At 42.1% G+C, this 144,179-nt stretch overlaps 3 protein-coding genes across 4 annotated transcripts; 1 reads left to right on the top strand and 2 right to left on the bottom strand.

Annotated features, from left to right (window-relative positions):
- The first annotated feature begins 10,093 nt into the window (after positions 1–10,093).
- STMP1 (short transmembrane mitochondrial protein 1) lies at positions 10,094–16,804 on the top strand. The gene is made up of 3 exons (XM_041129608.1): positions 10,094–10,309; positions 13,895–13,948; positions 16,341–16,804. The coding sequence occupies exons 1-3, from the start codon at positions 10,295–10,297 to the stop codon at positions 16,419–16,421; spliced, it is 150 nt and encodes a 49-aa protein (XP_040985542.1). The 5' UTR covers positions 10,094–10,294; the 3' UTR covers positions 16,422–16,804.
- Positions 16,805–27,127: 10,323 nt separating this feature from the next.
- On the bottom strand, positions 27,128–53,555 carry SLC13A4 (solute carrier family 13 member 4). 2 transcript variants are annotated; one of them, XM_030040936.2, is made up of 16 exons: positions 53,426–53,555; positions 47,730–47,858; positions 45,035–45,171; positions 44,298–44,479; positions 43,489–43,543; positions 41,798–41,837; positions 41,024–41,101; positions 39,347–39,537; positions 37,932–38,051; positions 34,962–35,063; positions 33,718–33,819; positions 32,534–32,631; positions 31,245–31,375; positions 30,259–30,420; positions 28,444–28,581; positions 27,128–27,794 (listed from the first exon to the last, which is right to left on the bottom strand). In XM_030040936.2, exons 1-16 carry the CDS (start codon positions 53,522–53,524, stop codon positions 27,657–27,659), a joined length of 1,902 nt encoding a protein of 633 aa, XP_029896796.1. In that variant the 5' UTR covers positions 53,525–53,555; the 3' UTR covers positions 27,128–27,656. The 2 variants fall into 2 exon arrangements, with proteins under 2 accessions (XP_029896796.1, XP_029896797.1); XM_030040937.2 differs by lacking the exon at positions 33,718–33,819 and having other exon boundaries at positions 53,426–53,530.
- Positions 53,556–55,912: 2,357 nt separating this feature from the next.
- On the bottom strand, positions 55,913–86,330 carry FAM180A (family with sequence similarity 180 member A). The gene is made up of 3 exons (XM_030040938.1): positions 85,989–86,330; positions 59,857–59,957; positions 55,913–58,827 (listed from the first exon to the last, which is right to left on the bottom strand). The coding sequence occupies exons 1-3, from the start codon at positions 86,062–86,064 to the stop codon at positions 58,486–58,488; spliced, it is 519 nt and encodes a 172-aa protein (XP_029896798.1). The 5' UTR covers positions 86,065–86,330; the 3' UTR covers positions 55,913–58,485.
- Between the last annotated feature and the right edge of the window lie 57,849 nt (positions 86,331–144,179).

Raw genomic sequence — 144,179 nt, 5'->3', positions numbered from 1 at the left:
AGTGATGGAAACTTGGGAAGTGCCAGCACAAAATTTCTTGGAAACTTGGTAACGGGAAGCATTTGAACTCTGCTTGCTTGCCGGTGAGTATGACAGTCATCAAAGAAAGAAAGTGAATATCAAGTAACTGTAATCAAGTAAGTGGGGTTTCTCAATTCTGTGTGTTGTGTGCAGGTTTTTCATTTCCATTTAAGATTAAAAAGAAATACAAATGGGGCTCAGCAGGAAGCATCACTGTTGATATTCTTGCATCAGAGATAAATTGAATATAGAGAGCCACAGTCCTGTAAAGGCATGACTGCTGTGACTCATCCCAAGGAGTCACCTGAACTTCTCCCAGTGCAAACCTGGAAGTCTTTCCAAGACAAGAGATTTTGATTAACTTTGAGAGCACTTTTAAAAAATCTTGTTGACATTCCTACTGAAAGGAGAACAGGTGGTAAAATATACTGACCCTACAGTTGATCTCTACATTCAGATTATTTTAAGAAACTGAAGAAATGATGTCTAAGAAAATAAGACCAGACAGTACGAAGTTTTTTTGTTTGGGGGTTGGTTTTGTTGTTTGGGTTTTTTTGTTTTGGTTTGGGTTTTTTGTTTGTTGGGTTTGGTTTGTTTTTTTTTTCCCCCACAAAAAGCAGAACAAAGAACCTTATGATAGAAAGAGGAGAGCTAATTAAAATCTGGACAAATAATATTCTTTTTGAAGAGCTGCTTGGTAAAGTGCAACACCATAATTAGATTATTCTATCAAGTTTAATGAAGTGGGTCAGTTAAACCAGTGTCTCTCTGTTATGAAATATAGTGAAAATCTGGAGTGACTTTTGGAAGGAAAAAAGTGTTTGAAACTTAATTTTTAATAAATATTATCTGTGGGATAAAAATATTGAAAGAAGTTGATAATATTGTTGATAATTTGAAAATATTTCTTAAATTCTTACTCGGGAAAAGAGCACCATCTACTGATCATCACTGAAATTCCAGTATGATGTTTCATTTACATGGATTTTACTTATATAAAATATCATAATATTAATTCCAGAAGCTCTGGATGACTCTTCAACACATGTGAAAGAAGGCTTACGCATCTTCAGCTACCAGCTAATATCACTGTGATGTTTTATTATTTTAGTAGCCAGCAACACCTTAGCAGTAGAAAGCATGCTTAAGAACTTCAGAACCTATGGTGATATTAAATAAACCCACATTATCAGTAAAAGGATGGGACACGCTTTCCTAGTATAGTTGCTTGTTGCAGATGCCTGCTTCTTGCTGGCACGTTTTAGTCATGTGAAGAACTAATCTACGCAGGGGAAAGGTGGTTTGTTTAAGTAGGACCTGTTTTTCAACTGTCCCAAGTGGGAGAGGACAAGGACTGCCCTTTCCAGTCCCAGCACAGATTTATGCCAAATTACAGTATCGTTTAACAACACCTTAAAAACCATGCAGCTTTTCTGCACTAAAGAGAATACTGTGTTCTTTTGCTCACCTCCAAAGCTTTTTTTGAACTTGTTTTTCTGCCAGAGAACCAGCTGTGACAAAGAATGTCACACTGAGGAGTATTCACTGGAAAGAGCAACACTCATCCAATGCCATAAACACTCCCCACTCACATCCAGAAGAAGTAACTATTCTTAAATCTCAGGTGTTCTGCCAGACACATTCTAATTATATTCTTTTAATTATATCACATATGTCTTCTTTTTATAGCTGTTCTGAAGACACTGACTTTTCTTCCACAAAGTTTTCTCACCCGAGTTCCTTTATTTTCCTTCTTTCTTAGGAATAAGTGATTGCACTCTGGCTAGTGAGAACAAAGTAGTGCTCCAGGAGCGGGGTGGGCTGCCCAGAGGGCATGGGGAGGAGACCAGGCACTGAGGGTGGTGGTCCAGCAGGCTCTAGTGGGGCAGAGATCTGGCTGACCAGGCAGCCGGGCTGTGACGGTGGCCAGGACGGCTGCAGCCTTGCTTTGGACAGAACCGAGGACAGGAGCACCCGTGCAGCCTCAGACCCAAGGCACGGAGACCCCCAGTGAGGTTTCTCCCAGCTCTGTCTCACAACCCAGGCATGGCAGTAGAGATGTAGAGCCTGCTGGTGCACTCGGGGCCCTAACAGCAGCAAGCAAGCTTAGCTATAAATAACAGTTTTTTCTTTGCTCATTTTCCTGCACATTTGATAGGACTTGAATTCTTAAAAAGCCATAGTGCTGTTCTGAAAAGTGATTTCAGAAAATTGGCATGCTGGTGATTGCTGTCATCCTATGAGTGATGGGGCTATTTTGCCAGTGTCTCACATCTGATGTGATTGTGACGACTGTCTCTAAATCAGAATGTGAGGAGCCGAACCAGGAGCTCCCACAGCTGCATGCACAGCTACAGCTTGAAACTGCCAGCTAAATCTCCATGACTGGCAATCATGCCCTCTGCAGGTCTGGCACAGAGAGGAATTCATTACACGTCTATTATCTGCTTGTGCAATTATGACTCTCTGTGAACCACGGGAGAATTAAGGTCCTTCTCGTACTACTGCCCTTGTCAGGCCATAGCCCAGCAGCTAGAACTGAAAGGTATCATTGCTCAATAATTTCTTGCTTGACTCAGCCTTCAGTGTTCTTGAATTCCTTGTCCCAGGGGCATGCAATCATGGGAACATCTCAGTTGGCTGTGGGAGGAGTTGTTCAGAGAACAGTTCTAGATCTTGTAGCTTCAGGGTAAAAACTTAAAACCAGGACTCATTTGCATTCAAGATACTCCATTACCCTGCCTAAATATAAAATTATCAGTCTTTTGGGTTTGACTTTATACACTAGAACTTTTACTGGACAGGTTTCTACTTTGCCTGGCAGGGTAGACGGTTATTTCACGATTTTTGGATGCAAGGCTTGGTAAGACTGAAAAATCTGTTTCCTCCATTACAAGGAAGAAGAAATGAATGACTGGATCTAAACAGAAAACAGTAAAATCATAGGTTAGGATACTTCAAGTGTGAAGTGAACTCAGAAGGTCTCTAGTCCAACCTCCACTTCCAAGCAGCAGCACTGAGCTTAGATCAGGTTGCTCAGGTCTTTATAAAGTTGAGTCTTGAAAATATCTAAGGATGGAGATGGCATAGCCTCTCTGGCCAACCTGCTCCACTGCATGCCTGACCTCATGGAGAAACAGTTGAAAGTTAAGCGAGTCCAAGTTAAAATATAAGTTGCCTATACATATATATGTATTGAAGGAATGGAGAGAAAAGGATAAAGTAGAGCCATTTACAGGGGGGAAACCAGAGCCACTGAGGTGTGTAGTCAGATAGTAAGCAGGTAAGTTAGAACCATCTGTAGGCTACGTATGTCACTGGGTAATGTAATTCCAAGGTATATGATAAATTCATAGATAGCACTTGCAGATGTCCCTTTGTGGAAATGCAGAATTAAGTTGCAATGTTAGGGTGGAATGAATGGCTGAACTGTTCAGAAAATGCATTTTCATGCATCTGCAAGGAAAAAAATGTGCAGTTGAATTATCTTTTTTTTTTTTTCATTCAAAGTATTTCTTCTAAATTCACGTGGTTGGTTTGCTTTAGGAGTATCTCCTTATTATTACCGTGCACATAAAGAAAATTCAGATGGTATTTTGGGTTTTCTAGCCTTTTCTCAAGTCCCTCTGAGTCCTTCCTTTTGTGCCAAGCAACTTGTGGGGTTACTCTAAAGAGGACCAAGTCTTGGATTTTTAGGTTCATAGATTGAATTAGGACATCCACCATCAGACCATGCCACGAGAATAAGGACTGATTTGTCATTTTACTGGAAAATGCAGAAACAACCTTCAATGAAACTAGGCCAGGCTCCTGCATTGTGTCACCCCAGGACTGTGACAGACACCTCAACTCCAACTTGTGAGTCATGCTGCCCTTCAGCCTTGCTGCTCAGAGACCTTCTGTAGGTTCTCCTGTTTCTCCTGGGGCTTACACTCCTCATGCTCTAAAGGTTCCCCTTTTCTGGAAAAGAGAACTTTTAGGACAAGGGAGAGCTCTGGAGTTCGCTCTGGAGAGCCCTGGGCCAGGTGGTGCCTGACAGTCTCCCTGTTCCAGCCGTGGCTCTGGTGATGGCCCATTGCCACCAGGGCAGCAGAGAGGAGCAAACTCTTGCAGGTTGTCTGAGGGCTGATAGGAAGAGCTAAGCTGCTCCCTCTGCGCCTGACAAATCATTCACACAGAGCTGGGCAGACTCAAGTGTACAGCTAACATAAGGAAGACTTTAATACTTTCACATACATTATGAGGAAAATGTAATTTCTTTTTTTCTAAAAAAAAACCATTTTTATAAACTAAATGGTTTGACACTGTTTCCTCCCCCCCCCCTTTTTTTTTTTTTCTGTATTGAACTAGGCCAGCTGTCTGTGTTTTGTGGTGTCAGGAATGATCTTTGAATCTCATAGTGCTCTGTCTAAAAATTAGACTTTACAAGGGTCAATATGAACCATCACAAAACAACTATCTCTTCTCATCAGTAACTACATTTGAAAACTTGGCCTTAAACAACTTCAGATGCACATGGTGAGTCAGTGATGCCTTCTGTTTTCCTTTGAAAAATATAGTAGGCTATTGATCTGAGAATTCCAGAGCATCTTTGGGATACTGCATCTAAGAGGAGAGAGGAGGGAGTGGAAGTTATTTTGAAAAAGACGTTTTCAACAGGTTTAAATTAACAATAAACTGCACCTCCACCAGAAAAGATTTGAGGAGATGCAAACTGAAAAGTGGTAAGTTCTAATAAGTTTTTGATAAGCTGATTGCCCTGCAATTCTCGTTTCTTACTTCATATTGTTTTATACATATTATGTGTATAATACATTCTGTATCTATTGTGTACTAAAACGGTGCATGTCTCCACAGCAAGACAAAAAAAGTCCTGAATATTTACAGCTCCTCAGAAACTGTTCAACCACATTACAGATATATAAAAGATATTTTACTAAGGAAAAGAAAAGAAAATGGGCAGAACTGAAAACAAGATCTAAAGATTACACATAATAAAATGTAAACAGAAATTTTAATATATGGTTTTCTGGCTCCATCTGGTGTTTATTTTGCAGAATTTCTAGCTCAAGGAAATCTGATTTCCACTCCCCTTTTCAGCTATACATTGGAAATGAGGAGTGGTGTTAAAAGGACACTTAAATTTATGCATCCTGAGGGCTTACATTCAAAGTTGTATATTAGCTACGATGAGGGTACAAGAATACTACTTTTTTTTTTTTTTTTAAATCAGTGTTTGTATCCTGTGACTTAAATCATATTCAGATCTGAGAAAGGGCTTCTATGGCCAACAACTTATTGTTTTGCCTCATGGTATCAGTTAAGACTGCTAAAATACTAGTCCTCCCTACTAACCTTGCCTTGGTTACATCTGCATCATGGCTAAATCATCAATACTACTGCTTAATTCAAATTAACTCTCAAGCACTTGCAACACAATTATCACATCAAATCTTTTATTGTTGCTGCTTTCAGGTCAGATAATAACACATTTACTGACTGTACAGAAAAAGTAAGTTGGAAGGAAGAGTGAGAAGATCACTGGTTGACCACTCACTGGGTCAAATATTTGTGGAGAAAGTACCTATACGGTCTGGGACATAAATCACCTCTAGTATCATAGAATCATACAACAGCCAGGTTGGAAGGGACCTCAAAAGATCATCTTGTCCAATGTTTTGTGGGAAAGATGAGGTTGTCTAGTACCCTCTCCAATTGCATCTTGAAAACCTCTGGTGATGGGGACTCTACCATGTCCCTGGGAAGGTTGTTCCAGTGACTGATTGTTCTCACTGTAAAAAATTTCTTTCTTATATCAAGATGAAACCTCTCCCACTGCAACTTGCACCCATTGTCCCTTGTCTTTTCCATATGGGTCCATGTGAAGAGAGAACCTCCATCCTCTTTGTAGCTGCCCATTAAGTGCTGGAATACTGTCAAAAGATACCCCCTGAGCCTTCTCTTCTCCAGGGAGAAATGACCTAACTCCTTCAGTCTTTCCTGCAAAAACCATTGATCACCACCCTCTGAGTGAGGCCTGTGAGCCAATTTCCTACCCATCTCACAGACCACCCATCCAGTCTGTATCTTGCCAGTTTGTCCAGGAGATGACTGTGGGAAATAGTGTCAAATGCTTTGCTGAAGTCCAGTGCTCTCCCCGTGTTGACAGAAAATGTTATTTTGTTGTAGAATGTGGTCACGTTTGTCAGGCATGATTTGCCTTTGCTAAATCCATGCTGGCTTTTCCCAATCACCTCCTTCATTTGATTTGTAATATAGTTTCTAGGAGAACTCATTCCATTACTTTCCCAGGGCTTGAAGTAAGACTAATGGGTCTGTAGTTTCCAGGGCCCTCTTTTGGCCCTTCTTATAGATGGGTATGACACTGCCCTGATCTCCATGACATTTCAAATATTATAGACAGTGGCCCTGCAACAATGTCAGCCACTTCTCTTAACACCCTGGGGTGTATTCGATCTGGGCCCATAGATTTATGTCGGTGTAAGAGTATAAGCTCTTCTTTGTCATCATTTCTCATAATATAGTGGCATAACACCCTTCTTTTTCTACAGGGCCTAACACACAAAACTGTCTTGTCCTGGTACATTCATACACCAGAAAACTTACTGTAAAAAACAGGGTAAATGAAATATTGTTCTTTAAGAAAGGGATTCTCACTTTCCATAAAGTGGAGTATATATATATACCTGCACATGCATGTTAAAATCAATATTAAATCAACATGAATGCATTTTCAAATATGATTTAGCAATTGAGAATAATGTAGAATAGCCAGTATTTCCTGACAAACAAGCTTTCTGCATACCTCTCGGGCTTGACTATACTTGTAGAACACCTGAGTAAAGTAGATAACACTGAGAAAGTCTTCACCAGCAGCAAATGTATTAAAAATTATACCTTTTTTGTCCCTATCTCAGTTAGAAAGATGAGTTTTCCAACCTTACTCATTTTTCGTAGCTTACTCTTCCAGATTCTTGGTTACAAGGGACAATCTGTTTTCAAAGACATTGTTCATTATATGTATCGGTGTTACTGTGGCCTTTACAACTTGCCTGCACATACTTATTGTTCAAAATTATCAGACTATCTGTATATCTCATCTGCAGGTGACTGAAGAACTCACTGTACTTGATATTCAGCACTTCAGCTTTGGTTTTAACTGAATGCATGCAGTAGCTCCTGGGATCTCACAGGTGCTCCATGACTTTTAAATTCTTCTTTACACTGCAGATATTCACACTTCTGGATTTGGACCTGTTGTTTTCCCACACAAAAGACTCAATATCCTAAACTGTGTGTGTGATGGCAAGGTGGAAGAAGCTAAAGCAAAGATGCTGTAAATCAGTTGTCAGCCTCACTGAGCCCAGGTTTACCTGGGTTATTCTGCCAAGTGAAGCCAGCTCGGTATCACACAAGCACAATGAACTCCCATTTGGGCTGCAGCTCCTCATCTCATGCTTATTCTCCACATGCTTTTACCAATCTCTTTGGCAACAGCTGGTAGCTACAAGAGAAGAAGAAGCTGCAAGAGCTACCTTAAAGAAGACCCAGACAGCCTTGAGCCCCTGGTCTGAGAAGGATTATGACTTCTATCATCCTCTGGCAGGACAAGCAGAGAATGAAAAAAGCAAAGCAAATGAAAAGCAGACCATGTAACCAACCCACCCCCAAGCAGGCAAAACAAAACCAGTGCCATGTAGCACAATGGACTCCTTCCACCCCCTGAACATTGCCCAGAACAGCATCACTGGTGTTGGAGATGGGGAGTCTTGTGTGCCTCTTCCTAATTCCTTCTCTTCTTAAGAAGATCAAATAAATGCACTCCAAACAAATTACAGCCAATGCCCAGGTTGGAGTAAGTGCTGCCTGCTTATAAGACTCTCTGGTCTGTGGTGAAGGTATATTTGGGGGAGCTCAAAAGAAGAAAGCTTGTTTCTTTTTCTTTTTTTTCCCCTCAGCTATAAAAGCACGATAGTTGCATTTATAGCTGTCAGACTGAGCTCTTCCTTCCAATAACATATGCCATCCACCATATCCACCCTCTACAGTCTCTAACTCAAAATGATTCAGCATTGACTGATGTAAATGGAATGGATTTACTTTAAAGGAAAAAATTATTTTTGGCTGCCCCATTAAATGTCACAGAGGAAATTCATGGCATGTAGGAAAACAACTGTGTATACTGTTGAGCCAAGACTGTCTAACAGATGTTGTACTCATTATAGTCTAAGCATAACAACATTTTTAATGAGCAGAAAACAGGAGAAACTTTATCTCCCTGTGGTGATACTGTGGAGGCATTATTATTACTGAAAGCCTTGTCTCCTGATTTCTGACATGTGCTCGGGCTGGAGTCTGTAGTATTATCTCAGCACTCTGATCCTGCACATGTGTAGAAGACCTCAGCATTAGGAAAATAGTTATTACTAGGTGATTTGTTCCTGTTTTTAGAACCAAGCTCATTTCCGAGAGTTCTGGGAGCGCCATTCCAGAAGGCAAGGAATCCCAATCCTGGCTCTTGTGCCACATCCATCCAAACCTCTGCGTGCCATTTCCAGAAGTCAGCTCTGGCCCAGGGAGGGAAGTACAATACAGTAGCTTTGGGATAGCCTGAAATTCAGGAGAAAGTTGTCTCTAGTCCAGCTCCTCCCTACAGAATCACCAGGACTAAAAAAGAAGTTACTTAGTATCTTTCTGTGCTTCCTTTTGTAGAATGGGAAGAAGATACTTCTTTACTTTGCCAGGGTACCTGCCCCAGAAAGGCAGGAAGCTATGTGTTTTCAGTTAGATGGAGCATTTGAGCTTTCTGGAAACAGAGGCTTAGTTTCAGTAAACTTGGTTTCAGGGTAGAGTTGCTTAATAGTTCCACAATAGCCACGTGTTTTGTTTTGATTTTTTTTTTTTTTTTAAATCTGAAATGGTATGTGAAAAAGAGATTTGTAATACATTGCAATAAAAGTCTCCAATCTCTTACTGACTTTCAGCAGGTGAAATTTCCCTGTTATTTACTGCTCAAATCTCAATTAATTAAGCGTAGCCATTAAAAGAAACTAACCCCAGTGTTTCACAAAGGACAACTACTCTCATTTTCTAATCGTGCTAGGAAAAAAAAAAAAAAGGAAAGAAAAAAGGGAACACAGTTTTTTTGAAAGCTCTTGTGGGATCATAGGATGATTCAGGTGGGAGGGGGCCTCAGGACGTCCCTAGTCCAGCCGCCTGCTCAGGGCAGCGTCAACTCTGAGTTTAGAGCGGGTTGCTCAAGGTTTAACCCAGCTGGGTCTTGAAAACCTCCGAAGGCAGAGACAGCACAATCTGTGGGCAATCTGGGCCAACTGCCTGCCTGTCTCCCCTAAGTGACAAAACAGTCTGTCCTTAAATCCAGCCCAGTCCACTCGTATCATCTTGTCCCTGCCGTCTGTCACCCTCCCATGGTCCCAGCTATGAAAAGCTTGGCTCCACCTGACCAACAGCCCCCCGGTAGGCCCTGGGGGGTTGCCGTTAGGTCCCCCCGCACGGCCGCACGAGTCCTGCTCCTTCAGCCTCCCCTCGCCGGGAGGTCTCCAGCCCTGATCAGCTCCGGGGCCTCTGCTGAGCTTGCTCCAACTTGTCCAAGTCTTTCCTATGCTGAGGCCCCAAACCTGGCCATGGGTACCCTGGAGGAGGTCTAGCGAGTGCTCAGTAGGGAAGGAAAAAAAAAAAAGAAAAAGAAAACCTTTCTTTCAGCCTTCTCCAGCCTGGGAGGCTGAGATTTCCCAAGCATTGAGGCAGGGGACACCCAAACCATACAGGATTTCACCCGCATCTAGATGCCTAGTTCCCTGGTCCTTCCTCGAAGGCCCCAGCTTGAAGTCACCCGTAGCGTAAAAACTCGAGCTCTCATTTAACTGCTCGGCGCCCCCCGGGCAGCCCCTCAGGAGCGGCAGGCTGGACGCCTCCCTGAGCAGGGGGAGGGAGGCCTTAAAAGACGGCCCGCCGCCCTCCTTGCGCGGTTCCTTATCCCCCAAAGCGGCTGGGACCGGCCGCCCCAAGCGTCGGCCTCCGGGAGGGGTCCCGGGGCCTGGCGGGGCAGAGGCGGCGGAGCCGCCCGAGGGGCGCGGGCGGGCCGTGCCGTGCTGGGCGCACGCCCCCCCCCACCGGCGGCGGTGAGGGCGGGCCGGCACCCGGAAGAGGAGCCGCCGCCCGCCTGACTTCCCCGGCAGGCAGGCAGGCAGGCAGGCGGGCGGGCGGGTAAGCAGGCAAGCAGGCGGGCGCCATGCTGCAGTTCTTGGTAAGGCTCCGCGGGGCGGCGGCGCCGCCATTTCGCGCGGGGCGGGGCGGAGCGAGGCGGGCGGGGGCGGTGGCGGTGGCGGGGCCGCTCCTCGGCCAAGGGGAGGAAAGTGTCTGTGTGCGGTCCCCGCCCGCGCCCCGCGGCGGGCTCCGGGGAGGCCCGGCGGGCGGGCGGCCTCTCCCCTCAGCCCCCCGCTGCGCCCCTCGGGTGCTCCCGCCCCGTGGCGTGACTCGCCCCCGTGGCCGTGAAGGCGCTTACACGGGGCGACTGCGCCCGGTTTTGGCTCTTCAGCGGCGCAGCGGCCCTGTGCGTGCGGCGTCAGGCCGGGTCCCTTCTCCGGCGCCTTCAAACCCGCCCTGGCCCTTTGCGTGGCCTCGCCCCGCTGTTCGGTACCGCCGGGTTTGTCCCCGCTCCCCGCAGAGCGGGGCCTTTCAGCTGCTCGGAGAACGAGACGTTCCTGCCCTGTTTTTTCTCCAAATCGTGCCCTTAATTTGCCTTAGGGATTCAGCAGATTTTGCTTGCTCACGGTAATGCCTTCCTGCTGCTCACATTTCTTCGTATTGGCGTGTGTATGTCCCTCCTTTTGTGAGAGCAGCGGTTTTCGGTCCTTACCATTTTGGTCGCCTTTAAATATTTATCGCTGGAGATGGGGATTTTTACATATGGAAGTTAAGGCAAGGGCTCCTGTTTCATTACTGCCTTTCGTTAAATCCCCTTAGCAACAGCAGAATTAATAGACTAAATGGTTTCGTACTTTTGTCATTTTAATATTCCTTTCCGTGTTTTGGTATGTTACCCTAAACTCTTCTGGGTGTCTGAAGTTAGATGCCTGGCTACTCTTCATTAAATACTTAATGGATGCTGGTATTTTTACTGCCAAGCGTGGAAATAAGTTACCTGACCAAAAAAAGATGCTGGTTTCTGCTGTAGCAAAGCATGGAGGCAGTCCCCCGTTTTTCATTGTAGTGTTGTGAGGGACACTCTAGGGTTTTAGCTGTGTTCAGGTATGTCCCAGTAAGTACAAACAATAAGTGATATTCTTTGATGTTTTGTTGGGGGAAGAATAATTCAGCTGGCTAGTAAGTTTCATACCAAGTGTTGATACAGAGCAAGAAGAAATGGCCTACTCTAAGTTCAGAGAGTCTTGCGTGGTTTTATGAAATGAATAAATAAGGCCTATTTTTTTATTGCAACTTCAAAATAAAATGTAATAACAACTACAAAAGCCTCAGTCATTTCTGTAGCTGTCTTTTATAGTCTCTTCACTCCACTGAAAGCATTCAGTAGCAGTAAATACGCTTAGCCATTCTCAAAGTTTCTGTGTTTATCAACTCTACTGCTTGCTGCTAATGGTTTTTTTGTTGCAGCTGCTAGATGAAAACCTCTTATTAATTATGACTTCTTAATTAGCACCTGAAAGTTAGAAAAAATGTACTAATTCTGGGTTTCTTCCTTCTTGGGGTGTAGATTGGGTATTTGACTCTTGCTCTCCCTTGTTAGGGCTGTAACAGAGAGATAAAGGGATAATCTTGCAAACCATATATTTTTGCTATCCAGAGTTAAGCACAAAATAAACATTTGTTTAAAATGCAACTTGATGCTGGGTAGAAATTGGAAGACCTTGAAGTCTACATCAGCCCTGTTGTCCTTGGTTAACGTGCAAATTTTATTTGGCTATATGTTTTGCTGTATCCATAATTGAAGTCTAAATAGTGAAATGTTTTGCTCTGCTTCAATTGCCAGCTGTAAAAGTAAATGTAACTGGGTGGACTGCTCTTGAATGGAGTGCTAGACTTTTCAACAAAGGAGTACACTTAAAGGGAGGGCTGATGTCAGTAGCATCTGTACCAAATAAGTCTTATCACACAGCAGAATATGATAGTTGTCCCATCTTTGGAAATATTCTAGGGTGAAAGTCTAGAAAACTGCTAATAAACAAGGACCAGGTTTGTGTTTTCAAGTGACTTCTCAGCGCTAAAGATGGAGGAAACTTTCCTCTGCTAGAGGGATGCTCTGCATTAAGAGGAACCACAAGTCTGGCTTATATCAGTGAAATGTTTGTTAATATCTCCCAGAGTACTTCTTTAACTGATGATTAAAACCACAAGAGCAAATGATAACCAGTGCAGTACACACAAAAAGAACTCTACTTTTTCTTAAGTTGTTAAAGCTAAGCTCCTTAAAAAGTAATAATAAACAAAGAATAAGACCAAAAATCTGTTTAAGAAAATACTGAACTAACTTTCAGTCATGACTCATTTGGCAGTTTTCAGCCAGTTTTAGTTTTCTGTAGCTAGCTTTTCACCGGTGATGCTTAAGGAGTCTGAATCACTGAAAAGATGAGCTGTACTGTATCCTGCTTTGGGCATGGAAAAGATGACTAGTCAGTATGTGATGGCAAAGTTATTGTGGACAGTGGTTTTATTTTTCTTAAAATATTTTAGTTTGACAGCAGTGACCATAAGCAATAATAGTTTTCTTAAATAAAACTGGCCTCAGCTGTCATATAGAGTGATTTTTCTACTGACAATGAATGAAGGCACAATATTAGTAGTGTCCCCTTCCAAAATAGTCAAATGAGCTTTCGTAGTATAGGACCTACTTATTATGAAACATAACAATAAAAATAAAATCTAGGATCTTGGGGAGTTGCTGAATGAAAATGTCATCACCTGTCTTTGAAGAGAGGAATTTCTTTCACTCCAGGAGCGTTGTTACACTTGAGGATTTTCCTCAGCTGGCAAACAGGGTCACGGCCAAGAACTGTGCTTCTGTTTTGCGCTTGCTCTTCTTCCAGGGTGCGTTTGCACAGACACCCTTCAGCAACCATGAGTTTGCACCATTGTTAGAAGAGGTTGTGCCCTGCTTCCAACCAACAGTGCTTTCCTGCCTTAGAGGAGCCCCTAGATCAGAGTGGATTTGGCTGAAAACTAATCTCTTAGGGTCGAAGGGGTCAGGAAGGTGCACAGTTGTTAGTTGTTGCAGAAGAGAAGTAGTGGGTTTACATCATTTTAAGTTGATGGAGGAGCTCTACTCTTAAACCTTTTAAAGTGAGACTGGGATCTTTTTGCAGTCAGAGCCTCTGCGCTGACTTTCAAGCTTGTGAACCTTTTTTTTTTTTTTTTAACCGTGTATTACTGTGTTATGTCTTTGTATACGTTTGTCCCTCTCTAGCATTGAGTATTGTTTTAGTGGGGTGTTGCTTTAGGCTTTCCAGGTGTGGACCACGAGCTCTGATATGTAGGTCCCTGCTGTTATCTCCCCCATTTTCATGGGAGTTACTGCCTTTGTGTGTGTGCAAAGAACTTTACAAAGGTGATCATAGCCTGGTCCAAATAGTCTTGGAGATGTGTATTGAAAACACAACTGTGCTGTATTTTGGAAATAATGGTAAGGTTTTCCTGCTGAGGAAGATGGGTAAAATTGCACCTATTGGAAGAAAGGTGAGAAATTAAGTATGAGTGGAATTGAAACGCGTTAGTGTTCACATGACTTGCAATATTTTTATTTATTTTTTTAATTTTAACCAATATGCTTTTGATGGAAGGATGTTAACTTTTTTTTTTCTGCCTTTCTTCTGTTTAGCTTGGTTTTACTCTTGGCAATGTGGTTGGGATGTATCTGGCTCAGAACTATGATGTGAGTATCCTTGTATTCTCAGAGTTAAACCTATTCTGAACTGAAAATATAAGGTTGTTTTCCCTCAATCAGAACTGAATCAGTCTTTATTTTGATGGTTTATTTTATTTAAGCAGAATGCAGATTGTACTGACTTTAGTTACAGGTGAACTTGAATGTAAATGGAACAAAACCATCTACCTCTGACATCTTCTCTGTGATAGACTAAGGCTTGGAGTCTTAACTGGTCTTAGGGCCCTAGAGCACAGGTATGGTAAACAGACATCTACATAGATAGAGCCAGGAGAAACAGAAGAGATTTAGCAGCTGCTCATGGATTGTACTGGCACTAAAATACTGGTTTCCTGACTCAGTCTGTCTGCTTACAGTGTTGTCCACTCAGTACACCTATTTGTTACTTAAAAATCCTCCAGAGCATCTGAAATTTCTGTCTTCTGTAATAACGAAAATAAGTTTTGCCAGATTTTTTTGAAAATTCAGCCTCAGTTCCTACTTCAAACAGTATATTGACCCGCAGTCTTTCTTTCCTTCTTTTGTCACAGTGAGAAAAGAAAGAAAGTGAACTTTCTTTCCTCAGTTCTCACAGTGAACAGAGATTTTCCACTGTGAGAGTTAGAGTAGAAGAAGATTTAGAGCTGTGTCTTCAATACAAGCTTTTAATTTTTGCAGAGTCAGCAGAATCCCGTGTAAGAGCAGTGCCACTTAGCTGTTTATAGGCTAGAGGAGTTAATGAAATTTAACATAAATTTTATTCCTTTCTTATCCAATCTATAAGAGCCTAGTTAAAAAAAAAAAAAAGCTGTTGAGGCTCAAATCTCTGACATTTATGTTTTGCTTTCCTCTCATCTTCAGTATTGAAGTCATCTTGCTTGCAGAATTCTTATTTTTTGCTCCTTGCTCATGCGCAAACTTTTGTGATGCTTCCTGTCCAGTTGCTCCAGTAAGAGTACCAATAAAAGGCTTGTCTCTCTTTCCAATATATGTTTTACAGTGTTATGAAAATGTAGTCATAAGAACATATTTGGGTGTATCAGTATGTGTTGTAAGCATAGTGTAGTGCTTTTCTCGCAGCACCAATAAAGTATTGCCACAAGAGGGGGACTTATGCTTTTGATTTGCGGTAAATGGTTCCCTGGAAATGTAACAGTGACTTGCAGGATAAACATGGTAATTTTGCTCCTGGTATTGAAGATAATTTGTTTTAGATGACATCTAAGATAAACTTGTCATAATGAGGTCCTAATTCTGCAGCTGTATGCACATGTGCTTAGTTATAAGCACATGGAGGGCTCTGCTGACAACAATGGAGTTCTCTTGGTTTAGCTTAAATGTCACACGTGTTACAGGCTGGGCTCTTAATGTCATTTGCTCTAACAGAGCTTAACTTCGAAAGGCAATGTAAGAAAGAAACTTAATGATATTACTTGTACTATCAGCCTCAAACCATCCAATGAGAGAACTGCAGTCTGTTTGGATTAACTTTCCTTCTGCTCTGTGGTCAGGTTAGATATGAAGTAAAAGTCCATGATTTTTTTCACAACTACCAATGGGAACTTTGCTTTACTTTCATTTTAGTCAGCTTGTGAAATCCTATGTTGTCAATTCCCAGTTTTGGCTAGAGTCATGAGGTAATCTATTCCCTACCCTAAAAAGTTGCTGCTCTTTTTTTTTTCTTTTTTTTTTTTTACAGTTGTCAAAATTTACTATTGGATTGCTTTATCAAAATGCCTTTATTTGCAAGAGAAAGCTGAAGTTTTGAAGCTCACAAGCGGTAAATTGAATTTTCATTCAAGTGTGAAACTGCAAAAGGTTGCCAATTTGCAATGCAGTAGAATTCCCCAGTGGGGAATTTTGATTCCTACAAACTGGACCAGGAGAAGTATTTCTTCATAAATTTCTTGAGAATGTAATTTGCTACTCTTGAACATCTCTTTTCTCTTGGTTTGTGACCAGTATAGTGCAATCTAATTTCCCCTCCAAAAGTCATTATTAAAGTCTGCGCATTGGTGCTTAAATTAGCTTATTCTTGGCAGTTTGTCCTCTTTCAGTGAAGAAGCCAGACTGGTCTTACTAAGTTTCCTGTTGAAGTGATCTTTTTTCCTCCCTCCTGTTCCCATTGCCACTGGCTGACTTTTATTCTTAACAGTCTAAAATATTTCCTGAAGCCTCGTGTGAGGTGCTTTGATCTGCTGTTTACTTGATGTTCTTTTGTTTTCAACCTCTGTGCAAGGTAACAGATCCTGGAAGCTTGTATCTCATAGAAACCAGTTTAAACGTCATAGAATTTCTTGCTGTGTTTATGGTATTGTCTTTCCTGCTAAGTCTCATGTAGCTCAGGATTTTTTGTTAATTTGTGTGGGTTTTGTTTGTTTTTTTGTTTTTGTCTTTAAAGATTCCTAACATTGCAAAGAAGCTTGAAGATTTTAAGAAGGATGTGGAAGCTAAGAAGAAACCTCCTAGTGACAAGTCCTAAGAGAGCGATGTTACCCAGGTCACCTCTGTGCGTGCATCAAGGATGCTATTTACCTTTCAGGCAACAAAGATCAAGTAGAGGGTTGGCGTGGGAGGTTCCTCCATTTTTAGTCTCCTAGAGCTGGAATGTCATTCTTTTGAAAGAGCAGCCGTGAACTTTTCCTGGGACTGATTTGCAAGGGTTTCAGAATATGGATTTGCAGCTGATATGTGACTGGATAAGATCGTTTGTATTTTTTGTTATTGCTTTTCCTAATATTTTGTAACCCAGTTTTACCTGATCCGACTGGAATCCTGTTAGTCCTGTTACTATGCGTACCTCACACTTTGTAATACCCTAGTTCTTAGAACATCGCAAAAGAAATTAAATGCATCAAGAAGTAACTTTCAGGGTTTCTTGTCATTTGTTTTGAGCAGCGGTACTTCACTGTCCTTAAGATGAACATTCCATTATTGGAGATGGGAAGGTTCATTTGTCAAACTATGAGCCTGGAGGGAAGGGGGAAGCTTCTGCTTTTTCCATTATGTTAAATGATCACTTCCAGCACTGTTGACTTTGCACAAACATGGATGATTTCAAAAAGTGTAAAAGACCATCAAATTGAACCTGTGCTTCAAATTCATTGTTTCTTCTTTTATTGTCTCTTCCTTTTCTTTCCCTTCTGCTTGGTTGCTTGAGGATGCCTCTGGAGTGATGGGGAGCATGGGAGAGAGAAGGTTTATCTTCCATAAGTGGTAATCGGGGCACGTGGAGGTCAGCAGTTATGTTGTGAATCAAAACTATTCACTTTATGTACTTAATGGTCCGGTTTGTGTAATTGTTTTAAGTATGCTTTTTTACTGCCTCTTGGTGTGGAACAAGGACTAGAGAAATACTGAGCTATTAAGTATGTCTGGTATTCCCATTAATTCCTCATTCCTGTGCATGGTCTTCAGCCCATTGCCTCTGCATTTGGTTCAGTTGTCTACCATGTATTTTCTTAGGACTAGAACCATTTATCTGCTGTCCCCCTCATTATTTGTCTGGTATGCTCTTCTTCACCTGCTGCTGCCACTAAAAACCCTGGTGTGTGAGAAAATACACATCGTATTGTAGCACTGTCCTCTTCTGTTTGAGTGGAAAGCAAAGTCTGCATTTGGAAATCATAGTTTTGCACAAATTCTGTCGTAAACTCTGAAGAAAATATTGCAGTAATTTGAATAGATGTAAGTTTTATTAATTCAACACTCTATCAAATAAAATTTAATATTTTTTTCTGTAAAATAGAAGAGTCCTATCAACTCCATAAGGTGGCTTAAATCACTGAGTCCCCTTGACAGTCTTTTGCAGGATGTGAAGGACAAAGAAAAGTACCAGAAAGATATTCTCCTTGTTTTTATTAACAATGCCTGGTGATGGACTGCTATGGACAAGTAGGAGGGAGAAGCACAGAGAATGACCTCCTCCACTCTTTCAGGCTCTTGATTAAAGCATACTGTGGTAGGTTGACCCTGGCTGGATGCTAGGGGCCCATCAAAGCCACTCTATCACTCCCTCTCTTCAGCTGGACAGGGGAGAGAAAATATAACAAAAGGCTCGTGGGTCAAGATAAGGACAGGGAAAGATCACTCAACCAATTACTGTCATGTGCAAAACAGACTTGATGTGAGGAAAAATTAATTTAATTTATTACCAATCAAATCAGAGTAAGGTAATGAGAAACAAAACCAAATCTCAAAACACCTTCCCTCCACGCCTCCCTTCTTCCTTGGCACAGCTTCACTCCTGGATTCTCTACCTACCCCCTGCAGCAGCACAGAGGGACAGGGAATGGGTGTTGTGGTCAGTTCATCACATGTTGTCTCTGCTGCTTAATTCTCTTCAGGGACAGGACTCCTCACGCTCTTCTCCTTCTCCAGCATGGGGTCCCTCCTACGGGACACAGTCCTTCACGGACTTCTCCAACGTGGGTCCTTCCCACGGGCTGCAGTCCTTCACAGACTGCTCCAGCATGGGTTCCCTGCGGGGTCACAAGTCCTGCCAGAAAACCTGCTCCAGCGTGGGCTTCTCTCTCCACAGGTCCTGCCAGGAGCCTGCTCCACCACAGGCTTCCCATGGGGTCACAGCCTCCCTTCAGTATCCACCTGCTCTGGCGTGGGATCTTTCCCGGGCTGCAGGTGGAGATCTGTTCCACTGTGGACCTCCCTGGGCTGCAGGGGGACAGCCTGCCTCACCATGGTCTTCCCCACGGAAGGGGAATCTCTGCTCTGGCGCCTGGAGCATCTCCTCCCCTTCCTTCACTGACCTGGGGGTCTGCAGGATTGTTTCTCTTACATGTTCTCACTCCTCTCTTTGGCTGCAGTTGCACAGGTTTTTTCCCCCCTTCTTAAATCTGTTACCCCAGAGGTGCTACCACCATTGCTGATGGGCTTGCAGTGGGTCTGTCTTGGAGCTGGCTTGCATTGGCTGTCAGACATAGGGGAAGCTTCTAGCAGCTTCTCACAGAAGCCACCCCTGTAGCCGCCCTGCTACCAAAACCTTGCCACCCAAATCCGATATGCATACCTGGAGTGCTTCTCCATTAGTGTTTTAGTTAGGATAAGGATTGTGCCTTCAAAGTGAATTGTTCTTTTACCATGCTTTTCATTCTCATCATGGGAAAACTGTAGAGTGTGTGAACTGGATTCCTTTCAGAAGGTACTAAACCAGAAGATGTGCTTTGATCGCTAATGGGCGTTTAGTCCATTAGACAGGCCTACAGTTATTCAGAGGGAAAATATCCTAAGCTTTGGGAACTAACTATTTTGCTCTGCAGACCCAGTGGACTGTGCTGTTTGAGATAAACATATCATGAGAGGTTTTAAGTACAGGACTCCCCATGTACCAATTGTAATTTTCACCCTCTACCCCAAAGCCTTTAATTTAGATACATCTGGGTGGATTCCAAGCTCAGGAGTTTTCACTGAATCAGCAAAGACACATTTACAGAATATGTTATGCTAAACTTCCGCTTCCTTTTCCGAAGTTTGGTGATGGCAGAGTTCTTCCACAATGCAGTCCTGCAATTGTGGAAAGTATTTCTCATCTAAGGATTCTCCTTCTTAAAGAATATAAATATATATATATATATGAGAGAAATATTTCACCTGTAGTTTCCCATCCTTTTACCATCTTCCCTGAAATGTTTAGCTGATATAAAAGCTTTCAGTCTTTGCTAATGAATATTTGGCAAGTTTAAAAGCTACCTCAAGTCAGACAATGTTAGTAGCTATGCTACCAACTTTCCTTATAGTAAACATTCACAGAACTCAAACAGGGAGAAATTATATTTACCACCTAACATTAGTTATCAGAAACCTTGTAGTAGCAGTATGTGTTGAAGATACCAAGAATGCGCTTGGTGAAGGGAGTTCACAAATAAAGTACAGCTATGTTTAGCTATTACTGAAGTAGTAGTGTATCCTCTGATCTTTGAAAGGGGTTTCCATTAGCCTTCATAGACTTCAGTCCAGACTGAAGGAACTGTCTTCTGCACACAAAAATATTTCCATAGAGTGAGACAGCACTGCACAGGTGTTTTAATGTTTTCATGAATGTGATGAACTTAGTTTTCCCCAGCTTCCTTTCCCCCCACTCTTTCCTATTCTTGAGCAGACTATTGAAAAATACTGGCTCTAACCCATTCGTATTTCTTTGCTTGTCATATAAAATTATGTTAGTGTTTAAAATTGGATTATTTCTTTCCTCAAACAGGCTTTATGTTCTTCCCTTTCTTTACATGGAGATGAGAAGGGAAATAATATTCAAAATACCTATATTTATTGCCAAATGCCTGTGTTACTCTAAAAGTGTAATTTGGAGCTGAAACTTTCAGCTGAGCATTCCAAACAGATGTTAGGATTTTTTTTTCCTATCAGATTATGAAGTGAACCATCTACTGCTGTAGTGCTGTAGAAACAAAATATGCTCATTAATGTTAAAAACAGGACTTCTTAAGTGTTTCACACTGTTTGCAACACTTTCCATTTTAGCTCAAGCTGTCTTTTTTGTCGCTCACAGTAAGCTGGAGAGCTGGATAACATTATAACAGTTCTTGTCGACTTTGCAACTACTGTGTAACATATTTTACCTAACCGATCCAGCCTGGCGTTATCCTAGGTGATAGCAGAAGTTAACCTTACATTTCAGAGGACGGAGAGTACACACAGGTAATGATTGCTTGATGCAGATTGCATCTGAGGGCTCAGAGGGCTTTCGATGCAGTGGTGTCATAGCAGGTTGCAAAGGACAAATGCACCTTCAGGATACCTAGGAGCAGATTTCCCACTGAACATGGGTACTGTGAATTTCTGCACATTCAAAATGCCTACGTGGATAGCTGGAATTGCCAGCTAAAATACGCAGTCTTCCTTTGCTAAAGGCAGTTGTATTCCTTTTCATGTATTGATTCTTTTGAGGCATGTCCTAGGAGATGAAGGTTCGAGGCAAAAGGGGAGGAAAGGAACATATAAGCTACTAACAGACTTCTAAAATATTTACTGTGGACTGAGACTGTTATCTTGTGATGGAAAATGCTGTCCTAAGGCTCTTGTAGACCATCTTCCATTGAATACAGTAAAGGGTTAATACTGAAAATATACAAAATGCCGGATAGCAAAGCTGATTATTAGCTTACTGGGCACCAGAATTCAAATAAAGATGGTGAATTTACCTCACAGAACTTCACTAACATGAATGCTCAGTGGTGCCATTTTGTGTCACAGAACCACAGTCCATTGTCTCATGTGTGCTCCATCCCTTGATCTTCATGGCCCTTGGGCAGGACTCGCTCCAGTATGCCCACGTGCCTCTTGTACTGGGGAGCCCAGAACTAGGCATAGCAGTCTAGATGTTTTTCACCATGGCTAAGAAGAGGGGAAGGATCACCTCCTCCCTCAACCTGTGGAGGATGCTCTGCCTAATGCAGCTCAGGGTGCTGTTGGCCGCCTTTGCCTCAAGGGCACATTGCTGACTCATGTTCAACTTGTCTGCCAGGACCCCCAGGTCCTTTTCTGCAAAGCTGCTTTCCAGCTAGTCAGCTCCAGCTTGTACTGGTGTGTGGGATTATTCCTCCCCAAATACGAGACTTTGCATTTCCCTATGTTGAACTTCATGAGATTCTTGTTGGTCCATTTTTCTGGCCTGTGAAGGTCCTTCTGAATGACAGAACAACCATCTTGTGTGTCAACCACTCCTCCCAATTTTGTACCATCTACAAACTTGCCAAAGGTGTACTCTGTTCTATTGTCCAGGCCATTAATAAATATGCCAGTGTTCATTAATTCAATGTTGGCCCTGGTATTTTCCCCTGGGATATACCACTAGAGACTGGCCTCCAGCTGCACTTTGTGATGCTGACCACAACCCTTTAAGCCCTGCACTTCAGCCAGTTTTTGATCCATCTTACTGTTCAGTTATCTAGTCCATACTTCCTCAATTTGTCTGTGAGGTTGTTGGTGAAGGCCATGTCAAAAGCCTCGCCAAACAACATCAGTTGCTCTCCCCTCATCCACCAAGCTAGTCAATTTGTTGTACAACTGCCAGGCTGGTCAGGCATCGTTTCCCCTTCATAAAGTCATGCTGATTATTCCCAATCACTTTCTTGTCCTTTATATGTTTGGAAACAGCTTCCAAGAGGATTTGGTCCATCACCTTCCCAAGGATTGAAGTGTGACTGACCAGCCTGTAGTTCCCCAAATCTTCTTCCTTGAAGATAGGAGTGACATTTGCTTTCTTCCAGTCCTCAGGGGCCTCCCTGGGTCACCATAACCTTTCAAACACAATAGAGAGTGGCCTCACAATGACATCGGCCAGCTCCCTCAGCATCGCTTTAGATTTCCTTTTGCAGCTGGTGTGCCTATAGAGGCCCTTCTTGTTACAAAATTGGGGGCCAAGGGTATCCCAGTGCAGTCAGCGTCCTTACCAATGGGGCGCAGCCCCACAGGTCTGCACACAGCAGACAGCACCAGTGGCTGGTAGTGGGGTCCACTGTCAGCCCCAGGCACAGCAAGGGGGTGAACCAGGCCTAAGGTCCATCCCAAGAAGTCTGTTGAGCAAAAGGAGACGGGGCCAGAGAGTTGACTGGTGAGGAGGCTACAACACAGGCTCAGCACCCACCCAAGAGACAAGGTGAAAGGCAGACAGGAGTCTGGAGCTCCAGATCTGCGCTCAAGTGGGGCTCATGGGCCCAAGGAAAGAAGGTATGGGTGGGAGTCTCAGGTGAGGCTGGCCAGGGCCATTAAGGCACTCAGGACCCTGGCATTGGCTTTCCTAACCCCACTTGACTCAGTTAAATCACCAGTACCTCCAGCTGCCTTCTGTGAAAATGGGTTGTGCTCCAGAGGAATTACTCAAGGACAGGGAAAAGTTTAATGAAGACAGCTCTTTATGTTTTTACATTAGGTAGCATCATCTACACCAGAAACTTTTATTATGAATTCAGGTAAAGATACATGACTCCTATTAATGTAGAGTATCACTCTTCACAGTGATTTCTGATGAGTAAAGTAACATAGTGCTGATCTGGCAGCACAGGACATTTTTCAGTGGTGATGCTGCAGGGAGTTGTGGTATCACTCCAAAAATTTATTGCCTTTGTGAAGTCAGAATTTTTCCACTGTGGTTCTCCTTCGTGGTTCTCCTTTATCCCGTGGTGCTAGCAGCTGTGCGCACCAACAGCTGTTACGACTCCTCTGTGCTTGCTTTCTTGGAGAGATTTGTTACACGTGTCGAGCATGTGGAAGTGTGCTTTGAAGGGCCCAGACTACTGTCGGCCCGGATTACAGGTGGCCCTTAGATTACTGGTGAAATTGAAATGTTGCAAAGGAAGAAATAGGAGTTTTCAGAATTAATAAGGAGTTCATTTCATAAGCCTAGATTATATCTGTGTTTGCAGAAACATGATTGTGAATTGGTATTCGTATGTAAAAATCAATATCCACTCTATGTGATGCAGAATTATTTTGAATATTAGGAAGTGCCGGTGGGTATTGGAGTACATATGTTACTGGTAAACTCCATACAGAAATTTCCTGTACAGCTTACTTTATTTTTGCCTCAGAGGGATAAGAAAGAGATATTTAGTTCATTTGTTACACTTCTTGGTGATATATGCTAACATTTACTTTACAAAGTCCCAAGCCAAAATAATTTTTACTGCATTTGTAGAGAGATAAAATAGCTGTGGAGGTTATTTGCTTTTTCACCTGAAACATACATTAATCACAGAAGGTCAAATTTACTTTCCTGAAAAATAAAACAAATTTCATAAATTACCTTCAGAATAGTTGTTCCCACCGAAGTCAGTTCTGGCTTTAGTCTTTAATACACCTGGAAAATACCTAAATACCCCAATCATGTAAGTCACTGACTCAAACCGTAACTACAGTAGTAACTTTCCTACCCTGTGAGCCCAGACGCTGGAGTGGAACCTACTGTTGGTTTTCTGTGTGAAAACAGAGATTCTGCAACCTTTCATCACACTGATTAGAGCCCTTCTCTGACAACTGCACCTTTGGGTTCAAAGATGCAACCCAAGTAGTAAGATACTAATCAATGTATGAAAAAAAAAAAAAAATAAGGGCCTGTTTTAAGTTCTGTTATTCACATTTTCTGCAAACCAGAGAGAACTGAACAACGCGTATACAAGTATTAAGTGTAGCTATGATGCTCTGCTTTTTTTCCTGAGAAATAAAACATTGCTCTATCAGCTACAGAATAAAGAATTGCTCAGTATAAATCACTTCAGTTTACTTCAGTTAAATTGTTCAGGCTTTATATCACTGTGAAAAAAAAATATATGTAGGCTTAATAGGATTCTAGGAAAAGGTAATATAAAACTGTAAGATAAAATAGTATACTGCTACTAGTTAATGTGATTATACTTTTTGTATAGGAATCTTAAATTCTGGGCTGAAAGCAGAACTTTTGTTTTTAGGACTTGATGTATGTGCTGAATGTTAAAAGCATCTGGAAATCATTCAATTTAAAATCAGGCTTATCTCCCCTCTGAAGAAAATACTTCAACTTTGGTTATTGGTAGAGAAGTTGAGTGACAGTATGCTATAAATTACCAGTGAAAATTTCCCACTTCTTTGTCCACTTGCCATTTATTTTAATTAAAAAAAAAAAAAAAAAAAAAAAAGCAGCAATCAGCACCCATTGCTATCAGAGTATGATCCATGCAGCTTGCCAACCCTAAGCTTGTTCACCCGCTATTTTCCTTTGTGATATTCAGATTCTGCCACTAAATACTTTCTCATGTACTTTCTTATGTCTTCAGTGAAATGAAGGGAATCATATGTGTACATCTAAGGGCAGAATCTGGCTGTGGTGTGTGCACTGACTGATGTGATAGGGAAGAAGGGCCAGTCCAGCGCACTGCCTTCCTGCAAATGCCTGGTGGGACATGGCAGCGACAGCTGCCAGCAGCTGTGGATGTGGAAGTGTGCTCAGAGCACTGAAACACGAGGGAAGGCTGCTGGGGAAACTCCTTGCCCAAGTCCACTCCAAATTTCTCTGCACCAATCTTGTGAGACAAACTATGCCAGGCACTCATGGAAATGTTTCTGAAGAAATATTGCTTGACACGTGCAACGCAGCGCCAAGCAATTTCCGTTTACCTGGTGCTATTGGTGTTATTACAAAAGAGTGTTGGTGGTCACCCAGTTTGATTTGTGAGTAACTCTAGGTCTCCCTAAAGCGAATTGGCATGCCAGCTGCTCCTCTCTTGAAAATGAGAATATCCCGTGTTCATATCCCCTGGGAAAGGTGTGGGATAGCAAGGCCTGATGGGAAGCGAGATGAGCAGAGAAATAACTATTAGGAGAGTGGAGAGTGATTTGTTGTCAAGCAACTACACAATTTGAAGATGGTGGTAGATGAAGCATGAAGTGAAAAGGATTAGAAGATGAGTGCACAATAAAAGGTGCAGAGTGGCTAAAGCCTTGAGAAGAGAAGAAGCTAGGAAGAGAGTTTCTTGGCAGGGAGAGAATGGCTGAAAGTAACTTCGGGGACTGTGAACAAAGAGATGTCCTGCTTGCTGTGCATACGGACAGGACCCTTGGTACTGCAGACACCCCCCACCGCTGAAGTGCTTGTTCCTGAAGAAAGTTGCCCATGTTGGTGGACGGGCACTGCAGCCTCTCTCTCCTGCTTCAGTGTCTTCGGTACTGGGTGCAGCTTGCTGGGAGACTCCAGCTCGTGCTGGGAGGGAGGCCAGGGCACCTCTGCTTTGAGCACCGTGTCGGGGTCTGCGCTCAGCAGCAGCCGCTTGCTGCGGAGCAGGAAGACACCCAAGGAGGGGAGCCGGGGTGGTGTGGAGGATCTGGATCCCAGAGGCAGGCGTGAGTTGTGTGTGCTGGGGTGCAGCAGAGCAGCACGCTTAGGATAGGGGGAACACAGGAACTGCGGAGGTGGGAAGAGTTGAAAAAGTGAGGCTGAGGTCTGGTTTCATGGATTGGGAAGGCATGGGGATGCCCTGAGGCATTGAGTCACAGAAACACTTTGTTTTTCAAAAGCAAATTTACAGGAACTACTATGAACAGCATTTGTTTTGCTAGAGGGTGCTGCCTTCTGCTTTTGGTACAAGGGCTAAGACATGCTTTTGTGCTTTTCCCATTTTGCTCTCCGTCTGCCAACCTATGACCTCTTACTATGTCTGTTTATTTCCAAGACAAGTCTGTGGGACCCCTCTGTTTTGACAGAAGCAGTAAACCAACACCTCCTGCTGTCTCAACACTCCTTTCCTAAGGGCTTGGTGGGTTATGAGGTGAAATATATCCCATTTGTATTCTCACAGAGCACGAGAATGTGCAGTAGTGAATAATTTACTTTATTGACATTTTATTTTTGCAGAATAGACATTCACACTAACATCTAGAGAGCCTAGATTATAAGTGGAAAGCATAAAAATTCATTAAAGTATATATATGAGTGTGATTACATGAGATCCAATCATCCTAATATACAGCTTAAATGCCTTGACATTAAAGAAATTATTAAAAACAGGACATAATACAAGAGACGGTTTACCCAGTATCACAGGGATCCAGTCAGAAAAGCAGGGCATTCACTTTGCAGGTGATAAAGAGATTGGCCTTTTGGTTTGGTAGTTATCTGCTCTGTGTCACGGTTTCCTACATTTGAAGCTCCTGTTCTCTGGGCTGCTAGAGAGCAGGTGAGTGTGATGTTCAAGTGAATGTGGACGATGAGGAGATACACCAGCACCACTCCGCTTCAGCCCTCTCCCTTCTTACTCATGGAGCAGCACTGAGTGCCATCTTGGATTAGATTGTACTTTCTCCGTCAGGGAAATCATAACTGCGTAATTATCTAAACAGCAGCCAAAGAGAGAGGAGAGCAATGGATCTGTTGGCCTGGTAAGGTTTTGCTGGTCACAGCTTCCCCTGCTGAAAAAGCTCCCACTGCAGTACAATGATAAGGAAAGAAGGTACTGAACAAAACTTTCTATCTGTTTCTGAAGCTCTTCCTTCCAAAGCAGGGATTGCAAGTACTGCAATATTGGAAACTTTATACTAGTGCTGTGGAAAAAAACCATTCTCCTGCTGAGGAGACTTCTTCCTATCTGTTTGGTGGTTTCTATTATCCCTTTGAAGTGCTGTAGCTGGTAGTTGGTAGCTGTATTTATGTCCAGGCCATATGGGTTAGGTGGGAAAGTGTTTTCTTCTAACACAGTGGTGAGTCACCTCAAAAGAAGAATACTAATTTGCCTTTAAAAGGATTAGGCTTATAAAACTGGGTTTGGGAATGACTCACCCTTCATTCACTGTAGGAGTCAATGGTAGGACTGAATATCCTACTACTGAGTACACCAGTGTATGTATACTTGTCTTCTGTCACTGGAGTCCTATATCCCCTGTTTTACAAGTCCTACGTAATTGTTCTAGGGCATGAAAAACCCATAGGCAGAGAATTTGGAGGAGAGGTTTTTTTCAGAGTTATGGTATCACAGTGAAAGCAGCAATAGAGGAGCAAAGCTAATCTCTCCTTTTAACTCACGCTGCTTTTCAGAACTGAAAAGCTTACGCAGAAGATCTCCCTGTAGATTTTCTTCATGGTTTTGCTATCATCCTGGTTCTATGTATGCACAAGTTTTTTCCTTTCTTTTGTATGTGCAATGTATGTTTAATATTTTCTCCCAACTTGCTTTGGTCTTGCACTTTTTTCTTTTTTTTTCTTTTTTCTTTTCATTGGAGATTATGTTTGGCTAGTGACGTTGCTGACCACTGCCCATTCGGGAAAACTATTCAGCTGGAAGAGTCTAATTCCCCAAGTGTTGATTGCCACCATGACAACAGCCAGGCCAATCAGATTTACACCCAGGCCAGCCTTCACCTACAAAAGCAAAATGCATCAGAGCACGATCAATGACAACTTGATCAAAAACAGTTAACATGGAAAAAAGAAGGCAGTAGGGTGTATGTATATATGTATACTGGCATATATAGTGTGATAAATTATGTATACTGATTGCTAGAGCCAAAAAAAGCACAGTGAGTATTATGTATCAGACTCTACATTGTGGGCGTATTCAGGAGTGATAGTCAGAGGCTGATGCAGCTCATTTGAAAGCTGCTCAGTTTGTCATTTGAACTTCTCAATCAGATAATTAGAATGGAGAGTTATACCACGCATAGCAGGGTGATAACTACATGACTTACTGTGAAGCTATGTGATAAATGTAATTTCTCATGCTTTCCAGTGCTTGTCTTAACAGGTCAATGCAAAGGATTGTGTACTCCTGTTCTTTGATACCTCTTTAGACCATTACATTCGTAAAAAATAAAGATGAGAAAGGTGCGTATCCTACAGCAGATGTGTGGATGTTCTTAATCTGGCAGCTCAGTCACATAACAGCAGTGCAGATCAATATGACTTTATATTAGCACCATTATCATCATTGTTATTATTGGCTGCTGGATGTGGGGACGAGGTGTTGAGGTTGCATGAAGCATGGGAGGATATACCCAATCTCAAGACTTACCATATCTTTAATCTGGCAGTGCCCATAACTGAAGACAATGGCATTTGGAGGATTACCCACTGGCAGCATCACCGCAAATGAGATACACATGGTGACAGGAATCAGGGTGTATAAAGGGTTGATAAGCAGGGTTTCTGACTGGAAGGAGAGAGGGAGAGGTGTGTCACTTAACTGATAAAAGCCACTGCTCACAATTAGGATGAAAGGACCCTCCCTGCATTATGTGAAGATAGGATTCTGCGCATCTCATCTCCCTAGTTTCTAAACGTAAGTGTGGAAGTCTTTTTGTTGTTTTGGGTTTTTTTTAGAGCAGAGTAGTGCTATAATTTGGAGCTGGTCATGCTCCAGGGATTTCTCTTGAGACATTTCACATGGAGGGAGGGTGGAGACTGCTACTGTTAGGACCCCTTTGCTCTTTCTCCCACTTGTTCTCCATGTCATTCTGTGTTGTGTCTTCTGGATCTTAACACTGACTGCCACTTCAGTCTGCATCTGAGAGAAGTCACAACAGGTTGACATGAAGAACGAACTTCTTTCAGTTGCTGAAGATACAGAGACTGTTATGTAAAGGCCTCTTGCACAGTGGTTAAGAAAACTAGTTGTTTGTGGTCCAAACATGGTCTCGCATGGTGAGAAGGCAGTGATGATAGAATATTCTTTACAGTGATCTAAAGAATTGTTCTTCCACTACAGCCTTCAGTGGTCGTGAAATTTTGCGTTTTCATTTACATTGCTTTGGCCTAGTTTTATGTCAGATGGAAAGGGAAGGGTATTCACAAGGCTAACTTCATTTTGGAGAGGGAAATATCTCCAGGTTACTTTTACAGTCAAAAAAGAGAGACTGCCTTAAGATGGCAGTTCAGACTACTAAAAGTAGATTACTGTTCTAAATTTCTTTTTAGGAGAGTCTCTTTCTGCATGGAGCAGAACTAAATCTGAACTCAGAAGCCGTACAAACATAATTACTTATTTTCATTTGACCATATCTTCATGTTACCTCAGAGCTGTTCACATAATGTACTTTGGGACAATACCATAAAATTGTTATAATAGGGAAACATGATTAATGACCTGCATTCTTGGTGAGAAAAGCTTCACATTACATAAAAGAAAAGAAATAAGACAGTTTTCTGTAACTGCTATTCAAATATAGAATGAAATTTGTATCTCTTTGCTCTGCCTTTGTTATCAGTCTCCTGATTTTTTTCTGTCCCTTACAAACATCTCTGCTTTCATAGAATCATATCATAGAATCATATAATGGTTTGGGTTGGAAGGGACCTTAAAGATCATCTAGTTCCAACCCCCCCCACCATAGGCAGGGACACCTTCCACTAGACCAGGTTGTTTTCCATGTTGGATGATAGTACGCTTACCAGATCACCCCCTTGAACACATTTAAATCTGATATAAAATTCAGTACTACAGGCTTTTCTTACAAGTAGCTAGTGGGTGACTACTGACAAATGAACAACACATTTAAAATAACTTTGATAAAAGTATCTCAAGCTTTATGTGGACTTTACCTATCTTGTTGATTGCATCGTCACCTTTTCTTGTACTTAGACTATGAATCCCTCAGCACAGCAGCTATGTTTTCCCTTTGTCTGAGACGTATTGAATAAATTTCTTGGTGCTAAAATATGCTTTTGTCTGCCTGAGTTTATTATTTTTCCTAAGCCCAAGACTGCAGAACAGTAGCTTGGGAACAGGCTGGGTTTTGTGTGAACAGAATGCCAATACCTTAATGTCCTGAAACATTCCTACAAGCCTGTCAGGAAACAACAGACTAAAAATGTCATTGTTTTTACTCACCATGCTGCATAAAATAGGCAGAAAGATGGTTATGGTTGCTGGATTACTAACAAACTCTGTTACCAGGGACACCAAAATGCAAGCCAGCAGAGTTACAGCCCAGTAGGGAAGGCTGCTCAGGGAGAGCATTTGGCGTCCAATCCATGTAGAGAGGCCAGAGGTCTGGGGAAAGGATAGAAGTGTAAGAATTACTCAATACTTAGTATGTTTGTAAAACAGATTCTTCTCTTTGGAGCAGTTTCATCAGAGAATCCCACCAGCAAATAAACGAAGTTTAGGTCAATGCTTTCTGCATTTCCTTTTGTTCAGTGAACTGGCTTTCACTGCAGTGCCTAATAAATAGTTGTCCATAGTAACAAAGAGATACATCTGGCAGTTAATAACATTAAAAAGACACCAAGACTGATCTTCCCTCTTTCTTCAGGATGTGAACTGGAGTATTGCAAATTAGTGGTGAAGAATTGCACAGTCTGCTTAGTATTCATTTTGAGACTCAAATACACAAATTTAGTTGTCTACGTGTAGGAGTCTATAGGAGAGCTAGCTGTGTATTCATGAATTATACTGCGTGTAGATATAGTCAGTAGAGCCTAGAGTATGATTTGTCCAGTCAGTGCTAGGAGCTTGAGTCAGTTGGCTAAAGAGGAGCATCCAGTGGCAGCTGAGATGTTCCCCCTCTGTCTGGTTAGCTGCTGGCTGAGAAAGTGAGAGGTCTCCCTCAGATCCTGTCTCATGTCTGCCAGCCTTGCAGGAATATCTAGATATTCTAAAGCATCTGAAATGGCAGATGCTTACACATTTGACTTCAGTCCTAACCATCTTTTTGTTAGCTAGATAGCTGTCCATTGAATGCAGGGAGTAGGGACTAGGTTAGGTACAAACTTGGAAGTATCCACATCGTAAATCCAAACTGGGGAGCATATAAAAGGATAAAAGTCCAGGTTTATAATTTTTTTCGGAAGGAGGATAAAAATCTAAGTCAGTACCTTGCACCCAGCTGCTAAGGCATAACCTCCTCCAACCAACACTACAATCTCCCAGGGCATGGTCTTCTGGAAGTCCTTCCAGGTAATGATGGGATCCAGTGTGTTAATATCTGTTGACTTTTCACCATCTCCTGTATAAAAAAAAAGCAAGTGTGTGACCAGTATTACATTGGCCTCTTTGCAAAGATCTTCACATTTTTCACACTAGTAGGAATAATGTAATATCCATGGAAGTTATCTTGAGAACTATCTGTGAGAGAGGTAAAGAAGTGTGTAACCTATTTCTCTGGTTAGCTTGGTCTCAGAAAATGCAGCATATTAATTTCAAATGTCCTGACTTCCCCTTGGCTGCTCTGTTGACTTGAATAGTTATAAACCCCTGTGTTTCATTCTATAGCTTTTTGAGGGACTGTGTGCTCTGTTGTGTATACGTATGTGCAAATTATCTGTAGACTACAAAGATGGAGTTACAATGGGATTATTTTCTCAAAGAAGGGCATTTTCTCTCTCCACTAGGCCATGAAGCTTGATAAAGTGCATTTTTGCCCCTATGTTTTACCTGAGGACGTTAATTTTTTAGATGCCTGAGTATTTTCTTGAAGTAGGAGTTAGAGAGTGTAATTTTTCTTAAATGCTGCATGATATACGTCAGTATAAAAAATAAACATATCTATATACTTCTGTAATCTCTACATAAGAGTCTATGCAGGCAATTGTATTTTCATACAGGACTGCCGAAAGCCTGGCACAGCAAACTGATCAATACCACTGAGTGCTACCCAAATGTGAATGGAAAATAACAATCATTATTATCAAGAAGACTGAGAGAGAAGCACTGCACAAAATTGGAACTTTGTCTGACATTTACTGACCTCTTTTATGTTTATTTTATGACATTATCAATGATTTCTGCTGTATAAGTGATGACCAAATTATTTACTAGAGCTTATCTTCAGCCAGTTTTGCAAACATCTGCCTTACAGTTGTCTGCATGGAACTCCATCTCAACCTTTCCTAAAACTCAGTCCTAAATTTTGATAACTCTGTTAACACAGAAGAGATGGTGGCCTCAGATACAAGATGTATTTGTCATCTGCTGGATGAGACAATATGAATAAAAGCAACAAAAAAGGGGGGTTGATGTAGGAAGAGTTGGTATCAGAGGAGAAACTGAACCCTGACCTTCCACAATAAAAATCTCTTCTTGGAACATTTTACAGAGAACATAAAAATGTCATTAAAGGCACTGGAAAATGTGCCAGATCTCCTTCTTGCTGCATCCTCCTCACCTTTTTCTCTTTTTCCGAAACATGGCTTTTTTGCTGGAATCAGGAAAAGGAGAAAACCAAGAAATACAGAGACGGTGGCATCAGTCCGGTAACCTTTCCTATGAAAGAAACAGTGGGGTTATCATAAAAACACACTAACAGAAACGTTTCCAAGCAGGGTACATGGCTCCAAGCAAATTGTTGCAGGTGAAGTTGTATTTCCACTTCTGAAGTCTTACTAACAGAAAAATATGTCTGCATATCAAGGATACAAATTGGGTTTTTTTCCAATTTATTAAACTGACTCCTGTAGCCAACTTCAATCACTGCTCAACAACTTTTAACATTCCCATAAAAAAGAAATCCCTTTTGGTTTACAAACCTATTAACTTGGAGGTACAGAAAAATAGTGTGTTTACTAGAAGCAAGAAAGAGTGAACACATTCTGGGAAAAAGCCAAACCCAAGTGATCCTTTAGAAATGAACTGTAGATTGATTTTAAATTAAATGTTTAAAACTCATTCTGAAAAAGTATTTTGAGGAGTGCCAAACTCCAGAGATCCACAGGAAATCCCAATATTAGAAATTGTTTTTCTGTCAAAATTAGGATGAAAAATTAAAATAATTTTTTGCACTAGAAACATAAAGAAAATTTAAGTTCAAATCACTTATTCTTTGATATGCATTGTGTGTTATAGTCACTTTTAATATAATTTGTTTTAACATTATTTAAAATAAAAGAAAAAATATTTGCTTCATTCACCATTCTGTGTAATATTTAATTGAAATGGACATCTTGATAAAATTTATCTTCAGAAAAATACACTTCTGACAAAAATTATTATTTCAAAATAAAATTGAAAAAAAAAATTGAATTATAGTTGCAATCTATTCCAGTGACAGCTTCTCTACGAAAGCACTAAAATGTTTTAACTTCAGAATCTCACCTTCCTATTGTTTTACATTTGAAATACATTTATTTTACTTTCCCTACTTAATTCACTCTGTTTACTGAGAAAGAATACAATTTGCCACCATGTGAAGAGATGTAGTTTAAAAAGCAAAAATCCTAGTTTTTTAATAAAGACTTAATTTTTCACACATTGTTAAAAGTGCTGATGATGTTTTAAGGCCAAAAATTATTGCAGAAAGTCAGAAGAAGCTAGGCCATATTCCTGTGCAGTTGTTTAGGGAATTTCACTTACTTCTCAAAAAAAGATGACCACCCTGGTACAAAGCCAGGCTCACGAGTAAACCAAAGCAAGGTCATCAGAATGAAGAAAAATCCAGTCACCATCTCAGGATAGCTAGAAAACAAAAGCGAAAAAAAAAAAAAAAATCTAGGCATTAAATCCAAGGTCTTTCTGAAAACCCAAGAGCAAGTTCCAGAGAAGTAACAAAGTAGAAATTGGTTCCAAAAAAAAAGGATAAAAACCATATGGAAAATAGAAAGGAAGATTAGTTTGAATTAAAGAATTCTACGTTTTGCTCCCAGCTGAGAACCATATAAACCCAGTAAAAAATAGGCTAAAAATATCCGTCTGTATTTGCAATTCAGTAATTCATGGGCAAGACCTGTAGGAAAATATTTATAAATGCTTGTGTAGTATTTGCATTATTATCTGATTAAATGTGTTAACAAGGTAAAGCTCATGTTACTATTCCACTGTGAACACTTTCTATTGCATTTTTTAAAAGTATAGAAAGTGTAAGAGCAAATTACAATGTAGATTAGCACAGATATTTTAAACACATGGAGTATATATAAGGGGACTTGAGGATACTGAGTTTTAATTTAGGATAGATTTAAATTAAGTATGGTTTCATATTTAGGCACAGTCTGAACAACAGTCAAGATTCAGAGTTGATCATATTCAGCAAGTTGATCTGTCAATATTTCAGTTGAACAACACAAAAATGTTTTGGGAAGAATGGATTTTATGGGGTATCATCCCTTTTGAAAAATGAAAAATCTGCAAAATAAGCTTTTCAAGAGACATTTCTTGCCACCATGAATAAAGACTATGGGCAACTGGGAGGGCTGGGCATCTCATGGCATGGGAGATTGGTGCAAAGCCTTTGCTAACAGTGAACTGCTATCCACCAAAGCGAGTATATGCCTGAATTGGGGAGTCCTTTAATGGTTTAGTTCAAAGGTAGAGACAAACCTTGACTCAGATGACCTTTGGACTCTGGTATAAACCTGAATCTTTCCTTTTATTTCCTTTTTCTTTAGAAATAAATAAATGAGCAAATAAATGCATGCTTGTAACAAAGTCTTCAATTTTAGTTCATTTTTGCATTTAGTTCTACTTCTAGCCTGGAAAGGAGGAGAAAGAGCTGACAGTTTAAGAATAATCTACATGAGCCAAAGGCAACATGGAGGGCAATATGAGAGGATGGTCCTGCCTAGAGAGGCAAATTCCTGAGGAAGGCAGGTCTGTTTTACCTAACATTTCCCAGTTTCTTATATTCTTCTTGAATTCTTCTCTCTGACATTTCTTCCCGTTTGGTCTTCTTCTTCTTGCTCACAGAACAGGTCTCTCTAAAACTGAGGTAGATAGCACAGTAAAATTAGACAAGGGCATCAAGTGAAAAAAAAAAAAAGACATAAAAAATAACAGCAATGAGGCAAACTGAAAATTCCAGTTGCCAGGGGCTGTTTGTTAGGAGACAATGTGACTGGGGCAAGGCCTGATGGCAATGTGAAGGGAAATTACTGCACGTGATCTTTGCGTAGCTGAGTTTCCAGATCTTCTGAGAATCAATCCTAGACATAGTAGGAAGGTCCCAGGGTGCTCTGACTAATACTGACTGGTATCACTGAGCCATCTCGAGCTGTGGCTGGGCTCCCTTTCTGTAGGCTTCTTCAAACAGCTGGCGGTGGCCAGATTTTTCTGGTGCCAGAAACCTCCAAAGGCTATGGCTAATTTCTGTCATCACATGGAAAGACTGTGACAGAGGCCAGCTATCAACAGATTTTTTAATGGGGAAACTCTATGCTTTCCAGTTGGATCAGGGGTATCCAACACATATGGGGCTCGGGCTGGCTTTTGGCCCAGGTTTGACTTGAATATTCAGGATTCACAGGAAGTAATGGGGGAAAGCTGTGCTGAGGTTCCCAACAGCTTTCACGACCTGTCTGCTTCTACTAATACTAGCTGTTTCTAAACCAGGCACAATCAGTGTAACAGCAAATTGCCTCTGCCACAGAGGGCAAGGGAATCAGCCTAGTGTTTTGTCCTGGTGAAAAATACCTGTACTTCTGCCAGGGACATAGAAGCACAAGCACATTTCATGGCTGAATATATTTAAACCTGCTATACTTTTGTATGAAAATTAGGTGAAATCCTTAGTTTATTCAAATTGCCTTCATACTATAACAAAGCCTCAACATTCCTAATTGAAATTAAGCTACTTGCAAGCTCACTTTAACCTTTTCCTTTTATTCTTTCCAGTAGCATCACTTTGCTGTGCTTTGAGGCACAGAGCTCTGCTTTTCTGCTCCAGCTGTACCCTCTGTCACACAGCGGTGCGTGGGGTGGGTTAAGAAACCTCTGCAGCTAAGCCAGTCTAAAATAGGCTGCAGCAGCAGGGACTTCAGTGACTGAAGTACCATGGGAGCACAATGGCATGCTTTTATAGTCCCTTCTATTTTAATATCTCATTTGGTACCCCACTAGAGATCCATGCCATAGCACTGGCCAAACCATGGACTACAATCTCACTCCATGTACCTGGTTAAGGCTAGATCCTCAAAGGAATTTGCATAGCTCAAAATGCAGGCAGGCCCTGTCTGGTTAACAAAAAGTCTTAAACAGGCTTTTCATTTCACTTGTAAATGGACATCTATGTGACACTTGGGTTTAGCGCGTTTAGCACTGCTCTGCATTTACAAGTATTTAAATTCCCTTGCAAACCTTGCTGTTAGACTCCAGTAAAATCCACCAGCAGTAATGCAGCTGAAGAGCTATGTGGTTTATAATGGCCAGTTCTATAGTAATGATTCTACCCTTAGCTCTGCCTTGCTGGCAAAAACCATTTGGTGGGTCCGTTATCCTTCCCCCTTGACCTAGTCCAGAGCCTAAAAATCACATGTGACATGTTATTCCAATAGGGCTAAGTAAGAACAGATTGATGACACGGGGCTTCCTAGGAAAAGAGCATGAACATTACGGGAATTCAGTAAACATTTATGCACAGGCATTAGGCAGCTGTTTCAACATGTTATAAATGTTTCTAGGCTTAGGAGGATCTGAAGGCAGAGTATTGTAGCCAAGCTCCTAACATAATATGTTCTTTAATGAACTGCAGTGAACAGGAGTCAGAGATTAAGGAGGCTTGGAATCAACCAGTACTTCGCAAAAAGTCGATAATGCTTCCGTCTCTGGTATTATTTAGAACAACATTAATCAGTATGAGGTCTTGGATGCAATGTGGAATTTCAATTATATTTATTTAAAAATAAAAGCAAGTAATTGAGGGTCATGCTAGGGCCTGTTTCCTCTCAAGATTAAAAAAAAAGAGGACTTAGTTTAGCCTTTCGATTTGGAACTACAAGGCTCAGGAGACTGACTGAGAGAAGGACGTGGAGCTATTCACCTCTAAATTACCTCTTCAAATCTAGTCAAGGTCAGCAGCAAGCATCATTTTAGTCATTGACTTAGGTGAAATAAATTAGTGATGTCAGTTCAGCTTACTATTAAGAGTAAACTAAATCAAATTAAGGCCACTTTAATTCTGAGTAAATGTGTCTGCACCACAATTTAATGCAGATTAACTAATCCACTCTAAATGCACACATTTAGTCAATTTTCATTAACTTTGCTGCGTGCCTCTGCAAAGAGAATACGTGGTACAAATGAAATAGGAGTCTGAGCCTTGTTCTTATTTTGGGGCTAAGGGACTTACTGGTATCAAAATGTACTCATGTCTTAGGCTGTGAGTCCTTTTTACTTTAAAGAGAAACATATATGGAGTCTATTTACCTTTACTTCTAGCTGGTCTTACATTAATTTCATTGAGCTGGAAGCAGATCTAAATAGTAACTTGTTCACTTGCAGTTATTTTTCTATTCATTTTTTAAGCTGTACTTTTCCAAAAGGACTTTTAACAAGATTTTTGGTCCACAATGGGATCCTCATGGTCATGAGAGTCAAAAAATCAGTTGAATGCATAGTAAGGGTTTCCATCAGCGATACCTAGGCACGTCACTCTCAAGCAGCCATACTGTACACGGCTGTCTATGCAGCACAGTTAAGCACTAAGATTTCCTCCAGTAATTGTTCTGGCAAGAAGGAGGAAGTTGTGCCTTAGCTTTTGTCATTTGCAACTGGAAACATCTTTATGACACATGTTCTAGAGGAGCCCCAGATGCCCTGCTTTCATAATCCATGCATCTTGAACAACCTGCACTCACTTGCAACCCAAGAACAGCCAATGCATCCAGAACCAAGTCAGGACCAACATGATGAGGGAGATGGGGAAACTGAACAAAAACCAGGTCCCAAAATTCACCACTTCAGCATTTGGGTAGTGGCTGTAAAGGAAAAAAAGAATGCACAAGAAGTTAGAACAGTGAAAGGACAGGCACCTCCAATATACATAGGTGCACACACTATATGTAATATAGTACATAGATATTACTATATGGAATATAGTGTATGTATACGTATTTGTCATGGCATGATAGACAAATTGCATCAGTATGTGTTTGCAACAGCTGGATTACATGTGCATAGTGAAACCAATTGCCAAAGGATGTCAATCATTGACCACGCCTGACCAACAGATGAGCCTATAGCACTTCACACCTTTAAGGCCAGATGGTCTGGATTGTCTAGCCAGATCCAAAACCCCTTAGAGTTACCAGGAGTGAAATTCTGGCCCTACCTGTGGTTTTTGTTAAAGCCCTTTTTAGTGTCGGCAGACTTAAGAATGGTTCCACCCAGAATCTCTTTGTATGACTTATTGTGGACCACACAAATAATGATGATAGTCTGCTGGACTCTGACAAAGATGTCTGATATGTGCATTTGATGGAACAGTCATAACAGCAAGATCTTTGGAAATTCTGTAAAATCCAAATCCTTGGGTTAAGGATGGCTTCCAAAATTAGTTTTCTTTGCTACCACCATTTCAGAGAGAGTAATGAAGGATACCATGGCAGCAGTGGCAGCAGTAGATGATCAGAATCGGGTTTGAGCTTGGATGCATAGCTGTGCATGAGGAGAATTACCACCAGTCTTCTGACAGAGGTAATGTTCACGACTTTGGGAGCCCTGGGTATATATGATAAAGGAAATACTTAGCTGATCAGAGCTGCTTCTCATCTTCTCTGAAGCAAAGGTGTAAGGCCACATTTCTAAGTTTTTTTTATTTTTGCACTACATGTTGAGCAGCCCAAGTAATAGTAGTGATGCCTCTAGGTTCACCATAAGAACCCGCTTTCTAAGAACCCATAGAACAACTTGAAGCTGATTTTATGACATTTCTTCTTTTGTATTTATCTTTGACAGCTTTGCTATATCTTCATGGCTTTAGTGTTTACTTTTCCAGAGTGCAAAAGAAGTTGCTGAAGAAACTTAAATGTTACCACATGCTGAGGAATTATTTTTATTTTGCATGAGAGAAAGACATGGATATGTATTAACTTAAGCTCCTCCTTTCAACCATTAACTATTAGTAATAACATTAGAGTAGAGGAGGAAACAAAATTGGCTTTAGAAACACTGTCTTACAAGGGTTCCTGGAGGTAGTAAATAACCCATGGGGAAAGCCACAGAGACGATAAAGACCCAACCACCATTCTCACACAGCCACAATATCACTTACTTGTTGAAGTGCTCTAAGAATATGAGGCTAGTGGAGGTCCCTATGATGGTTGTCAGTCCTCCAATGGTTGCCGCGTAGGAGATGCTCAGTGAGAGGCATTTACAGACCATGTGGTCATGTCTGGTCTGATACCGGTACTTAGTGCTCAGACCCAGTTCTGAGGGCTTAGGAGGCAGGACCAGTATCTGAGCCTGTGAGGGGATACATTCACAAAAGCAGCTGATCAGAACAGCAGCCCAACTTGCTCTAATGCCATGGTGATACTGGTCCCAGAGGAACAACAGGTTTGCGTAAGAGGGGGCAGTTTTTTCTTCACAGGGATTAACTGGGATCAGAACTAGAAACCTGTCCAGGGGCCTGAAATTGCCTTGTCTGGGGCAGAAATGTAGGACAAACAGTAATTGGACTTCTGGCTATGGTTTTGGCCAGCTCCAGTTCTGACTGGAATCTCAGCGGGATACCGAAAGCCTTTGTGGGCTGCAGGGGCGGGCTGCCAGCACTGCAGCAGTAGGAATCCATAATCCTTGAGGCTTATGAGCAGCCACCAGACAAATGTTTGGTGGACTTGTTGCACTTATACTGGCTCAGGGAGTCTAATTAGGAATGGAGTGCTAGGGGCCTCAGAAACGGCATGAAAAAGGCTGGGCAATGGGAATAGGGAAGAATAAGCTGCAGGAAAATGTTGCTCCAAAAGAAGCTTTCTTAGCAGTGACAGGAAAGTCTCCATGTTGGTAAATCAAGTTCTTGTACTGGAAAAAAGGTACAGTCCTTCCAGGCACTCCACATGCAACCCAAGGCTGTAATTTAGGATCAGGAAAAAGGCAGCAAGTGGTTCAGATAGCTTTGTTAAATTTATTAATTTGGATTTGGTTTTATGTAGTAAAATCGGTCATGCTATAGGTTCATCATCATCGTGAGGGTACCCTGGGCAAAATTCCTGTAGACTGAAAGTGAAGTGAGTATATTAGTTACAAAATAAACACTGAATGTGTATGGGAAATGGGTATAAGAAGAAATTAAGTCTCAGGAGCAGCACATTAGCCCTTATTGGAAACATACACTCAGATTCTTTTGAACTGTGAATGCAAATTCGTGTGTTGATTTTAGCCTGATATTTCCTGGACATCAACTTATGCAATAGTCCGAGCATCAATTGCTTCTTGGATCCGCTCAGGAGAAGCAGAAATACTGGAATGGACTGATGTAATGGAGGCTTTTGACTGTGGATATTTGGCAAGACAAAAAGGAGGTGGATACTAAGACTACCTAACAAACTGGCTGAACAGTTAAATGGCCCATGCTTGCTGCTGGTTTAGTTCTGAGTAAGATTTTGTGTGTCAGGGATTGTTATTTTTGAGTTGGGCTATTTTCCATGGAGGCTTTGCGGAAATAAAGTGGGTAGAACAGCAAATAAGAAGGGAAACTTGTGATCACATTACTGAATGTAAAGCTAAATGAATTTTACTAGCCATTGGGGGAGAGTCTTCTGAATATACCTGTGCTGGGGGCATCTAAATGGGAGCAAGAACTAGCAAAAGGCCAAGCCATGACTGCTGTAAGATGATGGAGAACGATTCCATGTAACACAGCTTACAGGGAACAAATATGAAGCAGTGGGGAGCAGGTGATGTTCACATCTGTCTTTTCCCTCATCCCCTGGGTCTAACATCTCCTTACCTGAGGTAGGTGCTGCCCATTGCTCTTAGAATTCATTGTTCCAATAGGATTGGCTATCATGTGCACACCATTCATACTCTGTAGGGAGGCAAATGCCTTTAGATTAGCTTTTTTTCTGTTCCTAGGAGCACTTAGATTAGAATTTATGATGCTTTGTAAAGGTCATGGGTAGTGGGCTTTTGAAAAAAAAAAAACAACCAACCAACCAACCAAAAAAACCCCCAAAACCCCACACTAAAATTTCAGCTGTTAACTTTACACTGGAAAAAAAAGATTTAAAAAAAAACAACAACAACCTCATTTTATTTTAAAGTGATCTTAGAAGTCAGATTATAATAAGTTTAGGTCTTCTTCCTCTGCCGTGTAGGAGAATCTAACAGGTCCCTTGCTAGAGGCTGTGACTTTGTGATATGCGTAGGTTGTTCTAGTAACTGAGGTGTCTCAGCTGCAGAAGCTGGCAATACTTGGACAATAAAAGGTCATATCTGAACTTGCTAGAAACCATATGGAATTGTTAGTTTACTGACTGGATCTCAGGATCTCCAGCAATAAATACAACACTACAGAGCTAATGTTCCCCAACTTGATTTGTGTAAGCAGGTTGATAGGTTAAATACAAAGCAGGACATTCTGCAATACGTACTCTCTGCCAACAACCACTACTTGTTTGAAATAAAGGAAACAGCAGTTTGTTGCAGAGCTGTGTGGACTCTGCTCTGATGGTTCCTGCATTAGAAGACAGTGTAGCTCAGAAGATACTACCTATGACAATACCTTTGAGTGCATCAAGGAGCTGAAGTCAGTAGTAGTAGCACTAAAACAAAGAAAGGAAAATATACTTTAAAACTGCCTGTTCACCCAGCTCCCTCAAAAGGCACACATCATGGGTAGGAGGGGCAACATCTGCAGGAGATCTAGTGCCTACTGAAATGGTGATGAATACCATTTATAAGGACCTTTTATGTGGTGTCTTGGCCAGATACATGAGTCATCATTATGTTTCACAGCTCTATCTTTGTGCAGCAATGGGGTTCCACCTCCGTGCAAGAAAAAATATGTATTCTAGGTAGTACATACCCCATTCTAGGAATGGACTCCATTCACAGTGGAGTGAATCACCAGGCAATCCAGCACTACCACTGTCTTGTTCTACTCAAGTTCTTCCTCTGCTGACCTCTCCAATGCTGTTTCTGAGCACCTACCTGTACCACATTAAAGCTTTCACTAAAATCTGTCCTGTGTGGCATGTGGACCATGCAAACAATCCACTGAACTTTTACTTTGACATTGAAAACAGATTTAATTCCAGAAGATGTGCTACTTTTCTTTTCCTGCCAAATTTCAAGCTCTTTTTCAAGTAATACTATTTTAATAATAGTTCTGTTATGAAATATCCCACACATATTCTTCAATAGGGCTTAAAGGGATTAATGGCACAATGCCAAACTGAAAATTTGATTCTATACTGCACAGAAAATATGGCTAGGATAAAAAGAGATAACAGAGGGAATATTGGAGGACCCATTAGTCTCCAGAGAAATGAGAAAACTATTTAGACCTTGCAAGTTAACTTAAAGTCATCAACATGTGCTGTTTGAATAATGTTTGGTTTAAAGTAAATTTTTAAAGGTGTAACAAGAACTTGTTTCTCTTATTTTAACACTTGTGAATAATATAGAGGGAGCTCAAGAAGGGACTGTGTGATTTATTCTCACACCTTGTAAGAAGACGCTCCTTAGGATTTAACCTATACTATAGTTTTAGGACAATAACTTTGTATATTCTCCTGTGTACCTTGAACTGCTGGTTGATTTGATGATTTCACAAAGAAATTAGTCCTTTCCTTGATTTGCCCTTTTCACCTTACTAGATTTTACTGCAAATAGAGATCTGGTTGAAACTGCTAGTGTTTTAAACTTCCAAAGAAATTTGTCTATATTAAAAGAAATATTTTACAGGGCTTTTTGGGGGAGGAGGGGTGGTTTTTGTTGGTTCTCCCCCCTCTGGCCCACATCTCTCTCTTGAATGCTCTTGAAAGTTCAGACTTTCCTCAGGAATCCTCTGTAAGAGTCTTCCCTCTGGATATGTCCTGTGGGCACTCCATACTGTGCTTGGATCCTCTCCATCTCTGTTCCTTCAGGGGAACAGAAATAAAAATCTGTGGGCAGAACTCTCTTATACAGCACAAACACAAACTTCAAAAGATCTTTCAAACCCTGAGAAACATTTTCCTTCTCTCTGAAATGGCCATAGTGTTAAAAAATACATAAATACTGGGAAGCTTTAGTGAGATCCAGACCATTACATTAATCCCATTTCTCATATAAGCCTTCCTTGTCAGTCACATCTGAAACATTCACTTGTAAGCTTCTGCTTGCCCTTCCTGGCTCTACTCCTGGGTTCATCTCATTGCAACCTGTGTAGGGCTCAAATCTCCAGTCGTGATGTACAGGGTTCATTCTTACTCCTCATTGATGAAGATAAGCTCCAGTGAAGGTTGGCCATGCTTTTCGCTGAGACCTGCAATGAAGGAAGAGAAAGCAGCCCTTGGGGTAAGACCTGAGCTGAGCCTCTGGGCCGCAGCACCGAACCTGGAAAAGCTACTGCAAACAAAAGCTTGTCCAAACCATCTCAGTTACTCTGTGACCCTTATGCAGCATTTTATTGTGTCATATTGTCCCAATCACATGCCTCTGGCAATTAAAAGACTATCATACCTATGTATAATAGGCAAGGTTAGATGACATCATTTTCAGACCGGAATCTGTGAATTGAAAGAAAAGAGAGATTCTTTTCTTCCCAAATCCTTTCTTTCTGGGAAAGAATGAACGAAACGAACCTCAGAGCTCTAACCAGTTTTTTTTGTGGCACCTGCTCTGACCTGGGCAGCCTGGGAGGGCAGGGGTAGAACAGGCAAGTGTGGGATTGTCACAGAGCACACTTTTGGGCCTCTTCTACATTTCTTTTAATTTCTTCTCAGAGGTTTCCTTCCAGCCCTGTAAAATCCTATGACCTAAGAGTTTATGACACATAAACTCCAGTAATGCCCTAATTCAACATAAATAGTTTCCCAATTCCAATTGTCCCATCACATCTTGAAACTTTCTTTCATTCTTTGAAAGAAATATCAGAGTACAAAAAGAAAGAGTATGGACTAGGTCTTTGGCAGTACAAGTCAGACAACTCTGACCTCGATAGAATTTGAATATTGTGTATCAACGAGTCTGGTCACTGATAAACAAATGAGAAAAGAATGGCCAATATTGACAAATACCTATTGGCTCGTTTTCTTCAATAATGGTGCTGCCTGCAGTACTGATGACCTCGCGCTCCTCCTCAGCATTCACTAGCTCCTGGAGCACTGCCTCCACGATTGGCATCACCATGGCTGTGGTGGATGTGTTGGAAAGCCACATGGAGAGCACCGTGGTGCAACACATAAAGCAAAGAAGCAACCTGGAGTACAACACAGGGAAATCTTCTTGAGGCACTTTCAGAAGTATTAAGGGCCTCCTTGCCTAACATTTTCATTAGTCAACTGATAAGTACGCGGTGTCTTTTTCTTTTTGTGGGTGCCAAAATATCATACTGTGCGCAGATAAAATGCTGCCTTGTGCTGAGAACTGTCATAAGACAATGTATCACTGGAAGCCATTTGCTGCCCCACGTGAAAATCGGCATGTGACGTGAGAAACAGCGTTTTTCAGTTTATCCAGGTTTTAATCATCCTTTTGTGCTTGCTAAACAACAGGCAAAGAACGAACAGAGAGACTAAAATCAGTACCAGTAAAAAATAGAGAGCAAAGGGACAACAAGTCAAGGAGTAGGAGGTGGCAGAAAGAGGATGAGAAAATTTGTAAGCTTTCAAACTCTGAAATGAAAGGTGGGTAGGAAAAAGAGCCCCAAACCAAGCTAGCTTGTACCCATGGATGGGAAAGTTGGAGATGTTATTTGCTCTTTCAAGCTGCTGCTGTCAGCCTCAGACTACCCCAAAGTCAAAGGTTCACTCACATGCCTGGCTTTGCTCCAGCCATCATGACCATGCGCAGGGCGATTCGCTTGTGGAGATTCCACTTTTCTACAGAAGCTGCCACACAAATCACGCCCATGAGGAGCAAAGTTGTGTTCTTGAAATATTCGGCAGCCACCTGCATTAAGGACAAGGGGGAAACAGTCAGTTAAACAAGCAGTAACTACCCTACACAGAGATCATGCTGAATGAGAAGAAATATGGTATTGTGGATTTTTTCCCCTTACAGAAAGAATGATGGGGAGCTGGAGAAAATGAAGAATTCGTGAGTCAAAATGCTCTCTTTAATCTCTTTCATGTTGTGTTTACAAATAACAAGGCTCTATACCCACTTGTTAGTAGGTTTCTCAGCTTTGAAGACATCAAGATAGATTTTACTTCTTTGAGCAGGATGCTCGCTGCCTGCAGTTAATCACTCAGCTAGGTCCAGATTGAAACAGCCACAGAGAAACCTCTGCACTGAAGGCAGCTTATTCAAGTGCTTCATCTGCTTTTGGAGATGTCATTGTCTACCTTGTTTGTATTTCTTATGTCTTGTTCAACTGTTGGGCAAAATGTGGCATCCCTAGAACTTACAGCTTCAGAAAAAAGTCCTTTGGGACATGCTCGCTGAATGCAATAGTGAAAAGTTGGGATATTGCTGTGATGATCCACAAACCCCGTGCTAGAACTTTTCACAATGGAAATCCATCTCCATTGTATCAGGAAAACAGGGCAAAGTTTAAAAAAAGAAAACTTTAATTTAAAGGGGATGAGCAAAAATCATCAACTGGCTCAGGAAAAAATTCAGAGACAATGCATGGTCCTCCAAAGCAGCATTCTTGAATGTGGGGCTTGCTAAGATATGAGATGTTCTGTGAAGTGACTACAAAAATAACAAATGAAGCAAACAAAAACATTCACACACACACACTCTCTTGTGTGAAAGCAAACAAATAGGAGAAAATAAAAGTTACAGACAGATGCTTGGAGTCTAGCTAAATTTTTCATTTCATTCTGATGCAATCCTTCCCAAGCTGTTGCTGGAATATTTTTCCAAAAACATCGTTTCTTCAGTTTAAAACTATTCCGCTAACCAAATGTAGATGCCAGCATTTTAAAACAATTAAAATCAGTAGAAGCAGTATTTTTTCCATTGTCCTCAGTTATACTTATGGTGCTCCATAAAAGTGCAAGAATGACACTAATGTTATTTTGTGAAAGCTGCAGCAAGTTGAGTATTTAATTATATTTATTTAACAAATCCCTTGTGGTGACCTAAATAGACTTGTCCATCACAGTTGTGTGCCAGAACTTTTAAATATCACTTTTTTGGCTTTCTTCCACTGGTTTCTTTCTCATTAACTTTCTTTATTTTCCTGCTACCTTGTTAAAAAAAGATCTTGAACTGAATGAAGGGAATCCATCAAGCCAGCAGCACAAAGAATCTGTTGTTTTCCTTTATTCCTTTCACAGTCATTTTGGAGAAACAAGTGAATACTAATATTCTTATTAATACACACATAAACATATACAACACACTGGCTTATGTTCTTAAGACCCTGTGAGTTATTTGTAGCTTAAACTGCTAGGCAAGGGCCCTTGGTTTCTTTGGCACTCCAGAACAGCAGACTGGAAATACTGCAGCATCATCTGAGTTGTTTATTTTAAAATACAGGGTTTTATTCTGTTCCTAAAGCAAATAATACATTCTCTGCAGTAGTCTCACTGTCATTTAATTTGATATTACATTGAATTTCTGTCAGGCTGCCCTTAAATTTTCCCTCTCCAATATGCTGCAGAATTTTGTAATGAAAATACGTAACTACTTTACCTTTATGTTAGAAAAAAAAATCTTGAAAATATTTAACTGTGTTGGTATGGAAATGTATCTGATTATATTACACAGTTGTTATACCACTGGGAGGAATAAGACAGGTCATAAAACTCTTGGTTCATGCTTGATTCTATCCATTTATTGGTATGCCCAGTGCTAGATTGTGTTAGAAATCAACAATTTTACGGTTGCTATATACTTTTCTGTGTTCTTATCTGTATTTCTAGTCCTTGTAAATCAAGTGGGATGCCCCCCCAACCCCAAAAATGAGAGAGAAAAAAGCAGGGGAAAAAAAGCTGTAGATTAAATAAAATAAATTCTTGGCATATCATGAAAGAAAGTAACATTTAAAAAAAATACCCTCAAGTAAGCAAATTCAGAACTGATCATAGAGACTTTTTTGTACAGCTACTCCTTGCCTTAGAACTCATGGCTACAACGCAGCACTAAGATTACAGCTTGGAAAAAAAGACTAGACATTCACCTGGATAACAAAATTATCTAGTCTTACACATCACCTGTAATAAATATAATTGGAAGGAAACTTTACAGTTTATTCCATAACTGCTGTTTACCTGGTTTTGGAGGAGGGGAAAGGTGGAATCCTTTGATACAATAGATTTGGGGAATTATTGGTTATGCAGTAGCTGACAGGATGGACACCTCTCTTGGCTAATACAGCCTTCTGTGTATCTATCTTCAGTAGAAGAAAGAGCTGGTTGGCCCAAGTTATACATTACAAGATGTACACTTTTTCTTCCCACACCTCTTAGTCTTGCTAGTCCACTAAGATTAGTTTATTCAGATAATTAACTGAGAGTAACAATATTAAATGATAAAAAAGTGCATACTGGTCTGACCTCACTGGACTTCATGACTCCAAAAAGTGGGTATAGGAAAGCAGGAACTAAGGCTGCTGCACCAAGAGGTACGGCTTCAGAGACCCAGTATACAGCCGTCACGATCAGCACGTAGGCACAGGAGGCTTCCTGTAGGGAGAAAGCACAGAGGTTATGTGTTACTGCCCCACCACCTGCTGTGGACGCCTTGTGACTCATCAGACTGTGGGTACCTGGACTTAAAAAAATCAACAAGGACTGCATAAGGACCTCCTAAGGTGCAGCCGTTTGGGTGTGAAATCTAGGCTACCACCTGAATAGCCAGTTCCAGAAGATGACACTAATGAAAGGCTTTGCACATAAGCTAGGGCAAAACATTGGGATAAAAATATTTATCAGCAAAATAATGGTTCCAACTGCATTGACAGATTTGTTTGATTTCCATAATCCAATATTTACCAAATGTTCAACCATGACTCCTCAGATTTGGCCTGTGGAGCTGGTATTTCTACACAGCTTTCTTTCCAATACTGGACAAGAATAGGAACCCGTAGTTTTCAGGATCAGATGAGAACGTTCACATTTGCCATAGCACGGATAAAGCTACATAAAGGCTCTTTTGGGAAATACTCTGAAAGATTGCTTTTTTTAAACAGTGTGCAAACCTACATTTTGTGTCAGTTGTTTTTATTTTCTCAGGTAATTTCCACAGACCCTTGGAAGCCGAGCACAGACCTGAAGGCCTTAGAGGCAATGGGTTAACAAGAGTAAATCAGCCCAATTTGCTGCTGTCCAAGGTACTGGTAGAGAAAGCCACGACAAGATCGTGCTGAGCATTCCTGGAGAGCGGGTGTATGATGGAGAAAGGTGCTATCTGATGAATATTTTTACATGAAAACACAGCTAGTCCACAGAAGTCTTCTGGTACATTTTTTTAGATAGATATGTCTGTCTTTATGGCATTCAGTGGAGTTCTCCTTAGGCTCAGTTTGTTATCCTTAGAAGCCTGGGGATATTTCTTACTAATAATTATAGAAATTACCCTCAGGAAAATGTTTTTCCTTTCTTTTCCTCAAATTTGAAGCCAGCTCCTGTACTGGGTCTAACCGGCAGTTCTATGGAAGCTAGTGGATCTGCACTGATTTACACCAGCTCTAAATCTACCTGTTCTTCACTAATCTCTGGCTATTCCGTAAGAACTTACCAATCCGTATGGATTCACAGCTCACAATGGCTATTGTTTAGAAAATTCACTGTTCACAAATGCTATTTGAGTGTGTTAAAATATAATTTCATTCCTTTTGTTTCCTGACTGGATGACTCCCAAATTAAGCAACTTTCAAGAAGTCACACAAGCAATTCCCACAGATCCTTGTGCAAATCGATGATCGTGTATTACACTTCCTTTTTTTGCAATCAGTTTTGTGAACAAGATGGTGAAGTCTAAAGTAAGACTATACAGGGGTGTGGGTTCAATAGAATGAATCAATAGCTTCTATTTAAATTCATGTTTATACATGCCCTTTTTACATTACCTCTAACAAAGAGCCACAATCAGCTGTTCCTCTTTTTTAGTATAGCTTATAGTAACAACAGGCAGAACACAGCCCGGAGAAAAAGTTAAGATAGATTGCTACATGCCATTTCCTTTACTTGCTTAAAAATTGCAGCCAAGCTTGCTTAGAAGCTTGGGTTTAAATTATCTGCCAGACTTTGCTCTGACTCCTGTTTCAGAAAAGTGCAACATTAAACAGTTCTGATTCAAGTAAGCAGGGCCATGAAAATAAACTGAGATAAGGTCATCAGAAAAAATAATTTCCTTGAATCAAATAAAGTCCAATTACTTTAGAGACTATAAAGAGTATCTGAAAGGCTATTGGAGAAATTTAGCTCTGGATTGTTCTTTTATGGATGGACAAGTACTCTGAACTGCACAGAAATGTGCATATTTGTTTCTCTTCCTTAACTTTTATAGAAGAGTGGTTTAGGTTTTATGCTCCCCAGTACAGGTTTCGTTAGTCCTCTATGATGAGGTCCTTCAGCAAAATATTACAATAAAAGATTGTACTGCAGTTGTAGCTTCATTGCTACCAAGAAAAAATTATAAGAGAGGCTTGAGAAGGTTGGCTTAGAATGGATGAGATCAGAGGGATTTTTTTAATATTCATGGGTTATGAAGCATGCACTTTATAAAATGGAATTGCTATACTGTTTGAAACTCCGAAGACCAGTGTTCAGTTTGTAACAACTTCAAGTGATCACTCAGTAAAAAAACAAACAATAATTTTGACTTAAAAATGGAAATAATTTAAGAAGTGAGGCGACGGGCATTAGAGATTTTTAGTAATCTCTACTAGGAAGACAAAACTATTTTAGATGAGACTCATGGAGCTGATGGATTGGCTCATAAATATTAGCCAACTTGCTGCTTGGTCACCTTTAACTACATAATACTTCATGGTTAATATTCCACAGAAAGCAGAGCATAGGGCCATTTTTGTGACCTAGTGACTGACACATTTTTTATTTTTTAACTCATTAGGTTCTGCTAACAAACTATTATGTTTGCATGGGCTCTGTATGACATCCAGCAGTTGTCTGAGGAGAAAAATGCCTTTTAATGAAAAAGCATTGATTTTTATTTTGAAGCAGTGCAGATGTAAGGTCCAAGAGATATGTGTTGCTAAAATTCACAAAATTAATTTAATCCTAACCTGATTCCAAACTATTTTCTCACTCCTAATATATCCTTCTTTTTAATTTCTTTGAGCGTAGATTGTTATTTTCTATTACTCCTCTGTGTGTAGCAATAAAGTAGACTGATAATGGAAATGGAATAAGACAAAGGGAAGTTGCATCTCTATCAAAACGTAGCTGGGATGGGCACTGAGTCTTTGTGTTTCCTACACACTAGGCTCTAATCAGTTTACAAACAAAACTAAAATAAAGCACATTTTTAAATGGTATAAAACTGGGTACTAGGAAAGTCCAGTTTGATAATCTCCACTAAACACTTAAGCAGCTTGTCTAGCAACTTTCTTTATTTTCTCAGTGCTTTAAATCAGCTCATTTCCACGAGAAACCATATTAATCTCCTCTATTTAATTGAACTGAATTTATATATTTAATTAATGGTTACCAGAGCTACTAAGTACTGGACTGAAGTAGTGGCTGTATAATTTTAACTGTTTCACCCTTCTCACTTCTTGGTGTACCACTGAAAATTACTGTTAAGCCCACTTCAGGGCTTGAAGCAGGGAATAGAAAAACATGTGATGGTTGGAGGGACTACCACCTATCTTCAGTCAGTCCCTTATGTGAAAAGAAAATAGAAGCTGAAAGGAAACCCTGGCTAAAAATTCCACAATAAGGGTCATACATAAAACTTTTGTAACTAAAACATCTGAGGATCTCAGAGTGATTAAGAAAAAGAATAAACTCTGTGTTGGAGATTTGCCCACTTGAGGATGTGCATTGCATATCTTGCATGCAGGCATGTGCTTAAGCTGTGCAAAGAAGAAGTAGTCTAGCTTCTGGACTACCATCTTTGAGCTGATGGGATCATGCTATATTTCCCTCCCTTCAGCTTGTGTAAATAAAACCAAAGTTGAATGAAAGTATGCCATCCATGGCTGTTCAGAGCATGTTCTGTGCTTTAGGGTCCTTTCTGCTCATTTGGCAAGGTGTCAACATCACCTGATGCTGCAGGTCTCACAGCTTACAGCAACTCTTGCTGACTTTGGAGGAGTCATCCACGTGTCCTTGATTGGGTTCAGTGTGGCCACAGGGTCACCGGTCATAGGAGACCCTGCCCGCAACTGACTGAATTCATGTGGCATGCTTTATGGTATCGAGTGGCTTTATGAAAAAAGGTGGATAAAGATGAAAAAGGCAAAAATGCTTCGACGTCACTGTTAACAATGAGGGGAATAAGGACAGAATGAAGAAGACCCACAGTTTGTAAAGCACACAATGTTTTTTTCTGTATGTGTCATGACCTGAAAGGCATTTATGCACGTCCAAAACCTGTTGTACAAGTCATTGTTCACGTTTAAACTTGGGAAAGGGAAGAGGAATTCAAGCAAATTTTCTCAGTTTTTTTTTTTTACCAACCATTTCTTGTCAAAAAATAACAGAAAAGAAGCTGTGGACATTATTCCCATTAGCCATACAAACAGTTCTGAGTCCTCGTGCTCCCTTTGATTGCTCTTGCCACTACACATGTAATATTCCTTTGATATTTCCAGAGTTATGCTGGTATCATCAAAGAAGCTGCAAGCTGATTTCCTGCAGAAATGCAAATATAAACCACCTGGTAATTCTGATCTCTATAAGGAAGACAGAAAACTAACATAATTGTCTGATAAATGAAAATGTAAGTAAGTGAGCAGGTGACAAATTTAATCTTCAGGTTTAAGAAGTAATCATATTGAATTGGTTGTAACAATGTAAATGCTACACTAAACCACTTGAATAGTGTATTGTCAACTGAGTTTATTTGGTGTAGATGTTCTCTTAATAGCATTATAAACATTTGTCCAACTCTGGGTCAGATTCATGGCTATGCTTTATCATTCATGTATATATAAAGTGGATGTAAAACATCATCTGATGGCTTTTCATATCAATTTGCAGTAAAGCAACACTATGAAGTGCACAGTAATAGCGCAGAAGAGCTTGTACTGTATAATAGCAATTCTTGCAGCAATACTGTCAGTGAACTTCTGTTTCAGCACCCATACGATGCTAGTACAATTCCCTTGGTTATTAAAGAGTTTCCTTATTGCTTCTGAATTCCTGTGTCTCTGAATCCCATAGGGAGCAAACGTGGGTGACAAATTTTAGTGCGGTGAATCTCTTATTTCCTAGGAGAGGTTCTCAAGGCACATCGTGCATGCTGCAGTTACAGTGCCATATGGGCATGTCAGGGAGTATCTGTTCTTATGTCACCCTTCCAGTGACACTGGGGGAGATTAAACCCTTTTCTAAAACAAGCCTCTGTGAAATGGTGAGCTCTGCTGTTCTCTGAAGAAGAGCACAATTGTCTGTCATTCATTCCCTCTCTTGAGAGAGAAGAAATGGAAAACCACTATAAGAGGACAGCCGAGATATACATTGAAGTTCAGAGCAGGAAAACTCTTTCAAAGTGCAACATACAGTTCAGTGGTGTAGGAACATTTCCTTGCTATGAATACTGTTTTTCTTTCTAAACAAAATACTACAGTTTTATTTTTGAAAACTGCTATACAATTTCTAATCCTTTGCATTTCTATTTGATAAAGTGGTAGTATTCATAAATCCTCAGGTACTAGAAGTCCCTCTATGCATACTTCCTATTAAAAGCTAATGACACTAGAAGTGCTCCTTTTAAAGACCTCTCCTTAAAGAACATTTTAGTGGATATGTTTGTTCTGTTCCCTCTTCCACACACACATTAGTGTACAATAAGAAGAGATACAATATTTCTGCTTTATAGTGCTTTACTAGCTTCACCTGGTTCTTCAGCTCCACTTGTGACATGACTCAAGGTAGCTCTGGTTCTTACTGTGGTGACTTCTCAGTGACTTTCCCAGTCCTTCAAATTTGAGTACTTGATTTTTCTAAGGGCAATGCTTATTTAGGTCTTTGCCTTTCTTTTTGCACGCTGCAGACTTACCCTGCATGACTAGCTACTGCACTCAGAGGCTTTGTTAAAAAGAAAATGAAAAGGTACTTACGCTGCTGGGGTATAAGAGTGGCAGAGGAAGCAGCAGAAGTGGAATGAGAACAACAAGCAAGAGGTTTCTGGATCGGAGAATCTCCTTCATCATTGCCATGCTCTTTTACTTTCTGGTGGCTTTCTTCTCCTTGGGTTTCTTCTCCGGTTCCTTGGATACTCCAACTTTCACTCCACGTTTTCCTTCACCTGTACCTGGATTTCACTGAAAGGTTTCTCACTGCCTCATTTCCTATCCCCACCCAGTCACCCAAAATAGCTTTCTTAATTTGTTTATTCTTCAATCTGTTGTTTTGAAAAGAAACCTTAATGATTTTTCAATTAAAAAGACGTTCAGTTTAAGTAGGGCTCACCAACACATCCAAATTATTATCACACCATAAGATGCAGAGGTTTGCAAGTTGGAGCATAGTGATCTTCTGATAATTTTTCTTTTTAATTCAGAATCACAGGTGTAGATGTGTTGCATTCTTATCCCCATGTTTTGGAAGGTTTTTTTCTTCCATCATCCAGCAATGTAATTCCTGTTTTCATTAACTGGGTGAGATATGTTTCAGGCTGCTTCTTTTCCTCCTGTTTGATAGTCTGAATGTCTCAAATACAGGTTCCTTTTCTGCTAGAAAATTATTAAAACCAAGAATCTATTGTTCACTGCACGGAAACAAACTTGCAGGTATTCCTTCTTGAAAAAAAAAAAAAACAACCATCTGCAGCTCCTCCAGATTTTGTCTCTTTGCTATAGTTTTGGCTTCTTTGTATCTACCTTTACCCTACTTTTGCCCTGAGCTTGGAATTCACAGGGCGGCAATTCCAACACAGATTATACTTGGTCTCAAGATAAAAACTTGTTAAAAAGCTTCACGCAACTCTAATTCACCAATAAGGACTGTGGAAGGTAATAGTTGCTCCACCCATTATCCAAAACCCAGTCAGAACCTCTGAGAAAATCAGCAGCCTCCTTTTTTTGACATGCACACAAATGGACAAAAAGACCTTTTTTAGTTGCTGAACAGTCTGTTATTGTTTCAAGGTCCCAGTACTGATGATAAATAAACAATCATTGTTTTCTAGACAGCATCTTTTGTCTTTCATGTTTCTTCCATCCTGATCCATGAACACCACTTATTCATAAGGCATGGGCTGAACTCTGTACTGGCTCATGTGCCTTTAGTAACAGTAGGATTCAGACTCAGACTGAGAATTTTGAGGCTTTTGTCCTGGTTTCAGCTGAGATAGAGTTAATTTTCTTTCTAGTAGCTGGTATAGTGCTGTGTTTTGGATTCATATAAGAAGAATGTTGATAACACACTGATGTTTTCAGTTGTTGCTAAGTAGTGTTTATACTAAGGCAAGGATTTTTCAGCTTCTCATGCCCTGCCAGCAAGAAGGCTGGAGGGGCACAAGAAGTTGGGAGGGGACACAGCTGGGACAGCTGACCCAAACTGGCCAAAGGGGTATTCCATACCATGGGATGTCATGCCCAGTATATAAACTGGGGGGAGTTGGCCTAGGGGGATCGCTGCTGGGGAACTAACTGGGCATCGGTTGGTGAGTGGTGAGCAATTGCATTGTGCATCACTTGTTTTGTATATTTCAATCCTTTTATTATTATTGTCATTTTATTATTGTTACTATTGTCTTTATTGTTTTCTTCCTTTCTGTTCTATTAAACTGTTCTTATCTCAACCCACGAGTTTTACCTTTTTCCTTCTGATACTCTCCCCCATCCCACTGGGTGGGGGGGAAGTGAGTGAGCGGCTGCGTGGGGCTTAGTTGCTGGCTGGGGTTAAACCATGACAGCTTTCTACTCTATTCTTCTAGGGGAGAAACATTTCTACAACTCTGCTGTTATTAATGCTCTTTGTGGGGCAGAAAGTACTGGAGATTTAGTACTGAATCCATTGGCTGGTTGTATACACGACCTGTAGACAGACACCCATTTGCCCTGTGTCTTATATCTGTTTTGTCAGTTGTTTCAGAGAAACTAAAACAATGTCTAAAATACTCAAAAAATGTAAAAATGTTTTATTTTAAATGAAAAAAATCTATGCTTTATTTCACTTTTTTTATGATCTGTAAGGTCAAAGGGTGGATAAAAGGTGCCCTTTAGAGGCCATGGCTCTTTAACCCATGAGAGAAGGACTGTATATAAACATGGCTCAGTCTGACATGATGAGACGCAAACTGAGCTAGGGAGCAGGCAACCTACACCTGCATCTTAAGCAATACTGAGGGAGGGAAGCTGCCCTAAGCCCAAAGAGTTGCCCTGAGGCAGAGTTCTCCTTCCCACCTGAACTCTGGAAAAAGGAGACACTCTCATTCCTATTTATTACCTTCTCCTACTTGTCAGAGGAAAGGGCTGTTCCCTCTTCTCTCCTGTACCATTGCTCCCATGAAGAGTTTCACAGTCCAAGATAGCCAATCACTCATGCTGCAAGTTGCAAAACAGTAAATCTGCTGCTGAAATCAATACAGTGCAAAACCAATCAGTTTTATGTAGAATATTTTTATTATTACATTGATAGTCTCTCTTAAATTAACCTGGGCAGTCCAAGCACATTCCCAAGGAATACATCTTTTCCCTACACTACACACAGTAATGGGAGGAGGGAAACAAACTCAGCAAAACTTTATTTTCTGTTGAGGAGATAAAGGTTTCAGTTACCAATTTGTAAGGTACAGTAAGGTATGTATGCCATAGGGAATGATCAGATATTCAAAATTATCTGTAATTATTTTCTATGGGATACTTACTGATGAGTAAACGCTGACTGCTGGACAGTCCTGTTGTGGGGTAGGAGAGTGGCTGGGAGGTATTTCTCTGGATGGTGACTGCTAGCAATTAATACTTGCTGTGGTGCTCGCTCTTTGCAGACTTGGAGTCACTGGCTGTAAGGAATTTATGAATTGCCCTGGTTCCAGGCTCTTCCTGCAAGTGGTGCTTCAGGGAGCCAAGAAGCAGAGCTGGAAAGGCAGGAGTGCCTTCCATGGCATTTCCCCTCCATATGTTTGTAAAGCATGGTGTGGGAAGAAAACACAAGCAGATCACCAGTGTTAAAGCTGAAGGCTTAAAGGGCGTGTGGACTGCAGCGCAAGGCTGCTTTGTGGGTGCTGAGCTGTGTGTGCAAGTAGAGGAGACGGAGATGCTTGTGGCTCGTAGCTTTGTCGTCGAGGTTTTCAGTTTTCTTTGCCATATGGCAGCAAGGCTTTGAAGATAGCCAACGAAGATCTTCAGGTATAAAAGTGCACCTACACATATGTGCGTCTAAATGCAAACATGCACACTCATGCATGCATATACAGAAACTGCTGGGAGAAACAAGACTGACTCTGTTTTTTATAAGCCCTTTGTTCAGCTGCTTATGCTGTTGCCAGCCTGCCCCTAAGGCTGCTGTGGTTCCGCATTCCCACGGGTGATTGCCAACCCCCCCGTACACTTACTGCTTGCGCTATTTGTTGGTTGCTGCAGCAAGGTGGTGCTGGATGGAATATTTTTTTTCTGCTCCAGTCCTCAGAGTATCCCTGTTAAGGGACACAGAAAAGTTCATTCCTTTTCTTCAACTAATGCAAAAGCAGTTAAACATGATTCAGAACTGGGGCTAGAATCCTCAATTCTCTTTTACAGCCTCAGGGATTTGTGATTTGGGCCTGTCTCCTTAAGATATTACGCAAACAGAGAGTTAGAGAGTGCTGGTATGAAAGGATGAAATAAATGTTCAGCTGTTTTCCTGGGCTCTGAAAGTAGAAACATCTCTAATATCAATAGAGAAACAGAGTTCGTATAACTTGTTGAGAAAAATTAGGGGATTTGCTTTAGAAGAGTTTGTATTTTTCATTGCTAGTCATCTATCTGACAAGATATATCTCTTTTTTCTGTCCATGATTATTTTGCAGTTTATAATAATCAGTTGCACTATTTCTAAAAACAATTTTTGCTGTAAACAAGTACTGCTTTTCCACTGTTTCCAAATTCATAATTCCCACCACTGGGTTGGTGAATGACCTTTTCTGCTAAGTGGTCGGATGCAGTTGTTCCCTGACTGAACAATTTAGGATTCTCGCATGTACTCAGCACTTACATGCACACACATGCATGAACATACACACACATACACACAAATTAATATATAATTTACCATCAAAAATGAGCCACACTGCTAAATTCAGCACCAGGTATGTTTTAATGCACCTTCCTCCCTTGCCTCAGGGGGATTCTGAAGCATGGGTTTAGATGACCTACGTTCAAGTGATAGAACCAGGAAAAATGTGTCATCGTTAAATTAAACAGGGCCTTTGTCTTGCCTTTGACTCTGCTGAGGACAAATCCATGTTCGCTTCAAAAAACAAGGAGCAGAAGCAAAGTCATGTGTAAATAATGAAAGATTCATTGCAGACTATTTGGGAAGGCAGCTCTAGGAAGCAGGGAATATGTTCACAGGCATTGTTTGCTGCTGGTGTTCACAATGCCCTTTGTCTTCTGCAAATGTTATTGTGATTAAAAACTGGCTCAGCCAAATGAAGTGCATCAGACAGTGCTTATTTACAGGAATATTTGGAATGAATAATATGTGGCATAATTTCTGAAGGCTGACAGTTATGAAACCTCTTTCTTTTACAGAGGGCCTTTGCATCTCTTTATAATATTCTTTTACTGGCCAGCCAAAATATGAACATGTTTCCCTAGCCAGGAAAGCAGCATTCTCCAGCACATACACATAGGTATGTGAGCATAAGCATAGTATACTTCTGTATTGCTTATAGGAAACCCACAGGATAAACAAGGGCATGTCTGTCTGGGCTGTACAGCAGACTCCCTTCTTTGCCTGTCACAAAGTATGCCTCCACGCCAGCACAAAAATCAAATTCCCAGGACTGACGATAACATTTTTCCCCATTTAACATGGAACTATAAAGTGGATTCCACAAGAGGGAGCTAGAAAACAAATAATCTTTCATGAAGCAGGCTATTAAACTCTTTACAGAATAAAGTGGTGGACGTGCTACATGTGTCCCTTATCAACCAGAAGAGGTGGCTGAGCTGCCGTTGCATCAAGTCTCCCACTATGATGGCTCTTTGTTGTATGGGAACATCAAGTCGTGCTTCAGGGCTTTGTAAAGATTGACAAAGGATTCAGCCCAAGTGTCTTTCTGGTGCCCCCGGGACTGAGCAGCCCTGTAGGCCGTATAGACCATGGTTAGCACTGTCCTTTCAAAGTCTTCTTTCTTGAGGGCCTTTGGGTAGGAAGACAGCCTGCTAGTCAGCCTGCGGATCTCTGTGATGCTCTTGGGGATAATCTCATTGCAGATGGTGTCAAACTCAGCAGCCTTCCTCAGTGAAGCGAGCTCCTCATCTTTGATGGAGATCCTCTGACCTTTGTCAATGTCAAGCTCAGCTAAAAGAAACTGGTACAAAATCAGAACACAGAAAGCTATTTATCTTCTCCAAGAGACTCTAGGCAGAGTAAATGTGAATTAACAACATGTCCTTAGGTCTTTAATTTAGGTCAAATGGAGACAAAACTCTCATTGCACTGGCTGGAGGTGGGGCAGACTAGAAAGTCTCCAACTGAAAGGTGGACTCCTGTGTTCCAGGATTTCTGTGTCTGTGTTCCAGGACTACCTGGGAAAACTAGAGCCAGGCTATGGGGAAAGGAGAGAGGAAAAGGAAAGGGCAGGTAGTCTTCTGTTATCCAAAATAGCCATGGGTGGCTGCTGGTGCCACATGGGGATTAGAGAGGTGGAGGCAGCAGCACAGCTGGGAAAGGCCGTTTACCCTGCCAGGGATAGCGGTGGTGGCCTAGCTCTGTGTCCCAGCCCATCTGCCCTGTTTGGACATCCAATCCCAGTTTCTCAAAGTGTGGGATAGATAGATTTGACCCATGCACCTTCTTCAGGTGGGCCGCTTTCCCTTAGCCAACCATATGACACTGTTCCAGACTGTGTGTTACAACTGCAGTTGCCACTGCTGTGAAAGAGGGGACCTGAATCATTCTGAAGTGAAACAGTCATGCCCCTGAGATTACTTTGCAATGACTGATATTTGTGGCTTTAATGATTTGAACAAATAATTTGGGACTGAGACTCAGACCAAAGAATTTAAATGCATTGTGTTTTTAATATGTAACTGTTCCGGAAGAAAGTTACTTTCAGTGGAAAGGCATTTGCTCTGGTTTTCATTTTGCCTGTCAGTGAGCTAGAACCCACATTTGAGGTACTGCAGGCAACTGCTGCCTGCTTAAGTGCTGAAAGAGCCGAGTTTGTAATGTATATGTCTGTTCCCTCCTTTCTGGTGAGCTATTACACAGTCAGCAATGGACTTACTGCTGGGATGAGTACAAGTGACATGAAAACAGATAATGGATAACCCCAGTACGGACAGTAACCCCAGTCTTGGTTAGAGCTTAAAGTACCATCTGCTCCCATATACTGAACCTCATAAAGCAGGACGACATCTTCCAGCGAGTTTTGTAGCACTGGGTTAAGGAAGGCAGCTGAGGACCTCTTGAATCGCTGAGCAGATGGGAAAAGCATAGCTGGAAAACAATAACAGGAAAAGAGAGGTTCCACAGGGTGGCAAACACTGAAAAGAGGAAACACTTTTCAATGGTAGATTCAACCAAAGAACTGCCTGTTGCAAAGACTTACTGTACAGTATGATTTCTCACTGTAAATAAAATGGGTGGCATGGACTGCTTTGACTATAATCTACTAGGGTTGGAGGTTAGCTGTTAGACACTGTATCTATACAGTGTCTAACACAGAGTGGTTTATAATGCAGGCCTGCGACTCTGAGGTGCAGACACGGTGTAAGGAATAATAATGATAAATGCAACATCAACATTGCCTGAAATACATGTTCTTCTCCTGGCTCTGCAAAGGGAAATCAATACTGACCCTCAACAAAGCCTACTTTCTTCAGGCCATTCTTCTACTGTCACACTTCTAAGACCCTACATTTCTCCTGGTTTCAGCCGTCTAAATGTTGATGTCTCCTTAGTTGACAGAGATACCTCCTCCAGAGGGTAGATCACCTTATCTGTCCTGGGCATAGATGTCTGGAAGGAGTGACTCACCCTTTCGGGATGGCTTTGTCTATTCATTGAGCCTGTTACCAGCTTAGACAAGACAGCTACATTCAATGAGGTGAATCCCAATTTATCATGACTTTAATACTTCACAGTGTTATAGCTACAAACAACAAAGTCTGCTATGATCAGGTATTTATTCACCACTATGAAGTGTACTACAGATATTGTCTCAGGGAAATGAGACAGAAAACAGACGTACAGCCCCTGAACTCAGCACCCCAGTGAGGTAGAGCATTTGTGGGATCAATGACCTGTACAGTCCAGAGTATAGAAAACATCTCATGCTACATTACAGACCACCTAAATGCTTTGAGTTACTAACCCCATAACTAGGTACTACTAAAAGGTGTAAGTTCTTTTCAGAGCAGAGAGGAAAAACTCTGTTTTGTTTAATGTTATGTGTGTGTGATTTAGATGTTGATGTTTAGGTAATCATAGTTTGGATTTGTTGGCTTTTTTCTAATACTCAGGAACAGGAAGGTTTTTTTAAAGCTGTGCTTTTGTGACTGTCAGTGTATTTCCTCATAAACTTTGCTTCTCAACTTTAACTGTTGTTTGCTAATAGATAAATTTTGAAACTAGTTAAAAAAAAGGAAAAAAACCACCACCTTTTGAAAGGCATTATGATTCCCCCTCCCCCAAAATTTAGAGTTCTACGATTACAAGTAACATTTAACAGAACATGCAGCTTGCTTTGAATTTCTGAAAAGTTTCATCCCACCCTCTCTCTACCAGATTTTTTTTCCATGAAATATTTTTACTAGATCAATTTTGTCTTGTTTTGCCAACGTTCTTGTGATGGGTTTTGCACGCTGCCTGTAGAAAACCTGAATGTCACTTAAAGCTCTCTCTTCTGGGCATGCAAAAAAAAGCTGGAGCAACTGTAATTATTTTATGGAAAAGTTGTCCCTGCTCCCTGACTACATGGTTCCTCAGACAATTTGCCTCTTTGATTACCCAAGCAGATCATGAATATGCAGTTCCTTCTAGACTCTGTAGCCTAAATGCAGTCCTGTTTCCTGGGCCGTTGCCAACTGTTGACTTTGTTAAAGTTTGACTTGTTAATGATATTTAAGTTCTAGCAAGGCAAAAAGAAAGAAACCAGGCCCTCAGAGATTGTGTTAATTAGGACCTTTACTATCTAGCATAAGGAAAATTAATTAGGATAATACTAGGTATGAAGTAATTCATGCTTGACCCAGCAAAGGGTATTTTGGCCTTGAATTAGCTAGGGAATATAGTATAGGTAAAACATTTTGTTGAATTGCAATAAACATCCTGCAGGTGGATACTATTAACTGTAAATGTATCCTGCAGGGACGGGTTTCAGGCATTTTGATAAGACACTTACAGAGCTAGGTGCTTCCTATTGGATCCATGTAAGTTTAGATTAAAACTTGTTTAAATAACTGAATAGTACTTGCAGGGTATGTGACCAAAAGCCTGAAGGAATGAATGTACCAAGTAAAAGAACAGAGATGTTGAAAAGGACTGTCTCTGCAGTAGCCTTTCCCCAGCATGATGCATTTACCACCCGAGCATCTTGTCTGGCCCAGCTGAGGAGATGGTGAGTTTGGGAAAGGTCACAAGCTGCCTGCAGGTTCTGCTCTGCGAGAGTGTTTGCCTGGCTGACCACTGGAAACTGGGCTATACCCATTTTCTGCTGCTGCTCCATCACTGATGTTCACCCCTCTTGCTCAGAGCTGTGCTGAGACACACTGGAGCTATTCCATCTTTTGCTCTTGGCAATTTGAGAATGCAATTGAGTGCATGTGAAGCACTTGAAACTTCAAGCACTAATTGCTGAGTAATTAAAACTTTTATTACTGGGCAATTAAAACTCTAATTACTAAGCAGCTGGCAGAAATCCAGTCCATAATGATGACGATTCATTTTTATGCCTTTTAGATGCCCTTTCAGTGGAAACAGCTTCAGAGTGCAGAGTACCACTACATATGCAGATGGTTTACATCTCAAATATTCCCTGAGCCATGGAAAAGGTGTCTGTGGCATCTTGCTTCAGTGCTGTCATGTTTATTGTCATCACACCCATCGCTTTTAGTTTTCAGGCCAAGTGCAGATTCCCATCATGGAGATGAGCTAGGAGTCATCAGATTCAGCCCATCACCACTCAGCCAGAAAAGCCTGAGTGATGGACTCGCACAAAAATGAATGCTATATTATCGATTTAGTACTGACCCGCTTGCTGAATCACAGGTAACACCTCAGAAAGCAGCTGGGGTTTCCTACTCACCTGTTCCCAGGATAACATGGATTAGATTAGGAGATTCAAAAGGACAAAAGCCTGAGCTGCTATATAGAATCATACAACGGTTTGGGTTGGAAGGGACCTTAAAGATCATCTAGTTCCAACCCCTCTGCCATGGGCAGGGACACTTTCCACTAGACCAGGTTGCTCAAAGCCCCATCCAGCCTGGCCTTGAACACTGCCAGGGATGGGGCATCCACAGCCTCTCTGGGCAACCTGTTCCACTGCCGCACCACCCTCACAGTGAAGAACTTCTTCCTTACATCTTACATATTGTGAGAAAGGACTTTGTATGCGTATCAGAGGCATGCGATCCTCTGTGGGGACTGGGCTAGCACTGACTCCCTGATGTCATTATCTTGTTCCCAAAACATATCAAACTTTGTTACAGTTCTTAGAGACTCTACTCAGAACCTCTTTCAGAGTTCATCTGTATTTGTTATGGTGATCCGATTTTCCTGATCCACATTTTATTTCAGTCCTTCCCTTTCTCTCTCTTCCTGCACAGTCGTCAAATCCTTCCACCATCACTCCCTCCACAGTCCTCTCTATGAATTCATGAGTTCCTCCGAGATTGTGTGAGCATTTAGAGCAAGCACTCTCTGATTTTTATTACACTGACTTAACACACATGTCAGTTAAGCACAAAAGCTGAGACAGAGAAAGGTTTGCAGCCAGTTTCTGCATTTACTGATTGCAAATTCCACTTCAAACTTTTCTGCTGACTTGACTTCTTCCTGCATTTACTTCCATCTCTGACATGAGTTAGTTGGACTGTATCAAAGAACAGCAGAGGAATATTACTGTGACTTGCCATCTCTTTACCATTTTCTTCCCCAAGGGAGTTCCCTGTAAAGTTATCAAGCAATTATTTCATAGGAAGATGCAGAGCAATGTGCATTATTTTACGTGGACGTTGGAGCCAATTAATTTCAATTGCAGCAACCGTGAATGTCTGGGGAGCAGAGATCCCTAATCAGTATTGACAGAGAAAGCCCAACCCTGTAATCTCTGAAGTCGGTGGAAAGACTCCTATTGATTTATTGGTTTTACCTCTTTTACAAATGTGTCAAGACATCTCCAATGGAGCGGGCGCTTCTGTCCTAAGGGCTGAACAGTCACATAACAAAAAGCTTATGATCCACAGAGATGAGGTAGGAAAAATAAGGTTTTGATTATCCTTACTGAAAACCTTTTCTATTATATAGCTGTATACTACCAGGCTTATCCTCTTCCAAAGCCCTTCTTCAAAGGGGGCTTAGGAGTGCTCCCTGATCTGACCTCCCTCACTGCCCACTGAGGCATCAGGGCTGGAGGTGGATGGGACCAGTGTGCCTGTGTGCAGCCACCCGCTCCCAGCCCACCCGCCCGACCCTGAAGGGCCTCACCCTGTGCCCTGGAGCACACCACTGCTTGTGCCTCGAGATGGTGGGCAGCCAACAAGCCTAGTCCTAAGGGTGGTGTGCTGGTTTGGGCTGGGATGGGGTTAATTGTCTTCCCAGTAGCTAGTATGGGGCTGTGTTTGGGATTTGTGCTGAAAACAGTGTTGATAACACAGGGATGTTTTTGTTCCTGCTGGGCAGTGCTCACCCAGAGCCAAGGGCTTTTCTGCTCCTCACCCCACCCCACCAGCGAGGAGGCTGGGGGGGCACAAGGAGTTGGGAGGGGACACAGCCGGGACAGCTGACCCCAACTGACCCAAGGGATATCCCACACCAGAGGACGTCATGCCCAGCAATGAAAGCTGGGGAAGAAGGAGGAAGGGGGGGATGTTTGGAGTGATGTTATTTGTCCTCCCAAGTAAGAATTAGGCGTGCTGGAGCCCTGCTCTCCTGGAGATGGCTGAACACCTGCCTGCCCGTGGGAAGTGGGGAATGAATTCCTTGGCTTGTTTTGCTTGTTCATGTGGCTTTTGCTTTACTTATTGAACTGTCTTCATGACATGAGACATAAATGAGTTTTCTCATTTTTAGTCTTCCGATTCTGTCCCCAGTCCCACCGGAGGGGAGTGAGCGAGTGGCTGTGTGGGGCTTAGTTGCCGACTGGGGTTAAACCACGACAGATGGCTAAAAGTGCCTGTCAAAATGTGGTGCAGCAGTCCCTGTTTTCAGCACTGCTCACTGCAGTAGTCCATCCAGTCTCCTACAGCTCTGTTGATTCAACTCCACTTCTCCTTAAGGACTACCCAGGTTTTTAAACAAAAGCTGCAGCCATGTTTGCCAACTCATTAGCCTGCTTCTAACTATTTAGCTCATGTCAGCTTAGAAATTTCGTTATGGTTTAAATGTAACATCACAGTTGAGGCTGACAATAGCCTTTATTTTAAAGATGCTTTCATCTTTCTTAAGAACTGTGCCAGAATTTTCTGGACCTCATTAGCCATGTGACAAACATTTATGATCCTCTCCCAGGTTTTCCATGCAGTTTCACTGGGGAGGGTACAGATGTTTAGTTTTCCTTTCCAGTTCACACTCTTGCTCATGATTTCCCAATTGCTGCCTGTGACGTGTTTGCTCAATAAGTTCAGAGCATAGCTGCAGTAGTGCTCAATTATTTGTGCATCATCGATGCCCTTTTCTTCTCCTGTGAAAAGGTATGAAGCCAAGAACATGAATCAGGCCCTATGCAGGTCATTGCTCCAAAGCACGTACAGCTCCCTAGAGCTCCAGAATGTGAACACAGTTTAACTGGGGTCATGACTCAGTAGGAATGATTTTGATTGACTTCAGGGGCATGCAAAAAGGCTACCTCATTGCTTCAGTGGGACCCCTTTCATAAAGGATAGGAGGAGCAGAGGAACAGGAGGACTTTTGGGCCAAAACTCCTGACTCCCTGCAAGCTAAGCAAAGGAGGACTGCCTGTTGGCATAGGGAAAGGTAGTGGCTCAGCTGGAGTTGTCCTATAAGCCAAATTCAGTCAGCAGGCTGCCAGTTATGTCCTCATGTCTTAGATTACTGGGGCCTGACTCTAAAGAAACTCATGAAAATGATTTCTTTCAGCACCACTGGCTTCCTGGGACCAGCCCCCTGTTTCTGGGAGTGCAAGGCAGGGCGCGGTTGCACAGGCGGCAGCAGTTCCTGTTCAGAGATGGACCTAAAAAGGAAAAGCAATCTCTGAAACTCCTTTTATGTGTTCACCAGGAGTTGTAACAGGGATTAATAGGGCTCTGCAAAACCATATCCTCTCAGACCACCACAACCGCCTTTTTACTGCAAGCTCACAACTACCCCTTAGTGGTAACTGCTACAAGCTCAGCAGTACATCCAGCTTGATCCATCACAGCAAAAGTTTCCCTTTCCTGCTCAAAGCTTTTGAAGTCAGGACTTGTAGATCTCAACACAAAGAAGTTAATGCATCCCAAATTATAATGACAGCAATTTCTCCCTGCTTGGCTTTATCTTATTGATAAAGCAGGGAATAAAAGTATTTACTACAAAATAGTTGTTCAGTGCTGTGAGTGCATTTGTGCGTGGAAACAAATATGCATACTGACCCCTAAAGGAAAGGAAAGGAAAATGTAAAACTTTATAGGTTATTTTTCATGAAGGCATGGTAAAGTATGTAAAATATTTTTTTATAAATTCATTGGCTATTGTTTTGTTCTGTCTTACAACAAGCCCAAAGAAACAGCATTTGAATTATACTCCAGTGGTGTGAGTTTTTCCTTAGCCTAAACATCACATGGCTAGAAAAGCAAATAAAAAAATCCATGGCCATGCTCAGCCTTTTTTTTATGCCAGTTTCTGCAAGAGTCAAAAAAAGCCATCTCCTGGGCCAGATGGATAACCCTTTCAAGCTTGCTGTTAGTCAACCGGGAGCATATTCTGGTTCCACTAGTGAGCTGGAAATTTTCCTTGTATCACGACATTTTTCTCTAACCTGCCTGGAATTTGCACTAAATGGATCTCAGAACAGCCAAAGGGTCCTGTCAAGACATTTGTTGATAACCTGATAACAGATTTTCTCACTAGCACTGAATCCTTTGAAAGGTGGAGATGATTCTTCAGATAAATTCAAGCATTTGCTAAAGCAAATGAACTCAGTGCTGTCTACAAGATGATTGTATAGGCAGACACAGCAGCCATTATAATGCTGTGCAAAATTATGAGTGATCTAGGCTGGCTGGACCTATTTTGTTGCAAAGACAGCTGGGCAGCTCCTAGAAGCCATTCTTGCTTTGGGTCTCAGGGCAGATGCCTGAAACGCTCACAAGAGGGTTTTCTTTAACATTGTATGGGAAGCATTGTTTTGAACTCAGTCTCTACATTTCTCCTTGACCATGCACTGCAGAAGAGAAAAGGACACGAGTGTCAAAGTTTGCATACCCTTGATAAAGGCTTTTTGTTTCATGTTCCTCTTTGATCACTTTGTTTATGAGGGTTTACAATCAGACCAGAAGTATATTTTATATGTAAAGAGTTTTATTTCTCTCAGTTGACTCTTTAGTGGGTCCTTATGCTGAGTTGCTCCATTGCTAGAGCAATAATTCACTGTCCCCAATTTACTGCCTCAGGCTTACTGTGGAATACCTGTCCTTACCATCCTGCAGCCAAAGTCACTAAATATTTTGCTGCCCTGAGCCTTTCATCTGCTTTGTGCCTGCAGAAGATCTTGGTACCAGAAGCATTGCTTCCTCCAGGGTGAAGTGGTGTTGACCTATATGAGAGGTGTGTGGTGGGCAGTGAAAGTAGTAACATAAATCACAAAACCAGCAGTGTTAATAAGGAATGAACAGGTTTTATGCATAGTAATCCCATCCTTCTTTACTTCTTGTCCTGCACTTGCCTCATCCCCAGAAGGATGCGTGCTCACGATCTGCGAGGTGTTTATACTGCCCTGGACATGCAATCGCTGCCAGAGCAGAACCTGAGCTTTGGCTGGTCAGCCCTGCAACGGAGTGTGCTCAGGCAGAGCTCCTCTATGCTTCCTGACTTTTTGCTTTTTGGTATCAAAACTGCTGTATTAGAAATGATTGAACACTTTGCCCTAGCACAGGAGAAATGGAAAGAGCGGGAAGCTGGAGGAAGAATAAGAGGAATAAAATAAGGGAAAAACACACACAAAAACCTAGAAAGACAAGGGAAAAACATTGCAGTGCTATAGGCTAGCTTCTGAAATTTGTATCTGGAATTGCAGTTACTCACATAAGTAGCTCCCATGACAACAAGTGCAATGCAAAGGCTTGTGCATTCCAACTTTAATACATTTAAATCTCCATCATTGGGAGATTAAATCCCAATGCCCCTTAGGAGAACACAGCAGTGAGATGGAGAAGACATTTTAATTACAAACCGACATGAACTAGCACATTTTTAAAAGCAGCTACCAAGAGAATTTGCCTCGTTTTACTTTCAGCTCCATATCCTTGCTATCTTAGCTCCTAAGACTGAAATTAATAGCAGCAATGGTCTCTCTTTATTCCTGCCTGTTGGCTAAAAGTGAGAATAGACATTTGTTTCTTCTGTAATTATAAAAAGAATGGTTAAAAGAAAAATGCTCCACCCTGAAAGTCTAAGTTTTGTCAGTAAGGATGTAGGAAGTAGATCTCCCTACAAAAGCTGGCAACAGGCAACACTGTTCTTAGAAAAAAAATCAGTTTTAAACACTTAAAATTAATAACAGATTGTATTCAATCCCTTAGTTCATCACATAATCAGTTTTTTCAAAGTTACCTTTTATTAATTTATCTCCTTTTTAAGAAACACACATATTCTGAAAGGGTGTCTCAGTTCCATAAAACAGAACCTGCTCCAACCTGCACTTCTGCACTTCATAAATGTCCTGAGAAGTGTTAGATTAGATTAACATGCAACAGAGTTTCTATATAAAAACTAGAGTGGTAAAAGCCTTTCTAGCTACTTGGCATAAGTAAGAAATGTAAAGGTGTATTAGAAAGACCAAAAACCCCTTATGTTTACAGAAATGGATATTGCTAGAGAAGGAAATGGTGCATCTGAGCCTGTGTTTGTGAGAGGCAGAGGATATTTTTTTCCTCTATGATTTAAGTAAAATGGTTTCAAAGATATGACTAGCATCAACCAACTAAAATGGTCTGAGAATTTATTCCCTCAGATGGAATTTCCATTATGCAGCATTTTCACCTGTTTCCAGCCTAGAGCAATGTATGCTGTGTTATTTATTCTTCCCTTGGTCATAAGGAGGGGGTCCCCACTTGGAATTATTTATGCTCACAAAAAAAGATGCAGTCAGCCAAAAGAGACCTTTAACGTGCTGGAGTAAAGTTGCCGCAGAAGGCGTGGAGAGAAAAAATGCACGCAGAGAAACTGAAGGAAAGAAGTAAGTGAAACATATTGTTAGCCTTCATTTTGCTGCCATATTACCAGGAACTGGGGATAGGCTATGGTGAACACTATATGAGTGAAGGACAGCAATAAAGAAAGGAAATATCAACCCTGTTCCACAGGTTTAACACAGAGGCAATAAGCAATTTTAGCAACACATTTGGACAACATTTGAAAATGTCAAGCAGAGTTGGGAAATGAACCAGTGCTTTATATCCCTGTCTTCATTGGAGGGTCACCTCTCCTTCCCTATCTGTGTTGCTCACAACAGCCCTTATGCAAGGGGAAGACACAAAGCAATCTTAATTAACCACATTTGAAACTGTTTCTTACAAATGAACAAGTGAAGGGATATAATGATGATCCAATCTACTTCCATTTCTCCCAGGAAAGAGAAGAGAAGGGAGGGAGTAAGGGAGGGAAGAAGTACAGCCAGGTGTTGGTGTTTCGGTGCTGAGCTGTGGGGAAGGACCCTAGGAGCAGAGCAAAGTAGATGACTGCTGTTGAACAATGGAGTGAGAGGAATGGAAATCAGAGCTCTGCTTCACGGGAAAAGACAGAGCTCCAAGAGTTCTATGCATAATACTATTGCTGCTCTGAAAGGAAAGCCCTTCAAAACCAAGTCTCTGTCTCTCCAGCTCTCTGCCGGTTTTATGTTAGCATCGCAGAGCCCAGAGGGGTGGGCTCGAGCCCTGTGCCACCTCTCAGGCACACATTTACACAGAGCTGAGACACTGAGCACAGAGGAGAGGCATCCAGTAGTTAAGAATGGCCTTTTTACTATTTTGTTGTACTTTCTTTTTCAGTCTGGCTTCCTTGGTTTCCTGGCAGGCAAAGGTGACTGAGTAGCTAGGGGTTTGCTGAGGCTGACCTAATCACAGCTGCAGCTGCAAGGGGCAGTCCGGCACGCCTGCCCCCAGTCAGGCTCTCCCTCCTTCCCTTTGTGCCGACACCGCTTTGTGTGGCCACACAGTGAGCCAAGCCAGGGGGAAAAGCAAACCAAAAAAAGACTGGTAGATTTTAGCTGTCTCACTCCCCGTCACAGCTGCTACACCAGCAGTGCTCCTACATGTGAGAAACTCCCAATGCAAGTGTGGTCCAACTGCTCTTAGGACATTTGCTGATGATTCCAGTTCTCAGATGATGTAAGGATGGACATCAGCCCTGGTTAGCAGAAGCCCTTCCTCGTGCCTACACACCCTTGATCTAACCACCAAGCTCATGGGCTCCTTTCCGTGGATGGTCACCTCAACTAGTGTAGTCATTGCTCCTGCTAGAGGTGAGGATCGGCTGCAGGACCACTAGCTGCAAAACACTTCTTTCCCTTCTATGGTTGCATCCCCCTGAATATTTAGCAGAGTAAATTCAACTGGCACAAAGAATATCTAAAATTTATTCCAAGACGGGATGGTGAGAAGGGAATCAAAGGTCCGGTTTGAACCACAGACCTAGCAGCAAGCAGTATGAATTTTATTTCATTATCATGAATGACAGCTCAGATTCTTCAATCCAAGTATTAACTGTTGTCATTGACTAGTTCCATAAAATGTCTGTCAGAGAGTAGGAACAATATCACGTGCTTTATCTAAACAACCAATACTATGTAGATTTAGGAGCTCTCTGAAATTACCTTGTCATTTTATCTGGGAGAATGGCAATGCCCTGCTACAAGCTAACGAGAGAATTAGCAGATTTCCACCTCGTGATGTCTTCCAGTTCAAACTGTCTGCCTTTTCAGAAAATATGCATTAATGGAACACGATGCATTGGATCTGTTGAAATTCTACATGAAATTCTGTGCAGGTGGCCAAATCAAAAAAATACATGGGCATCCTGACTTTAAAATCTCTGGCCATATGATCTGCAGATTAAGAAAAATAATGAAGGTTTCCTGTTATTGCTGATTGAATTGTCCTGTGCTGAATTATCTTATGGGAACTGTCCCACTGAGATCATGGAGCTGTTAGCTGAGGTGAAGAAAAACAGAAGAAATGATGGGGACCCTGGAATTATTCACTTAAGCTATCTGTGAATAGTTTCAAATAACAAGTAAATTCAAGTGTTTGATGGTGGATCTAGGAACTGTTGTTGAACTGATAACAAACTATTTATTACTTTATTTGTGTACAAACTGCTTACACATATAGTAGCACATGTGAAACAAGAACCTATTCCTCAAACTCACTAACTAGCAATATCACAGCTCAAGACTGAGGAGCAATAAACATTATATTGACCATTTCTTCTCCCTCAGATTAGAAATAACCAGAATTGTCTTCCCCTTTCCTTCAAAACCCCATCCAAGTTGAAATAAATTCTTAGGAGGAGAATACAGAAATCCCAGTTTTCTTCTTCCTCTGCTCTGGGATTTCACTTGTTCTTCAAAACCAGGGAAATCCCAGCTGCCTTTCCAGCTGTTCATTGAGCTCCAAATATCAGAGCACCTGCTGCTGGTTTTCTTAATGACATGAATATGTGCTGGATGGAGAAAGCGTATAAATCAGCCTTGCCCAATAAACAGAAAGCAGGGGGATACTGGGTCCTTTTTGTGAGGAAATGAGTTATTTCTGGAGGCAATGCCTTTTCAAAGCATTGTATGTTTTCTAGTAGTGATGATAAAGACAAGAAGTCTGAGAAAGTAACTCAGAGCTGAAGATGGATTCAGGTATGTTTCTGAACTGGACTGGTACAGCTGTTTCGCCACCTGAGCAGAACACGAAGGGTGAAAAGCTGTGCTGTATCCCTGGGTAAGAGGCAGGGGAACCACATGTCTCTCCTGGAGCAGTGAGTGAGGGTCACTCTGAGAAGGCATCTATTCTGTCAAGTTCACACCTGCATGAATGTCTGGGCCCCATTATGTTAATTTGTGCATCTGCATGAAACTAATATCAAAAAGTTAATGGAACTCAAATATAATCATCCACAAAATCTATTGGTGGATTTCAATGTGTGCAGATGCAATGGTGGGCCAAGACAATCTTTGTGATATTGCCGGAAACATAGCAAAGAAATCTGAAGGATGAACGTAAAATGGATTATTTTTATAGCTGCCTTCCTCACTCCACAAACACACATATGGGATTTCCATTTTAAAAAGCTGCCATTTTTCCACTGTTCCTTGTTATTTCATGCTCTCAAAATCCGACTATTCCTAGATCTTTCAGGTTTCACAATCTGCTGAAATAAAGCTGAGACTGACGTACAGCCGGATTCACCATGAAATACAGAAAGCCCTGCCAGAACCTTGAGTACTGCAAATTGCTAAAGGCAGCTGGACACTGCGGACGAGGGCCTCAGATGACCCGAGCTGGCACCACCAGCCCTTTGATGCTGCTCTGCGGGCAGCCAGGTCACAGAGAGCCCCGTGCTGTGAAAGGCACGCTTGGGATCGGAGGGAAGAGGAGGTTAGATTCAGGCTTACAGAAATCTTACAGCCAACAAAATAACCCAAATATCTTGTTTTCTGAGCAGTGGGACCTGGAAGGCACAAAACACTGACAGTTGCTCTTAAAATCGGTGGAAATTCCAAACTCAACATCTTTTGCTGCTGCAGTTCCTGCCCCTGTGGATGCCATCTCTCAATGGCTTCAGCCCAAGAGGACCCTGCTAATTTGTCCCATGTATTTGATTCCGTGCTATTCTTCCTTACCATACATTCTCTTCTCCTGGACTCTTTTGAGCTGAACTTGTAAAATAGATTTTGGCTTACAGTAAAATAGTCTAAGCAAATATTTAAGGAAAAAAATGTTAATGACCTCATGCTCTAAACTTAGGAAGAATAAATTTGGAGAAAGGGAGGAAGACTTGATTTCCAGTGCAAACCTCTAGCATGCTGCTGACTAAAACCAGCTGGGAGTTTACTCTTTGATTTAATTCATCTGCGTGGGGACTGGTAAAGAAAACAGTATTACTGTGGAGAAGCACTTTAGATAAGCTGCTGTGGTACTCACACTGTAAATTTCAACCTATCTTTTCCTGGATTTGGGCTTTCTTCTTACTAATTCAAAGACTCTGAAGCTTGCATAATGAAATGTGCTTACTTAGAAAAATTTTTCCAGCATGTATACACTCCATGGGTTGTCATTATAGGCCGCTAATGAAAAATCTTTTGGTAAATCTGATATCTGTTGTCTTGTGCCTAGAGAAGCACTCCTTGTGAAAACTAGACTTCATCGTGTGATAATTCTGCATGACAGTTCTTCCTCAGCTTGGTAGTGATGATAATCTCCCAGGTAAGCTTATAGAGATCATCTGATTTTGAACATGTGATTGATATTTGTCCTGTGTCATCTTCATAAGGCTTCCTTTTGTCATATTAGGGGAATTTTGTTACTGGTTTTTGGCCTATAGGGAAGAAGTAATCATTGTCTGAGATACTGGAGCATACTAATACAACAAACTAACCATTTATAGGGGCAGATTGATGGTTAGCATGGCCACAAAATAAGGCAGGGACTACTTGTTCCCCTATTTATACTTCTAAATGCTAGCCCCACTAATCTTTAAGTTCTGTTTTGACCTCTGTATTGGGTTTGTGTGGCAAGGTTTTGTTAACGGGGGGGTTACAGGGGTGGCTTCTGTGAGAAGCTGCTGGAAGCTTCCCCTGTGTCTGACAGAGCCAGTGCCCCCTGGCTCCAAGATGGACCCACTGCTGGCCAAGTCCAAGCCCATCAGCGACAGTGGTAGCGCCTCTATGATAACAGATTTAAGAAGGGGAAAAATGTTGCAGTGGGCACAGAAATGGCAGCCAGAGAGAGGAGTGAGAACATGTGAGAGGAGCAACCCTGCAGACACCCAAGTCAGTGAAGGAGGGGAGGAGGTGCTCCAGGCGCCGGAGCAGAGATTCCCCTGCAGCCCGTGGGGAAGACCACGGTGAGGCAGGCTGTCCCCCTGCAGCCCAGGGAGGTCCACAGTGGAGCAGATCTCCACCTGCAGCCTGGGGAGGACCCCACGCCAGAGCAGGTGGGTGCCCGAAGGAGGCTGTGACCCTGTGGGAAGCCCACGCTGGAGCAGGGGAAGAGTGTGATGATTCCTGCCCCTGAAGAGGATGAAGTGGCAGAGATAATGTGTGATGAACTGACCATAACCCCCATTCCCCGTCCCCCTGCGCCGCTGGGGGCGGGGGGGGGTAGGTAGAGAATTCGGGATTGAAGCTGCACCGAGGAAGAAGGAAGGGGTGGAGGGAAGGTGTTTTGAGATTTGGTTTTATTTCTCATTACCCTACTCTGGTTGATTGGTAATAAATTGAGTTAATTTTCCCCAAGTTGAGTGTGTTTTGCCCATGACGGTAATTGGTGAGTGATCTCTCCCTGTCTTTATCTCGACCCACGAGCCCTTTGTTATATTTTCTCTCCCCTGTCCAGCTGAGGGGGGGGGGAGTGATAGAAGAGCTTTGGTGGGTACCTGGCATCCAGCCAGGATCAACCCACCACAACCTCTGAGCAGTGCGCAGTTATTAAGGATGAAGCAGAATGCAAACTAGCTTGTCATGGCTGAGCTCCTCGGACACACTGGGTTAATAGATGTCACCCATTCCATTGCGCTACAGAGAGAGGCTGGCATAAGCATTCCATTTTGTTGTGAAAGGGACACTCAGAAGGTGATTTGTAACTTTGTTTAAATAATGCATGCACTACTTTGTCAACAAAAGCACCCATAAGGAGATGCATGGGGTTTGAAAACAGATAACTACAATATGTTCAAGTAGGTGCTCCCAGCTGAATTGCAGTGAAAAGGAATAGCACTCTTTTCCACCTCAGTGGGCAGACATTCAGGGGGTCCTGAGGTCCAGCCTTGGGTTCATATACATACACACATACATATACATCAGCTATGGCATTCATCTACAAAGGCATCAGGGGAGATACATTTGCCTCTTTGAGAGTTTATGTCTTGTTTGACAGCATGAATTCAACCAGGAGTGAAAAGCTGCTGGGGGACATCATAGAAGGGTCCAAAAAGCCAGCTGGACATGATACACCCTTCCATCTTTGACCATGTAAATAGAAAGGAGGGAGGGTTATAGAGTATTAAAAACATGTGACGAGTTGGTTACATTTACTTCACTGACAGATTTGTGCAAGTAGAAACTGAGCTCTTTGCCTTGATGGTGATATTTTGCTTACGAGTCCCCATATGTTCCTCTGGAGGATATATGTGCACATGTTGTTCAGCTTTGGAGTTCACCTCAGCTGCCTGTGAGCGCCATGCACAGAGATTAGGGCTGACATAACCAGATGCGTGCTGGATTGATGGTCTGTGGGACATGCAGTTAGTCTTTCAGGGTTTGAAAGGCCTCCAGAAATTCCCAGCAAATGTCCAGCAGCCTGCTCCCTAAACACAATTTCTGGCTAGAAAAGGAGTGTCTTTCTAGGGAAGTACAATTTCTTCCGGTATCCCTAACACTTAGCATTTACCAGGCAGACTCTTTAAAGACAGACTTCTTCATCAGCTGGAGCCCACAGCATTTCCCCGCCGTGAACACGAGAAATAGAGCACCATGGCAAGACAAGGCCCCCATCTGTGCGATTGCCAGCTCGTGACTGCCTCATCTTTCTCAGTCCCATTGCTAAACATCTAAATCCCCCTCTCAGCTCTCTGTGTTCCTGGAGGATTCCCTCCGTCCGCAGCATGCAGCATTACCCAGACCTCAGCCAAGTGGCTGCAGACTTCCCTCTGTGCAGCAGGGCTGGTTTTAGGGAGAGATGGGGGACGGTGAGAGACAGCAACCTGGTACGGGAAGGCAGGAAGGTTAGATAATCCAGCTAAAAAGCCCAAGCCTGGGCCAGAAAGCAGGTTTTGGCTGTTCTTGATGGTTGACAGAGGGCACCTGGTACCTGTAGGGCATTCATCAAAACCGGGATCCTCTGAGCTGAGCTCAGACACCGTGCTGCCTGTTCGTTTCACCCTGGCTTCTCCAGGCATCCTGTGGGGAAGCAGGGCCACATCATCATCCTCCTTCTGCTGGAGAGCCCAACGCAGCAGTCACATGCTGCCCTTTGCCACGTGAGCCTAACTGGGCCTGACTGTATCTGATTTTTGTTGATTGTACCAGATTCCTGTTATGGGATGCCTCAGCCTGGAAAAATCTTTGGGTACTTTTCTATCCTTGTATCTTTGTGAGGACCGAACTGAGCTTTAGATTTGCTAAGTACAAGTCAAGGTAGGTCAGCCCCTTTGAGCTCTGTTTATTAAAAACCCTGGCAGTAGAAAGCAACAAAACAAGCAGTATATACGTTTTTATCATTACACTTATTACCTTCCAAAACTTTCTGCCAAATTGGCATGGTAATCCAGAAAACCAGAAATTGCTGCGACTACGACAAATGAATGGTTTCACTTAACACATGCTGTACTATATTAGGATGTCTACAAGTAGTGTTTAACTGGAAATGGAGTTTGTTCAGTGCCAAGCCATGAACAATTGCCGTAAATAAAAATGAAGCATGCCTTACATGTCTTTTATTTTAGGAGGGGGATTAAGACACGAACAGTTCCCTCAGACATAAAGCCTGTGTTTAATAAATAAATTCAATAAACAATTACTTTGTGTTTCTTCAGAACCAGGCATAAACAAAAATGTAATATGGCTGTAAGCATTATGAAAACCAGGGAGGAAACTGAGGACTTGCAAAACGTGACCCATTTCTCTAGGGACTGATAGGGTGAAATACGGACTTGTGCAGCTGTGGCACTGTTAGTATGACTAGTGTTAATGGAAAAGCTTGACTGGTATTAATGGGAAATGCTATAGCCCTGTAAAAGAGCAAGTTCCTTGCAGCTTCCATGGAATAAAACAGGCTGTTGCTTGGGCAGTGGGAAGAGTCTTTTTTCATACCTACATAGTTTAGAAAGCTCAAAGTGAGGGGAAAAAAAAAAAAAAAAAAGATGAGCAGAGACCTCAACATATTGCTGATTCAGTAGCAGTAACTTTAACTTTTATACTGTGACCAGTGGTGAATTGCCCAGACTAGTGTATCTCAATATCCTGGTGTACCGAGATACACCAGGGGACCAGAAGCAAACATGAGTCCCGCTTATGTGAGAAAAAGGCAGTGCTAGCTCCAGAGAAATGCAACTACCCCATGAGCCGGAGAAGCAGACGGATAAGATGAAGACCAGCTGTCACAGATGGACATCTTCGGAGGGGTGGGTTCAAATGGGGATGCATACCATGCTGACAAGGGGGTGAATGCCACCCTAATCACAAACATATGTGTGCTTTAATCTTTCCCATCCACATTTATCACATTTTCTCTGCACTTTTCCTTTCTCTTCCTCTTTTCCTCTCATTCATACTGCTTCCTTCCATTTGCCATTTTTACCTCCAGCTCTTTATTCTTTCTTAGCATCTCTGCCTTTTGCCTTTGCCTCTCTTGTCTCCCTCTCTGTGGCTCAAATAAGCCCTGCCAGATTGGGAAACCTGTACTCTTTCCAAGACAGAGAAAGGATTAGAAGCATCGGCTCCATTTGGGGCATGCCACCACCTGCCAAATAGATGGAGACGATGAAATCCTAATGTTCTGGCTCGCAGCAGATATCCACATCCAGTCCGATGCAGTTTACTCTCTTCACAATTAGGCAAAACCTAATCAAAGTGTTCTGCTCCCCCAGTGCCATGGTGGGGGGGGTGTCACGCAGGCATCTCAGAAGACCTGTGCATTTGGTTCTCCAAATGCAGTTCAGCATCGCCTTTCCACTGCCCCATTTCCTCTCAAATAACCCCTGAGCTTTGAACAATTTATTTTTCCCTTTCTCAGCAACTTTTTTCAGCTAGCCACCTGGCTCCTCCTGAGCGGAGAGAGACTCAGTGAGTTTGGAGCCCGGCTCCTGGCTGGTGACCTGTTTCCCTGTGGCCGGGGAGGAATTTCCAGAGGACGAGTGGTATGTGTGCCGATCTCAGGGGAACCGGGCAGCTGCCAAACCTAACCGGCAAACTGGGCCAGGAAAGGCCCCACATATGCTTTCACCAGAGGAAAAGAATGTTTGTGGAAACTGGGAATAGTGGAGCTTATTTAACTTCGCTTTTCTCCTCCTCACATTCTTCTTAGTCTCAAGCCCAGCACTGAGCTCGCTCTGCCACAAGCACCGTGATAGCGAGGCAAGAGGAGCCTGGTTATTGCTGCAGTCTGGAGCATCTCAGGGGGAATAAAAAAAGTTACCAGCTAAGGGTTAGCCACTGAGTAGGCAAGGGAGCTCCGTGACTTCTGGTGCAGACCAGGGCTAGTTTAATGTCTCTGTATGAGCAAGTATGCTGTGGAGGGTATATCATAAAGCTGCCATAGCAACAGCCAAATAAAACAGGATTTTGGGGTAATGGGAGACACAGGGACAATAGAGGCATACAGGATCCCTTCTTTGTCTTTCTTTCCTTCCAGTGGAAGAGAAAACCCCGTGGATGACTGTCTCCTTGGGGACTTTTGTTTCTGTGTCTCCCCACAAGTGTTATTTGCAGCTTATCCTCAAGTTGCCTTTTTTTTTTTCTTTTTTTATGATGCTTTGATATGTTTCCTCCTCTGCTTCCCACCATCAGCTGTCCATGTAGCTGACCTGCATCAGCTTCACCCATGCCAGCGCCAGTGCTGAAAAACACTTTCACCAACAAATAACGTGTTTGCGCTGGAAGCTTTTAACAATCAGGGTTACTAAAGGAAACCAAATTCCAGATAATGATTGAGATTGTGACCTCACTCCGGAGAGTGGCAAAACTCCCCTTATCTTCAGTGGTGCTGGTTTGCAGATTTCAGTGCTTCTAAAGTTAAAGCAAAGAGCAGACTGGTTTACCCACTTAAACCAAGACACTTGCACAGCTCCCTGTTTTGCTGCAGCTGGTTCCACGTACCCAGCCAGCTTCTCTGCATCTTGGATGGACTCAGCTCCCTTCAGCAGACCCACGGGCATGCAGAAGGAGAGTGCAGGGCTTTGCAGAGCCCCAGTTCAAGATGGTTGCAGGCTGTGCACACGGACAAGCACCGGTGTTCGTCTCCAGCACCCTGGGCCAGCCCTATGGGTCCTGCCCTGCCTTGAACCCGAGCACGGGCACTGCGTGCAAAGTTAATTGCTCCACCACTCAGTGCTTTACCTCAGCAGTTTACATCTTGCCTGTCACTATTTGAGTAATCAGAGCCTCTGCAGCCTGATGATGTTCATTAAGACCTGCTGACTTTCCTTTCAAATGACATTGTACTATTCAGTGCTTGTCACAGGATTTCTTTCTGCCTGTGAAGTCATTACGCTCCTGCTGAATCTGGCATGATCTACCCCAAGAAAACAAGAAAAGCACTTTATGCTTCAGAAACAGAATTAGAAAAAAATCGCCACTATTAACAACATACAGGACTACATGCACACAGTCATCCTGAAGAGATCTGGGGCAAGTGATTTAATTATTCCATGCCTCGCAATGAAAAAGGTTGCTAACATTTCCTCTCCTTAATTACACGGAAAGTTCTTTGGAGAAGGAAAGATTTTTTTTACTCTGTGTGTTCCCATAACCAGGTACCAGAGGGATCTCTGGGCTCAGCAGTTGAGTATAAGATAATCAGGAGGGAACTCACACAGTGCTCTACAGTCTTTGCATGAGTACATGAGTTATTTAATTTCTAACAGAGCTGCTTCACCTACGGAAGGGAGCATTGGCTTAACAGCATGCATTAAGAGCAGTGAGATGGTGGTTAAAGGTAAGGTGAAGGGAGCTATTTCCATGTGAAAGTGTAAGGAGGGATTTGAAAGGCAGGAGGTGCTTCTGAGCTGGACTTTGGTTGGGACATGAGGACCCTTGTGCAAACTGATCTGGATCCCATGACAGCTCTATACCTGGGACTGAGGCAAATAGATGGGACACTACAGCATGCAGGAATCCTAAAAAAACCAACAAAAGTGGCAGCAAATGCCTTGCTGACTTGCCATTCCTCAGTACTGGGATGGAACTGGGATCACTGAGAAGATTCTACTGGTGCCAATTTCAGCTCATAGTTCTCACTTAATATAGCACATATCAAAGAGAAAACAGTTTTACCTCATGTGTCTTCCTCTTGTTACTTACCAAGGTTTCCTCAAAATTGTCTAGCTCCTTTCTCTTTTTAACCTTTATTCTGTCAACCAGTTTATGACTGTATGAGCTGTAAGATTTAGCCATTTTTTGGCTGCTTCTTGTGGTGAAAAGAGCCTCAGAATCACTTAGATCCTTCCTTGCTAACAGCATGACTGCTTTTATAGAGTATAATATCCATCTGCGATCTAAACTAAGATGTGGAAGCTTCTATAATCTATCCTCCCTCTGATCTCATCACAGTTTAGCATCACTGCCCTAGAAGAGATTGTAAACTTTGATATTTTTAAGCATCCTTTGTATGTCTTTCAGTTTCAGGTATCCACTGTGAATTCTGATTCAGGGATCAAACTCCATGCAGGTTAAATTAATTAAGTTTGCCCCTAAAGGAGCATTTGGGGAATCAGGACATGCTAGAACGGATTTTGATTACAGTTGCAGCCCTACCTTATTGGGTATTTATCCTACACAGGTTAAATCCATTCAGAGACTGTTATATTCTAGCTACCTTTCACAACACCAAGCAGCTTTCCCAGGTACTAATAACTAATCCCTTTTCAGCTCCTTCTTCAGTCCTCTCCCTGGTGTTCCTGCAATAGTGCTTTGTTTAACAGTTTCAGACTGCCACCACAGCTGATGCCCGAGGGATCTGCCACGAGGAACGGGAGGGCCACGTCTGCACCGCACAGCAAAGCACAGGGCAGACATGTCAGAGCCAGAAGCAGCATGGCCATGTCATTGCGGCACTGGGTCCGACCAGTTGATCCCTGTTGAAAGGCAGAGCTCATTCCCTTGCGCACATGCCATGCACGTAACTGTCACCCTGCTGGGACACCAGCTACAGTCCCCGCACTCTCCTGTGACATGCAAGGCAGGCAGCTTGCCTCAGCCCTGGGTCTGTGTTCTCTGCTCTACACACCATTATGCCATGCAGATGTCCTAGTTGCCTCCTTGATTCATTAATTCTCAAATATTTTCCAGACCTGCTTGAAAATATATTTTTGTCCTTGCTTTCTTCTAATTTTTAAAAGGCAGAAAATATTCTTCTAATGCCTCCTTCCTACTACTTACAGTGTTGGACAATTTGGTTTTTATGAATCTATTTTTAGGTCTCTGACATACATTTATACTCATCTCTTATACAGCTCTGCAAAGGAATTCAGGAAGTAAAAGCATAGATATATAAATTGTCTTCTTCAGGTCATCCAGCTGCAAAGCTAATTCCTCTGAATTTCAATCCCAGACTGCCCTTCAGGCAGTGCCTCCCTCTCTTTACAGGTACAGTTGCGGTACTTGGTGCAGTAATAATTTGCATCAGGCAAATAAACCCCCAGACCAGGACAGTCCAGCCTGCAAACACACATTCCTGGGAACTGGCACAGACTTATGGAACAGACTCAGGGTAGGTGGGAAAAAAACCTCTGCAGCAGCTCAATCAAGCCTTTTGCAGCTCCAGTGAGGTCATTGGAATGGGTCCAACAAGCAGGGAAGTTGGGGCAGTTGAGGCAATTTTCCAAGTGATCACATGGGAGCCAAAGAAAAGGGAAATATTGCATTTTCTCCATAAGAAGAAACATTCTTTACACAGCCAGGCTTAGGCAGAGTTGGCTCTGTTTCATATTTCATATCTTTCATTGTTTTATATGCACAAAATATTTTAAGAATTGGATAACAATGGCTTTATGGAAATTAAAGGAAATTAAATAGATGTTGCATTTTAAAAAGTTCTTGTATCCAGTCCAACTGGTGTAATTTCTTTTTACCCTTGGACCAGACCTTTGGAAACCTCAGCACGTCCTAAATAAACCAAGACCATAACCTGGTATACTCAAGGCCCGCTGGGCATATATGTGTTTGACCATTTGCGTTGTAATTACATGCTGTGTTCAGGTCACATTCCCTTTACTTGTGCTGTCCACGCCAAAAATATCAAACAAGTGTTACTGTCAGCGGTGGAATCCCAGAAGCTGCTCGAGACTGGAGTGCCTGGCTGTAAGGGGGCAATATGAGATGGGGGGAAGAGAGGCAAATAAGGTCAAAAGGTGGGGGGGGTGCAGTGCATGCCCTAATCTCCACAGCATTCATCCTTTGCCCATGCAGCAAGATCACCAGCAACCTGGTATGTAGCAAATGATCACAGAGTATAGAATATGTTAAACACTGCTTCCTTATAAAAGGACAGGCTGGATTCCCTCTCCTGGCACTGGAGAGCTGCCAACCTGCTGTAGCTAAACCCACAAGCAGAAGCAGCCTGCAGAAGTTGCTCCTGTAGCAGCTGCTCCATCAAACTCACAAACTCAGTTGCCACAACGCTAGAGCAAATACTAAAAGCTTGCACTGTTGTGGGGAAATCAAGGAGGATGGACCTTCTGTTCTTCCGAGTAATTCCTTCTGCAGAAAGCCTCTAAGGAGAACAAACTGTTCCCCTGATGTTATGGAACAACCATTTGACTTTCACCGAGCACTAGAGACTGGGTACAAAATAATGCATGTGGACCAGATAGATCTGGATGTAACTGTAGTACTGCTTTTGAGGTCTGGAAGGCACAGCACAGCCATTCCTCAAAAGCATGAAACCTCAGTGGTGCTAATATAGCTAATACATCCTTTTCTAACTGATGGGTGAAAAGAGTTTTACCTCCTTATTTTGCGTTTTTCAACATCTCCTTTTCCAGCCTCCACTGAAGGGTGAAATTCCCATTGCAGCTGCTTCCCCACTGTCCAAGAAGCCACAGCCACAAGAAATTGTACTGCATCTTCACTCCCTGAGCAACCACGTAGCAAGCATGCTACTGTTTGTGTGCCATTTATTTGAATCAGGAAGCCCTTAGAGCAAATAAACTACAGCCAGCTGAGATGAAACTTGCTAATAAGGATTGCCTTAGGGTTTCTCCTCAGGGAATGGGCAATTCTCATAATGCAGATCTGAAGCTGACTTCTGCACTCCAATGTATTGGTACTCATCAGAGCAGTTCGATAAAAGCAGCTGGGTGGCAAGCAGTGACTCTGTCTCCTGTTACCACAGCTGCGTGGGGTTTTTTTGTTTATTTTTGTTGCCAAAGAACAGGATTTGTTCCTTGGTTTCTCCAGCAAAAACATCTCTTAAGATCTGGAATTCTTATTTGGGACCTTCAGAAATTAATATCACCACACCTCTACCATCGCATAGGGAATATCACTCAGCAGAGACCTAACATTACCTTTTCTTCCTAGACAGCTGCTTCACAACATCTGAGAGAGTAATACCATACAGCTAAGCCCCCAAGAGGCTCAAGGAAACCTGAGGTGATGACAAGCAAATTATTTCATCACCACTCAGGATCTTTTCTTTATTATTCAGAACATGTCCATCCTGGGGACCAAGCTTTGTATGTAACTTCTGGACCAATGGCCACAGCTGGATATAGGCAGGCTGAGGAGTGTGTGAGATTTTTAATGCAAATGTTTGAGGGAGTAAAAAAAACCAAACAAAAAAGCGCTCAGTTTTCCTTCCAGAAATGCTTTTTTTTCCATTCATTGATGCTCGTAAAAGCAAAGGGAAAAGGGAGGTGGCAGTCTGGAGTTCCCACTCACCAGTCAGCACAAGTCTTTCCTCACGTCTGACTTTTTTCTTGAGCCAAAGCTTAAATACTTGGTTACAAGGACTGGGCATCCAAGGCTGCCTGGGTGCCCCCAGTGAAAAAACGGTAAAGGCTAGACCTTGTTTTATTCAATATTGACTAATCATTTCTATTGCAAACAACAACTGTTGGTAATTAAAGCAAGACCCTTTGTCCTACTGTTTTGTAAACACTCTAGACTACTAGTCAACATGGAGATGATATGCAGATCTGTCTTTCATTTCCATCAGACCAGATGCTGATCTGTCTTTGCTTTTCCATTGCAAAACTCAGATCAGGAGTTGGATAAGACTTAAATGACTGAGGTTTAACCCAGACAAGAGTCTGTTGTTTCTGGAGGGAGGGAAGAGCTCTGAGTGTGCAGAAGGGTGTGTCGTGCCTCGGTACTCAAATTTTCTCTGAGATTTCTAAGCAATTAAAAATTAGGACAGTGCTTTGGCCCTCTAGATACTGTAGATTAGGATGAGATTGGTTGAGATGACACATAGATAGCTTAGGGGAGTGGAGGTTCCCTGAACTACCTATTGTTGAAGGAGTCATGCCTCTAAAACATATTTGGAGCTGAATAGTCCCAGCAGCTGTGGAGAAGAAATCTGGTTTCCTCCTCAGCAGATGGCTGTATGCAATATTTGTGAGAACTGCACTCCTTATCACAACAGGGAATGAATCTTCTCTTCCCTCTGAAGTCTCCAAAAAGAAGCTCTAGAACTTCCAGCTTGAAAACAATCTGCTTTCCCAAAAGGTACAATAGAATTCTGATGTTTTCCTTTAAATATTCATGGTGATTAAAATTGGACTTTAATAGTTGCATGGATTTCTTTTAGGGTTGTGTTGTTACTGTTTAATTAAAATAAGTGTGTCTGCAAAAGTGAAGAACATCCTTAAATTGCATAGTCATTATTCCATGGAAATGAACCCCTTTCCTTTTGCCTTTTTTTCATTTCACAGGTGAGGTGACCTCATTCTTCCAAAAGGTAGGGTTGGTTTTTTTTGTATATACAGATCTAGTTCTGGTTTCCTCACCTTTTTATGTGCCATCCCTGGAAGGACAAACTCTTATCTACAGAATTAAGGTACTTTATGATGACAATTCATGTCATTACTTCTATTATACAGTAAGAGAAAAGTAAAGTACATGCAGGTATAATGACTCATCCAGCATCATCCAAGAGGGTGATGGAAAAGCTGGGGAAAGAACCTGCCATTCTGAGTCCCAGGTCAATGCCCTGTCAGTGAGCCCCCACTAACTGTAAGGAACAATTAAGCATTCGTACAGCCTTAGCAGAACTGCATAGCTCTTCATTGCTTCATTCAGCCATTGCCTCCCCTAAAAATCGAAACCAAACCCAAACAGCAGACTAGAAAGGAACTAGCTATAATGAGGAAGACAAGGGAGACTGGGGTGGGGAGGGGGGCATCTGAATGCTTAATTTTTTAACAGACTCCTGTTCCTTTAAGTATCTGTGAATTTCAACATCAGAACCAAAGAAATCTTTTGGGAGGTGTTTCCTTTCTCCACTTCCAGCAGCTACCGAACCTGTGCCAAATACCAGAGGAGAGAATGAAACAAAAAAAAGGGAAAGGACATCATCACTAGCTTTTAAGCAAGCATCTCCTATGCAGCCCAATAGTCCCAAACCATTTCACATGTTACTGTCACACACTTGAATAATGTCACAACTATATATCGTCATATTGGCAGCTGAATCCTGACAACACTGCAGGTAGCTTTCTCTGTGTTGTATGTGCTAGTCTGTCAGGGTAGGGCGGTAGGCATTCCCAGGCACCTCACACAAGCCAGGCATTGTTGTGTTTATTATTACCAGGTATCTGCCTGCTGGAGCAGAAGATTATGACACCTGTGACTGCAAAGGATTTTGCTTTAAGGTTTCATGACCTGTATTTTTTGTTAATGCAGGAGAAAAAGGAGAAGGAGAGAGAAAGGAAAAAGTGAGAAAAGAATGTAGTTTTGTTTCTTGGGATATTTTTTATATCTATATTTGTATTATAATAGAATACATATATAATTTTACCTTTATGCATTTATGCCTGTGTATTTTTCTATTCGTCTATATAATTATTTAGCTGACCTCCTGTTTAATGGAGAAAAAGAATTCCAGAGTTGGGAGGGACAAATTGTATATATATGTACGTATATGTATAATGGAACATAATTTCAGACCAAGTCTACAAACTCAGTTTTCTCTTAAATAATTTTTCATGTTTAAATCTTACCTCTGCTCCATCTGTGGGTCACAGTGGCATGAGCACTGTAATAGAAGAGCAGCAGCAGCAAAGTCTTCCAAAGCATCCTTCTCTTTAAAATGTCTAGCTGAATATTAGCTTTTCAATTTCCTACCTCGTTTCTTTTCAGGAATAAATAAATGGCTTTTCCTTTCCCCCTCCCCCTTTGAAGGAGAACCTGTCTGTTCTTCTGAGTACAGCTGAAGTCAGTGTGCAGCTCCTCTCCCAAACCAAGTCTCCTCGGGATCAGGAAACTTACTTTCACAGACAGACTTTGTTTTTATCCACATCTGGAATGACTCATGGTGCATGTGAGTTTGCTGGCAGCTGTGTGAATAAATATCATTACATTTTTGTAGTTGAGTTTCATTTGTTATATGGGCCAGTTGGAATTTATTTTTGTCCAATAAACAGCCACAAGTAACTTCATTAAAGGACGCTCTTGAATCCTAGCTCTGTAGCTACTCCTCTGTAACACAGTGGGCTATACGCTAACCCGTGTCTAAGGTGAAAACCTCCTCTGGGACGATGTACAGCTGCCCTTGGATGCTGAAGTGAGGGAGTGGGGCATGTGCTCTGTGAGAACATTTTGCTACTGTGATTCATATAATCACTCCTTTATTAAGAACATATAATGCCGCGCTTAGACTTCAGTTCTGCAAGACAAGTCCTGGCCTTTTCCTCCGTATGCCCAGTGCAGAGAGCAGGAAGGTCCAAATCCTTAACTGGCTCTCTTCAACACTACTACAGGGAACACTAAGCAATCCTAAGGACAATCTACAATAGCCAGGCTGAATGTGGAGAGGTGATGCTGAACAAAAAGGCTACCGATCGACGTCTCCTTGCTGACACTGGCCCCAGGGAAGACAACACTGGAAGTGTTTATCCCAGAGCCACCCAGCATGGAGGAAGCTGCAGGTATGTAGTGTCCCTGGCACAGCTTCAGCAGCAGCATCAGGGGGTGCTTTGTGGGAATACAGCACTGGAATAACAGCAGGTTGCTGTGTGTTGGAAGAGACCGATGAAAAATAGGAACACAAGGAGTATTTAGCAGAATCGTGGGATAGGGGATACTCCATTTGGTGCCTAGAAGTGATGAATCTAATACTCTTCTTTTATAGGTGAGTGTAAGCCAGGAACAAATCCACAGATATCCATGAATTTACACTGGTGTAAAACTGGCACATAAGAAAGGAGACTCCAGCTCAGAAGGTATAAATAGAAGAATTAAGGGAAAGGGCCAAGAGCTGGAATGACAGAGGACAGTGTGGCTCAGTATTAATGGGCACTGGCAGGAAGGCATGGAGAAAACCTGTTCAGCTCCTGTATGCCGCATGCCAACATCTGGCCTTAGTCTCAGTCCCCTCATTCTTCTCTGTCCCAGCTTCAAGTAACACCAGCTGTAAAGGCAGGAGGAGGGTCAAATAAGGTTGTCTTGCTTAAGGCGACTCCACTTCTTTTCCTACATGTACAGATTTTCCTATGCTCAGATTGCCTCAGGTTACTCCCACATGAACAGCACATGAACGTAAGACAGTATTTTACATGCCAAGGGGATGACGAAAGGTATAACTCAAGCAGAGGGTGGCTAACTAACTCTCTTGCTATATACTCTTCTTGTTACCATGACGTATTAGGGATGGGTCTGAATGCAAGGTTAAAGCTAGGAGTGGGCTCACTCATGTATCTGTCCAGAAACAGCTGGAGTAAACTAGTTTTATGTTCCCTAGAGAGGGGGAGAGAGAAAGAGAGATGCTACAAGAGGATGATTATTCCTACTTAGGTCAGATAAGTCACTTAGGACAGCATGAGTTGCTCTCTGGAGGAGGTGGATCCAGTCATCAGCATGGCCAATTCTGAGATGATGTGCATCAAGATGATTTGCATCAAGAAGGTGCAAGTTGCACCATGGTGAGGGGATAATGATCTGTCAACCACTGAGGAAAAAACATTGTGGTATAACTCCTACTGGAAAGACTTCAACCAGAAGGGAGGGCTTGACGAAGTTCACTTTAATTTAGTAAACCACCTTAGTAAAAGCCCTCTAGCAAGCGAACACAGTGGGTATAGATGGCTTCATTAACTTTACTGCATCAGCCTGGATACCCTGGCGCGATGGTCTTAATGTCAGCAGGGTCTGTGAGCAAGATGTTTCAAAGTCAGGTAGACAAGGGAGAAGCAGCACTTCGGATGTGCGTTGCAGGCTTGAGAAATGAAAGAAAATTACAAGAATACTTAAAATCCTGTGGGATAACAAAGGAACACATTTTCAGTGGTATTTGGGGAAAGGGGGGGTGGAAACTCTTCTGAGGTGCTGTATCATTTCATTGTTTACATCTAAGGAAACAGCAGCCGATAAGAGAGGATGAAGGAGGCCAGACAGGCTTCGTCCCCCTCTAAACCAGAATCGGAACTATTTTGCACAAAGTTCCCTGCAGGATGGCTCTGCCTCCTGGCTGCCAGGAACAGGACACTTCGTCTGCTTGTTCATTGTCACTGCTTAATATATCCAGCCTAGACAGGGAGAGGAGAACAATCCCAGAAATTTCCTTCCCTAATTTTCCCCTCCACCTCCAGCCTCTGGAGCAAGCACCCTAGGAGCAACAGAGGAGCAGCAGCTGAGAGAGACAGAAGAGATGTGTGATAAGACTAGCATACGGGTCAAAGGGATATGAGAGTGTGAAATGATTACTGATCTCTCCTTTTTCAGACCCTGGAGATGTTGCTCTGAAGCTACATTATGTGTGATATTATTATTATTATTATTATTATTATTATTATTATTATTATTATTATTATTATTATTATTATTATTATTAATTTGTTTTCCTTAATCTGAGTCTGGCTACAGAATCCTCTCTAGCAGCCTTTTCCACATCTGAACTCAAATACAAACTCTCCTCATCTGTGTTTCAAAGCCCCACAGTACAGTCTTCAGATGTTCCAGCTTTGACTGCCTCTCTCCATGTACCACAAGTGTAGGGCAAATTTTACTTCAAGACTGAATGATGTACCCACATCTGTTCTCTTACAGGAAATGCAGCTGTAAATATAACAGGTCCATGTAAAATAAAGAATGCTTTCCCTGTGGCATCTCCTGAAGAAGTGTAAATGCCCCTTTTCCCCCTTAAAATTGAAGATCTTTTTCTCTCCCATGTGGATGTATATACATAGAAAGTCATATCCTCCCTATTAAAAAGCCCTCAGACGAAGCCAGGAAATAAATCTTTCAAGCGTGCTCAGGGCACTTCAACTGTACAGCTTCTATTCATCTCCTGACTATATTTTATTAGATAGTTGCTCGGTTTCAGCTCAAGGCAGTTTCTGCCTGTGCTGGAGGTTTGAATCACTGCAACTATAATGAATGCTGAAGCAGGGTAGAAATCCTCACTATTTATAAATATTAAATGCTCCTAGATTGCTTTGGAAGTATCAAGCAGAGGAGTTTTATGGTGAACTCATCCTGAAGATGTGTCTGGTAGGAGAGGGTACCATGCTGCTGAAGCTGGGACGCTGAGAGCTGGTCTGCTGGCAGGTCAATATTCAGGACTTAAATCAGTGTCAGGTGAGACACTGTCACAGTTATGTTAAGGTGAATATTTATGTTTTGCCAATTCTCATAAATGTAGATGTTGGAGCTGCAAGTCCTCCGGTGTTCCCAGTATCTGCGAGACCTCTCAGACACAAGAAAGGTGTGACCGACTGCTGCCTCTGACAGGCTGGTTGAGGTGAAAATGGACATTTATGCAACTCTTAGTGATATGACTACATACCAAGGGAGCAGCTTTTCCATTTGATTCCTCCATCCTGATGCTGTCAGTGAGTGTCTGCTTAGTCTTTTTAAGAAACCTGGAAACAGGGCAGGGAGGAAAGGAGTGAGTGAAGACCGAACAGGGAAGCTGCCACCTGCCTTTTACAGCCCATGCACAGTGAGAGCAGAGAGCTGGTAGTGCTACTCCACAGCTGTCCTTCCATCCCATCATAGATGCTGTCATGGTGAAAGGACAACTTCAGCACGCTGGGAGTACAGAAACCCTGTATTCCCCAGGGGATGCTCTGGAGCGACCAGTGCTTCAGGTGAGGTGCCTCTACGTCCTCTCCAGTAACCCACTGTGTGAGATAACGTATAATCTAAATAGAGAATAGAAGGGGAAACAAGGCAATGGGTGACCCAAGATCAGCAGCCTGTGGGTCTTCCAAGAAAAATAAGCTCTTTTTCACTGGAGAATACCAGCTTATGACGTCAGTGCAGCTTTGGCTTTGATGACTTTCTGTCAAGCCCAAGGCGGGGTTCCAGTCTGCCCTGACAACTCAGTTGCTGTGAGAGTCCCTTGCAAATCTTCTGGCAAACAGACGGATATTTTTTTAGATTTTTTTCCTGGTTCAATTTGAAAACAGAGTGTGTGTGTGGAGGAAGTTCCTCTGAACCAGAAACTCTGCTCTGCAGCTAAAGCCCTGCCCTGCTCCATAGGCCATGTGGCATCTGCCTGCCAGTATGCCAGCACAGTGGAACAATATTGATGCATGACACAGACATTGGTCTCCTTCCCACCATAGAGATGGATAAATGGAGACATACACGCAAAATGACTCACTCACTGAATGAATAGATGCTAGAGCTGGGGCTGGAAACCAAGAGCTGATCCATTCCTCTGCCCAAATCTGGCACTGCAGCAGCTCGCACAGCACCACTGCCATCAACCAAAAAGAGAAAGTACCTTCCACAAGAGGCAAAGAAGTACCCTTATAACTAGGAGCACAAAGAGAAAAAAAGAAAAACGTCTGTACACAAGCTCCCAGGAGAAGAAAAGAAGTTCTACTGAAACTGGACTACTAGCATTTGAACCTCATTATCCATGATGACTCTTGCTGGCCCCTCAGCTGAGGTTGCAGCTTCTGAGGGCTGCAGCAACAGTTTGGATGGCAGAATCTCACCAAGCCTCAAAGCAACAACAGCCGGGATGAACATCGCCATATGGTGCGATGGACTTGTAACTTGGAAGGGACTTTGAGGCATCTTCTGCCCCAGAGCTCCCTTGCCACCTTGATGTAGCTGCCTGAGCTCACATTCACAAGAGCACTTAGATGCTGAGCTGATACTTTACAGATCTACACTTAAATAACCAAAATTTAAATTCTGCCCATGCATCTTTGCAGATATCTGAATTCCTTGTGTGCCTAAGCTTCCCTGTGAGGCTCCTTAAATGCTTTTATCTACCTTGAGAACATTGAGCTGCTCACATCCTATTTCATATTTCAAACAAAATAGTGAAACTTGCCTTAATATTTACAAAAATATATGACTGCAAATGTCCCTTCTCAAGTCCCATGTCGCACATTTCAGTTTTTTTCCACATACTCAGGAAGCAGATGGGGCACATATTTTAGTCTGTGACTTGATTGTTTGAGAAGTCGCCTGCTTTATAAGGTGTCCTGGCTCAGATCCTTTCTCTGCCTAAGGAGATGTGAATACATACCATAGGGGATGACTCTAAGACCTGAATTACAGGATTTTCTGGGACAGAGCTTTTCAACTCTGTTGCTGAATCTGTTACTATATGTGGGAGGTAATTAAATACTCGTTGTAGCAGAGAGAAGGAACACGAGGATGACTCTTTCGCCATGATCACAGCACTCACACATGAGATGCAGATCTTACTACCTACCCATCTTTTTTATTTGGAAGCAGGATACATTCCATTGATATTTCATTATTCACCAGGCTCATATAAAAGATGAAATTTCAAGTTGTCTCAGGAAGAAGAGGCATTTGAATCCAAGTTCTTGGATCCTAATCAAGTACACTAACTGATTAACTAAGAAAAGATCCCTCTCCTGTTTTAGATATAAAAAAATCAGGAAAGGATTCATGTTTACAATGAAAACCTGAGCAGAGACAAATAACTCCCACTAGCTTTAAGCTCCAAAGAGACACAAAATTTAATATGCCCCTTTCTCCTTGGTATTTCCTCTTGACTAGTTTAGATAGTCTCTGTGTTTCAGCCTGGATTATGTGAATCATTCTCAGACATCAGGCTTCTCCCCAGGCACTGTACAGATAGCCTAGATACTGAAACTGGGGCTGTGAATACAGCTTGGAGCAAAGTTAAGCATGCTCACAGTTAAGCCCAGCAATGCAGAGCCAGGGTCCCTCCTAAATCAAGACTTCATAAACGTGATGTGCTAGTAAGCTGCTTTGGTCAAATGTGTGTTGTACTACATAAAAATTAAGGATGCCACTTTTTTCCCCAAAACTTTTCAAGGCAATGTGCAAGGGGTTTTTTTGTTCAGTTCCTCAAGCATCAGTCAAGGTGGTGCTACCCACACCAACCCACAGAGGAAGGAGCATGGAGATACAGTAGTCAGCAGAAGCTAGCATGGAAAGTCACTGATGGGAGTCTGACTTCTTTCTCTTGCTGCACCTTATAAAATACAGACTGTTAATTTTCCTTGTGGCTGCTAGGGCAGTTGCTGATGTAAATCACTAGAGCTACACCTACGTTAGAGAATCTGTGCTGATTTATACCAGCTTATAAGCATGTAGTCCTTGCTGGTTAATGCCGCATAACACTTTTGGAAAATGAAACTTCAAAGATTCCATCACTTCTGCTTTTTTGCAACCTGTTGGCTGCCAATGTAAGCTCCAGTGGCACAAAGCCAATGCAAACACCAAGGCTATGACTTGCAGTTAAGCAACAGAAAATGCTGTTAGTAGTGCTACTGTAGGACGAGGTCTGAAATGAAGCAGACAGGAATTTTCTGTCACAAATCACTGCTAATATCATAAAGGAAGGTCAGCTATGCAGAGAATTTCCTGCCTTTCAGCCTAGAAAGTCAATAATGACAACAGTGAACATTCACAGGGGGAGTTTTATGACTAAATCCTCAGAACAGCAGAAAAAAAAGTCTCTTCAGTAAATATAGCCATGAAACATTAAATCCAAAACAAAACAAAACCAGAGCTTGACAATACAAACCCAAGAATAACTGATGCCATCTCTGGAGCAGAAAGAAACACCAAATGATAAACGTAAGCTCATTACCGCAAGTCATTACCAAGAACAGCCAGACCAGAGCTTTCTACAGATTCTATCTTTTAGTTTAGAGTATAACCCTAGAGTCATCCATCTGTTGAAATTGTGGAAGGAAATTGTCCTGGGGTAAAGAGAGAGGCAAAAGCTCTGGCTAATAACTATAAAACTAAGAGATTAGAGACACAGTAAAGATGGATTATGTGGTGATAGTGTTAGTAGAGAGGCGTCATGCAGTGGCATTACGTAAAGAGTCAAATGGGAGTGGGATGAGGCTGGATCATACGAAGAGGATGACAGAAGAGGGGTGGGATTAAGAATGATTGCCAGATGCAGACGAGGTTATGGCATCAGCATACAGGCACAGGAACTGAACAGACCTGGGCTTTTCTGTAAAAGGCCTGAGATAAAACTTGAGTCAATGGGAAGCGCAACGTGAAAGTCAGATTCCAGTTGCTCCTGCTCTGAAGACTTCTTCCACCTACTGCTTCGGCTGGTTAACACACTGACATTCCCACTCGTTTACTCCAGTGTAGCACTGGTGGGGCTCTTCAGGGGCACGTGGGTGATTTAAAACACGAGTGAGATGAGAGGATGACTCAACCCATTCCCTCCAGATGGAAGCAGTAGAGAGGTCCAGCTCTTCCTTTCTCCTTGAGCAGCCATGTGGGCAAAGCAATGAGAGATGCAAGAGGTGACCTGCAAAGAAAAGTCTGAACCTTAAGATATCCTAGTCTGTAGACTGAAATTCCCCTCTGCAAAATGAGCATTCCCCACCCCATCAAGCTTTTTTACATTGAGAAATCACAAAGCAATTGCATTTCTGCTGCAAAGTAAAATCTTGTTAGTTTCTAGTTGCCTAAATAAGCTCCTTAAACCAGTTTGCAGGTAGGGACGATGCAGGGAGTCAAAACATCCTCAAAAAATGGGAGGCCTGACTTGTGCCTGACACCTCAGATCCACCGAGAATGTGCAGATCTTCACAGATGCAAGAGTTACTTTTCCATGCTTCCAGTACGTTGGCTGTCAGACCTCCAGAGAAGCAATTAATTATTTTCTGAAGCAGCAAAGTTTTCAAATATGAGAATAACTTTATGGCAAAAGTCTTCAAGAGGAATTCAGGGTCCTTTCTGTTTCTTTCTCTGTGTGATGTAGGCTTCAGGCAAAAGGCAAACTTTGAGTGAACCATTGACTTTTCTCTGCCTTCATCCTTATGTGCAGAAAAGAGAAGACAATGCTGCCCTTGTTCCTCATTTGTTTATCTCTTTAGACTGTAAAATCTTTTGGCCAGAGACTGTCTGTGCCATACGAAGCACACATGAGCCTTCACCTCTGCTGAGGCCCTGGGGTGCTTTAGGTGTCCAATCAATACAATATACTGTGCCTTTGGCTGTAGTGAGTCACAAAGACGAAGGAAGAGAGAAAGGGATTTTCACTTTATTTTATTCAAAAAGGTCATATCCCGATTCATTCCCGAATGACCTAACTGACAGAGGTATTTAGCACACAGATTTCTTTAGCAGCCTTAAGGGGCGAAAAAATGACGAGCTCCTCCAAGTTAAAAATCAAGATACCTGTTTCAGTGGTGGGAGGGTTGTGAGGACACACAAGAGCAGCAGCAGACACTAGCTCCTCACTTCTCCAGGCCTTTCCTCAGCTCCCTTTTGTGAAACAGCAACTTGATCATAATGATAAGAGCTGGGACACACCGTTTTACTGACAGCACAGAAAATAACACACAGGTTGGAGAGGAAAAGGAGGTCAGAACCAATTAAATCTCCTAGGCTGCACTGACTAAGGTAGCAATCGATACCCTGAACACATGAAGTGTTGGATGATTGTTCAAGACACACTTTTCCCACTTGTGAACCAGTTTTTTTCTTGATAAACAGCTGTAAAGTGAAGAGCATCTTAAAGCCCTAGACTGTATCTTAGGCTTCAGGAGGAGGGACAGCTCATTGATTTAACAACTCGTGCTTATAGCTAAAATCTGTCCAGGATGGCAGATTCGTTCAAGGATAGAGGAGCAAAGGTGAGTGTAAACCACAGGTAATGCCCTGGGTTCAAAAGAGCTCTCACAGCTGCCTTAAACCATTGCAGCTTTCAAGAGACTTTCTTCCCAGCTGTGATCCCTCCCTCTCTGCTCAGTCTCACAGGGTGTCCTCTCGCCTTATGTGTACAAACGTGGTGGGACAGAGGTAGATGTAAACTTCCAGCCATCCTGCCAGGCTCGAGGAGCTGCCTGCTGCTGGGGTATGTCCTCATCCCCAGCGGGCTGCAGCCACCCAGTGTCACGCTCCTTGACGACCTAAAATGCTACAGTGTGGTGATGAAACTGGCCCAAGGCCATTATAAAACTGTTTTCAGTAGTGCCAGTTTCCTAAAAAAAACCAAAAGAAAGCCAAACAAGAGGAGTGTGTGAGTGAATAATAGGCACATAACAGAACTCCTTCTCCTCCAGAAAAATAATGGATGCATACAGCAAGCTATTCCCTTGCTGGAGAGGTCCACAGACCTCTGAAGTTAATGTATATTCCAGCTAATGGGAATTGTAATCATTGGCACCAGTCCTACATTTAGCTCAGTACCAGCCCTAGCACAAGGGAGGCATTCAGAAGCAGCTCACATCCAAGGGCAGGAGGAATGAGCTGCCAATTGTGTCAGACATGTTGCCTCAGGGGAAAATCTAGCTTGTGGTGCTGCTGCCTGCTACATTTCTGTGATCCCTTCCAGAACAGGCTGCCTCTCTTGTGCCTAGCACCCACAAACCACCAAAATTAATAGCATAGTGTTCTTATTATCTGCCAAGATTTCTCGATTGTACGGCACAGTGCACGGGTGACAACACAACCAAATTACCTTTCTCATCGCTGAGAAGGGTGTGGGCTAGTTTCTCTCTGACGTACTCTCACTTTCTTCCTTCCTTAGCTTGGCACAAAAGCTTGAAAGCAAATGTAATGGAAAAAACAGCAAATTCTCACCTCCTTTTTTTCCTTGAAGAACTATACATGTGAGTGTGTATGCGTGTGTGTGTGTATGCATATGGAGGGAGAGAGCGTGCTGCCGAGAGCAGCTCCCTCAGCAAGAGGGAAAGCTGTCTTTCATACCTACAAAGCATGGTAGTACAGAATTGCTTGCACTGCAGAGACCTTACCTCTTTGATCTTTGCACTTGTCATTTGTCAGAAGCTGTATCAGCTGCTCCTTGCATCCTGGGCTGTGCTATCAAGTGCCAAGAGACCAAGAGAACAGTGTAATTAGCTCCAGACTTGCACCAAACCTTCAGTGAACTAATGGTACTGACCATACTGAGAGACACCTAGCTCATATCTGTAAGCTGAACAATTCCCTATTGCTAAGTTGCTTTAGTTCAGTGGAGCTCGAACCATTACCATTGTTCCCAACTGTTTCTGTAGTACACAACAGCAAAAACTGTAATGAAGGCCACGCCGATCCCATTTCTTCTACGTCACCTATGACTAAAACAAGAGAAGTGTTTACACATAATGATAGCCATACTGCAGAAAAGAGGGAGAAAGTATTGTCTCATTTTCTAAACAGTAAAATCAATGAGATTCAGGTAATCTAGAGGCGGTAGGGAACTGTATGATGAGTATGTTTCTTCTTGGAAAACATCAGTTAAATGAAACTGGAATTTTCCAAGGTATGGGAAAATGTGTATGCCAATTCTGGGAGGAAACATTCCTAAGCTCTAGAGGGAACTGTTGGTCAAACTTGAGAGAGCCCCCAGTCCTCAGTGGATGAGTGAAATCTTACAGTGCATTGCTACAAGGTATGGAGAACTTGGATTCAAGTCCTTATAGCTCCCCCATCTGAGACAAGAGCCTTATCTGTCTATTGACTACACGAGGAGAGAGTCCTTCAGGCTCCTCCATCGTAAGCACTCCATTTCCTTCAAGCAAACCAATATTAACTGAGTCAGGGATCCCAACTTGTCTCCTACACATCCCATGAGAATGTTATAACCCTAGTTAATGCCTTCCTTACTCTTCTTAACGAATAACTACTTACACAAAGTGAAACCACTTTAACAAAAGAAGAGGAGCGAAGTCAAACCTCTCTCTTTTTCTGAAAGGTGTTGGATTTGTCTTAACACAGATAGAACATTTCTGACAATGGAAAAACCTTTGCAGAGCAGGAGGCTCGGTTTCCACTTGGCATTAATTGTGCCCCTGTAACAGGAGATATGATAAGCAGAACTAGGCTTAATAAACCTCATCAAGTGAGGTTTGGGTACTAAAATTCAAACCAAGAGTGGCTTGGATTTAGTACTTCTTTTAGTTTAGCTCACAAAGCTCAAAGGGATTATGCAAACAGTTGAAGAAATGCTTCCAGTTTGGCTTCTCTTTGAGCCAAATCATTATGTCAGGCTCCACAGAAAGCAATGGTAGTTTTTTATCTACAGATACAGGTTTTATGAATATCCTCTTCGGAGAAACGTGCAAATGCCTAATGCAAAACAAGACGCCTATCTGTCTGTCTCTCTTTCATACCTCTGTGTTCACACGGCTGTGACATCCTGTCTTTAAACCAGGCTTCAGATATTAGGTTTCGCCCAGCAGAATTTATGTCTCTCATAATGTGGATCTGCCTGGAAGAGCTCAGCATCAAGAGAGTGCATCGGTATCGCTATCTAGAGTGCAGGAAAGACAAATTCATCTGGCCTAAAGGCTGCAGAGGCTTGGTGCCATCAACAGAGTCAGAGGAAGGTATGATGGGAGCTGCGCAAAACCAGTGGTGCACTGTTTGTACTAGGTCCCCACTTGTAGGAGCCCACAGTAAGACAGCTATGCAACACTACTGGCATGGTGGGATTGACTGATGCAGCAGAGGCTGGGAAGCTCTTAGAGTGCTCTTATGCAGACAGAAGGTGGTCAGGAGAGCATGCAGAGGTGTAATGGGAGATAAGGAATAACCCCACTGGTGCAGTGCTCCAGGGCAGACAGTAAAAGTGAGAAGAGAGCACAGGAGAAGAAACGTGGAAGAGGTAACATCCTGACATGCATATGCAGTTATACCATAGAAGAAAAGGTTTGAGCCAAACTGCAGAGCATGGCTGGAGATGAGAAAAAAAAAAAAAATACAGAAAATCCATCTTAGCACAATGTTCTGAGGATTTAGTCACATCATGACTCAGGAGCTTTATAGCCTCAGGATACTGGACTTTCAGAGCCCGGTGTTTCCACTGATTACTAGAGGAGCTGATTTGTCAAGGGGCTTATTGGGCCATGAACATCCCCATCCCTCCTAGACACCAGGGGAAGCCTGTGCTCCACGTTGGGGGATGAGGACAGGCTCCCCTGCTCCGGCCAGCACGTCTTCATTCGCTCCTGCAGCCTCGTTACAACTCTGGACTCCTAACTGGTCTGTCTTCCTGGATGTTTTGCTGGTCAGGCTGGTGCAGCTGGGAACTGCTTGGCCTCACCGGCCTGGAGCTGGTTCCCCTCCAGGACAGTTCTCATGCCTTGTGCTAACAAAAGGGTGCAGGGCTGGTTGGATATGGAAAGCACGCGTGGCAAATTTTATCTGAAAACAGGTAGGCACAACTACAGTGATAACAACAGTGTTGTGCATAGTGTGTGCTAGCAGGTTGTTTAGGAACCAAACAGCACTTGCAAAAAAGAGTAGGAAAAAATGTCCAGACACAGTTCCCTTGATACCACTTCTATGCCCAATTAATCTCTGAATATAGAGTCTATATCACTGTTAAGGTCATTTTTAGGTAACCTCCTTTTGTGACCTGTATAACTTTTTGATCATTAAACAAAACCAGCAGGACTAGATAAGTGAAATATTTCAAAATTATGTACATTTCCCTTGTAAAAGGTCCCTCTGTCTCCTCACATAATGCTGGCTGTTGCCAGTATAACTGAGGGAAATGCAAAATGTGACCCTGTACCTTTAAGAACTGGATCTAATGGTTATGCCACATTTTAGTCAAAATGGGAGAATAAGGGAAGGAGACAGATTATGCTGAAGCAAATGCTGGTAAGTATCAAAGTGAGATTAAATGTAAATGTTAGCAAACTGGTGAAGCAGAAAAAAAAGGAATTTAACATAATCCTTTTTGAAATTATGAGATAAAGATGGTTGATCCCTTCTCTTCTCCCTCTCTCTCTCTCTCTCTCTTTTTCTTTCAGCCACTATCTTCCTTTATTATTTTTATTTTGACAGTAAGCCTAATGGAAAACACCAACAGCTGAGCTAAGTTTCTGAAACATTGGACAGCAAAGGGAAAAGATGAAGGCAGCTTTGCAGATTTTGCAGGTTACTGCCTCTGTGACAATAACCTCTTTTATTCCTTCCACCCCCTCCCTCTGGGGATGTGCATGTCCTGCTGTCTTTAGTTGGAAAGCAGAAAGAAACTTAGCAGATAAATGGGTTCAAGCATGTGTCCCAGGGAGATAATAGCTCTGACGTTATTCTAATTTTCTCCCAGTAAACTAGGGCTTGGTCCTGAAACACCCTCTCAGGCGAGGAGCCCATACATATTTCAGGAGTCCCATTTTAATCACAGAACAATACTTGCAACAGAGCTGTTAGGTCTTTATGGATATCTGAATGAGGAGGAACTTTATGTTTGGTGTTTGACTGCCAGAAGGGAGATAGGACACTCAGATGCTGAAGCAGGGACTGCTCCCAGTGTGTTGACCCACTAGCAGCCACAAAGCAGGGAGGATTTACATTCTCTCCAGCAGCTATGGTTGCTCTCCCTGTTGTCCTTACCTCTCTCTACCTCCTTGTCCCACAGTCTCCTCTTAGAGTGACCCAGTGTCTTGCTTCCTCCCGGTATCAGCCCCTGGGGCAGGGGGAATGGCAGGAGCAGAGGAGAGTTGGGGGCCAAGTGCTGTATGCCAAGTTTGTGGCTTTGAGCAGTTTACCTGTGGTTGTTTCCTCTGCCTCCCTCTTTGTCCAAATGCTCTCATCAGTTTACTCCTAATTATAATATCCACAAGTGTCTACTCTCTGTGGTTCCCTGTGGCTTGCTAAGTAGTCTGCTGAGGCATTACTGAATTCCAGGAAAGGCAGAGAAGACGTATGTGCCTATGCCTTCCCAATGCTGTCTCTCTCTCCGACATGCACACACATCACCACAGAGGAAGCAGCTGACCCCATTGGCAGAAAAAGGTAACCAAAATGTCCAAAACCCCACCCAAGGCTATTGAAATAATTAGGAAGACGCCCAACAGGCTCTTTGTCAAGCTCATAATGAACACATACTTTTAAAATTAGTTTTCACCATTGTGACAGGGAAAAGAAAAATGTGTTTTATTTAGTTTGTGGTTGTGTCTTAGCCTGAGTCTTCTCTGCACAGTTAAAGCAGGCTCCGATATGGAACAGCCTGTGACCTGGATTAGCAGATTTCTGTGCCTGGTGGTCATACCCTGGGATCTGCTTGGGCTTGGGCTGGCATCCCCTCTCCTTGTTCTGAGGGGACAGACTTACCTCCATGAGTGCAGAAGGACATCTGCAGCCCCTCAAGCCTTTTCCCAACAATTCACTTTCCACTCCCGTCCCCACAAAGGGCAGAATAGTTTTCCTGCCATCAGCTGGGAAAGCGCTCTAGACCACCCACCTATAAAAGACACGGGGTTAGGACCCCGGGCACCGCTGAGGGGTGCTGACACCCGTAGTGGGCTAACACAGAATTGCATACCCACGAGTCCAAACAAACCGCTCAGCGTTTGCTGTGTCCTGCTACACCACGGCCCAGCTCAGCTGGTGCAACTGGGGTATACAATGGTGGAAGGAGAGGTGTAACCCTTCAGTGGCCGAAACAGTCTGTACTGGAAAAACAGAAGCTCTCTGCAGAAGCTAGCTGTGCACTGGCGCTCTGCAGCCACAGTAATACCTGGAAAGGGAACACACGGCGCGTGTTCCCGCTATCACCACGGCACGTCGTCTGGGAGACCACAGGAAGAAGTTCCACTGTGGTTCGGAGGCCCCTTTTTTAAAACGAGAAGAGTTGTATGTAGGCAAGGAAAAAAGCACACTTCTTCCTCCCACACAGAAATTAAATTTTCGGGTTCTCAGACTTGGCATGAAAGCTATGAATCCTATTTAAATGCGTTGTTTGCTCCTAACAAGGGAGCATTACATAGATTCTTTTTTTTTTTTTTAATTAGCAGTTTGTGGTAAGAAAATGACACCATTGATGTTTGGTGTCTGTGCTAGCTAGGAAGGTATGTTGCTGTTTGATATGAATTGCATTTGCTTTAAATTGTCTTGATAAACTTAATGTCATATTCTTTAGAGCCTTATAACCATTATCCTGGGCCTGGAGCTATTTGTATTTAAAATGCCTTGTCCCACAATTGCAGGCAAAGAATTCGTTTTCTGAAAGAAAAATATCAGTGTATGACTGATTGCAAGACTAAAATTCTGCCTACAGGTTAAAAGCTCTTCTAACAGGATCTGTAAATATGTGAGGGCTACATATAATCAGAAGAAAGAAAATATTTCCTGAGTACAGATCAATATTTGGAGAAGCACCAGAAAAGGTTAAGAAATAAGAAATTAATGTACACTGAGAAAAATTTGTAAAAGCAAATCTCAAACTGTGTAGTAGAAAGAAAATAGTGAAATTCAAGTGAGCAGGTACTGCATTGGGAATATATTTCCTGAATGCCTCACTGGGACGGATGGCTGCTACCAAAAAAAGGTGAAATGCTGGTGTTGCTACCCGAGTACCACTTTCAGTAGCTGCTTCTAAGATTTCAGGTCTGACTTTGCTCAGTAGAGACCTGAATCTTGTGGCACTAGAGGAGGAGGAAACCTCACACAGGAACCCACAGCCTTTGCAACCTCTTCCCCTCCCTCCCAGAGCTCGTGCTGTCTGTATCCAAGGAACGATATAGGGCATGGGACTGGACTTTGCCCACAGGTGGGCAGCCCTCCCAGTTGGCCCTGGGGGCTGCCCAGTGGCCGTGGGGCTGGGGCTGCTCCTGTCTCCACCAACCCAGCGCAGGGCTGAGGGCCATGAAGAACAGCACAGCTGGGTCCGGTCAACAAAGTCTCTGCTCTGCCAGAAAGACATCTGCTTTCCAGTTACCCAAAAATGGAGAAAAAAAGTCAGGAATGTTTTGTCCTTTTTTTTCTGAAATTTTCAAAGCCTGATGAAACTGAAGAAAGAGGTTGGACTTCGAATTTCAGCGCAGATAGAGCTGAGGTTCACATTTCATATTAATGCTGCATTTTCCACCTTCTGATAGCGTCAGACTTTAGGACTTCCTTAAAGTTTGTTTCAATTTTTGTACCAAGACTTTTTCTAGCTTTTTCTTGAAATAGGAGGAACAAGTTGTCTTTCTCCTGTTTCAAAGTTTAGGTAAGCTTTAAGACATCAGTTTGGAGCCATGGGGGAAAAAAGAGAAAAGAAGAAAAGCTATTTGAATTATTATTTTGGACACCACCATAAACACGCTTTCTGAAAACACAAAAAAACTTTTAAAAAAGTATTTCTGAAAAATACCGTAACTAGAATGTGAAATGACTTAAATTGAACTACTTTCTCTGTCATGAAACATAATCTATATTCCAGAATTTCGACCACAAATATCTGTTCTGCTAAATTTGCAGATTTGTATGATTTCTTTTATAAACACTTAAAGGAGGCAAGAAATTACCCTACATTCCTTATGGTTGGATTAAAACACAGAAAAAAGTGTGGATTGGCTGCAGATGACATCTGTTAAGGCTTTTGAAGCCTTAATGTGTTCTGAAATAAAAAGAAATAATAAACACCATCTAAAAAATAGCTAAAAAGCAAGTCATTACAAAGAAAACTGAACTTTAAATAATACTCAAGTGTTTCCACTCTTAATTGACTAGTCTTGCAGCTGTCTCATGGTGCTTTGCAGTTGGATCAAACATACCCATTGCTGCAACACTACATATTCTAGGATGCCCTCCACACTGCTGTGCAACCAAGTACTAGGTGTTCTAGGTACAGCCCGCTGTATGAAATGCCAGTGTGCAAGCGCTACCGACACAGCCGCACAACATCGCTGCTGTATTCCCCACTGCTCTCTGTACCTCTCCACAGATGCTGACAAACCACTGAGTAGCTGGAGAAGACATCTTTGGATGGGGACCAGAAGTAACAGTGCTACAATGGCCATCTTCATGCTTGGAATTTAACCATTCTATCAAAACATCAAAATGAACCGTGAAAGTCATAAAAAGTGAGCTATAGCAAAGCACCAGTCACAAATTTGGATCCAATCATTTCTACGTTTGTTCCACTGAGCAAAGATGTGGTTGACTTACACCTTTGGGAAGCTGTCCTGTCTTGGTAAAATTATGCCAATTTATGCTGAATTTGCCAAGTCTCTTCTAAATTTGTTCCAAAATTCATTGTTCTCATTGTTACAGCCACCCTGTACATCCTCCAGGCAACCAGAAGTTCTTGCCAAAATGAAGCAGCACTAAAGATAACAGGAACATACCATCTAACAGAATATCTCTGGCTATATCTGGTCTCATACATGCCAAATAGGTGTCACCATGAAAAAACTTTCAACCTTTCTGAAAATGAGGAAAATCACTGCTTAAATGGAACTTACAGAGCCCTATGGGTGTTAATTTGAAATGAAAGGCTAAAGAGGACACCAAGGTGCAGAGCACAGTCCTATGAGCAAATGGGTGCAGGTAAGGCACCCTTCACCATAGTACAGTGGAAGGATGAACTCGATACCACAAAACCTGCTGAGTTCACAGGAATGCATACTCTGTGCCTCTGGCTCTGCCACTGCATATAAACAATATCTTACACCAGCTTTGTACTGTTTTTATGGCTATGCAAAGCAAACCGACCTTAACCACAACTAGTGTACATTCAGATGATGCAGCTGAGACTAATTCACCTCATAAAACTGTCTTTCATTATCAAGACTGCAGTGCTTTAATCTGAAGCCACCCAGGAAAGAATAAAATGATAAACAATCACATACTTTTTTTAAAAGAGCATTCTCACTTTGCCCATTATCTTTGACCCAAGATTGCTAAGGTTTCCTAGAAAAGGAACGCCTAAATGAAGACTCCCGGGGCTGTTCCAGGAAGCAACTCTTATGGAGTATGTCTTAATCACAAGCTCCAGCAGACAAGCAAAAGGCTGAATTCATGGTGGTTTATTGGATAATTTAGCTGTCGAGTGTTTTAATGTTTGCTTTGATTGCTGACTCAAATACAGGCAAGTTAAGCTTAGAAATGGTTCAGTACAGAAATGGCAGCGAGCATTGCACTTGGTGCTTTTCTCCATTCCACATACACGGTTTAATTTGTAAACTCTTTATGTTTAATCTCTCAAGTTGATTAACTGCTCTTATAATTGGGTAGCATACACACAAAAAGCCTGCATTTTCTTTTTACTTATTGCATTGTAATTACTAACACCATTTAAGCAGAGAGATAATTTACCATGCATTTCTGGTATACTAGGACTTCTGTGGTAAATTAGTTTTTGTTTTGCAATAAGTAAAAAGTTTAACTGAAAGCCAAAAAATTTTCTAAGGAAACTGAGTAGCAATCTATCCTCAGTGAAGAAGGTGTACATTTAACACAGATAAACTGTATTGAGGTTACCTGTCAAGTTGGGGGAATAGTTATTTTGTGGTGATCAAGGCTCTGGACTGGGATCATAGACATGACTTCAGACATCTTGTCCTGCCTTTAATACATCATTATCCTGGGACTCTTCAGCAAGACAGGATGAATACAGCCACACGGTAGAGCTACGAGCACTATGGAAAACCACCTCAGCATAAGGATTTGTAAGTATGCTAGAGCATGGAAAAGGTGGCATACTGGTAGGTGAGAGGAGGACAAGGATTAATCCTTTCATGCCTCAGTTGAACAGATGCTCCAGTATTGATCTACATCATGAGAGTCATTGTGAAACTACATTATTACTGCCTTTGAGGCTCTGAAAAACTTTGTAAGAAACAGTACACCTGCCTGTGTAAAAAATGAGATTGTTCACTTCTGAGTTAGGAAAAAGGGACATTGTATTGATGAGAAGAGTTTTTGTTATGCTGGGCTGAAGACCAAGCCTCATGTTATGCTTTCCATTTGTTAGTTCATTCTTCCTGGTAAGTACTAGCATTTTGATGCAGTTCCCAGTAAAAGAAACATCACTTATGGGCCAAAGAATGAGTGAAGAGAAATTTTAACAGTTAAGGGACTTGTTATGTTCTTTGGTCTCCCAGCAAGGGGGTTTGTGTCAGGATCCAGAGACACACTCACCGCTGCATGGAACAGCTTGAGTGGCCAGCATCCTAGGGGACAATATTGTTTTGGATCAAATGGCGTCCCCAGTGGCTGAATGACACCTTTCAAACCACATACATAACTTCACTTTCCTTCCATGTTGCTTTTTGTTTTTCCCTTTTACGAGGTCTACAGCGGCAGATGTTTCTTGGTGCCAGCTCCAATAGTTATCGCTGAGATGTTTAATGCCTTCCCCTAATCCACAAGCTGCCAGGGGCTAGTTTTCCTGAGAATCCAGCTTCCCTTAATGTGAAAATAAAACCAAACCAATTCACACCATTTCTGCAGTCTTCATGGCAGTATAAAGAAGCCTGAAACACCAGCCTTCAACACAAATAGGAAATCTCCAACTTTGATGGTTTGAAAGAAAAATATGAGATATACACTGAACTATGTATTGGTCTGCATTAGCAGAAGAGTACCTAGCAAGTAAAGGGAAATTATTATCTCCTTCTCAGTGCCAGTGGAGCTACATCTAATCTGTGTCCAGTTTCAGGGCGTGCCAGTAGAAGAGAAAGCAGTAAACTGGAGAGAAGCCAGAGGGTCAAGGTGCTGAAGAACATGAGCTATGAGGAAAGGCTGAGGAAACTGGGCTCATTTAGCCTGCAGAAGAGAAACCTAAATGGGGATCTAGAGAAACCCAAATGAGTCTGGTTCCCCCACCTAGAGGGAGGCTATGGGGAAGATGGAGCCAACCTCTTAGATGTGCTCAGTGGAAGGCCACAAAGCAACCATGAGCAGAAATTACAGCAAGGGAAATTATGGTAGGAAACAAGGACAAAGGTTTTTCCCCAAGGATTGTACAGTACTGGACGAGGTGCCCAGAAAAGCTGGGGAATCTCCACCTGTGGTGGTATTTAAAACTTAACTAGACAAGGCTTTGGAGTTAACTTTGAAGGTATCCCTGTTTTGAGCAAGAGATTGGACTAGATGATCTCCCAAGGTCCCTTCCAGACTAAATTTTTCTATGATTCTATGACCTCATTTTTTTAGATGAGGAAAGACCCAACTTAGAGTGTCTAAACTGCCAGGTTACACATCCATTTTTTCTGACTTTTTAGCTTTTGATGTAGTTGGTAAATCTTCTGATTGTACACACTTCTGTATTATAGAGGAATCACATGAGCGCTAAGAAGAACAAATGACTACATTTCCTAGATAAATACTTCCTGCACGGGAAATGCCCCTTTTATCAAGATACGCATTGAATAGCGAATGATTCACATTATGTTTCTGAGAAGGATCCTTCAGAAACATGGGAAACATGGCTTCTGAAACATGGGAAATAGCCACAAACACAGGAAATCTCATGAGCTATTTAAAGGCACTCTTCTCATGATAGTGCACAACAGCATTGATAAGGCTGATGGTAAGCACAAAACTTTTTAATAATTTTCCACAGGGTGAATCAGTTGCTTTTAAGTACAATCATTCCTAGGCTAACTGCACTGTGTAGAACTATTCCATGACAGCAAACCTTTACTATCCCTTCCAGCCACTCAACAGATGGGGTTTTTTATGGCACAAAATGACCTTAGTGTTTCATGTCAGGATGGCTGCCTTTTAGCGATAGCAGTAATTTCTGAACACACAGGGATGAAGAGCATTTTCAGAGCTCTCAGACTGTAATAGGACTAGGTTATGATAAAGCATTAAGGGTGGACCTTCTTAAGGGGTGTCTCAGATGCCACAGAATTGGACAGAAATCTGGGATGTAATAGCCAGTTTCATGTGAGGCCTTTTTTTCCCTATAGTCCTTCTGTGTTCCAAGATGATTTTTGTTGCCTGCCACATACTGTCATGTTGATAGGCTAACATTTCTTTTATAGTGATGTAAAAGAAACATCATAAATGCAGAAACAAAGGGAGGATGTTCCCATTGCTGCCATAGTTCATAGCCTGGGATTAAAAAGTGATTTATTTCTTTTTAAATGAGAGGGCTTGCTTGTTTTCATACGAACCTTGAATCACAGCAGGGTTAAGTATTTCCTGCATCATAACCCCGAGTGTAAGTTACACAGTATGAATAGTTGTGTCAGTCCAACGGTTCACTCCAGGCTGAAAAGCGGGGAGGACCAACTCCCGCTACCACTGCTTCCGAGTGGGTGACCTTGCTCCCCTTCTTCTGCCTCTTCTGGTGCCTACTGGACCCTTTGCTGAGCCAAATGAGATCTCTGGTCATGGGGTTGAGAGTATGCAGCTGGGACCAGGGGATGCAGCTTAGGAGGCAGGAGAAGGGAAAGGAGAGCTTCCCTTCTCGGTGGTAGGAAGTCATTAGATCAGCTTAAACCATGAGTGTAATTTTATCCTCAAAAACCGCTCTTATTTTAGCCTCTGAACCATTTGTTGAAAAACATCTTACTGCTTTTGGAAGTGATTAAAGTTCCTAGAAAATGCTGTCTTAAAGAAGTATCTTAGTGGGAAAATTTTGCTGACACAAACTCCACAACACATTAAGAACAAAACACAGATGCAGAATGGCAAATAATCTGAAAATTATGTTCCTGTGACAGGGAGATAGCTATTTGTCTTTTACTAGTGTAGCGTCTTCTCTAGTTCTCCCTCCTTTCTGTCATTTAATGGAAAGCAGCTACCCCTGCTCTAGGCCTGCTGTTTTCATATTTGATGTGGTAGAATGAAAAAACATCTTTTTTTGTTTGGTTGGTTTCTTTCATATTATACTTCCCTTTTTCCCCTCTTTTAAGACTCAACTGCATTCCAGGTCTGTTTCTGCTCCCAGATGGTACGTGTCACAGGCATGGTTTACTGATAATTTTAAAAAGCCTTTTATTAAGTCAAAATATCATAGGGAAAAAAGATCGTTATATAAAGAGCATAAATAAAAGATTTATTTTTCCTTATACATAGGTGCCACTGAAAGGAATAATGATGGTGAACATGGTAGTAAATGTTTTCAGGAGGAAAGGTCAATAACAACAATATCAAATTCTCATAAAACTCTTGTTTCAGTAAATGAGGCAATGGAATGAAAGAAGATATAATATCTACTAGGTGTTGTCAAGCATCTGGAAGCCCCATTGCAATAATGATATCGGGCACCCCTTCTTGTGATCTTGAAGTGGCTAGCAAAATGTTTACATGTTGTGCCTGTCCTCTTCAAACAGCACTGAAAATGAGGGCAGTACAAAGCTGGAAATAACTGTGTTCTTTACAGTTCCTTGACTTCAAGTAATTATACAAACATACACATGGTGCTAGTCTGCAATTACCTTTTGACTCTTACACTGGGAAGCCCAACATGAGCCTTTTTACATGAAACTAGATATAACATCTCCATTCTGTGCATGGAAGAACTGAAGCCTAATCTCTGTTGTTACCTTTCAGTACTTAGTAATTTATTTTATACATATAGAAGTAATTCACTGTATTAATTGTTACATAAATTGCTATTCTGCTATATACGCATCCATTGCTATATATGAAAGTACTTAGTCATTTAGTAATTATTTGTTAGGTCATAGTCCATGCCTTGTTGTCTGACGCAGACAAATACACTGAAATTAATGGGCTGGACAAGCTTTATTGCACTGGTGTCTCATGGAGAGCTTGTCTTTGCTGCAATACTAATTTGCACTGAACCTCAGGTGGGGACCTGAGCTTAGAGGGGCTTTCTCCTAGGACTTGCTCGCCTGCTCAAGGATGTGAACTGATATTCAAGTGCTGCTGATACACATGCTGGTAATTACATTACAAAAACTCATAAAGTAGTGAACCTAGTCACTCTTTTAATTGAAGCACTGTTAATAAAAATTGCTGTATTTTCTTGGGTGGTCACTCCAACTCAAACTAACTAATTTCATCAGGAGCTAACTACAGAGCACTGACTCTACTTGTTAAAGAGCAAACAAACTCTGAAAGCCCAGTATCTGCAGGAAAAAAAAAAAAAACAACATGCTGGAAAGACACTGGATCAAGAACTTAACAAGATTATTTATTTTGGTTGAGCCAATCAATCCAGAAAACATAACCCATAATTGCTTCTTATAAAAAGATACAAAATAATAGCAGGTACATGTACATTGAGGTGAGAGATGGAGAACAGAGTGACTCTTGCAAGATTTTATTTTTTCCATAGAGTTGTAAATGTAACTGAACACATAAATATTCTCATTTTCACATCCTGAAAAAAATACTTCCACGTTTCTCATAGAAATGGTACTCGATGCTTCACATAAGAATAGCTCCTTGGATAGTATGAGTGACAGAAGCTCTTACCTAAGCAGAGCCATCCCCTAAACAGGACAATACTTGTAGTCAACAGACTGGTGTGATCTATTTATAAAAACATATATACCTACTTTTACCATGATAGACATGGAGTCACTATGGAGTAACCAGAGTGTGACAATTTTTAATACTGTGCATGTTTTGGTTGATAAAGTTATAAAAGTCTGAAAGACTGTCATGTGAATATGCCGTTCTGCCTTAATGGAGGATGAGAAAGGTATAAGCTGGAAAAATGTGATGCTATGGAAAAGGTTTCTCAGCAACTTGACAGAAGGAGTGTGTGTGGATAATTGCAGGATGATGGTCTATTGTCAGGTACCAAACCACAGTGAGACATCTGCTCTGCCAGTACTGAAATCAGTCATCAAAAAGGCCATGAAGCTGAGGAGTCTTGTTGAGAGGGTGAGGAGGACACAGGATTTGCAGTGGTCTGTTGTGACCCAGAGGTAGCGTGAAGGAGCTGAGTTCTCCAAAAAGGAGGAAATTGCAAGTCCTCGGTCATCAGCTAAGCATACAGACTGACTAGTTTTAAGGGATTCATTCTGAACATTTTGGCTTGGGGAAGCCATTTGCTACTGAAAATCTTGCTCAGTCCTGCTGGAGAGAAATGCATTGCTCAGCCTGTGCTGGACCTGCTGAGATAACTGCAGCTGATAATACAAGGACTGCAATGCATAGACCTGTCAGAGGGCAAAAGAAAACTGTGGTGCCTCCCCTCCACACATGGTCACTTCAGTGAGGTGATGGCTAGGAAGGGTGAGCTGGGAACGCCAGAGTTAGCCAGCCCAGTGTCCGTGTTACGTTGCACTGATCTCTTTAAATCCTGAAACAATGTGCTTGTATTTAAATTGCAAGCTCCTTAACAGAGGATTATTCTTTGTCACATTTTCCCCTCCTACTGTTGGGTTTCCACATGATTACAAAAGCATCCCTCCCACCTGCAGCATACGATTACTGCGGGTCTAAACTGGAGCAGGACAGGAGAGTTTAGCTCGCCCTGCTCCCCAAGAAGCAGCGTTAACAGGATTTAATGTGCCACCTCCAAGGACCCCTGTCCCAAGAGTTCCTCGTTCCGAAGCTGCCACACTCGGTGCCAGTCACTGCGCTGTCGGCCACGCAGGACGGCAGCACCGCCGTGCCAGGAGAGCACATAGGGTGGCTGTCCCTGCTTCTCCCGGGAACGGGAGCAACAGGGACGTTTCATCTAGCAGGGCAATAAGACAGGCCAGGAGCTTGAATCCTCTCTGCGAGGCACGGATTAGGCTGGAAATTAATATTTGAACTTTACATCTGCTTCTTCTTAAAAACAAACAAACAAAAAATCTCCAACCCACACATATTTCTCAGCAGCCTGCCTTGTGAGTGCTTACTGATAATAAGCCCTTGACTCCTTTCTTTACAGCACCTCACCAACAATTACCAAAAAACCCCCAGCTTCTCCTCGCTGTTACAACTGCTCATTACCAGGTCTGTGTAAGTCTGTAACTAATGTGGAAGACCTGAGTTCTCCGAGGCAGGTGTTTTTCACTTTCTCTGCCTACTGAGATCAGGACAATTGAGACTGGATGTTAAATGTGGATTGCTAACCTGGCTGTAGTTTAAAAAAGCAACAATAAAAAGCAGCCCTTAACATTAAGTAGGCATTGCCTTATTAACTGCTACAGTAAGTATTGTTATAAACAAAGACAGAAAGATATGAAAAAACTTTTAATAAGGTTTTCAAGAATAGCAGTTTCTCAGTGACACTAAGCCATGAGAAAATAAACAACTTCACCCCCTCAGGAACTAAATAGGAAACCAATAAATAATTAACTCTAAGTCCCATAAAAATATGCTTGTTGACATTGTCAAAACTAAACCCTCAAAGTGAGGACTGCTGATTTATTGCATGCATGTCAAAGAGCAACACTTCTGGGAAGAGGCAGGCCTATTGCGTATGAGCTGGGCACTTATTCTGAGCCTGGGTGCGAAGCCTCATCATGCCCCAGGCACGCCAGCAGTCCTGTGATACAGGCAGATGGATGGCACGTGCCCTTCCCCTCATGCAGGCAGAAGAGCCTTTCCTTGGCTCACCCAGCCAAAAGCCAAGGGGTGGCCATCATGATTTTAATCTGTTAAAAGAAGCAGAAATAATCCTGGGGTTAGGAACTGGAGACTCTTCTCTTCTAGCTGAGTGCTTATACTTTCACACTGATCCTAAGGCAAATTTGATGAGGTAGTTATTCCTTTATAAAGTAATCAAAAGGATTCAGCATTCACTCTTTTAGGCAGGTAATCTGTTTTTTCCTCTGTGGATTCACTTTGCCCCCTTTAACTCAGTGGGGGACTAATGTTTGCTGTCTTTCTCTGGTCCTAGGGTAGTTCAGTTATTCCAAGCAAAATCACACCTTCAACAGAAAGAACTGACTAAATCGACTGTGCAGTATGTACCTTAACACCTACTTGTCAGGAAACTCTGTTGGAGTTTTTTCAAACAGGTAGCAGATGATCAGGCCATAAGTTTTGGACTTAAGTGCCTAAATTTCACTTTACATATCAATAGCCTTTTGCAGACTTGGACCTTTAAAAACTTGGGTTCTTGTTCCCAATCAATAAAGGGGCTTTCAAAAATTTCTTTGGTCTTCCTCTGCATGTTTACATATCTAAATAACTTAGCAAGTTCAGCCTGAAGTCATGTAAACAGTTTCAACACCCTTTCTCATTTGTCACACAACTCATGACTGTCTCAAGTCTTTGATCCTGCTGGCTGAACATCCAGCACATTAACATTGTAACTGAAATTGGGGAATTAGACATGTGAAAATATTAAGGAACGTTTATAAGATTGGGACACTTGCCTAACAGTGTCTTAGGGTGAGAAGATATAATGTCATCTCTGTGTGAACAAAATAATTTTTATCCCTGCTTGTGTCATTTTTGGTGAAAGGGACAGTGAATCAAGTGAATAAGCAACAGGGAAATTATTATTATCATCTGCTTCTTACAACTGAAAAAGTACACAGAAGAGCTGAAGCCAGGCAAGCCTCAGAAAGGCATTTAAATGTGACCATATTCTTTAAACCACATGCTTTATATATGGCCATGTTAGTAAATTAAAAATGGTTATGTGAAACTAGTACATAGTATCCTATACAATTGGCCTGTTCTTTCATCCCACTGAAGTTTGAGCAGGTACATCATGTACGCTGCATCATCTTACTTGGTGATTCTCCAGAAATTCCTGAAGTCACACAAGTACTGAAGCCTGGAACAGGCTCTGAAATTGTGTAGTCATCATCTTTTAAAATTCATGAATAAAATTTAAAGAATGACTAATGATGTGCTAGAGCCCTCTTATAACACTAGATTCATAGAATTACAGAAAAGTTAAGGTTGGAGATCCTTGGAGATCACCTAGTTCAACCTGCTCAAAGCAGTGCTAGCTACAAGAGCAGGTGGCTCAGGGTCTTGTCTAAACAAGGTTGGACACTGCTTCTAGTGTCTGTTAGAGATTTGCTAATCAGAATCACAATCACTGAACATTTTGATGAGAGAACATCCCCAAAGTGGTTTTTTGCTGTCCCATTTCCCATTACCAGGCTTTGCAATAGGCTGAGAAAGGCTTTTTGGTGAAGTTGGTTTAAATCTAAAGAGATTGTCTAGCTAAAAGTTGAGAAACTGACCAAGCTGTCTTGCATTATTTAAATTGCTTGGGCCAAATCCAGAAGCTCTTCCTTGGGCTAGACTCCCACTGAAGTCAGTTCCAGTTTAAATATGTAGCTTATTTGCAGCTTTCTGTCAGATTCAGCCCTCACCCCAGCTCCTGATCTGGACTGGCTATTCTGACTCTTGCCATTAGTTAGCAAGAGGATTTTTACTGCAGTTCCTCTCTCCTTCCTGAATATGTGGTATCAAAAACACAATTGAATGAATTTATTTTTATAGGTCAGGCTGACCTGAACACTCAGGAAGCATGGGAAGAGGAATGAAGGAGGAGCTGTAATGGGACTGGCCTGGTTTTAAAGGACAGTTGCCCATCAGTGACCTTGCTAAGTGTCTGGTCACGGAGTTTCCCTGTTTATGTCCCTGTTAGAGTTCCACAGCGTGTGCTTCAGAGCAATGCCTCTAGTAGCTTCTTCTTATTTGCTCCTCCAGCATCTTTCTTTGCTGGGTCCCTCAAAGAGGCTCGGAGCTCAACCATACCTGAGATGCCAGCTCCTGGCCAAACCTCAGCCTCTAACAAAGGCGATGGAAATGCAAAGGGGAAGCTTGAGAGCATCTACTTCTATTGCGGTGATGAGACACAGAGGGAGAGTGGTCTCCTAGTAGCTTTAATCATCTTAGGGCTTTGTAGGGGAACAGTTGCAGCACTGTTGTGCAATCTTTTTTCTTTCCTCTACTCATCTATAGATGGATATGGCTCAAAGAACCAGCATGTGGAAGAAACATGGATCCAGAGGAAAAAGGTCTAATCAGCAAGCAAGAAATTTGGCAGGGAGTGTATCTCTTGGTAGGAGAACAGAAAGGAAATACTATAATCTATGGTGTCTGAGGAGGTTTGGGGAATGGCACAGAACAGCACTAACTAACACAAAGGTTTAAATGAGGATATGTGGCACCATAAAAGTGTCCATATGACATATAAATCTAGCATAGATTTTCCAGCACAAATCCTACATAATATTCAGTCTTTAGAAATGCACAGGCTCTGAGCTTGCTTTCTTTACAGAGGGAAATAAGTGCAGTGAAAAATTTCACTGATCATGATAGCAATACCTGGCAAGACTAAAATCTCAAGACGGTCTGGAAAACTCCAGCCAAAAGAAATACTGTGGGCTACTTCTTAAAAAACGATGTGGTTTAAAGGACAGAGACAGAAAACTGCCTGTGCAATTCATCCATAACACAGCCTAGCACCAACTAGATCCAGGTTCAGAAAACAGATGCCGTCACCAGCGTAGAACAGGGAACAGCTTTCTTACACAATGTGCTGTGGCTTGTGAAAACTTCTAGGAGCTGAAATAAGGTCACCTACTTTTTCTTTCTGGAAAATAATAAAAATGGTGAAAAATTGCCAGCCAGGGTTTTGGAGTTCTGATCTAAAACCTCCGGGAATTGGTTTTAAACCATACAATAACTGCTTTCCTTCATCTGTTGGTGGTTGCTCTAAGCTTGTACTGGCCCAAGGCAATTAGTAACACCCCTTTACCCACTCTCTGGGGCCTTAATTGGCTCCCCTGCAGTGTGAGCATGGGGTATGAGGAGGGCCTCATATCCTCCCTCTCCACCTCACTGCACGGGTGTGCAAGGAGGAAAACACAGTCCATCTGCTGTTGTTTTCTTGTGGTTATTTTTTTCAGGCAAACTGGTAAGCAGGCAGAACTTGTCACTAGAAAGAGTAGAGGGGAGATTTCCTAGAGAGATGGGACAGGGAGGAGAGATGACCGGCCTTATAAGTGAGCCTGTTAAAAATCATATGGCTGGGAGTTTCCAAGGCTCTGGAGGAAATTAAGCAATAAATACAGCTGAAAGTCAGAGGAGGCAAGTATCAGTGGAATTATACCTCAGTTCTTCTTGGGAGTCTGGGCTAGACTGAAAAAACAAAGAAAACCCATTGAAATAATGTCATACGTGGATTTGTCAGCAACATTTTATATATTCTAGCTATTTGAAAGAAATGATTTTGTTATGAGAAGCAACCTTCTAACAAGATATGGGACTAAAATCCTACCCAAGCTTTGGGAAATTAAAATTGGATCAAATTTGGTGGTTTGGAGCTGTCGCAAGTTGAATAGCTTGGAGTGGGAAAGGGGCCAGTAGAATGTCTATTGCCAGGAGAAACAAAGAAGAACAAGAGGTACGTGGTGTAGCCGGTGCACATCACCTACTGACCCATGACAGCTTATGCTAATGGAAGAAAGGATGGGTTCCCATCCTGTAAATATCCTTTTTCCTCCAAAGACCTTTCTGTCTGCTCCCCAGCACTGCTAGAACTTGTCATGGGCTCCCTAAATTCAGTGATCACGATGTCCTGTTCTAGTCAGGACAGGGATTAAAATGTTCCTTAGTCAAAACTCACATTTAAGTTATATTTTTAGAATGGTCAAAACCAACTGGGAGGAATTTCAAGTACATATGCAAGAATGTTATTGCAATTTTTTTTTATGACACCAGTTAGGCTGTGCATAAAAAAGAAACCAAGAAACCAGGGTACAATCAAACATCTGTGCTGAATTGACAAAGAGGCCATTCAGCAGTGGGAATATGGAGTTGCTACTGGCCCAATTAGGCCTTTATTCAAATACAGGTCCCTTTCCTTCACTGGAGTTGAGGCTGTCATCAAAGGAAGCCCCAATTAACAAAACTAAAAGCCTGAGCCTTCCCAAGTGAAGCTCACCAATGACATGATGTGATCAGCATAGATTTACCTAATCCATCTTTACATGCAAAAAAGCCTACTGCAACATGGTGCTGATGTTGACTCCTTGCTACTTCTTTCTCCTCTCTTTATCAGGGCCAGATCCCAACTCTGCTTTCCCTTCCATCTGCTTTACCAAAGCCCTGCTGCACTCTGCTGCGAATGACTTGTTGCTGCTAGAGGCTGACATTCTTCTGCACCAGCAAAAGCACCAGCCTTCACGGCAGCCCTGACTATTAAGGCTGCAGCTGTGGGTAGCCTTGTTGCCAACACTGGCCCTGCTTTTTCTGCATGCCAGCCAGTGGGTAAGCCTGCAAGCCACAGGGCAGGGTGTTGGACAGCCGCTTTGGCTAAGTTGAGGGGACTGTCACTGATGTTTGGCATTCCCTGCTCTTCCTAGCAATCCCAGGCAAAGAAGACGCTCTGCAAAAAAGTATCTTCTGAGCTATCTCTGCATGAGTCAGCCTGGGGACAGGGTAGCTGTGTCTACTCAGCACTCTGCCCAGGCTGACTTTGTTGAGTGCTGCATCAGCAAACACGCTAATGTTTACACCAGCAACAGTTTGGCACAATCAGGGCAGATCAATAGGTCGAAGAATACATTGCTGAGGGCACTCTAATTATACTACAGGCAGTTTTACTTTGGACTAGATATAGTCTGGTGTCCTGAAGCAAACATCCCTAATGTGAATATGGCCACATCGAAGTCCTGATTCAACCTGCCAAACTTCAGACAGTGAACAGAACTCCTTAACTTCTCTCTCTGCAGCCCCTCTCTCTTTATTGACTTCCAGGGAACAGAATGCAAGCCAGCTCCATGCTTTGGCACCTGAGCTTAAAGTTCAGTGGTGTGAATCTTGCCCTGCTCCATGGACCTACTTTCACTCAAAATAGGTTCTGCCAACACTCTGGACATATCCCATGAACTTGCTCTTTGTTTTGACGCTTGACCTTCTCCTTATTTTGTAACTAACATTCTTAATGTAAAAATAACAACCCAGACTAAAAATTATCTCCCTGCTACACTGTTATATCTGAAGGGACTGTTAATAACAAAGGAAACTTTCCAAGCAGCAAAAAAGCAAAGTTTTCAGACTTCCTTTTTTGTTGCTTATTAAGACTTCCGACAGTTTTTTTTTTTTTTTTAATATCCTTTTTCCTTCCACTGTCTAGCATCTCTCAGTCATTTTTAAATTTAAAGCATGTGTGTCCCAAATATGATTTCATGGCAACGCATCTTGTCCTAACCTGTGTTTTTGTTGGGTTTTTTTTTCTTTTGTATTCAAGTCAGTGGAATTTTCTTCCATATTTTTTGTTATTTAAAAGGCTATGGGAGAGCAGAACAGCTAATAAGACACATCTGACACTTCTTACTGTCAAAGGGTAAGCCCACCTGTGAAGCTTGAGCAGCTTGGGCTGTACAGAGCTCATTAACCTCGTACTTTAGAAGCTGTGTGCCACAATTATTGAACCAGCTGTGAGCAGAGGGGCTAGGAGGTGGCTTTGAGCTCCCTCCACAACAGCAGGGCCATAGGCAGGCTCCAGGAGAGGAGAAAGCACTCACTCCAGCCACTGAGGAGGGAAAGGAGGCAGCACAGCCCTTTTCTCGCACAGATTTCTACTACCTACACTTTTCTTTGGTAGCCGACAACTTCCCCCACTTTTCTTCTCTGCCTTTATGCCCTGACCCCACAGATGCATGTTGCTCTTCTCTCATCTTCTCCGCCTCATGGTGCTTCTTGCAGCAGGACTCCTGAGCAAGAGCAGCCCAGTAATACTCATGTCCAAATGTCTGTTTGAAAAGCATCCCTCTTCCAAACTATATAAATAATCCAGGGATTAGCTGTACAGCATTTGATCTCTGACCAAGACATTTGTTGCTATTGTCTAGTTTTCATCTTGTACTGCTAATATAACTGGACTGTCTTGGACATGAAGTCTTTCTGGCTTGCTCTTTGCCAAGAATCACAGAGGCTGAGGCCTTGGTGATACAAGTTTTGTTCTGCAAGTTCTGATTTTCTCCTTTTCCCTTAATTTTCATTTCCATCTCTTCTGATCAACCTGCATATACTTTCCTTAAAAATCTCACAGATTAGAATGGTATGAGTTAGCTGGGCTATGCTGATTTATTTTGGGTAAGAGTTAGCCTGCTGTGGATGTCCACAGCTGGCTGGGAGAAGTCTGCCCAGTCTGGCATTTTTCAGTAATAAATCTCCTGGTCATCTTCTCAATCTTAGAATTACAAAGTCCACGTAAATCTTTAGATCAGAAAGTTAAACTTGTCTATTGAAGGTTTTGGTCCTTCAGTGTGCAGGCTGGGGACTTCTCTTTGGATAGTGACCTCCTGAATATTGCCCCAAACATTTGTTCTCGGAGGGACCTACCCGTCATTTTGCATAATATATGCAAAATGTATGGGAAGGCATGGTTTGATATTTTCCCCATTTTCCCACAAGATGGCACACTTTTCTTATGAGAGCTGTACAGTGCATGCTAAAATGGTAGAGTAATGCTTTCTGCATATGACAGTAATAAGGCAAATCAACTTACTCTGTGGAAGTCCATTGCTTATTTTGCTCATAATTAGTTGATTTACCCCGGCTAGTTGTCTTAGAGAATCTTGCCTTCTCTCTTAACTTCCCGTTCTCCTCCCATCGCTTCCTCTCCGAGCCCTCAGAGGACCTGTGTCCATGCCATCACAAGGCAGGCTTCCCACAGGCTTGAACTTCACTGTGTGATGCTTGAAGAACACGTTTTGGGAACCGTGCCCTTTAGCTTGATGACCACTTCATCTTGTAGGTAAAGGACAAACCATTTCTGGAGTTCAAGGAGGTGAATACTTTGAGCTTATCCATGATGAGCATAGGGAGAAGAGCAGAGACAAGGCTGTTTCTCACCAAAATATGTTTAGAAAATTTGAAGTTAGTTTCTGTTTATTTTTAGTTTGGGGATTTGGGGGTTTTTTGGTGCAAAATGTGCCACCAGTTATCCCTTATTTCCCATTTGTGGCAATGTACTTGACATACTCCAGGCTTACTGACAAACTAGTTACAATCTGCACAGGAAGGTACTGGTATCCAGTATTTTTACCAATGATCTATGCACAGTTTGGTTGACAGAATTGGAATTTTTTTTTTTTAGGTATTCTCTACTTTAAACAAAAATAGATTTGAAATTACTTTTAGTTTCTGTTATAAAGCATCCATTAGAGTTGTTTCCTTCTAGCTTAATACTCTGAACCACCCCATGAACAAAATGTATGATGTATCATCCTAGATAAACATTTGGACTGGGTGCTAGACACCTTAGATGTCCTAGGAGTTGTGGCCAAGGAAGGAAATTCTCAGCGGGAAGTCCCTGGCTCAGCTTAGTTTTAAAATTTTCAAAAATAAGCATTGTGCTAGTGACATGAAAATGCCTACAGGAACTTTCAGAAACTGTTTTTCCCTTTGTAATGGAAGAAAAATAGTCTGAATATTTCATAAGATAGTGAGTCTTTGACACTGTTCTGGGCACGTGTTGTGGTTCAACCCCAGCCAGCAACTAAGCCCCATGCAGCCACTCACTCCCTTCCTCCCCCCACAGTGGTATCTGGGAGAGAATCGGAAAAAAAAAAAGGTAAGACTCATAGGCTGAGATAAGAACAGTTTAATAGAACAGAAAGGAAGAAAATAATAATGATAATAATAACAATAATAAAATGACAATAATAATAATAATAATAAAAGAATTGGAATATACAAAACAAGCGATGCACAATGCAATTGCTCACCACTCACCGACTGATGCCCAGCTAGTTCCTGAGCAGCAATCCCCCCCGGCTAACTCCTCCCAGTTTATATACTGGGCATGACATCACATGGTGTGGAATACCCCTTTGGCCAGTTTGGGTCAGCTGTCCTGGCCATGTCCCCTCCCAACTCCTTGTGCCCCTCCAGCCTTCTTGCTGGCAGGGCATGAGAAGCTGAAAAATCCTTGACTTAGTCTAAACACTACTTAGCAACAACTGAAAACATCAGTGTGTTATCAACATTCTTCTCATACTGAATCCAAAACACAGCACTATACCAGCTACTAGAAAGAAAATTAACTCTATCCCAGCCAAAACCAGGACAAGTTATTAACCAAAGTCATGTACATTGAGTAGCCCTGTTACAGCAAATACAGAACCCTGCAATAGTGTCAGTATTCAAGAGAGCTGTTACATCCCCCAACCCCTCTACTTACATAAACAGTTTATTGCATTTTTTCCCTCCTTTAGTCTCAAGAAAGACTTAATTTTCCCTGACAAAAAGAGTCAATTACATCAAGTAAGAAGGAACTATCTTAGGTCTTAAAGTCTATCTTAAGTCTTAAAAAGAAGTCTTAAGATGTTTAGGTGGAGGGTTAGTTTGGTCGCTTTTAGTTTTTTAATGTAATGGAGATGGCCAATTGGCATGTCTCAACCATTTTTTCCTGCATAGCTCTGTCTCTATATTATGTAATTAAACATGGCAAATGGCACTACAGTTTCATTCTGTTGTACAGAGAAAATAAAGACAGACCTCACTGATATCAATTTAATAATCGTAAAATAAGCTTCTAGCCTACCCTATTAACTTAGTTGAAATATTTTCTATCATATGCTTGCAGCATCATAAACATACTAATAAATCTGTGCAATTGCTACATAGGATTATAGTAACCAAATCAGAGGGAAGGAGAGAGAAAGAGGGAGTTAATGTTTCAGCACCCTACTCAGTGCATAAGTACACTGAATCAGTATGTTCGGTAGCTGGAGGAGAAGGACCTGGGAGAAGCAGCCAGCTAATCAGCTACTCTCCTACTGTCTGCAAGTATTTTTTTCTTTTTTTCCCTCAGAACTGATAACAGTTGCTGAAAAGCAGGCTCACCATCAGTGCTATTTGTAGCATTGTTTTTCTTTTTTTTTTTTTTTTCTTACGCATCATAAACTTGTCTTTTCTTCCTTAAAGTTTGCTATGCATGCCTTTTGGAACAAAACACACACCAACCTGCTGCAACAGGTTTCACTGTTAGAGACTCAGTGCTGCTCCTCGCTGGGTGGGAATGTCCCATTCCTTTGCCTCTGTCATGCCAATGCATCCTGCCTCCCAGACAGAACGGCTATAGGGCATAATCATCTACTCAGAAATATGCTTTACTTGAACAATTCAAATCCTATTATGACAGAATTCACATGACTTATTTCTCATGCTCCATTACAGGCCAAGCTCCTTTATCCCACCCTGTATTTCCCCTAGGTCACTGCAGCTTCATCTCAAAGCAAGTGGCAAGCCAGGGACCTGCAGCATGATTGGCAGAGGTATGTTCATTTTGAATTGACTTCAAATAAAGTTTCAGCTGAGTTCAGCAAACCAAACATTCTTATTTGGGAACATCAACACTATTCATTTCAGTCAAAAATGTTAAAACAAAATATGTCAACTTTTCAAAATATTATTTCAAAAAAATGATAAAATATCAGCAATTCCTCTGGAATGGAAATTGTGATTCACAGTCTAGTCTATCTCTAGGCAAAGGCAACCAGTGTGTGAATGAGATAGAAAAAGACCTTCTGAGCAAAATCAAGGGAAGGAATATTAAAGAGCCCTGCTGTTCAAGCCCTCCACTACTGAGGGTCAAATATGGAAGACAGTATCAAAGCCACCAACTGATTGTGCATAATCCCACATGGTAAGATGATGTCAGCAGTCCAGGTTTTAATAGTCTCTGGCACTTATATAGGCATGAGCCACCACCAGACAACCTCCTGAATATTTTTTTGAGGTGAGTGATAATTGTTGAGCAGCCTAAGAGAGGTGCAACATCCTTCCCTCACCCTCACAAGTCTGCCAGCCAGGCAGAAGTCAAGGGGACAGAGAAGTGTTGGCCTTTATTGATTGCTCCACAGAACCATCTAATCCTTGGTCTTGCTAAATTGTCATCTTCTGACTCACTGCTTGTATTTTCTCTGGGTTTTATAGATTTTCCTGTTGGCGTTTTTGCCTTAATCTATTTGGGTGACTATAACTGACCGAGTAATTCCATGTCTGTCTCTGTTCCAGTGTTTCTTCTGTTGCAAGGCTTCAGCTTATGCATTCACTCACAGACCAACCACGACTTTTTTTTTCGGGTGAGCTGAGCCAACTTCACAGACCAGCCTTCACAGGAGCCTCACCAAACTGGGCCCTGTCTCCCCCACTCCATTGGCAAGGACAACGACAGCCCCTAAAGCAATACTGGACTGGCTTATGCCCAAGCTGTTGAAGACTATGAGCTCACAGCCTCTAGAGCCCACTGGCTATGGGCATGCTGCCTAAACCTTGCTCTCCATTGTCCCTCTGGTGTCCCTATTGGCCTTATACGCATGTAAGCTTTCAGTCCTGCGTCCAAAGCGATGAAAGGGTTGTGATGCAGCCAACGATGAGTTCTCTTGACAGCATGCTAAAGGTGTCTTGTGTATCCTGATGTATGGCAGGGCATATGTGAGGCCACACATATATACAGGGAGGGTGCTGGAGGAGGAAACCAAACTTGTTCTGAACCATGTCCAATCTTTCTAACAGGAAAGGACCTGAACAAATGATCCTGCCAGTTGCACCCTACCTTTCTTCTGAAGGAAACAAATTGACAGTCTAACTGTCAACCAGAGAGTGAACAAGCTTGTATGTAATATGAAAAAGCGAGGACAAGGATCCTCTGGTGAAACAGCGTGGACATATCCCAAGAGACTCTTATTCAGAGGTAGGTATTCAAAACAGGTCTTCTGAGGTCATAGACCTCAGGCTACTTCTTCATTTTTCCAGTCTCCATTGGCAAGAGGGAGGGAGGTGAGGATGAGAGAAGGTCCATTTAAAACTTCTTTTGGCTATCAGTTTTTTAAAAAAAGGACATTCAGAAGATGCTTTTGACTCTTGCACATATCATTTCAGGAATACTTTCATCCCTCAGCTACTGTTTCTATCGCACCTCTTTCTAGACCGAGGACAGAGAGGCATATCAAAAAGCAGTGACATGTTATGGAAACCAGAGAAAAGAGCATATGAAGCTATGGCCACCCAATATTTTCTCTGAGTATGAAATGGAAATAAATAGTGGGATAAAATTTTTAATACAGGCATCAGTGAAACAGTTTATGACCTTGTCCTTTGCACCTGTGGCAAGGTCATGTGGATCAGTGTGTATTGGATTTGTGTGGCAAGGTTTTGGTAGCGGGGGGGCTACAGGGGTGGCTTCTGTAAGAAGCTGCTGGAAGCTTCCCCTATGCCTGATAGAGCCAGTGCCAGCTGGCTCCAAGTCAGACCCACTGCAAGCCCATCAGCAATGGTGGTAGCGCCTCTGGGATAACAGATTTAAGAACGGGAAAAAACCTGCACCACTGCAGCCAAAGAGAGGAGTGAGAATATGTGAGAGAAACAACCCTGCAGACCCCCAGGTCAGTGAAGGAAGGGGAGGAGGTGCTCCAGGCGCCGGAGCAGAGATTCCCCTGCAGCCCGTGGGGAAGACCACGGTGAGGCAGGCTGTCCCCCTGCAGCCCAGGGAGGTCCACGGTGGAGCAGATCTCCACCTGCAGCCCGGGGAGGACCCCACGCCGGAGCAGGTGGGTGCCCAAAGGAGGCTGTGACCCCGTGGGAAGCCACACTGGAGCAGGCTCCTGGCAGGACCTGTGGATCTGTGGAGAGAGGAGCCCACGCTGGAGCAGGTTTTCTGGCAGGACTTGTGACCCCATGGGGGACCCACGCTGGAGCAGTGTGCTCCTGAAGGACTGCACCCCGTGGAAGGGACCCATGCTGGAGCAGTTTGTGAAGAACTGCAGCCCGTGGGAAGGACCCACATTGGAGAAGTTCATGGAGGACTGTCTCCCATGGGAGGGACCCCACGCTGGAGCAGGGGAAGAGTGTGAGCAGTCCTGCCCCTGAGGAAGAAGGAGCAGCAGAGACAACGTGTGATGAACTGATCCCAACCCCCGTTCCGTGTCCCTCTGTGCCACTGGGGGGGAGGAGGTAGAGAAAATCAGGAGTAAAGTTAAGCCTGGGGAGAAGGGAGAGGTGGGGGAAAGGTGGTTTGAGATTTGGTTTTATTTCTAATTATCCTACTCTGATTTGATTGGTAATAAATTAAATTAATTTTTCCCCAAGTCGAGTCTGTTTTGCCCGTGACAGTAATTGGTGAGTGATCTCCCTGTCCTTATCTCAACCCATGAGCTTTTTGTTATGTTGCCTCTGCCCTGTCCAGCTGAAGAGAGGGAGTGATCGAGTGGCTTTGATGGGCACCTGGTGTCCAGCCAGGGTCAACCCACCACAAGTAGTTACCTTCCTGGTACTACATGATTTTTCCCAGCAAGCTTTAGAGGAGAATGGTGGCTGTGGAGAAGATAAGATGCCATTTTTAACTTTCCTTCAAAGTATCTGAACTTAAGGGAGGTTGTGGGGTTTTTTTTATGTTGCCTTAAACAATCTTTCCTTCCTGCTCTTCATTCTAATCACTTGGGATTTAAATGTATTCAAGTCATGGAGAGATAAAAGAATGAATGTGATTGTAATATCGTGTCTCCTGTCTCTCAAGCACAAGCAGCGACCTTCCTCCTGAGCAAGGTTATTATTTTCAGGGTGGGGAAAATGAGAGAGATTTCATTTACTTGCATGGGGAACCTGTCAGGCACACTGAAAGCCCCGGTGTTCCCATAACCTCTGGACTCCAGCTCTGCACACACTGCTAGTCCTTGTCATTTCCCCATGCTGCTGCACTGCAGTCCCCTTTCTGATTTCCTTCTGTACCTACCCAAGCCCAAGGAAAGAAAGACTGTGGAGGACACAGATGATACTACAGGAAGGCCTTTGCAGTAGGCAGCACTCGCTGCTGTGAAGAAACATACATTTCCATAGCACCTTTTCCCTGGTTACCAGCCAGCCTTTCCAGTGAACCCTTGCCCATCCGAGATGACTGCAAGAGGCAGCCCCTCAACTCCAACTGAGAGGCCGGATCAGCTCGCAGGGCTGGTTCCCACCAGGGCCAGGGAAGCAGAGCTGGGCTAGGGGCTCTCCTGATGGATCACTGATGCCAGCTCGAATGGGGGGAGGAAACAGTGGGCTAAATGAGCCAGTGAGTTCAAGAGGAGGAGCAGAGTGCAAGGAGCAACTGTTAATGCCAAACATAGAGTTGTAAGGTTTCCTCCAACATGGTGGGTAGCAGGGGCTTCAATTCTTGCAGCCATCAGTTGTATCTATGACATTGGACCTGGTAATTTCCCTGCAGCTGGGGGAAGCCAACCTCCAGACCACCTTGTTGCTTTTAATAACATAAGAAAAATCTCTTTGTGATAAGATTTTAGAGGCAAAATGCTTAAACACAAAGAAGAGTGATCGGCATCTTGCCCTCAGGCCAGTTTGCGGGGTGGAAAGTTAGGTCCATGCCGAGATCTAGTTTTGACTGCTGAAAGGCACTTAATGAAGCAACTAGACTCTGCCAAGCTGAGGAAATAAGGCAGTCTCAAGCGAAGTTCACGGAGCATGAATGATGCATTGACATTGTCAACTTGGTAGAGCATCCAGAGTACTAAATTAAATACTAACTTTTGAGGCAGAAAGGAGTATGAAACCTGATTTCAGAGAGTGCAGAACATCATCTAATGTGGTGACTAAATTAATGACTTCATTTTACAACTGGGAAGACCTCACTGGATAATCTCATTTTATCTGAGTTTTCAAGTGCAGGCACCACTCAGACAAATTATTTGTAGGCACATTTGAGCAATGCTGTAGCAAAAGATGAATGGATGTAGTGGACGGGTGGCCACTTGGCAGCACAGGAACTCCTGTCCCAAAGGAAGAGCTCTGGGTCTACACTGTCACGGCAGCACCTCAGAGGCAAATCAAAAGCCATTGGAGCACTGAAATGTTGATCCACACTTAGAGTACTGTGTTACATCACTGATGGTTGTTAATTATTGTTAATGCTATGTTTATCTGGAAGGAAGATGTGATGTGTTGATATGTACCTTCACGAAATTTTTGCAAAAGCCAGTTGTGCTGAGTTGAGTTGTGTAAAGTTGACATTATATGAAGTTTATTATTTGGCATTTGGATACTGAGTGAAACAGACCACACCCAACTGCCAGCCCAATTTTTCCAGTGTGACTTCAACTTTGAGAGGAAGACGACTAAAATTGTGTCGAATAATAACCATCACCACTTTTTGACGTCGTCGTGAACATTAATGGCTAAACAACATTGTACTGGGCATACAAAACAGCACTTTCAGACTTGCAGAAAGAATAGATCGTCTAAAGATGGTAATTTAGTAAGATAAATTTGGATCTCAACTAAAGGGCAGCAGAATAATGTAAATGCTAATATTTCTCCCTGGGGATTTTACCTTTAAAGAGTACACACTTCTGATTTCTCTTTCCCTCTATAGGCTGAGGAACATCCATTGCCATATAGTTTCTTATTGTTCCCATCAGATGCTGCTCTAACTAGGATTATAGTGAAGTTAAATTAAGTTTTACAATCAAAAATATATTCCATCTCTTTTTTTTTCTAAGCTACCTTTCTAGAACCAAGCCAAGCAAAGAGGAAAAAAAGGTTTTGGTGTAGCAGCAAATGCTTTGCATTGTAACATCCCTAATGTAGTAATCTAGACCGCAGCCCAAATGCTAATCCAGTCTTTTACTGTCCCAGTGGGGAAAATTTAGCAATATTACAGAAACCATGGTGAAAATCTTATGAAGGGGAGAATATCTTATGTGCTGAAGAAAGTAAAGTTGCTCTGGGCTTTGAAATTCTTGCTCTTCATGCTTTTTTATATTAGAAATATCGAGGATAATGCAGCAATTTATATCTCTCTGCTGCTCTAAGGTGGAATATCAAAATTTATCAGTGTCCTGCCTGCAACTTTCTCATTCCTGAAACTCAGGTTAGTTCTATGTCTGTCAATGAACACCTTTATGTTTCATGACTAGCAATGGTAAAAAAACTCCATACTTCTGTTCCACAGTAACTTTGAAATTTTGAGCATACAAGGTTACATATCACAATGAAACACATTGTGATATGTCTTTTAATTTCCAGAGAAATAATAAATTTTTTTGTTCTGAAATGGAATTGAAGTCAAGCTTTGTGCTCTCTTGCAGAGCACGCACTAGAGCAAAGAGACTAGCTACTGCAGTTTGCCTTTGACATCCTTCTTGAAAAGTCAAGGTTTGACCTGCAGGGCTGTATTTTTCCTGTTCTGTTTCCTTGATGAGAGTTTGTACCCCTTGCTTTCCTCTGCCAATATGGTCAAAGTTTAATAATGGTGCTGTTAGCAAAAGATGATTAGCAGTGTTTGGGTTTGGAGTTTTTTGGTTTGTCTTGATGAGGGGTTTTGCTTCTGATAATTGTTTTAAATTTGATAATTGTGCATTTTCTCATTCACTTAAAAAAAATAAGACAAGAATCATAGAATCATTTAGGTTGGAAAAGACCTTTAAGATCATCGAGTCTGAAGTGTTTTTCATGTTACATGAATGTGTAGCCCTAGACACCGTATGGAGAGGTCACTGGAGGCCAAGTGAGGCATCCTATGGAGCCTCATACGGCAATAGACACATATGTGTAGGCACCTGAATTACACCCCTTACTTATTGTCACAGCAGATAATGAAAGTGCATTGCATCCTGCTAGGTGCTCCTGGGTGTTCAGTCAGTACACATATGTACTCATTAATGTTAATTTAGGTAACAAAACCTGCATTGAAGAATTCAACATTCACCGTCTTCACAGCATGTAAGCTAACAGGACACTTTGCTGAATGCCAGCAGATTACATTAAGATCTCTTTAAAGGAGGAGCTGCCTGGTTTTGTATGCTTTGAGCAAATCTGGTGGATACTCTGGAAGAAATCAAGAAGAATAACCTCTAACTTTGGTGTTGACCTACTGCATGGCTTCAGACAACTGTAGAAGGAGAACATAAGGTCTTCTTTTCAGGAGGAAAGAGAAGAAAAAACCCAAACAACCTTCTTATCTGGACTGTGGGAAGTAACATGAGATAAAAGTTGAGGTGAAGACAAGTCAATACATAATCACTGCAGAAATTACTAGGCTAGTTTAAACTACATCTTCCCCTACTAAGTATCAACATTCATCTACTAACTCAAACGGCACCTGCAGGCAGAACTGTCTTTACAAAGATTTTATTTTACATCAGTTACCACATTAAGTATCTCATAGGAAAAATGTATTTTTTTGTCCCTGCTGAAAATTAAGCAAAAATGCATAAAATGTGTTGACACTAGAAATATTCCTACAGGAAAATTTGCTAGGTAGACTACTTACAGAAAGCAAGCAGTAAAAAAGTCTGACATGATTTGAAACTGTTTTTCATCATTTGACATGATTTGAAATTATTTAAGGGTGCTGTGAAATGATTACTTAAAGCCCTTCAGCCTGGCCTGACTGTAAAACACAGCTCTGTACTGGTGGAGGCAAACTAGTGAACTGCCAATGAAGTACAAGCATAGGCAGAACTTGGGCTAAGAATCTGCAGCAAACTAACAGTGGGAAAATCAAATGTAAGTCATTTGAGGTGTTGTTATTCACAAAGATAAGAATTTCTGACTCTCTGAGAGTGAAGTCTCCCTGCGAAGCCACAAATGAGAATGAATAGGTTCAGTGAGGTCTCAGCTGGTGTAGCAGAAGAGATTCCCATGCTACAGAGCTGAGATTTTGTGGGTATCTACTTAGGTTATTAAACTGCCGGAAAGAGAGAAGAAATCACACAACTAGGGCTACAAAGGCAAAGGAAGATTTTTTCTGTCTGTTTCCAGAGTGTTTCACTGTATAACCTTTATGCTTCCACTTCCAAAAGGAGATAGGATCCAATCTGGCTCTGTCAGTGAGCATTACAAATAATTTGATTCTAACCTCTGCTACTGTCCTGCCTAAAAATGAGTGACAGATTGACTGACAGAAGAGAAAAAGCGCATAGGACTTTGAACTGCAGCAATCATTACTGCACCAATATTAACTAAAGATGAAACTAGCAGCACTGAGAAACACAGAGAAAATTGTGAATAGGCTGATGTAGGTATGAATTGTGCCGCAGATCTAGTGAGCCTCCTAATAAAGGTACACACAGCTGAGCCACAGACCAATGCACAGTTACTTAAAGGCAGTAGAATTGAAAACAACTAGCAGACACAGCCCAGCATACCCAACTCATTATGGTAATTTCACAAAATGGGCTTAATTTAGAAGGGAATGATACACAATCACAACTCTTTCTTTCTTTCTTACTTTTGGGAAGGTGAAAGAGTACTGCCTTACTGCACTTGTCATTTACAAGCCTGGTTAAGGAAACTCCCTCTTCTACAAAGGGTGAAGACCATGAGTTTATTTTCACACCAGAGCGATATCTCACTGTCACGTACAATACCCACTCCTTGAAGAAGAGTTGTCAGGACACGCTACATAAGCTAATTCATATCTCAGTCAGACATTTCAGTCCAGCAATCTGTCCAGTCATCCTGCCTTGAGGTGAACAAAACCAGAGTCTGCTGGAGTGAGCAGCTGCAGAGAAATCCATGGAGAGCTGTGTGTGTGCAGCGATAATCCCCGCTACAGCCTGTGCCGCGCTGCTCTGGGTTGTTTTGCTGGGATGCAGCTTGAGTGGATTTCTGCAGAATTTCTCTTGTGAGATACTTATACAATGGGAGGCCTTTGCATGTCAAACTGTTTTAAGAAGGATTTCAAAACTCTATTATTTTAATGCTTCTTTCATTGTTTTTCCTTATCACCTCAAGTTTGTAGCAGGGCCCAGTGTCCAACAAGATGCATGTCAGAGGAGTGGGACAGCAGAAAGGCAGGGAAAACTTACCTTACGGACATTGGTGGAGGGAAATCTGGAGGGAGACTCAGCCTCCTGACAGAGTTTACCTTTAAAGAGATTGGAAGTGTTTGATTAGGGGGCTGGATGACTGGATCAATATGGTAAAGTCAGCAAGTAGCACATGAGATGTATAGGAAGAGCAGCTCAAGGTGTATCCTGGGCATTGGAGAGCAGGAAGGTGAGAAGCTGCAGGGGACTTCCAACTTGCCTTTGACTTTGCTCACTTTTGTCTCCACTCTGAAAGTTCCCAACTTTCCAGAAGCAAAATGCTTATGTGGGGCCAAGGAAGAGGAAACAGGTGGGGAGAGCCAGATTCAATGTTGCTGGATCTTCACGGGGAGGAACCTGGGGACAGAAAGCAGGATGAGAGAATGTTTGCACTCCAAAGGTGCAGGTTGCTGGGGCTGGGGACACAGGGGATTTGGAGGAAGCTGCTGAGAAAGATGGGGTATGGCGGTCCAGAGTGTTACACAGAAGAAGACAGGAGAGAGACCAAGTAACTGAGAACCACAGCCATCTTCATTAAGACACAGTAATTCCAATCACTGTCCTGAGCCAACTGCAAGCCAGCACCACACGACCCAGTGCTGCTGGTCAGTCACCAATTTTCACAGCAGCAGCAGTTGACTTTAAAGCCATGTATGGGTACCAGCACCTATTTCTTAGGAAGACCTTGGGTATAGCTGAGATTTTTCTTTGTCTCACTCTTAGGAGGCTGCTTATACCTGTCCCTGTTGCTTTTGTCAATTTAAGGGCCAGAGAGAGAAAGAAGGCACATTTCCCAACTATTTTCTTCTGCCAGTAACTGGGTAGATATATAAGCTTTCCTTTGTAGCAGTGTTATATTAACACTTGAGGATGCCAAATCTAAGCAATCTGACCTTCTAAGGGAAGCAATATTTTTTACTGTGGTTACTGGAGTCAGTCTTCATTGAAGAGCACAGCAGTACTTTTGACTAAGGGTAAGTATTGTTGCTGGGGACTGAGAACCGATTAGAGCTTGGCAGCAGCTTAAAAGCTTTTACTCAATGTTCATAGAATTAAACAAAAATTTCCAGGTCAGGCATCCACTTCAAGTGTTAGGCATGCTGATGACCTATCACCTTCAGATGCGTCCTGTCCTGTCCTCAGCTCTTGCAGAGGCTAAAGATAAGACTACAACAAAGTATTTAGTAGTGAATCGGTTGCTGATATGTTGATTAATTGAGATTTCCCCAAAACAAAAATTCATTGTTCGTCTACAGGGCATTACTCTGCTATATGGTGACCTTTGAGACCACATGAGTACACTTGTACTCATGTCTCCCCTCTGTCTTCTAGATGGAACTGAACCAGGGAGGCACTAAGAAAAAAGTGGGAGAGGAGCATTAACTTCTTTGGTGCAGGTGTCTCCTAGGCCAGGACAGAGAGAGCTCATAAGCACCTTTAATTGCTCCAAGGTAGGCACAGTGGAGGCTCATTCTTTCCAAAGTTGCCCATTCTGAGTTTTTCTTTTTTCCCTAGCAGAAAGAAAGTGTTGTTTGTTGTCAGTGCCGTTCATTGTTACTTGTACAAAAGCTCATCTCAGAGCTCTGACAGCTTCTGAAACATTATCAGAAATTTTCATGTAACTGGTATTTGGTTGCATAAGGTAGAACCGTCAGAGCTATGGTAGGAACAGTTAAGTTTTTAAAGCACAGAGTTCTCTGGCATATGGGCTCTTTTGACCTCCTTTATACAGTGTAGTCTCACCTAATGGAGTTTTTCTGGGTCTAAACAGAATGGTCTAAGGCATTACCAGGCTGGAGATTATGAGCTGCTGTGAAGGATCACGCAAGGACTCCTGTTCCATTTCAGAGTAATAGCAGGTAGATTACTAGCAAGGGCAAGTCATAACCCAGGTGACTTTGCAGTGAATTGGATTAGAGACATCTGCAGACCTTCTTTGTGAAGGAGGCTGTTGAGAGGAAGCTGTTGAAGGAGCCTCATGCTGAGACGCTAGGGAGCACAGATGGGGTCACTTCTTACACCTCTGCAGCTACTCCTGAAATGACTGCGTTATCACACCCCACCACATACCCTACTCAGACAAGAAAGCAACTGCAAATTACGCAGCAGCTCTGCCACTGGCTGCCTTGAGCTCCCCACATGATGGGATACTGCTGGGAACTCACCTTCACTGGCCACCATGTACCATTGCCTTTGCCTGACCCAGGGGCTTCCACTCTTAGAAGGGAGTTTAAAAGAAGATTTAGACATTAATGTAAGTATCGGCAAATCCTTAGAAATACTGACAGGTGTCTGTCATATTCAAGACGTAAAATGCATCTTGCTAGGCTTTTTGAAGTGCTCAAATATGAACATTTTATATTTAAAAAAGTAAAGGAAGAACATTTCATATAGAACTGAATGTGCAGGCTGGTACCCAAAAGCTGAGAAATAAATCATTGTACTATTGTTGTAGTTCTCCTCAGACCCAGGAAATTCAGAGTGTAAGCTGTATTTAAAAAGTTAACAAATATTCATATAGAAATAGAAGATAAGACACTTAAACAACTTTAACTCAAACAACTGTATGGAAGTATTATTCAAAGCATTATTCAGGGAAAATGTATCATTGCCCCAGAAATAGCTTCTTGGAAAATATATTTACCTCCTCTGGAAACACAGATATTGAACCTCTTTTATCATAATCAGTGGTGCTTATCACCACTTTGGTGATGAACAACCACCTTAAATTCTGAATGATACAGTTCTTGTGTCTGTTTCTCATATCAGTCTGATGTAATTACACCTGCAGAATGATGGAAACATGGCTTTGTGCAGTTATTGTGTCTAAAGTAATCCCTATTTACCCTGGGATATAAAATTTAAATCACATCCTTTCTGACGTACACAACCTCACCCATAATAAGAGACTCTGCAATCAAAGAGAGTAAACAAATCTGGTCATGATGGTTAAGCAGAGAAACCAAGCTTCCAACTTCAGCTTTGTGGCTCACCTTCATTTCCCAAAACCATTCTAAATACAGAGAGGTGTCAAGTTCCCAACATGCTAAAGAAAGGTGGCCTCAACCCTCCAAGTCAAAAGAAGCTACAAACCAATTCAAGGAGCTTTGTGACTTCTCTTCCAGCCTAGCCTAGCCTAGCCTACCCCAACACATTAATAGTTGGGTTTTCTAATACTGCAGGTTTTGCAACTACAATAGCATAAGACAGACACAAGTTATAAAAACAAAGCAGTGTGCAGTAATGGGAGACAACTTAATTTTTTAATAATGTACTTAATAGGGCCAGTCAAGTGATGGAATTACAGCGAGCACAAACTGTTTCTTGCAAGTGTTTACTTTTGACAAGTCCAGTGTTTTCATGAAGACAAATTGTGTCAAGCAGCATGTTCAGCCCACATACTCGTCTATTCCCTGAGGATGTGAGGGCTGGCCTTGATATCCAAATGAGGTCAGGGGAAAACTTCCATCTCTTTGCACTATCTTGCTGCTTTTAAAAAAAAGATGAGAAAAAAGAGGCAGGCAGAACGAGAGACACAGCAGAGTTCCCAACAACTGGGGCCTGTGTGGCTTTAACCTGGGCCAGTGAAGGTAGATGTGCAGGCCTGAGGAGTCCTTTTTGTGCAGTCTGGGTTTTTTGGTGAGTGCTGCTGGAGCCAATTTGCCAGCTAGCTAGCAACCTCCCTGCAAGCTGAGGAACTCACAGAGTGAAATCAAAGATTGCCAGAAAAGACTCAGAGCTTTCAGCAGTAACATGAGATTGCCAAGGACATAGCTCTGGATGACACACCTAGGGTTATTTTAGCAAATGAGTGTTTATCATGCAATGTAGATGTACACAAAAAGACACAGCAGTCTCAAGAAAAATAGCTGCCTCACGTATAGCATTATGCATAAGAGAGGTACTATTGCAACTGTGCTCTGTATAGCTGCATATGACACAATGCAGACCATCATATATCGTTTACAAAATAGCTTAAACTTCATAATCAATGAGAAACGCTTTTCCTATTCTTATTCTAACATAATTTGCATCACAATAGAGCAGCGAGGCCTCGATCAGGAAAGTGACCCTGCTGTACCAAGCACCAAACAACCCAGGGATAATAGCTCTTCCTTGAGTTCAATTTTATGCGCAGTGAAATGTTATAATTAGGACATAGAACCTATCAAATAAACCTATGTTTAGAGAAAACAGTCTGAATGTATTTTCATCAAATGTACAGGAAGCAATAGACTGCTCTTAAATCTTGCCTCACGAAAGGTAGGCACCAGCTAAATTAATCTATTGTCTGTGTAATGAAGCTGTCCAACACATTCTTTGGGATAATAAACTAGCGCTCCCCAGTGCAAATCATAACACATTCTTAGGTGCAGTAACACAGGGACAGCTCAAGTAAAAAATGGCTCAGGCACTAAAGTATTGGCCCTTCCCAGCCTCATCCCTCGTTCTGGAAATCAGATTAGGGACTGCTCGATTTTCCTGGGCTCCAGGCGGGTTGCACACAGAGAGCTTTTCCACTGTTGTTTAGTTGGTTGGTTTTTAATTACTTCTTTTTGCCTTTCCTTCCTCTTTCTTCAGCACCTCCAGGGCTGCTTGGGCAGAGGGAGGGAAGCAGCATCCTGAGACATTTCTTAGCAAGGAAGGGCCACGTGCAGGAATTTGGGTTGGATGGGTGCATGCAGAAGTTGCTCCTCTGTGTGTGGGTTGGTTTTTTTCTTTCTTTCTGATAGCCAGGCTATTTTAATCTTTTCAATGGTAATGATGTGTGCAAGGAATGATTCTGTTGTTTATTGAAGCTGTTAAACCATAATTGCAAGGAGAGGGTAAAGGAAATGGCTTTTTCATATACTTCTTGATATCATTTCTATGCTAATAATACTCGTATTGCTATGTTTGAGAAAGGACATATATATATATATATATTTTTTTTTTTTTTTTTTTATGGGAAAAAAACCCACATTAGCAGGGCAGGAAAGGTGCCTGTCAGTCTGAGAGGGTGGCAATAGGTAAGACAAAACAAATTGCAGGCCTGACTGATTTCTTCCCTGGATACCTGACATGAGAAGAAGAGTTGGCTACAGCCGAATTTATAGGACCATTTCATAGTATGACCGCAAGCCAAAAAAGCCTGTTGGGTTTCTGTGCTCCATTTGGTATGCTGCCACAAACAAAGAATACAGCAGCCAGCAAACATCCAGCAACTGTTGACTTCCTCCTCTGCAGCAGCAGCAAGCTGTTTTATGGTTGCATCAGCAGATGGAGGCTTTTTGGCATAAATGTGGGGAGATACTGGAACTATGGAATAGTATTTTCACTGGTTTGCCACACAAGCACATTTGGAGGCATATAGGGGACAGAATCTGGTTATTCCTATGTCTGTGATCTATTAATTCATAATTACTGCTGAAGTGAAGGGTGAGATTAATTTTGCTTAGGTCTAGATGCCTGCCAGGTAGTCGCCCTGGACTCTTTTTATACTTTCTGGACAGAAGTTGACATTTTTAGTAGGCAAATAGTCTTGACCTGCTTAAATGTCCCCTTGAGTTTAAGTGAATTAGTCAGTGTCTTTTTCTCTCTCTCAACCTCACAGGGAGGTTAGATAAAGAGGCCAGACATAAGTGCCTATGCTGTAAACAACTTAAATGAAATCCCACAAAGGATGTCTGGACCTGACAGAAACATGATGCATCAATAAGGATTACTCCTGCAGCTATTGATAGCCTTGTCTCTGTTGCTCCTATGTAGAAGGCTTACAAGTAGTACTTGTCAGGAAGACTTTTCCTGGATCCTAAAAACAACAGCTACCAAAACAAGTTGGGGTTTAATGGGCAATGCTTTCTGATCGCTGGAATCAAAAAAACTGCCTTGGCTTGCTAAGCATCTCAATTTTTTGTTTGTTTGTTTTGCCTGCAACGAGTCTTTATTTAGATTTGCTCTCATTATGAAGTCAGAATCTCAGTGTTGTTGTTTACAAAGCTGAAGCCACATTTAAAGGAGAAAAACAAACCCGCTAATACTCATACTCAGAATATAGCTTAATCTCCTGATTCAGCTTGCTTTTATGTCTTTTGGGGAGGGGGAGCACGGGGAGAGCAGCTGCACTGGACTCACATACAACTCCCATGCAAAAATACTATTTCTCCAGGTTACCTCCTTAAAGAGTGAGGTCTTATCCCAGTGTCTTCATTTCCACGTTTGAGGGGCATTTTGCTTCCTCTTGAATGCAAATGTATTTCAAATCTGTTTCAGCCCTTTCTCTCCCCTTGTTGCTACCCTAATTATGAGGTCTTGTGGTCTTTTAGGTAGCTGCCAGGCATCCAAGGAGAGGGGAATGAGATAACTTTATGTTTATTTGAGAGTGAATCTCTTATGAATAAAGGAGGACCTCAGAATATCAGGTTTTATATGCTGTTCTAATTAATTTTTTCAGAAAGTCAGACTAATTCCAATTATAAGCTTACATTATAACATTTTGCAAACCATGTGTCACAAGTTTTCTTCCACCACCAGCCGTTCCCGGTTACAGGTCAGCAGGGCTTTATATCACTAGCGTGTGACATGTTAGTGTACACTGCTCTTCTGGAATCATCACAACACATGTGACTGGGCCAAATTCTGTATTAGTTCACTTGTAAAATTGCACACATTCTATTTACGCTTGAAAAAGTGCCTGAGAAAATAAAGTCCCATAATGTCCAGAATGTAATTTCATTCGGTATTCATCTGCAAAGTTTTCTTCCCTTTTCCTGAGGTGCAGGGAAGGATCTGCACAAGTGTAATGATCACTTTGTTTATACTTCAGCATTTCGATTGCTTGGTTTTGTCCACCTCACAAATGGTGTCAGTGGGTGACCTGTTAGTGAGATGTTAGATCATTAGAGAGAATGCATGTCCTTATCTGCATCCTACACTTTACTGGAAGCGTAGGCCTCCTCGTCAGGCTGGAAGGGATGAATTCAGTAGGACCATCCTTTTCCTGATGTCACGGAAAGAAAGGTCAGTGTCAGCAACTGCTCATTAAGTTTAGCAAAGTAAGGAAAGGAGATTAGCAAGATTGAGCTTTGTCACCTCTTGCTTTTTGGTTCAAGTCTTCAGTCAATGAAAAATCATCTGTGCCTGATTAGAATTCATGTCTGTCAGAAGGTATTTCAAAGAGACAGTAACCTCTGCCTGGCTCAGGCTGAGGTAAGTGTGGAAAATCCACCTCTCCTTACAGCCAGTTCAGCAAAGACAAATGAACATTGATGAGACTGGAAACTTATTGGTTCAGAGAAAGTCAAGGAGAAACCTTTCCCTGGAATTTAACGACAGTCAAGGATTCTGAAGGATGCTGTGGTTTTTGACTACCAATTCTCTACTACTTTCCATGAATAGCACATGAAAATGGTACAGAGAAATTTTTCACTGAGGATGGCTAGAAGTCCAGGCTTTGTTTTGTTTAATTTTATTTTGCCATTACCAGGGACAGAAGCCCTGGTTACTTCATTCAGGAAGGTGCCACACATTTTTTGAGGAGTGTGAAAAATCCAGTAGAACCCTTCAAGAAATAAGGTTTATAAAGCCGTGTGTGTGTGTGTGTGTGTGTGTGTAATTCAGCGATATTAAGTCTGTAAAAATCAAGCTCATTTCTCATCAGTGGTATAACAGTAAATCTCAGAACAACATTTCTAGGGCAAATATGATAACGGGAAGAGTGGGAATGGAAGCCAGCCTATCTGAGATATTCTGCGTGGTACTCAAGGGCTTACATAGTAAATTGCACAGCACAAGAGACTGTTTCTGTTATGTTACTGTACCTTACTTGTGTTAGGTACTGGCTGATTGCAGAGTCAACTCATTGTCCCAGAAGAACACAGGAATTGGAAAAAAGAGGCAGCATTCTGCTTTTCTTGAAAGAGATCTCATTTTCTGTCTGTAGGTTCTAGAAATGTGGACAGCCAAAGAAAATGAGAAACTTGAAAAGAGCAAGACAACCTCTTAGTTCAAGCTACTGTTGTAACCTGTTAGTTATTTGTACATTCTTACTTACAGCAATTGCAAAGTAGTCAGACCAAACCTCAGAGAATAAACTCTGAAGTATTTCTTATTGCCCTCTTAACCTGACTTAGATGTAGTGCTGCAGCATCTCACAAGCCATTTGATATATGTGCATGTGAATACTAAGTACAAAATGTAAGTAGGAAACAGGTATTTCAGTGACCCGAGCTAGACTCTTCTTCCAAACAAGCCTCTAGCTTTGGTGACACTACAGTGGGTACTTCAAGGTACCCACCATGTCTCTCGTCATTAGAAGAGCTGCTGAGTGATTCCCTCTGTCATTAGAAGAGAAAAAAGTAGTCGTGTTTTCTAGGGCAGAAGAGGCAGTGGTGAAGGAAGGAAAGATATTGAGAGCTATCCACATTCATGAACTACCGGTTCCCATAAAAACCACCTGGAGGGTACGTGCTAGGACTATTGTTGTTGTCTTATTTCTGATATTAGCCTGGAGCATTTCCTTATGCTCCTTGTAACCTGCAAACAGAGCAGAGGTAGGAACATCTGGCTATTTCTGCTGACAGTCAAAGCCTGTTTGACCAGCTCTAGGGACAAGTGACGTGACACAAACAGGAATTACAGAACAACTTCTGAGAAGTTTTGAAACCAAATTCTGACAAAAGATTCTGGAAACTAAAACTCTGGATAAATAACTCCTTTTATTTTACCGATTTCTTTCTCCTGTTTCCCTGCCTGTGACTGTACTGTTTTACTCTATATCAGTTTCTCTTCTCTGTGTGCATTTCAAATGTTCACAGATATATAATCAGGTAACCAGCTAGAATGATTTACTGTTCATCATTTGCTATGTCCAAATAGCTGAATCCATCCATTGTTAAACATGTTAAACAGATATGTAACAGGACAGCTGCATGAACATTACCATAAGTAAACACATCTCCACAGGCTTTAAAACGAGATTTTTTTTTTTTTTTTTGGCAACACAAAAAAGAAAGAACCTCATACTGCATTGTAGAAATCTCTGCCTTTGGGGGCTCAGGAGGTCAAAGATACATGCAGATTACAGAAAGGATGAGAAATTCACAGAATACTCACTCCATCAGTCTTTTCCTGTTCCTTCTCTCTGCTCTGTACCCTGGCAGGAACGTTAGGCTTCACTCTGAGAAGTCAAAAAGACTGCCCTTCAGAGAATAAGAGAAAAAGAGCAAACAATTCTTATCCTGAATGGCTCTCTACACTCAGCTGTCTGTGAAAGGACACGCAACCCTTCACTAGGCTGCAATTACATTACCTTAGAATTTCTACTTTGAATTAGACATGGTATATTTAAATCTAAACCCAAGCCCTTGAACAGTATCTTTGAAAGTAATGAGAAAAATTAGTAGTGTGACTGTGTATGCCCTTTACTGCAGTTTTGTAATTCTTTGGAGTCCATTGTTCCCAAATGATCTATTTATCTGCTTTGAGCTAAGAGCGTGTACAAGATGTGGCAGGGTGGTGGCCTGATGGGAATGCTGATCTCTGAGACCAGAACTCTTTTTTCCTTTGAGCTAACAAGAGTATTTGTATCTGCCTGTCTCCATGACTCATGCAGTGATTGTAAGTTATTCCCCTCTGGGAGCCAGAGGCTACCAGCTCATCTGTTTTACTGCATGCAGTAACTCACTTGCCCTCTCTGGAAAGCTTCCTTACATAAATAGTTCTGTTGACAAAGGTCCCATTTCAGGATACTCTAATGGTTTCAATGAGACATTTCATATTTAAAGTTCAATATTTGTTAAAGCACCTAGTAAAATAAGGTTTAAAGAGAGAAAGCCTGTCCTCTTTCTGATCATTTTGTTGTTGACTCCACTCCTCCACTGGTCCTCATGCCCCTAGAGATCCTGTCTCAGCACTGTTATCAATATACTTCCCTGCTTTCTTTTGTGAGGGGTATGGACTCTCCTACACAGAGCTCCATGCGCAGTTAGTAGAACAGCAAAGCAAGAGGGAAGCAGAGAAGACAGTATCTTCAAAGCTCAATCATTTTCTCATTTTTCTATTCTAGCAAATGACTGGTTTCAGTAAGGCAGAAAAGGAGCCAGCATAGAAGGTTGTGGTTGTTGCACGGTTCACCTACCTCAGCAGGAAATACAAGCACATCAATGTACCTCACTATCCTTTTTCTGACAGAGTCTGGTAGCAGACATTTAGAGTAAAACCAAGACAAATACAGCGGAAAGTTTTGTCTCCAAAGTCTTCCTGTTCTTGAAAGTAGGCCCATTGGGACTGAAAGTTATACCTGCATTTTTAGTAAACCTTTGATGGTTTTTCCTGGAGTGAGCTTCTAGGAGATACTTTGACCAATCCAAACTCCACATACTCTGATTTACCCTCCTTTGATACAGTCCTTCCAGTATACATAGAGTTGTGAGTACGAGTGTAGAAATGGACAAGTCTTATTTACCTGTAAACCGGTCATTTGACTACCCCTTAGCTCTCCAAAACCTGGGTGGCCTGGTCTCAGTTAGTCACAAACAACCATCTGTGGGGAGGGAAAAGCGGCTCTCCTGGAGCATCCTTCATTCTGTGACAGCAGCCCAGACAGCTGAGGTGCATCACTCCCCAAATACATGCCCGGTGCTCTCTGCAATATGGAGGTCCCCAGACTGACTAGGTTAGCTGTCCGAGAGTTAAACAGCAAGGGTAAGGGGAGATTAACCTCTCCTCAAGCAGTGGACACAAGGAGACCCTAAGTGACTATGAAAGAAAACATTTCCATTGATAGATTTCATGTACCTACAATTATTTTCCTCGCAGTGCTTTAGCTTTCTAATCCTTTTCTGCAGTGGTAAAAAGCATTTGGTCTGCTACTTCAGTTAGAAGTTTTGTACATACACAAAGTGAATAGGATGTAAATCAGCACAGGATGCAGTTCTTCCAGATGAGCAGCCCTATGTAAATGTAAGGAGTTAAGATAATCTTTGCTAATCCAGATTATTTATGTGGTAAATCACCTTGGACCCTACAATTTTATCTTAAAGACCAAAAAACCCCAACACTTTTAAAATTAATTTTCATTTGATTCCACTTCTTTCAGTAAAAAGTAACATATGAAAGAATCACATGAAGAAATTTCTAGTTTGAGCCCATCCAGCTGTACATTCCTTGTCATGCAAAGTGTTATCTAACAGCAAAACCTAATTCTCCATTACTGCTACACTTCTACTTAGTTTGTCTTCCAGTACAAATTTTAAAGCAAATGCCAAGCAATCTGTTGGGATGACACAAACAATACAAATGAACCTTAAGTGAGATGTTCTTTATCAGCTGCTAACAGCATCTATCCATTCTTCATCTCAGAAACTGTGTAGGTAAAACATTTCATGTATTTAAGAAGCTTTTAGTAGGCCTATCTAACATAGTCAAAGTTAAAATAGAAGAAAAAATAACATCCTATGAAAACCTGACTGATTCACCATTTTAACTATTTAAAGGATTTCTTTTTTTGCTTCAAATAGTTTTACACTCCACAGATTACGGAATTTTTAAACAGGAAGTGAACAGATTTTCTTGGACCTTCTGGCAACCCCCTCAAAGTGAATTCGAACCATAAATTAAATCTCTGAACACTTCTGTGTTGCCAGCCAGATAAATAAGTAGCGCAGCAGGGTGCAACACCTGCAGATGTATTCCCCCAAGTCTGTAGCTCTCTTCCACAGAGCAAACATATTGCAAAATTACTGCTACAGGTGTCCCACAAAACGCTTGCCTTCCCAGATCCCTTGCCTGTTGAGGAGTTGTCAGGGGTTTCTACTCCACAGCACAGCCCAGGCTCAGCCTATTGCTAGGGGCAGGATTACACTGGTTTTCTTGGTGTAAAAGTAGCATCAGCCACTACAAATAGCAAGGCAGAAACAGTATTCACCTCCCCACTGTCCCACTTGCTATGTGGGCACATAACAAAGCTTCAGACATACAGAACAGCACCTAGTACCTTCACCATCCATAGCACTGGTGACAAGCACAGCAGCCTTTTTCCTTGGGATGGTGTGCAATCATAGAAAATTAGGGCTGTAAGGGACCTCAGTCTAAATAACTAGTTTATTCATCTGCCCCAAGGCGGGATCTACTGTACTACTGCAACATTGACAGATGTTTATCTAACTTTAGTGTATTATTAAAAGCTACTGGTAATGGGCACACCACAACAACCAGACAAATTATTCCTATGTTTTGCTATATTTTTAATAGCATTTTTTAGCATTATTTAGCATTTTACCAGACGCTTTATCACCATCTTTCTCAATGCAATTAAAGTTAAATTTAAACAGTCTTGTTAAGAAATCCCACTCATTCTCAAGAAACATAATTTCATTTCCCTTTTATCACTTCTGGAAAATTTTAACTTTACTGCAGCAGGGCATGGAGATACCAGGAGGCTCTGCTGGGTTCCTCAATGGTCCTTTTTTCTTGTTTGGGAAGGAATTTGCATTACAGAGTACCAGAAGAGGGTAGCTGCCATTCTGACTTATCAGTTTCAGTAATTTACTGATAAATGTGTGTGTGTGCGGGGGGGGTATTATTTTTAAGGTTTTCCTTGCAAAATATCTCAACTATTGTCTAAATAAAAAAATTAAGTTATATGCTTCTAAAGAAGAGAAGCTTTAGAAAGGGGCTGGTATCTCAAGCAGGAATCTACAACCGGTGCGAACACAGATACCCAGCACCCGCAGTAGTAGAATACAGGCAAGAAACATACTCATCGTAAAACCCTACCTGAGTAGCTGGCCTTTGTGCTTCTGAAAGCAGGTCCTACAACCCCGGTCACAGATATAGTGCTTATTAATTGGGTGAAAAGCTACCTGTCTTCCTAGGGGACTTGTAGGAAAGGCATTGGAGAATTATGTCCTTGTTGCCTCCTAACTGGTTTCTAGATCGCTTCCATCTGCAGCCCAGAGGGTAGTCACCCACTGCCTTGCTGGGAAGGATTTATTGGCTCATTGGCATCAGATTTTTCTACATAGATAGTAGAACTGGGGAGAAAATTAAGGTGGTGCTTGGGCTCATCACACAATGAAGGCATGTTTAGTGTGAGCTCTAACATCACTGTACTTCATCAGATCCATTCAAATGAATGAATGCCTTAAAGTTATAATCTTGTTTTATATCTGCTTTTATACCATACACCTTCTATAACTCATGAACTTATCCCTATAACAAGTCTATAATATTTGACTTTATAACTGTATAACGCTATAAAATTTCGCTTTCTAGGAGATGGAAGACAGTAATCAATATAAAACAGACAATTCAGGGGACACCATGATCCCACCCTCTATGATGCTTTGTAGAGTCAATAGGTGAAGAAATGCCTTCCTTTAGGCTGTAATTCAAAAAGAAATACCAAAGCATGTCTGAAAGAGTGCACTTTGTTTCCCTTCAAACCTCCCTTTGCAAATAAATACATTTTTATTTTAAGCATTCACCTCTTCCATCGGGAAAGTTGTTGATACCCACTGCAGGGACAAGGAGAAACATAAAGAAGAGATGGGAAACCAAGCAAAAATGTTATCTGCTGGTATCTGTGATGGCCAATAAAGTAATTAACAGCACAGCTGTTAGCAACTAGTTGGAACTAGTTTGTAGTGACCCCTGCAATCAGAAGCATAGAAAAGGAAGGCAGGAAAGGGAGAGAAACCAGAGGTTTTCAGCTGTCAGTGGAAAATGAATTGGTTGGTTCTACCCCTTTACAATGAGTTGTCAAGTAGGCACATCTTATGCTCCCCAGCCAGCCATGCAGGCTGCAGGAAAACAATGACTCAAGGACTTCCCATTTTCCCTCATCAAAATCTTAATCTTCAGAATAACACATTTGCTGCAAAAGCCACGAGAAGGGAACCGAGAAAACAGCTGGTTAGAGACCCAGGCTGTTGGAAATAACCCGCATGAAGATGTGGATACGCGCACACTTCCTCATTTTTAATTCAGTATGTGAAAAAACATTCATTGCCACTGGAAGTATAGTGTAACGCATCTTTTGATTACTCTCCTGGGCCAAAAGGGTAAGGAAGGCAGCGCATTCTTTAACGCTGAATGTGTTGATTAAATCTTGCATTCTGACCAGGAAAACTTGGTTGAAACAATAAGTTTTAGGGATGTAACCTTAATTAGAGTCAATCAAACGACACCGAGCAGTGAAAACCACAATTCTTTAGAGAATCCTCGTAGGAACTTCGCTTGAGCTAGGATCAAGCTAATAAGTCAAGGTGGCGTTTGCCATGCCTTGTGCTGCTTTCCAGGAGCTGCCTTACCCCTGGAAGGCAAAGAGCTGACCACTGTAAACGTAAAAATAGTGGAAAAGGAAACATTTAATGGTATCAGAACCGC

Source organism: Aquila chrysaetos, chromosome 17 (genome assembly GCF_900496995.4).
Source record: "Aquila chrysaetos chrysaetos chromosome 17, bAquChr1.4, whole genome shotgun sequence".
NCBI classification, from domain to species: domain Eukaryota; kingdom Metazoa; phylum Chordata; class Aves; order Accipitriformes; family Accipitridae; genus Aquila; species Aquila chrysaetos.
The sequence above is the reverse complement of the archived record's forward strand: the minus strand, read 5'-3'. Positions and strand labels throughout refer to the sequence as shown.

What these genes read in the sequence shown, in the direction of transcription:
- SLC13A4 (XM_030040936.2), bottom strand. Translation starts at nt 53,524, where the DNA reads ATGGCAATGATGAAGGAGATTCTCCGATCCAGAAACCTCTTGCTTGTT. An exon ending in CACTCTTATACCCCAGCAGC is followed by an intron (nt 47,859 to 53,425) that starts GTAAGTACCTTT and finishes TTCTCCCTACAG; the next exon opens with GAAGCCTCCTGTGCCTACGT. An exon ending in TTTCGGAAAAAGAGAAAAAG is followed by an intron (nt 31,376 to 32,533) that starts GTGAGGAGGATG and finishes TTTTTTATACAG; the next exon opens with GAGATGGTGAAAAGTCAACA.
- FAM180A (XM_030040938.1), bottom strand. Translation starts at nt 86,064, where the DNA reads ATGCTTTGGAAGACTTTGCTGCTGCTGCTCTTCTATTACAGTGCTCAT. An exon ending in GACCCACAGATGGAGCAGAG is followed by an intron (nt 59,958 to 85,988) that starts GTAAGATTTAAA and finishes ATTGTTTTCCAG; the next exon opens with CTATGCTTTTCCCATCTGCT. An exon ending in ATGTCGTCCTGCTTTATGAG is followed by an intron (nt 58,828 to 59,856) that starts GTTCAGTATATG and finishes ATTTTGTACCAG; the next exon opens with TTTCTTTTAGCTGAGCTTGA.
- STMP1 (XM_041129608.1), top strand. An exon ending in ATCTGGCTCAGAACTATGAT is followed by an intron (nt 13,949 to 16,340) that starts GTGAGTATCCTT and finishes TTGTCTTTAAAG; the next exon opens with ATTCCTAACATTGCAAAGAA.